A 144,179-nucleotide genomic window follows, 5' to 3' on the forward strand; every position below is an offset into this window, starting at 1 on the left:
AATGTAACTTGATTTTTCATATCTCCTTTTCATCTGAATAGATTTATAAATCATAATGTGTATCTTCACTTTAGGTTGGAAAATATGGGTGCAAATTCCCTCTGTAAATTTGCATTTAAAGGTAGAAATCTTCTGTTTAGGGGCACAAAAGGATTTAAAGAAACCAAAGCCATGGTATTTTCTTTTATGGTTTGGCTTTGGTTGGTGATGCTTGTGCAGCTGGTTCCTTCTTGATGTAGGAGACATACAGATAGCCCTGCCCAGCATGAAGTGAAAACCACAAATTTGTTACATGACAAGTATATTACTTAGTCCTATGCTAATCTCCATTAAGAATATTATTTCATGGAGAACAGGGAGGCTTCATAACCTGGCTAGTCCGTGGTTCTGGGACCACTTGGAGCTGCTTCCAGGGCTTGGGAGTTTGTTGGAAATGTGGAGTTCTGGGCCACACCCTGGACCTACTGACTCAGAATCTACGTTTAAACAAACTCCCCAAGTGATCCGAAGGTTACTGACCTGCAGTCTGTACTCCAAATAGTGAAGCTGGCAGCCTTTTTCACCTGGGGTTCCTCATCTGAACCACAGAGACACAGAAAATGATTTGAGGGGCAGTTTTCTCAATTTCCCACAACTGGTGCATGAATATTGCTTTCTAGTTACAGAGGTAAGAAGTTAATTCGTGACAAACAACATATGCCTTAGCAGATTAGGGCTGGCTTCTCTTATGGATACCCAACCAGGAAAGGCATCCAGAATCCCAAACCCAGAGAATTGTGGTTGGTTCTATTACATTTAAATGTCATTGAGTGTGAACACATTGAGCTTGGCGAGTGTGAGTTGTAATATCCCTATGAGAAGTGTGCCATCCCATTGGTGAGAGTTTTGTTTTTATTCTGAATTATTGAAAAAAAAAAAAAACATAACCAGCTTCCTAAAAACTGCAGCATTCTAAACATTTAGCAGACCTTGTATGCCTGATTTATAAACCCCAGTGGTACAGATCTCTCTGTGGTTGATTTAAGTAAATAAAAAGCATGGCCCATGCTTTTCGTAGCTCCACATATATATTGTATTTAAATGACTTCAGATTCCAAAGACATGTTTCTCAGACACCCAAAATAAAAATCACTTTTTTTTTTTTTTTTTAAATCCTAGAGTATGGAGGGCATCCACTGGAAATGTGCTAATAGGAAAGATGAAATTTTTTTCCATGCTCTGGCCCCTGGAAATGGGGCTGTAATCGACATTATTGGGCAACTTTCACCATTAGCATTCAGTACGACAGGCACATCTGTCCTAGGCGTGTAAGTGTGTATGAGATTGGATCTGGGAAAAGAAGAAATGTCTTTGAGCATGCGGCAGCATCTGGCCTCCCTACCTGGAGTAAGAGATCAGGGAACGCTGAGGCACATTAACAGCCAGGGACTTCTGACGGTGACCTCCTACAAAATTGGATCAGGCTTTTCCCTGGCAGTTGTATTAAGCTCACACATTTGATGAAATGTGCTTATGAAGCCGGCATATTTGACTGCTTTCTTTCCCCCCCCCTTTTTTTTTCTTTCTGGGAGGATGGATTCCTTATTATCTGCTGAATTCATTTCACTCTGTCAATATTCTATAGAAAAATGATGGACATTCTATAATTTTGACTTTTATATTAATTCGTAATTTTGATGGCTCTACCTTAGGGCTGCTTTCTCTCGCACCGCCTTTCTTCTCCTCCCTCCTGTCCCCGACTTGGGTCTCTGGTTGTTCCATCCAGCAGCTAAGCTCATGACAGCTGCGTTGTTCCTTATTGCTTTAGCAGACTGCAGGTCTTTTTTCATATTAAACCCCCGATAACGGCAATGAAATTCAGATTTATAGCTGGAAATCAACCTATTTGTAATATAAAACATAAACATCGCAGCATTTGAAAAAGCTAACGAATGTTTTCCCCCTGCTTTATATTTTTCTTTTCTTCCAACTTCATGACTTGAGTCCCAAACAAGTGCTATTTTAAAATTTTCTGGCACCATGTAATATAATTGATAATAGTGTTTAAGCAGCATCTAATATCATCCAGCGTAGTGCAAAGTGAGCCATCCTAGGATATGAGCTTAAAAAATTGCATTAACACTTAGACAAAATGAAATTTTTATACTTGATTTGCTCATGGTTGGACGGATGCAACTAAACACAATTTGAGCTGTCACTTTGCAAAGGGGAAAAAAATATGCAACTTTGGAATGTTTCAAATGAGCCCAATATTAGATTCTATAACTCAGAGTGACATAGGAAATACTATTTGCAACATGATTGGTTCATTAATATTTGGTAATTGTAGTACATCATTTTAAGGGGGAAATAAAATGCAAACAAATGTTTGCTGCTCCCAGTCAGTCACTGTTTCTCACTCGCCACCACCACGAAAGGTTTGGGAGCTAAAGGATCCATGTCTTGGAAAGGTTATATTTCCCCCTCCCCATTTTCATTTTGGAAGAATAATTTTCATCATAAACCAACATGTCAGACAAAGCATCTACATTTAAAAAAAATATTATTTCACGATTTTCCACATGCACATTTGATGTAAACCCTGGAGGTGTATTCCCTGAGTACCTATTAGCTCCATTTTAGGGAAATTACATTAAATTATTAGTGACAAATTTACTTGTCTGCCAATGTATTTTTCTGGAATTTTACTACAACATCAATACGTGGCTGTTTTATATGGGCCCTCATTTACCTGTCTTTGAAGGCAGCCACCCCTTGGGGAGCCCTGTCTGTCACTAACAGAAGCTGGAACGAGTCTTTAAGTTTAACATTCACAGTTTTGAGTTAGATGGAAAAATATGTTGCACTTGAAAAATGCAGTGTGCCCTTCTGAATTTTATAATTAGGCAGCTTGTTTTGTAATCTTGCGTCTCATGTTTTAGGTAGGGATAAAGCAATGCAGATCATCAGGTGCAGAGTCTGAACGATGGACATTGTCTCTCCGAGTAAAATGTGTCTCTGCCAGGGGCTGACAGCAGAATAGGGGTAGATGGTCACCCTTCTTGTGTTTCTTTTGGGGGAAATTGGTGCAGAGAGGATTTCCTAGGATTCAAACGAGACTTAATTTTTTGGGGTGTCCCCTTGGAGAGCACCCTTAGTGTCTTGGGAGCTGAGCTATGGAGGGCTCCAGGAGCAGAAGGGGGAAAGCCAGGTGTCATCAGGACGCTGGTAGAAATCTCCCAAGAAAGGGATCTGGAAGCTGGAGACCCAGCTCTCTGTTGGGACTGATTTTCTCATTTTAAGTAAATATTTCTGTTGAAACCTAATTCCATATTCCTTTCTTACAGAGAACTCGCTCAATTCTGTTAGCTTCAGATCCCACAAAGTCTGGACCTGTTACTAAAATGGGATGTGATTTCTCTTCACATCCCAGTTTGTGAACAAACGGAAGCAGCGTGTCAAAAGCACAGGAAAAAAGTTACATCTCAAACCATAGAAGGCTATTGAGGGAAGTTATAAGACTGGTGAGCATGGAGTATAAAGCTGGAAACAGAAAGGAAGGGAAACTGAGGGATAATGAGGAAGAATGTAAATCCCAGAATTCTTCTTCATTAGAGTTTACTGAAGCAACGCTTGACTCTGAGGCCATTTAAAAGCCTCCTAACCTGCACTGTGTCTTGTTCTCTGGTTTGTATATTATTTTTCCTCTTAGACTTCTAAGTAGTTTAGTGGAAGACTTCAGTTCATTTTTAGCTGAACATCTGGGGGCCTTCAAGCTGAGCAAGACCCTTCTGTGTCTTGACTTTACCAAAAAATCTGCAAATAATCAATTGTAGATACTTAGAGTTGAGAATTGTGCACATACACTTTTCCCCTAACTTCTCAGGAACTGTTTTCCTGAAGTGTACAAGCTGCGTGTGGTTCAAACGTTGGCTCTGTCCTCTTCCTCCTCATATTCCACTAGCCAGAAGCCTTCACCTTCTAAAGGCCTTTTCCTTCCCTCACCAAATCAACACCAACATTAGATAAAATAGACTAGAATGTGTTTCTACTGACCTTAAATTCATCCTCTCTTATGGCTTGGGAGGTTTGACCTTAATTAAACCTCTGTTTTGCCAGAGAACGAGATTGCTGGAAGGGAAGACCATATGAATTTCTGCTTTCATTTCAGGTGGAACATTATAGCACCTGGGAATAGATTGTTAATGAAATATTTGTTTTATCTAGTAGTGCTTTGTCAAAACCTGGACATTCGGCAGTTTGGCAAGTCTAAATGGGGGAAGAATTGTAGCTAAGGCCGCAGAGGGCAACAGTACTCTCGAAGGGAGGGTCAGGACTCTTGAAGGAGGTAGAAGAGGGGTTGACTCAGGACGCACGGAGGAGACGTGTGAGTCATGTGAAAGTGGGATTTCCTCTCCATCTTCCTTCCTTATTTCACCATGGTCCTTAATGCTAGAAAACTAAGATTCATTACATTGAGTTATCACAAGCACCCTATAAGGTAGAAACCATGACCTTCATTTTTTCCAAGAGGTAACTGAGGTGCAGGGTGATGCAACACTTTGCTCAAGGTTGTCTGAGGTTCCCACCGGGATTCCCATCAACTTGTGCCACCCTCAAGAGTAGGGTCCGTTTCTTCTCTGCTCTATTACCTTCCGCTCTCAATGGTGATGAGGTTGAAAATGTTTATTCTTCATTCTTTTTTTTTTTTAAGATTTTATTTATTTATTTGACAGACAGAGATCACAAGTAGGTGGAGAGGCAGGCAGAGAGAGAGGAGGAAGCAGGCTCCCCACTGAGCAGAGAGCCCGATGTGGGGCTCGATCCCAGGACCCTGAGATCATGACCTGAGCTGAAGGCAGAGGCTTTAACCCACTGAGCCACCCACGTGCCCCTTTACTGTTCATTCTTGAACCAATTTTAGAATCTCTAGAACACAACATTGTAGGCTTTGAATATATCATCACAAGTTGAATAAAAAACAATTAATAAATAAAGATGCAGCTCAACTACTTTGGTCCCTAAGGCATTGCCTTAACTTAGGGGAAAGAGATGAGTGATGAACTTGGGAAGGAAAAGGCAACCCTGGGGAAACCTGGACCAATCTGCGTCCTGTCTTAAGCTGCATCAGCTCTAGCAGGAAAGTACTATGCATTCATGTTCATTCAAACCAGACTCTTTATTCAAAGAAAATGTTTAGAAATGTTAGGCTGTCCTAACAGTTGAGACATTGTTGTTAACATCTTCTACATCTCCACCCCTGATGGCTGCTGAAGCTTCATGATTACTTTAAACCAAACAAAAAAAATATGTGAAGGAGGGTTGGGTTGGAGAGTGACAGCCACCCAGTGGAAATGTTGTCAAAGCCTTTCAGTTTTGTTTTTCATTTATTGCCCTAGGAGCAATATTTATGTTTCTTTGACACTTGAAATCAATGCTTCCATTTATAAATCTCATGCTGAGAAACAGATGTGTACTGTTACTTGTGCTTTTGTCCTTAGGATGCTACCGAATTAGAATATTCTCTCTGACCTCTCCAAGATCCTTAGTGCTCCCTACTCACAGAATGTGGTTGAAGTTCTCAGCCTTTCATGGCAGCTTGTGGGTTAATAAGCTGGATAATGACCAAGTATTTATTAAAGCCTAGGAGTGTTCCAGGTATTTTGGAGGCACAGAAGAAACTGAGCTGTGCTCCTAAATGTAGTCAGAGAAACAACTGACAGTACAGTTGATAGGGCACCATGTGTTGAGACATTGTGGTGTGGGATAGAAACTGTAGTGGACACTCACGAAAACAGGGTGAATTTCATGGGTGTGCAGGTGATGCGGCAGGGGAGGTCAGTAAGCAGGAAGCAGCACAGAACATTTCTCATGGGAGGCACAAGTAAGGCAAGAAGTGGGGATGTCCTGCGTTTTGCAGCAGAGTATCAGGAAAAAGTAGAAGTGGTTAGATAGAAAGCAGAGAACTCTATACCCTTGGTAGGGTATTCATCATGAGCCATTGAAAGAACATTGACTGCATTCAGAAAAGGTAATACTATTGATTGAAATGCCAAGAGCTTTGCAGACCTATAATTTAATTTTCCCTCTCCTGCTCATTTTTATTAATTTGGTATAGCTTTGGGTAGAATTTTGAAGGTGTCCTTGTCTTGAACCTTTGAATAAGGCAGGTTTTATATTTAAAATTTTGCTTAGCTTCCCATCTTAAATATCTGTTGATATGGAACTAGTCAGTGTCTTCATAGACGAGAACATTCCTGATTTAAATTTACTCTTCTTTTTTTCCCCATAAGCATCCTCCAAATTACCCATAGCAGTCAGCTCTGACAGGCGATCGTCCCGTTACCCTCCTGTGCTTCAGTCACATCCTAGGCCAATATTCTGGTTCAGAAAAAAATCATCTGAACTACTGAGAGAAAGCAACAGAAAGTGATTGGGGATCCAGGATTGAATCAATTGCACCAAAGATATAATGTGTCCATCTTGAAACTTTAGTCTGGGGGCACTGCTTCATCGTCAAAGATTGAGCAGAGTTCCTTCTCCCTTTTTGAAAATGCAAACCATTTCCCTCCAGACGAGTCTTTTTCAGATGTAGAATAAGGGAGTAGGTTTCCTGTCCTCTCTCCATGGTTTGAAATCTACAGATAAGGCTTTTAAAAGTGCTTCTTGGTTCTTTAATCCTCTTGTGAAACAGAAGAGATATAGTTTTAAATATGGACTCTGTCATTATGAGCTGTGGAACTTTGAATGAGTAACTGAAATTCTCTGAGCCTCTGAGCATTGTCTACAAACACAGAATTATAATAATCCTCTACTCTGTGTAGGTTTGTGATAAAAAGAGTACATACAAATGTAAAGAACCCGGCAGAATGGTACTGGGAGATGCTTCTGTCCTTGTATCAGCAACTAGATAGAGTGTTCTGATGCCAGGTGGAGTTTAATTTGGTAGAGAATCACCAGCAGCTAAATTTCAGCCCTGGACAGCGATTGTGAACTTAATTCTAATAGCCTGGGATTCTTAGATAACTCCACTTTGAGGAACTGCCCTAAATGTGGAATCCTATAATGATGATCATTATTGACTGAAGTCTAGGTGCCAGACAGCACCGCTAGTGTCCAGTCGTAACAAATTCATTTGCCAGGCAAAAGGAGGCCCTGTGGGTCGCATGGATTTTTCGTTATGAGTGATCTGACAGTACCTGAGCATTAGTTAATGACTTAGAAAGACGTGGCTCAATTGCCTTGTAGGCCCATGTGCAGAGCCAAGAGAAGTTCACGGGTAGCACCGCCTTGGGAGTCAAAGAGAAATGACAAGGACATTATTTAAGACACCCAAGTGAGACTACATGGGTGGAGGGGTAGCATCTGGGTAGTTGAAGGAAGGAGTTGTCATTTTCCTACTCAAAAAATACATCACTTTTAAGGATTTAAATGAGATTTTTGTTTTTAAAAAGCAGGGTAACATTTTGAGAGTCCTCCCTCTGGTATATTCTTTTATAAGATGATTTCTTATAAATGGGGTTTCTTTGGTTTTTTCCTCCTGGAAAAACAGTTCCAACAGAGACTATACATTTGGCTAATAATGGCTCAGATGATTGCATCTATTTTCCTAGACATTTTAATAAAGAAACCATTTTTTCAGGCATCTCCATCTCATATATAAATCTCTCTTAAGTAAATTGTACAGATTTATCTTCCCAGATAAAAGCATTAAAGTAGATGGTCAGTTTTCTTGGTATTGTTTTTCATAAGTTTTAAAAATGTATCCTTTATAACACTGAAGTGATTAAAGATGATTTATTTAGAATACAAATAATTATATTATAAGTGTGTTTCTACCACATTTACCCCCATGGTCCCCATGTGTATTTCAGCACCTTCTCCTGGAAGAATTCACATATGGGTCTGAACTATTTGGTGCCTTTTATTTGCCCTTTGCTGCTTGCCTCACCTCACTGTCAATGCTTGACAAGGAGTTGGCTGCCTGAGTGGTCGGCAGCTAGATTCCCATATTATAAGCAACTGTCATATAAATTAGGTCTGATGTTAGAACCCATTTCCACTAGTTGAAAGGGTTACTTACCTTCCAGAATGGTAGGGAGCAGGGGGTAGGTTTTGAGCAGAAAGAACTTTTCCATGCATTTGCTGTTTACAAACTCATCTGTACCTAATCTTTCATTTCAGCTCAAGATGGAGGGTTTATGATTAATACAGTTGATGCAGAAAATGGCCAAGTGCTTGGCTTCTTTTAAATATATCATGCTCAGTGCACACAGACTCTGAGCATCAGTTAGAGAGAAGTGACAGCCGACGTGACCTTTCTCTCTGAAACGCATGTGGAAAAAGGGAATTAGCTTGCTACCATAGTACTTGAACTTGCTTTAACTTATCACTTTCCTCTTTAGAAGGAGGAATGCAGGTTAGAAATGCAAAATCACTCTCAGACCTCATGTTGTTTAAAATGAAATTAAAATTCCTCATAATATTAAATCAAATCTGTCTTTGAAAAGAGTTTGCTAAGGTGATCATAATAAATATCATCCAAGTTTTCTTTTTTCTTTCTTTTTTGTTGAAAGAAGCTAATATTTACATTTAATGTAGAAATGCATTGTGTGTGTGTGTGTGTGTGTGTTGGATTTTGCAGTGGCTGTTGAGCTTCCCCAGGAGAACATATGAACAATAGGTCCACTAGTGAGGTATGAGTTATAAAAGCTTTTAAATTGGCTTCCATGTAACTGGAAACCAAATAAATGGCTATGGATAATGCAAAAGGAGACCTAGCAGGGTTTTTTTCATAGTTGTCAATTACTGCTATTAGAAGATCTAGTGTGCTCTGCTTATCCCCTGAACAAGGGTGATTGACACAGACCTCAGCCAATCATAGTGTTTCCTGGTCAGCTGTTGTTCCCAGTGATCAATTACTATGATTTTAGACTAACTTGAATGGAAAATAAAAACACATTGTTACCCAAAAGCTCATCAGGTAAATATGCCATATAAAGAAATATATCTTCTCTGACCTCTGACATTTTCAAACTGTTTAAAAGCTGAAGTTAATTCTTTCTGATGGCCTTTCATCTTTAGTTGACAACAGAGAGCCCCAGAGTGGTGACAGCTCTTGTCAAGTGGGACTGTCTTATCAAAAACAATACCCTCCAGATCTTTCAGTCCAAATATTCTAATCTAAAATAATTGCATTTAAAATTTCATGTAGCTTTTATGTCTTCCCTGAACCATTCTGATCTGAAACCACATGAATCTCTTCCTGCTTCACAATTTCAGTATTGCTAGTTTAAAAATGTATTATAGAGGTACCATGCAAGCATTGAGATTATAAAACTGTAGCCTGAGTGAACAGCTACAATTTGTTCAGCTATGTCTTTTATTTGTTTCCTCACGCTTGGAAGGTGTTTCTGCAAGTGTCAGTCCTGTTCCATTTCTGTATCATTGTACTTCTTGTGCTTAACCCAAGCAGCATAAAATCTTGTCTCTGCAAAGATCTGCAAAGATCCTGGATTTAGCTCTGAGATGATGTGAATCATCTGTTGAATATTTAGATTTTTAACACTGTGTTTTAGATATACCTTCTGAACTCAGTTCAGTTGGTGATTTGGAGGAACCCTGAAATTGACATGCAATTGTAAGCAGCTCCTGGCTTTATCCCATCTCTGTACTGGATCCCAAGTTATTTGTAGAAGGACTTCACTGGTTTATAGATTTGAGGCAACTGCTCATCACTTGGTACCAGCCCTGTTGAAACAGGTGCCAATGTTACAAAGGACTAGTTTATGTTTGGGGTTCAGAAATCTTTCTGGCAGGATCCTGCCACAGACCTATGCTTTTCCTATCCGCATGCGATCTAGAGTCCCTACTCTGGTCAGTCCCCAACAGACCTGACCATTCTTCTCCTGGTCTCTCTTCCAGCTGTTGTCGTGGGACACACACATTCTGTTCACCCAACCCTTCTTTCCACTCTTCCTCTGGATCCAACTCCTGAACCATGTACCTAATTCCTAATTGTGTCAAAGTTTGTGTGTGTGTGTGTGTGTGTGTGTGTGTGTGTGTATCTTTTTTTTTTTTAAGATTTTTGTTTATTTATTTGACAGAGAGATCACAGGTAGGCAGAGAGAGAGGGGGAAGCAGGCTCCCTGCTGAGCAGAGAGCCTGATGTGGGGCTCCATCCCAGGACCCTGAGATCATGACCTGAGCCAAAGGCAGAGGCAGAGGCTGAGCCACTCAGGTGCCCCATATATCTATCTCTCTATATCTATAGATCTATAACTATATATATAGATATAGATCTATAGATATATAGATATATCTTTTCCCCTTGAATAAGTTATTTGGTTGGGTTTGTTGGGTTTGTTCCAAGACAGGATGACATTTCAGATTGGAAGAAAAAGTTATCCTACTTTAACTAGTTTTCTTTCTTTCTTTCTTTCTTTCTTTTTTTCTTTCTTTCTTTCTTTCTTTTATAAGATCTTTTAAATTTAATTTGACAGAGATCACAAATAGGCTGATAGGCAGGAAGAGATGGGGTGGGGGGAAGCAGGCTCCCTGCCAAGCAGAGAGCCCTATGCAGGGCTCAATCCCAGGACCCTGAGATCACGACCTGAGCCAAAGGCAGAGGCTTAACTCACTGAGCTACCCAGGTGCCCCTTGAACCAGTTTTCATAGTTAAAACGTAGCAGGCTCACTTTCCATTTTATACAGGGAAGGCAGGGCTGCCACCTTTCTCCTATAGATTTAAGGTTCCCAATTTAAGCAAAAAGAACTGCGAAATAAGATCCTTTAACATATTCTCTGATGAGAATGAGAGTGAGTCCTCTCAGTGAGTCCTGAGAGAAAACAATAAAAGTAAAAACATCCATTCTCTTTCAGTGTTAGTTTTTCTCTTAGATGTATGGTACTAGTAGAATATTTTTATTTTTTATTTTAAGCTTTTACTCAAGAATAAAAAAGGAGAAAGGGGGAACCAAATGGTGTTTACATCTTTCACAAAACGAATATGAAAAAGAAATAGTCTGTTCAAAATAAGAGGATCTATTTCAGAGCTGGAAGTCTGTCCACTTTGGGGAAAATTTTTGTTCAGAATCTGAGTTGAGTTTGCACATTGCATGTAAACTCCTGACTTGGGTTTCTCAAACCACTGAGTGACCAGTCACATGTGTCCCTGATGTGACAGAGGCCCCCTTACCAACTTCACTTCACTCCCTGCCCATCCCATACGTTCGGAAACAAATCATGACTGTGTGCCCTCACCTCTTCACAACATTCTTTCCTCTCTGCCCCCCCACCCCCAGTTTTTTTGGTTTGGTCATAAAGTATGCTTAGTCTTTTCTTTCCAGACGTAGACATTACTAAAGGTATTAGAAAACCTTAAAATTTCATCATTCATTTCAGGCAGTGTAAGCTGCAGGTCTCAGAAAGCCCAGATTCATTGTATAGCTGGATCTTTGGATCTGAAGAAAAGTTCTATTAGAAAACAGTAGTGTGCTGAAGGTGTCAAAGAAGTTAGGGCTCAGATCCCAGAGGCTGATTTTATTAGGACTTGAGCAGTGCTGTGACCATACCCTGCCTGTCCCCCACCCTCACCCCAGTGACAGGACATGGTCCTGCACTGTTTCTGCAAGATTAATGGGCTCAGGGTTGTTTACACAATACTGTTCACAGGATGTGCAAATGCAGACACCAGTCCTGAATACCACACCTAGTTAAAACTAGCACAAAATCTCCATAGATGGGCTCTATAAAAACATTTAAAGTATCTCTCATCCCCCATTCAGGAGCCCCATGGGGTATCATATGGCCTTCAGAGGTTATTTTTAGGGATGACCAATGTCTCACCATTCCTGTACCTGGGCAGTTCCCACCAGCTTTATTCTCACATAAATAAGAAGTCACCTTTGCTCCCAAAAGAGCAAGTCACAACCATCCCACTTCTAGAAACTTCCCCCTGTTTTCTTAAAGATCGCACTGCTTTTTATATCGCTTCTGCACTAGGATCATTGTGATTCTAAAAATCCTGCCTTGCTTCCAAAGAACAGAAGCAAAAACTAAAAATGTATTGGATTTTTCTTATGTAAATGAAAACAGATTATGAGTCAACATCTCTTTATTACTGTTTTACCCAGGGGCTTATCTCTTTTTTGAACATTAAGAAAAATTCTGGGCGGAATCCTTGGATAGATCAGAGTTCGGGAGAAGAAATTCCTATGTCCCATTGGAGCCTCTTCTTCCCCAAAATGAACATGTAGCCACCGGAGTTTCCAGTGAAATTGTTTTGACCCACAGACGATTCTGAAAGTTTGGATTTGGTTTTGTGTAGAACAGTTTATCAGTATTAATCACCCGAAACCAAGATTTTGATTTTCACTAATATAAGTGAAGATTCACTTTCTGTTTCATTTTTCAAAATGAATTTTTCAATATCTAATAGACTTAAACTCTCTACTTTGATGTTTTATTGGTCTTTTAGGTAGTTTTCTATTCTCTTATAATTTTTTTTCTCCAAGAATATTAAAGGGTTAAAAGTTCTGCTGGAAATATCCCCTCATCTTCTGCTTTCTTCTACTATTTTAAATCCTGACTTTTTTTTTTCATTTTATTGAGTTTTGCTTTTTCTTTTTAACCTGCCATTCTTTGCATTTTCTCTTTTGCGCTCTTTTTCTCTCCCTCCTTCCTTCCCTTCCCTTTATTTCTTTCCTTCCTTCCTGGTGTGTGTGTGTGTGTGTTTGTTTTTCAAGATTCAGATGCACTGTTCTTATGTGTCCTTCAAGAGCTTTAGAAAATTATTCCAAAATGATTTATTACTTTTTAGTTCTATCAGAAGCTGACTGTTAAATCGTGCTTAAGGTGTGTATTTCTGTGCTTTCAAAATGCAGTTCACTTCACTTAACATTTGCAAAGGTTAGGACTAGTGTGTGAGTTACCCCATGGGTTGAAAATCCCTAGTCGCCAGGCAGTACTTATTTGCTAATCAATGACAAGACAGCCCCCGCACCCTCTCGTACTCCTTTTTTTTTTTGCCCCCACTAGAGATACATTGTTCTGTTTTAAAACAGCTTTATTGAGGTAGAATTTATATGCTGTACAATCCACCCATTTTAAGTATTTCAAGGAAAGAGAAGCTTCCTTCTTATTCGACTGCATAAGTTTATTTATTATTTGAAACTGGAAAAGCTACAAAACATGATCAAATGGAAATCTTAAAACATTCTGTGAACCCCATTCTATTTTAATGCATAATTTTCCTATTACAGCCGCCTGTTTGCACCTCTGGAGTTAAGGTCACAGCAGCGTTTGCATTATAAACCCTTTTTTCAAGCGTTTATAAATGCAGCTGCTTTTGTTTGCTCAGGACTGAAGCTTGCCTCATGAGGTTTCCATGCAATAGAGCAGCTTTTTGGGGGTTGAGTTTTCTTTAACTAAATTAAAATTTTAAAACACCACATTGCCCTTTAAAAAAATCATTGTGAGTGTCAAAAAGTCTAGCTAGGAATTTCTCCCCAAATAACGTTTTTATGCATATGCCATTTTTAATTGCCTTTAGTTTCCAAAAATTCTCCACCGTGCTCAGTTTGTAATTAATGCTATTTGCCTCAAATATTTACAAACCTAAATCCAAATCGGTTTATAAACTAAAGAAACATGTTATATACAATTGCTTTCAGCATTGTTAACGAATTATTTTATAGTCACAAAAAAGCTAAAGATGGAGTGAGAGGATGGAGAGCCCGTCATCCCTCGTGAGAAGTTATACATATATATGGATGCATTGGAGAGTGCATGTTCTCTAGGATAGGTCGAAATATGTAGGGCAAAAAGCGATTTACATTTTTAGGATCATATTTTGCCTTTTCTTTAAAGCAATAAATGTGGGCGGTATAGTATACAGAAACAACCATGAATTATTAAATTGGTTTTAGACATTAAAGAACAAAAATACATACATGATCACTAAACAAAATACAATGTTAAAATGTCAGTTTAAGTGAAGTATAATTGAGAATCCCGACTTGGTAATTATCAGAAACTTCTAATCAGAAGTAATTGGTAATTGGTAAAATTGGTAATTTTAGGAGGTGTTTACTTTTCAGTACTTTTCAATACAGACCAGTGAGTATGAAACATGATCTCCTCTTATGTTTTAGAAGCCCAATTTCATCTTGCTCAATTTTATTTAAATTTAAAATTATTTTATTTAATATTTTTCAGGCCAATACATATTTTGTATAGAAAAAGTGAGTAAAAGCAAATGCAAAATATAACTAGTGAATATTGTATTCTGACATGTACATTTTGATGGGAAACAGCTTTTTCTTTTCCTACCTTATCAGTAATGCTCAAGCCAAAAGCGTTTTTCAGCCAGGTCTCTTTCGGGGTTGACTATAAGCCCCTAGAAGTCAGGGACTCCTTTTTCTCCCATGGCCATTTATGGCTTGCCCATCCCAACATAGTCCCTGCCTCCAAAAGGTTTGTTGAGTGAAGAAATGACTGCCCTGCACCTCCCCACCCCCCACCCCAGACCTTAGGGACAGCAATCAAAAACTCAAAAGCCAAAATTGTTTTTCTAACCTTCTTCCTACCTCCTGACATCCGAAAACAAAACAAGACTAGCAAACAAACAGAAAGGTTTAAACTGGATTTATTAGACCTAGCACGAGGGTGACAGCTGGAGTTGAGGTTCCAGCAGCGGCTGACAAAGGCTGCATCAGGTGCCAGAGAAAGGTTGTCTCAGAATCTTTCTGTCATCCGAGGCTGCGATAGCCGATAGCCGTCCTAAGCCCTGAAATGTAGTCGCTTGGCTCCCTAACCTCCTGGCTTTTGACAATTCTTTGAATTCAGAATGTATTTATCTAATCCAATTTTTTTTTCTAACCAAATAAATACAATTCTAAACCAGTGTTAGGAAAATAAATGTATTTGTTCCCTGCTAAGATATTTAATAATCCTTCTTGTCTCTCCCAGTCTGCTATTTTTTTTTTTAAACTGGAAGATTCTATGAATCATCTGTATCTGCTGTTGTTGTTGTTGTTGTTTTTAAATCAAATTTTGTTTAATTGAATTGTACTATACCTTCAGGATCATTAGAGGAATTGGAAAAATCATTGTATAAATTCACTAACAGGTTTAATCCTTCTATGTGATATTTCATTCAGGTGACAATCTGTTTATCCTGTGGATAAACAACCACAACAAGGTGCCTTTGAGCGCTTTTATCCCCAGCGAAGTGAGGCATTGTAGAGCCAGGGACATCGTGGGAAGCAGGGTTGCGGTCGGGGGTGTGGTGCACAGTGTTTCTGTGTAGTGATATCACTCAGACAAACATGCATTTCTGAATTCCACATTCACACGTGTGTGAGGAAAAAGGGGCACCCACCACCCAGGAAGAAAATACAATGATGAGGGTGTGAAATCATCTTCTTTTGTGAGTGAATGCATCAGATTTTCATTCTGGAGTGAAAATGAATCCATCATTTCCAGCCCCTGACTATTTCCCATTAATCCCTGAGTAGTTTTTGCTCTAAAGTTGATGCTCTTAAATGTGGGCACTCAGGCCCCTGAAAAACCCAGAGTTCAGGGCTCCCTGGAAAAATTAAAAACCTGCTTTTATTTGCTCTAGCGCCATGGGATCTTGTCAGGCCTGGCTGAAATGGTGAGGAAAGAGGGACAGTGCCTTTTGGAAACCTGTGCTCTACTCCAGCGTGACAGCGACAGCCAGGAGCCAGGTACCTGACCGTTTCCCAGGTACCTGACCGTTTCGCCACACATACCTGGTCTGAGTACATATTTACAAATTTCAAATATGTATGTACACAGTTCGGAATGATCGGTTGAACCAATGACTCTGGGATTTTCATAGCCCACATGATTTAAGAAGTGTGTGTCTCTTTTGCATCCAGTGGGTTAGAATGAAATTACGATTTGACTTGATTTAGTTTGAATTTTGGGATTATAGGCACTGTCGTTTGGCATCTGTAGAAACTTCTCTTCCATGAGTATACATATCCCCGTCTTTTTAGTATTCCTGAAATAGGCAACGATGTCTTTAAACAGTACCCCCGCCTTCCCCCCTGCCTCTCTCCCTCCTCCTCTCTGCTTGCCTGGGCTCCTCTTTCTACCCCCCTTCTCTTTTTCCCCTCCCCATCATATCACCTATGGTTTTCCTGTTAAGTATTCCTCCAATGGCTGAGGTTAAAGTCCATGGTCTGAGTCCCTTTTGTTTTTTTAAGTTTTCATTTAAAAATAAAAATGTGGGCGCTTCCAGTTGTGTCTGCTTGATACCCTCTAATTAAATCTAGGCCATTCTAAAGGAAAACTTCTTCTCATTGTTGGCAGCACATTCATTTTCCCTTCTGCTCCTTATAGGGACAGTAATGAAGGGCTTAAAATTGATCCTTTTATTTTTTGAAATGGAGGAAGTGTCAAATATTCAGATTTGTCTTGATCATTTATTTTCCACAAGCAGGGAGTAAACGCTGTGTGAGCGATCCGTGCACATTCTGTAGGTGGTTATGATGAATAAATTGGTTGTGTGATGCAGAAATCAAGTGATGGAGGGATGAGCAAATCAAATGTCTTTACGTTCTCACTTCTGAAATGGCGTTAAGTCAGAGATTTTATAAGTGATTCCAAACGTCTGCTTTCCTACCAAAATGAAAGTTGCAGTTCGTGCATATCAAGACTGGAAAACCAGAAGGATTTGTGCCAATTTAGAGAGGAGGAAAACGTCAGATTGATAAGAAGTCTGTGGATAATTTTAAGTAAGGTGGCTGTTGCTGTAGTTTGTGGAATTTGGGTGCGTTCACAAGTAATGAGGAGGAAATAAATGGGACATGGAACCTAAGGAATAAGAAAGAGTAATTAAGAAATACTCACAAAATCCAGTTAAGTGCATGTTCAGCAGGCAGTTTTCATGGCCAAACTCTCCTTTTTGTTCTTTCTTCTTCTTCTTTTTTTTTTTTTTTTGGTAACATACCTTTTAATGCTTATTAAACCTGAAACCTGAAGCCATAAAGCAAGAACTCTGCTTATGGACCGAAGCTGACAATCACCCCAAGTATTATATCCCTTTCAAGACAGAACATGAATCTAGTGGAGGATAATTGCCACATAGTTAGTTATTAGTTGATACCACGTCATTTCAACTAGAGGAAAAGCCGCAAGGAAACATTTCATCTGAAACATTTTGTTGTTGCCTGCTTCGGAATATTAGCATTAACAAATATTTAGCTCTGGAGGAATTGTTTTTTTTTTCAGTTTCATCAAAATGAAATGCAATGTTGCTGTTGTTTTCTACTTTTCAATAATCTCTGAAACTGAGCAAATAAGTGATCCCACCTAGCCTGTATTTGTACTGTTCCTTCCAAGCCCAGAGTCAGCTGAATGAAATTCAACACCCATGGATTTTGTGCGGTACCATGAATAAGTATTACTAGGCCAAGCACAGTCTAGAATTCTCTATACCTACTCTCTTGCTATGTCAGGAAGCTCCACACAGTCTTGTGTTTTAGACATGGGGTCAGCTTCAAGAAAAAGGGCACAGGAGAATTGGGGCAATAGGTGGGGTTTGTGTACAAACTGAAGTTCTTTGAGTCTTGAAGCCAGTTTCCACACATTTTGCCCATTTCTGTTCCTCATTTTAGATGAGGATTGCAATGCCACTTCCCCCATGTCACCTTTATGAAACACACCCTTAGTGCAGCTCATCCTTCTCTCACTCTTTAGGCCACATGATTCGGCTACATTTGGGTTGTTTGTGGCTACACCTGGTTGAGAGGACTAGTGTCGGGTTTTTCTTGATGACGTGTGGTCAAAGTTTCCTTGAAAGTAGTACTCAAAATGATAATACCTGGTGTTGATGTAGACATTTAGAATTCATCATAGTTCCTTCACATTTGTTTCCTTGTTGGATCTCCAAAAACAATCATGTTGGATAATCAGGAATATTTAGGATTTTTCCCATTTTATAGAAGAAATGGGATGATTTAATTAAAATCACATGGAAAGAACTAGAACTGAAGCTCCCTACTTTTCCAGCCAGGGGCTCTACCCACTGTCCCAACTAGGGGTCCATAAACTGAATCCCAAATGCCAAGACCAGCCCTGTAAGAGAAGAATGGTTTTTACATATTTAAATGATTGTATTTTAAATGGTTTTAAGTACTTACACAATAGCCTTGTTCTTGCCTCTTGGCCCACAAAGTCTGCAAAAGTTACTCTCTGGCCCTTTAAGAAAATGTTTGCTGAACCCTAGTCTTCCTTTCCAGCACCCGCCAGTTCTATCCCCTAGACTATCTTTCCCCCATATTCTACTCTCCCCTCCTGCAACCATAGATTTTTGACTCTGTAAGCAGATAACTTTTTTTCCCTCATGAATTTGGCACAAAAAGTATGGGGCTCTATGCATGTAGGAATTTGGCTAATACTATTTGACCATTTAACTTACCCAGACAAACCCAAGTATGCCAGTTATGCGTGGAATCCTGCCTTAATTTGGGGTTAAAGTTAGAAACAGGGATGCGGAAAAAGTGGAAAAGATCTAGCTTCTTTAAGTTTAGTGTTTGATTTCCACCGTAAAATTGGTTTCAGTCCAACCCGGACCTTCAGTGATGGAGTTTTCTCTTGTATCCTTGTATCCTAAAATAAAAGGGAAATGTCTATCACATTTAGTTCCCTGTGCCCCATGAGGTAAGTCAGGGAGTTCCTTTTTAGCTCCTCTGTGACTGTTTTTAAATAAAGACAACAGAAGAGACAGTGTTTGCTAGACACGGGTTCTATTTTAAGAGGGTCTTGAAGGTTAGGTTATTTGAATGACCACGTCTGCCACCGGTAGACCTTTCTGAAGATGAAATACTCAGACCTAAATCGCCAGTTTTTTTTTCATTAGAGTAGAGCCAGAGCAGCCATTAAAGTAGAGTGTGACTTTGTTAGGCTCTCAGAAGCAGGTAGCAATTGACTGGTGACCAGGCTGGTGCAGTCTCCAGGAGTGGATCCAATAACTGTGTTGAGTGCGTGGGTTTTGGACAGAGATCTGAAACACGCAGGTGAAACATGGAATTTTCTTCTGCCTCAGTCTACCCCAGGAGAGGTTTTAGAAATTGTCTCCATGCAGTGGCCATTCCTGGGGGTAGTCATAGACATTGGTCAAACACTCCTCCTATACTGCTTAGCAAGAGGCAGAGAGACCCAGCAACTCCTGTTCCTGGGAAGGGTTGACTAGGCAACTTCACGGTGAATTAGATTTTAAATCTCCTAGGTAGATGTTTTTTGGGGGGAACAGTGAATTCTCTTTTTCTTCTTTTAAGGCTGATTTATGTATTGCTCCTTTCCTGAATTAAAAAAATATAGCCCAATGTAGAATATTGGGAAAATATGAAAAATAAAATCTGAAAAAAAAAATCCATAATCCTCTGAAGAGCTGCCCAGTGGTACTATTTCAGTGCATTTCATTTTAGTTTTATTTTCTGTAAATATGTACAATTTTAACAGTGTTGAGATTATACTATATTTGGTTTCGGTTTTGCTGTTTATTTTAATTACTGGTGTAGTGTGTTTTTTTTCCTGGGTATTTTTAATGAGCATGTTGATGGCATAATATTCCCTCCCGTAACTATGTAATTATTTCCGTATTCATTCTCCTAGTAGTGACCACATAATTTGTTTTAGTTTGTCCATTTGTTATAATAATGTTGTGATGAATTTTTTAGGAGGGATTTCTGGAAATGGGATTACTAGTTCAAGGGGTTAAACCCTTTTCAAGATCTTGGATAATTTGTAACAACTTATATTCCTTTTAGCTCTCTATGAGAGCTCATTGTCACCAACTTTCATATATTCATTTATTTCTAATCTTTACCACTCCAGTTGTTTAAAGGACTATCTCAGTGTTTTGATTAAATATAATTTTTCCATGGACTTATTAACCAGTTGTATTACCTTTGAAAGCTATGGGTTCATGCTTTTGCCCTTTTTGGGGAGGATATTCATATTCATCTCTTTTTCTTACTGATTTCAGTGGTATCTTAAAACCATCAAGATAGTAATATTTTAAAACTATTCTACCACAGAGAGTGAAGAAAACCAAATGGAAGCATTCAGAATTAGGAATTTGAATGCTTCCCCCTCCCTCTCTCTGCCTGCCTCTCTGTCTACCTGTGATCTCTGTCTGTCAAATAAATAAATGAAATATTAAAAAAAAAAAACTTCCTGGTGATGACATCTTAGAAGGAAAGAAGGCAGAATGTGTGTGTGTGTGTGTGTGTGTGTGTGAGAGAGAGAGAGAGAGAGTCCAAAGGCCATTTCCAAAGAGGAGCTACAACAAGGTCTTAGGAATTTGTGGAGGTTGTGGTTTTACAGGAAAGATTTAAATAAATGTAAATGTTCTTCTTAAAAGCTTTGGGGTATGGTATGAAGATTAGGGCAACCCCCACTGCAGGAAAAAGGCTTTGGTTCTCTTCCCTTCCATTTATGGGTATGACTGCTTTTCATATTGGGAAGGTGTTTGCTGCTTTGTCTTTGTATCCTAGTTAAAATTTAAATTAGAAGCTCCTAGTTTTGTTATATTTGAACATAAAACCAAAATGCACGGTGGTGTTGCAAGAGACAGATTTCTCTTTGTGACCATACTTTCTCTGGCTTCCCAAATTGAAGCAATTGAAACATTGTTTTGGAATAAAAGATTATGTAAGAAAGCCCACCAATCAGATTTTAAAATGTTAACTTTTTTTTTTTAAGATTATTTATTTATTTATTTTACAGGCAGAGATCACAAGTAGGCAGAGAGGCAGGCGGAGAGAGAAGTGGAAGCAGGCTCTCTGCTGAGCAGAGAGCCCGATGTGGGGCTCAATTCCAGGACCCTGGGATCATGGCCTGAGCCAAAGGCAGAGGCTTTAACCCATTGAGCCAGGCACCCCTAAAATGTTAACATTTTGCCTTAATTGTTTCAGACCACTTTTTTCTTTTCTGGTTTTCTTCGCTTCCTTATAAAATAAGAGGCCACAGCCCACTAATCCCATTCTGCCCCTAAATCCTAAAGTTAATGTGTTTTGTTCCGGACCATATTTTGCTTTAACTACCTATGGAGGTTTGTCCCAGGATCCTATATTCTGTGTTTTACCATGTTACACTAAGCAGCGATTTCAGTAACTTCTTTCCTTTTATTTAACATCATTTTCAAGATAGCATCATTTTTTTAAAATAGGAAAGTATACATTTTCAAATGCTTTATATGTCAAGGAATATCTAGTGGGGCAGCTATGGTGAAATAGACTAAGTTGAACAGAGAACAGTGGGGTGCCACAGAACCAGAAATCAAAGAAAGGATCTAGGAAATGCCTATTCTGTTGGGTTACTGTGGGGGGTACGCAAAGTCATAAACCTCTGCCCTCATTAAGTTTTATTTTAATTCAAGAAAAAGAAAAGTAAAACTTAACTCATGACAAGTTATAACAGAGTGCCAAATTACTATTAAATAGCAGTACAAGAAAACTTTTTAAATGTCACGAAGTAATATATATTTCAATGTCAAGAGATGAACTGAGTTTTCTAACACTTAAAAGCCAGAGTGGAAATATATTTGTTAGTAGAACACTAAACATTTTCTGGAAAAATGAAAAAAAAAGAAAAAAAAAAGACTATCATTCACGGTATTGAAGTTCTCCTCAAATATTTACTGACAACCGACTCTGGGTAAGGCATTATGTTAGGTGTTAAGTATAGCTTGAAGGTCTGGAGTTAGAATGGGTTCCAACCCTAGGTCCAGGGCACTGGTGCTCCATGATGAATCAAATTTGGTTTATATGCTTACTCCTCCAGAAGGGGTAAGGTGAGGGTACTTGGCTAAGCTACTGTGACAAGCTAAATGGTATATGTTTCAAAGATCCATAGTGCTAATAGATGGGAGACCATGGTTTATACACTGACCCAAAAGATATGGTGGACATGGTGATACAGGCCTAGAGGGAATGGGGAAGAAAAAGTCAGCCATCTTCACATTTCTAGGCAACTTTCAGGTTCCATCTCTTCTGAGGTTTCTCATGATTGCTTCCTAAGCTATCCTTTAGAAATAGCCTACTTTAGACCTTTGTCTGTGGTCTTTGGTCTAATTTAATTAATACAGCTTTATACAGATTTGGAGGTTGGTCCATTTGGTGTGCATGAGCAAGGTATCCTATATTCATAAATAGAAGGTTTGGGGATTCCCTTACAAACCATTGAGATATTTCCATGTACAAATAAGATGCTCAGTATATACTTACTGATTCAATTACTTAGTGACACTAGCCCTCCCAGCCTTACCCAGGATCATTGGGGGATGGAAGAAGGGGGCAGAAACTAGAAGGGAAGAGCTAACATCTGCTGCAAAATCTGAGCATAAAACTTCCCAACAGGAGAAGCCAATTTATATCAATAGGCTTAAGAACTCACAAAATAAATTCTACTCTCTGAAGAGAGGACTCATTTTCTTTGTCCTGAAAGTAAGCCTCATTATACCAGGGGAAGGGTATTCACTAGTGGATTGTTAGAGTTTTTTGTTTTTTGTTTTTTTTAATTTTTTAATGACATTTTAATCTTGGATTTATTATTCATTGTGTAAACCATTTATATAGTTCTCAATCAACTGCCATCATTTTTGATGACTTGTACTAATGGAAGGAAGCAGTCGTGGAGAAAATCCAAAGCACTTGACAACCCCAATGCTGTTAATGTTTGCTTGTGAAATAGAACATCTGGTTTTCAACTGCAGATGAGTTTGGATTCATGGGCTGTCTGCTCAGGAGGGCCCTGCTTCTGACTTAACGCACTCCTGTCACTGCCTTGAGACTTTAATCATTTTTAAACAAAGGAGCTCCACGTTTTTCATTTTGCACTGGGCCCTGCAAATTATGTAGCTTGTCCTGGTTTCAGATTGGCTTTTCTTGGATCCACTCTAACACGCTTCTGCATCCCAGACAATTGACAAAAGGAGACTTCCCAGAGGCCGGCTGGGTGGCTGGCATCCAACCTGTGGCTTCCTTTTGTCTGATATCCATATGGTTAATGGAGAGGTAACTGACATATGGTGACAATCTGTCAAACACCCAGAGCAGGTAACGTCAGAATTTAAAGATCACAGAGACCAAACTTGGCCTCCTGTAGAAAAACTAGAAAGTGATGGGGAAATCCACTCTTTAAGATACTGTTCTAATAAATGTATGACCAAGAAAGGTGTTCTAACAATCCAACATGAATTTTAAGTCCTGCTCTTGGCCAGTGGAAGAGAGCAGGTATGAAGTGAGTTTTGTGGGTGAAATATGATGTGTCTTGACCTGGACAAGCCGAGAGAATTTGTCCTGAGGAAGCTTTGATGAAGAGGAAGCTGCAGGGAAAGCAGAAAGTAGAAGTCTGTGAGCTTCCTGAAGTGTGCTGGGCCCTCTCCCTACAGAGAAGCCTTGCCTCCCTCAAAGATCTGCCTTATCCTGACTGCTCTGCCCCCCCCATTTCTAAGCTGCACTGGGAGCCAAGGGTCCTTGGGGGTACCCTGACTACCTAACAAGAGCCGTTAATCTCCTCTCCCATATCAAATCAGCCTTTGAAATAGCTCATCCTTTCCACATGACCTCATGAAGAGTTGTCTGGGAATCATAGGGGCCATCCCACATGTCTGTAATGACAGTGATAATGTCACTTTATGTCCCAGACTCAGGCAGTATAGGCCTCAATATTTATGCATTTACTCATGCAACAGTTATTTAAATTAGCACTATAAAGCTATACTGAACTCTCATGGATACACAGTGTATTCATTTCCTAGAGCCGTTGTCACAGATTACCTACCATAAAGTAGGTGACTAAAACAATAGAAATGTATTCTGTCACATTTCTGGAGGCTAGAAGTCTGAAATCAAGGTGTCCACAGGGTCCTGCTCCCTTGGAAAGCCCTAGGGAAAAATCGATTCCACGTCTCTTTCCTAACTCCTGGTAGTTGCCAACAACCTTTGGTTTGTTATTGCTCCAATCTACACTGTCGTCTTCACATGGCATTCTGCTCTCCTGTGATTTCACATGCCTTCCTATAAGGACAGGAGCCATTGGATCCAGGGCCGCCTTCATCATATATGCCTTCATCTTAGTTCAGATAATTACGTCCTCAAAGACCATATTGCAGATAAGGCCATTCTCTGAGCGTCTGGATGGACATGAATTGGGCGGGAGGGATACTGTTCATCTCAGTACATACAGATTTTTGAAAAGATGAATTTACTGCTCTAAAGTTGCTTGCCATCCTGAGTGAGAAAAGAGAAATGCAAATATGTGGTCTATAGATACAAAGTGATAAGGCCTATTAGAACTATATGGGTCAAATGCTGTGGAAGTCCAGAGAAGGGGAGATAATTTCCGAAGGATATGATCAGGCCAAGCTCTATAGTTATTGCATTTTAAATGATAAGTAGGACTAAGACATGTGGAGATAATGTCCTGGGAGTTTGGGAAAGAACATGAACCAGGGCAGGGAGGTAAGAATCATGGGGGCACATACAACTTAGGAGTTATTCAGGTTGGCTGGAAAAATGGAACATGTGATGATGAAGAATATCCAGAAAAGTCAGCTGGAGCAGATTGTGGGAATCACAAATGCTTAAGCCTAAACATTAGAACTTCATTCAGCATGTAATGAAGAGTCACTTTTTTTTTTTTTAAAAGGAGGTGGTAGACTGGGCTTGATCCTCCTTGAAGTAGAATCAGTATGGCAGAGGTGAATAGGATTCATTCATTCATTCATTTCTGCAGCACTTATTTATCATCTGCTGGACTCTGAGGCTTATAGGAGATCTGAGAATATGCTGGTCAGTTACAATAATGTTTCCTACCCACTAGAAGCTTCTTGTCCGATAGAGAAGACAGAGAACTGGACGATTGATACTGAGTATTGTGATGAAACAGGGTAAAGCTGAGATGGGGGAGGGCAGGTGGCAAAGAGGGCACTAAGGGTGCCCCAGGCAACACATTTGAAGGTCCGGAAGCCAGGGCCATTACAAGAACCTAGAAGAACTTCCCTGCAGAATGAAGGATGGTGGGTTGGGATGGCCAGTCCAGTGCGGGTAGAAGTGGGGGGAAGAGGTCAGAAATGAAGCTAGAGAGAGACAGGAGCAGGTACAAACTCTATCCTAAGGGCAATGACTTAGTGAGAATTTCATTTTAGATAAACTCCCAGGGGCTGTTTTGTAGAGAAGAGATTAGAAATTAGTGATCAGGGAGAGGGACATTTGGGGTCTAGTCTGTAGCAGTGGCAAGGGGAGTGGACAGAACAAACCAGGTTTAAGAACTTTTTAGGAAACATAATTATTGGACTGCAGATTGATTGGATGCAGATTTGAGAAAGAGCAGGTGCCACAGGTGCCCATGACACGAAGGCAACCAAATCAGTGATTCAGTGAGTTAGAGATCAGTGAAGGAAGTGGAATGTGTGTGTGAGGTTAAGATGGTGAGTTTGGTTTAAGTGAATTTGAGGTTCTTGGGAGATATTTAGGAGGAGATATCCATCCAGAGTATATTTATATCTCTTAAAGAGATACAAATTAGCATTTATCAGTCAAACTATCTGGGCTCCAATAACAGTGTCAAAGCCATCAGCATATTATAATTGAGTGTGAGTAGAATCAGAATAGAAGAAGGCCTAAGCCAGAACAATTTGGGCATAAACAGTTAAGGAATGGGCAGGCCACTGGCTCCAAGAGATGTGGCTAAGAAAGTAGGATGAAAACCAGAATAGAATGGAGTCCAAGGGAAAAGAGTGTTTCAAGAAGGGAATTGTTAAAATTTTTGTATTGCAGCTGAGAGGTCAAGTGAGACAAGGGCTGTCCATTGGATTTAGGGACTAAGCAGTATTGACGCCCCAAGAGGACACTGGAGGCCATCATCTGGCCCATAAGATGTGCTGACCTGGAAGAGGAGAATGAAGACAGAAATAAATGAGATGATTAATAGTCAGGGTTGCAATCTCAAGCTTGGGTAACAGGAATGATGGTGATGTTATTGACAGAAAGAGGGACACAAATGGAGAAGTATTTATGTGTTGGAAAGGGGAGATGATGAGCTCCATTACTTGCAATGAAAGCATCCTGAGGAAATCTGCTTGTTCAAGCAAGCCTAAGACAGATATTCTCACACATATTCCCTTGGAGACCTATGCAAGAGCTTCCCTGGGGTTTTGATAAGAAATGGGACTGCTGAGTCATACTTGGGTATAAGGATATTTAAGCCAGTTGGGTAGCTCTTCAGAAACACTCTCCCATTTTATGCTCCAACCAGCAGTGTATGATGGTCCATATAATTTCACTTTCTAATGTTTACCAGTCTCCTAGGGGTAATGTTGTATCTCAGTGTTGTTTTTAAATACCTTTTTTTTTTTTAAAGATTTTAAAAATTTTGTTTATTGGACAGAGAGAGAAATCACAAGTAGGCACAGAGGCAGATAGAGAGAGGGGGGAAGCAGGCTCCCCACTGAGCAGAGAGCCCTATTTAGGGCTCCATTCCATGACCTGAGCTGAAGGCAGAGGTTTAACCCACTGAGCCACCCAGGCGCCCCTCAAATACATTTTACCTATTGCTAGTAAGACTGTATCTTCATACCTATATAAACATTCAGATATTTTCCCTCCTTGAATTGCCTAGTCACATCCTTTGTCCATTTTTTCCCCCTGCTGGTTTCCCATCATTTTCCCATTGTTCATTTATTTAATGTTAATTTTTGATATTAAATCTACGTTTGTTTTGGACCACTGGTTCCCATTTATTAGAAATCCATACATTTGGGGCACCTGGGTGGCTCAGTCATTAAGCACTTACCCTCGGCTCAGGTCATGATCCCACGACCCTGGGGTCAAGCCCCACATTGGACTCCCTGTGCAGTGGGAAGCCTGCTTCTCCCTCTCCTCCTCCCCTTGCTTGTGTTCCCTCTCTCGCTCTCTCTCTCACTGTCAAATAAATATTAAAAAAAAAAAGGAATCCATAAATTCGTACCCTCAATATTTTTACCACTTAATTTCTTTTCCCTACCTCCTTTCAACATCACAGACATTTTCTCTTTCCTTTTCTTCTTCTAGATTATAGTTTTTACCTTTTATTCTATACTTCTTAATCTTCCTGGAAGTCCCTTTTGAATATGATGTGACACAGGAATCCACCTGATTTTTCTCCCTCTGGTGAATCAGTTTCCCCAAACAACTTAGTCAACAGAACAGTCACCGGTTACTTGTTTGTTCTTACAGTGTATCCCATCTGGGCCAGTTCTATGTCATGTCTTTGTTTTATATCTTGATATACTTAGAATGAGTTCTACATTTTTTGTTTTACTTACACTTTGATATAAATGAAAGTATAATTTTGTTCATCTTTCAAAAACCCTGACTTAATTTTGATTGAAATTATAGGGAATTTTCAGACCCATTTTAGAACAATTCATACCTTTACAATACTAAATTGTTATGTCCATGAATAGGATATATTTCCCCCCTTTTTTTATTTTTTATTTTTTATAAACATATATTTTTATCCCCAGGGGTATAAGTCTGCAAATCATCCCCCCCTTTTTAAAAAATATTTTATTTATTTATTTGACAGAGAGAGAGAGATCACAAGCAGGCAGAGAGGCAGGCAGAGAGAGGGGGAAGCAGGCTTACTGCTGAGCAGAGAGCCTGATGTGGGGCTCGATCCCAGGACCCTGAGATCCTGACCTGAGCTGAAGGCAGAGGCTTAACCCACTGAGCCACCCAGGTGGCCCGGATATATCCCTTTCTTGTTCAGATCTATTTTGCATCCTTTAATATACTTTAGAACTTGTTTCTATTAGGGTCTTGTGTCCTTTGTGTTAGATTTATTACTTGATACTTTTTTAGTTTGGGATGTTATTGTGAATGGCATCTTGTTTTTCACTGGAGTTTCTAGTTGGTTATTGTTGGTAGAGAAAGCTATTGATTTTTTTTAGTTGATCTTATATCTGGCACAGTGCTGAACATTTTTATTAGTTCTAATAATTTATCTGTGGTTCTGTTGAGCTTTCCATTATAGATGATCATATCAACCAGAAGAAATGACAATGTATCAGTGTAACTTTCCAATACTCACAGTCCTTATAATTGGTTTCTTGTATGAGCTAGTTTCCATGGTGTATAAACACAAAATATTTTTGTTTTTCCTATTAGTTATTCCCCCAAACCCACTGTAGTAGATTGAGTTGTGGCCCCCAAAAGATATATCCAGGTCCCAACCTCAGGACCAGTGAATGTGACCTCATTTGGAAATAGGGTCTTTGCAAATGTAATTAAGGATCTTGAGATGATATTACCTGAATTTAGGGTGGGCCCTTTTTCTTTCAAGTTTTTATTTAAATTCTAGTTAGTTAACATAGTGTAATATTAGTTTCAGGAGTTAGGGTACATGCATCTTAAATCTCAAACCTGATGTCTTTATAAGAGAAAGTTGAGGGAGATTTGAGACATATGGAGACAGAGCAGAAGAGTCATAAAGTTAGAGATGAGAATGATGTATCCACAAACCAAGAAACTGCCTTACCCAATAGAATCCAGGGGAAAGGCATGGAACAAATTCAGCCTCGAAGCTTCAAGAAGGAACCAACACTATTGACACCTTTATTTCAGACTTCTGGTTTCTAGCACTGTGGGAGACTAAATTTCTGTTGTTTTAACCCACCAAGTTTGTGGTAATGTGTTACAGTAGCCCTGGGAAACCAACATACCCACTGGTGGGCTTAAACATTCCTGATCCTGGTTGAATTTTGGGAAAATACCATAGCTTTTCCAGCCACTCCATTTCTGTCACCCTTGCTATTCTAACTCCTTGAGTTAGATGTTTAAGTCCTCAATTTTTAGACTTTATCTTTACTAATAAACACATTTAAGGTCATAATTTTTCCCCAAGGAGTTCTTTCTGCACTCTGCAAAATATATACACTATATATACACTACGTTTAAATGTACTTATATACAGTATATATAAATGTATGTACTGTGCATGTTGGTCTATAATATTATCATTGATTCTAAATATTTTCTAACTTCCATTATGGTTTCTCTTTTGAGCCATGAAATATTTAGAAATGGGTTTTTGTCTTTAAGAATAAGACTTTGATCTGTTAATGCTGTTGTTGTGTCCTATTGTTATCAGTATTTGTTTATGGTCTTAGCACAGGGCCTAATTTTATTGTTAGCTTCTTGGGTAGCTGTGGTCCCAGTGTCATGTGTGGGAAAGTTGTTCCTATCTACACCGATTCTGCAGTATTGCCTCTGTCACATATCTAGAGTTCTACATTTCCAGATCTGCTTCTAGACCATTCTGTTCTATTGGGCAGTTTATCTCATGTCCACTAATACCACACTGTTCTAACTGATACAGGTTTATATACACTGTGGTGGGACAAGTCTTTTCTCTTTCCAGTCTTAGTTTGGTTTTAATTACTCTTATAAATTTCAGCTAATAAAATGCCTGTTGGTTAGGACATTTGTTGACATTGCCTGTTATCTATGGATTCACCAGGAGGTAACTGATACTATTTCACTCTTGAGACTTTTTTTTTTTAAAGATTTTATTTTTTTGTCAGAGAGAGAGAGAGAGAGAGAGAGAGAGAGAAAGAGTGCATAAGCAGGGGGAATGGCAGAGGCAGAGGGAGAAGCAGGCTCCTAGCTGAGCAAGGAACCCAATGTGGGACTCCATCCCAGGACCCTGGGATCATGATCTGAGCCGAAGGCAGATGTTTAACTGATTGAGCCACCCAGGTGTCCCACTCTTGAGACTTTTCATTAATGAATGTGTCATGGTTCCCCATTTATTTAGATCTTTTTAAAATTATTCCAATAAATGTTTAGTTTTATTAACAGGCACATTTTGTGGCTATGTTACTGTAAATAATAACTTTTTAAAATTTAATTTCGTAACTTCTAGTTGAATTATTTAGAAATGCAATTGTTTATTGCATGTTGATTCAAAGTAATGTTGCTAAATCCTTTTGATAGTTTATCTTTAGAATTCCTTTTAATTTTTTACCTTCACAGTCATCTTATTTGAATAATTTTATTTCAGCCTCTCCAATCATACCTTTTATTTCTCTTCTTACACTCTCTGTGACCTCCACTAGAATGTGAATAGGAGCAGTGGGAGTGGGCATCCTTTCTTAGTCTCCATTTCAAATAGAAGGCTTTCAGTATTTCACCATTAATAAGATGTTTGCCAGAGTAAACCCCCTTTATCAGGCAAAGGGTATATAATTCTATTTCTATTTTGCTAAAAGTTTTCATATTGAATTGATGTTGAATTTCATCAAATCCTTTTTTTTTGGATCATTGAGTAAATCATACTTTTCTCTTTAATCTGTTAATGTAGTGACTTATAGTAATTAATTTTCTAACCTTAAATAAATTTTTCATCTCTGGGATCAGTCCTACTTGGGCATGGCATATTATCATTTATATATATTAGAGGTTTGGATTTATTAATAGTTCAGTTAGAATTTTGTATCTCTTTATTTACATGTAATATTTTCTGTAATTTTGCTGCCTCACAAGGTTCTAGTCAGAGTTTGGTATTGAGTTTTGTTAGGCTTATAAAATTAATTTATTGTTAGCCTCATAAATTTGTTAGCCTCATGAATTAATTAAAATATTTGTTCCCTGATCAGGGAAAATAAATTAGTGAACCACCGAAGGCCTTAGTTTTCTCTGTGGGTGGATTTTTGATTACTGATTGAATTGTTAATGTTTATGTTCATAAACAATTCAGATGTTATGTTTAAGGGTGCCTGGGTGACTCAGTCAGTTAAGTGTCTGATTCTTTATCTCAGCTCAGGTCTTGGTCTCAGGGTCATGAGTTCAAACTCCATGTTGGGCTCCATGCTGGGTATGGAGCCTACTTGAAAGAAAACTAACTAAATAAAAAGTAAAAATGTTTGTGTTTAAACATTATGTTTTGGTAAGTTTGATTTTTCTAAGAATTTGTCAGTTTATCTAAATTTTCAAATTTATCGATATAAGGTTGGTCTTGCTTTCCTCTTATATTCTTACATCTGTACAATCTATAAGTAATCTCTCTTTTCATTACTAATGCTGCTTTTCTGTCTTTTCTGTTTTTTTTCCTCTGTCCACAAGTGGTTTTCTGGCTTTATTAATTATTTCAATTTTTTCCTCTGTCCACAAGTGGTTTACTGGTTTTATTTTTTTTCCCTTTGTCCACAAATGGTTTACTGGTTTTATTAATTATTTCAAAAATTTAAAATTGGTGTTTTGTTGAATCATTTCACTGCACATTTATTTTCAGTTTCCATATGTTGCTCCTACTCTTATTGCCTTCCTCCTTTCTACTTTTTGCTTAAATAAACCCTTTTATTGTAGAACACTTCAAACATAGGCAAAAGTAGAACAGTAAAATGAATCATCATGTACTAATCATTTAACCTCAACAGTTATTGATACATGATCATTCTTGTTTTATCTATACCCCTACCCACGTTCCCCCTGCCCTTAGATTATTTTGTAGGGCATATTTCCAGCCCACATAGCATTTTCTCCATAAATATTTTAGTGTATATCTCTAAATAATAAGTAAAAGTTGTTTAAGATTTTTTAAAAATTTTTATAGCAAATTTCAAATATATACAAAAAGTAAGAAATACAGTTCATTCTTGAAGACAGAAGTTTGAACTGCATGTGTCCACTTTTATGTGGATTTTTTTTCTATAAATGCAATATATCTCTTCCTTATGATTTTCTTAATAACATTTTCTCTAGCTTATTGTATTGTAAGAATGCAGTATATAATATATATAATATGAAAAATATGTTAACCAATTGTTTATCTTATCAGTAAGAGTGCTGGTCCACAGTAGGGTATTAGTAGTTAAGTTCTGGGGAGTCAGAAGTTACATGGGGATTTTTGACTATGTGGAGGGTTAACACTCCCGACCCTGACATTGTTCAAGGGCCAACTGTAGTTCAGTGGGCTTAATATACATAGCTTCCAGCTTTGAGCAACTATCACTGCATGATACCTTATTTCTTCTGTATCCCTTCTGTTCTCCTTCTCCACATTATTTAGACAAAATATTTACCTAAGGAAATATCCATATATATCTTTCCATTTGCAACTATCTTAATATATCTGTAAAAGCTCAGGACTTCTTTACAAAATGTGGACATCACACCATTTTCATATCTAAAAATTAACAGTAATTCCTTAATGTGATCAAATATTTAGTGTTCATTTTTCTAATTGTCTCATTTTTTTCACCCTTTCCTTGAATCAAGATTTAAGTTTATACATTTCGTTCATCAATATGTATCTTAACACTTTTTTAGTCTATAGGTTCCCCATCTCTCTCTCTTTTACGTTCTAATTTTTGTTTTGTTTTATTTTATTTATTTATTTTATTATTATCATTATTATTTTTTTAAAGATTTTATTTATTTATCAGAGAGAGAGAGGGGGAGAGAGCGAGCACAGGCAGACAGAATGGCAGGCAGAGGCAGAGGGAGAAGCAGGCTCCCTGCCGAGCAAGGAGCCCAATGTGGGACTCGATCCCAGGACGCCGGGATCATGACCTGAGCCGAAGACAGCTGCTTAACCAACTGAGCCACCCAGGCGTCCCTGTTTTATTTTATTTTTAAATTGATTGATTAAGGAAACCAAATCATTAATCCTGTAGATTTTCCCACAATTTGGATTTTGCCCTTTGCATCCCCTTGTTATTGTTTAATATGTTTTGTTCCCTTATTTGGTGTAAATTTTTAGTTAGATCTACAGGCTTAATTAGATGCTGGCTTGATTTTTTTTTCTTTTCATAAAATCTTTATGGGGTGAGATATACTTCTATAAGGAGACAAAGTATCTAATTTTTTTGTTTTGATATTACAGCTATTGATATTACAGCTATTGTCTTTATTAATTTATCAGAGGTTTCAAAATAGGAATATTCTGTCATTTATGTTCTACTTATTAGCTGGAACATTTCTTAGAGCAAAATAACCGCTTCAGCAAATATTTGATTATGGGTAAAATTTATTTAGGAAATGCAGGGCAAATATTTGATTCTTTCCCTTTATTTACCAGTTTTCAAATAAGGGTTGGTTTTCTAAAATAATGATGACCAATGTCATCAAAAAGAATTTTTATGAGTTCATAAAGTTTAATATGTTGATATGTTTAGATGGGCTAAATTTATTATTAATAATAATAATGCTGCTCATGTTGTCCCATGTGTGGTTTTGGGAATCTCTTTAAATTGGTTCTCATTTCCTTTTGATACAGCCCTGGTCATCATTGGCATCCTTCTTGCTTTCTGGCATGATAAGATGTCCCATGTTCATTTTGTATAGTTCTGTCCCAGCCTGGAGGTCCATTATGTTTCCAAGGAATTCTGGTTCCTGTTAGCTGAAGATAATTAAGAGACCACAATCTTTTTTTTTTTAATTAAATATTTTATTTATTTATTTGACACACAGAGAGATCACAAGTAAGCAGAGAGGCAAGCAGAGAGATAAAGTGGGAGTTTTTATTGTTGTTGTTTTTAAAGACTTTATTTATTTATTTGGCAGAGAGAAATCACAAGTAGGCAGAGAGGCAGGCAGAGAGAGAGGAGGAACAGGCTCCCCGCTGAGCAGAGAGCCCGATTCGGGGCTTGATCCCAGGACCCTGAGATCATGACCTGAGCTGAAAACAGAGGCTTAGCCCACTGAACCACCCAGGTGCCCCTAACTCAAGTTTTAGAAAGAATCATAGGGCACCTGGGTGGCTCAATCATTAGGTGGCTGCCTTCGGTTCAGGTCATGATCCCAGGGTCCTGGGATCCATGCCCACATTAGGCTCCCTGCTCCCTCACCTGCTCCCCCCACTTGTATTCCCTTTTTCTGTGTCTCTCTCTGTCAAATAAATAAATAAGATCTTAATAAATTATGACTTTCCCAGCCCAAAATGTAGTCATGAGAACCATGGTGGTGGTAGTTCAAGTTTTGGTGCGTGTTTGGGAACGTCATCCACAGCCAGCCATTGTCTAGGTCCTTTGCAATGGTTACACAGTTGATTTTTGTCATGGATTGTGACTCACCCTAAAAATGTCTCTGTGGTAGTAAAAAGTATGTGTATTTCTGAATGTCTCTTTTTTGTTTTTGTTTTTAAATCATTAGGCAGTTAGGATATTCACTTGTGTGATTTTGTAAACCCTTTCTATTGCAGTCAGATGTTGAGTAATTGTCACAGGTTTCAAATTATGAATTGTGAATTAGCTTCTACTGGGACTTCGTGTGTGTCTTTTAAGATTTAGTTATTTATTTGACAGGAAGAGAAAGAGTGCAGTGAAGGGGCACAGGGAGAAAGAGAATCTCAAGGAGATTCCCTGCTGAGTGTGGTGCCTGATGGGGTGGTTGGATCTCACAACCCTGAGATCTCTACCTGAGATGAAACTAAGAGTCAGATGCTTAACCAGATGAGCCACCCAGGTGCCCCAGCTTCTACTGGGACTTTGAATTGACCTTTGAAAGCTGAGGTCTTTGAGATTTAAAATCCCAGAATATAGCTTCTGAACTACTAGCAAATAGCTCTTTAACTAACAGAGCCATCTCCAAAGACAAAATTGTTATTGTAACCTCTTTCAGTGGTACCATGTCTGCTTAAATTTATATATTTCTGTTTAAAGTATTTAGAATTCTTTTGAAGACATCATAATATCTAGAGATTAGATGTAGATCAAAAAATAACCAATAGCAAAAATAGCCTGATTATCCAAGAAAATTAAAGAGTATATCTGTTTTAAATTCTATAGAGGCAGTAAGAAATGTACTAGGTAACAGTTTTGCTAATTTCAAATAATCTTTGGCTCATCTGATACTAGCTGTTTTGTGTGGTAAGCCTGATATTGCCATTAGATCAATTTTAGTTTTGTGTTTTTTCAAATCTTGTATATTGACTGATCTGTCTGCTTCACCAATCAGTAAGAGAGAGGGTTGAGTTAAATCTTCATCTGTGATTGTTGATTTGCTTTCTTCTCCTTGTAATTCTCTCAGCTTTTGCTTTATGCAGTTTGAAGCTGTGTCATGAAGTACATATACATTTTAACTTTTTTTATTTTCCTCGTGAAATGGCACTCTATTTCTAGTAAATTTTTGACTATATTCTATTTTGCCTGACAATAACATACGCTGTCATAACATTTTCCCCCATACTGTTGCTTTCATTTTCATTACCCCCCCCTTTTTTTTACTTTCAGTTTTTCTGTATGTTTTAATATGGTGGTTATAAACAGAGTATTGTTGTGTCCCTTATACTGTATTTTATAACCTTATATATATTTTTACCTTCTGTTATTTTATTTTAATTTTATATTTGTATTTCTAAATACAGAAGACTCTTGATTAATACAGGATTGAACTGTGCTAGTCTACTTATATGTAGATTTTTTCCTTTAAAGCACAGTACTGTAAATGTATTTTCATTCTTATGAGTTTCTTAACATTTTCTTTTTTCTCACTGTATGGTGAGAATATAGTATATAATACATGAAAGATACAAAATATCTCTTAACTGGCTGACTATGTTATTGCTAAAGCTTCTGGTGATAGTAAGCTATCAGTAGTTACATTTCACAGGAGTCAAAGTTATAAGCAGATTTTCAATTGATGGGGTCAACTGTGCATTTTTTCCCTCTCTTGTCTTTTTTTGGATTAGTTGGTACATATTCCACATTTTCCCCCCATGGCTCATTTGGAAATCATATACCCTCCTCCTTTTTTCTTTCCTTTTTATTTTTGTTCTTAATTACAATATGTAGTAACTAATCAAATTCTAAAATTAACCAATATATTTCTATACTCTTAAATCATTCCAAAACCTTAAGACATTTAAACTGCATTTACCCTCTACATACAGAGGACATTCCATATATTATTTTTATCTGTTTTACCCCACAAGTCATTACTTTTAAAGTTTTTGTTAGATTTACCCATACATTTAGATTTATGTTTCTTTTTAAATTTGCCTACACATTTTTTACTCCCTGTGCCTTTCATACATTATCACATCTTTATCTTCAACCTGTAATAATTTTCTTTATTTTTTTATTTTTTAAATTTTTTTTTAAAAAAGATTTTATTTATTTATTTAAGAGGGGGAAGCAGGCTCCCTGCTGAGCGGAGAGCCCGATGTGGGGGCTCAATCCCAGACCCTGGGATCATGACCTAAGCGGAAGGCTGAGGCTTACCCTCTGAGCCACCCAAGTGCCCCTCAACCTATAATAATTTTCATAATGCTCAAAGTATATCCTTTAGTCTGTTAGTAATGGCCTAATGTTGGCAAACTCTTTTTTCATCCTTATTTTTAAAAGATACTTCTTGCACTGTTTGTAGAAGTCCATATTTAAAGTTATTTACTCGATTCATTGAAATTATTTTTAAAGATTTTGTTTATTTATTTGAGAGAGATAGAGAGAGGGAGCAAGTGAGGGGATGAACAGGAGCAGGGAAGAGGAGGAAGCAGACTGAGCAGGGAGCCTGATGCAGGGCTTGATCCCAGGACCCCAGGATCATGACCTGAGCCGAAGGCAACTGCTTCATTGACTGAGGCACTCAGTCGATGATAAATTGAAATTTTTATTCTCTGGGCTTTTCACTTCTATTGTTGCTGATCAACATCACCTGTAAAATCTGTTTCTCCTCTGAAGGCAAAGTATGGACTTATGGCATTTTCATCATTCTTGCTGTTCCTCAATTTTACTGTGCTGCATCTAACTGTAGATTTACTGTCATCTATTCTGCTTGGATTTTATTAAGCTCTAAGACTCTGACTTCCATTGCATATGGAAAATTGTCTGCCATCATTTCAAATATATCTTACGCCTCATTCTCTCTCTCCTCCCAGGACTCCAATGAAATGAATGTTAGAATGTTTTCTAAATATCATTTCTCTTAACCACTTTTTCTACCTTTTTACATTTTCCATATTTTTGTCTCTCTGTATTACACTTGGGATAAGTTTTTCAGCTGTATCTTCCAGTTCACTAATTCTCTTCTCACCTATTTTTATCTACTTTTTTTTTTTTTTAAAGATTTTTTAATTTATTTGACAGACAGAGATTACAAGTAGGCAGAGAGGCAGGCAGAGAGAGGGGGAAGCAGGCTCCCTGCCTAGCAGAGAGCCCGATGTGGGGCTTGATCCCAGATCCTGGGATCATGACCTGAGCTGAAGATAGAAGTTTTAACCCACTGAGCCACCCAGGTGCTCTATTTTTATCTACTTTTAACCTGGTCTTTGAGTTTTTAGATATTGGTGACTAAGTGATTTTGTTGTTTTGTTGTTGTTGTTTTTTAACTTCATAAAGTTCTATTTAATTTGTTTTCAATTTCCCCAGTCATTTTTCACAGCAGGTGATTCTTTTCCTATGCTTTTTATTCTTTCTTCTAGGGTTATAATATTTTATATATACTCATATCACAGTCTCCATCAGGATCTGATCAGAATCTATTCAATTCTATTAAAAGTTCTAGAAAGTCAGTATTTTGTTTGATGGATTTTGTTAATTCTCTTGTGAAGCAAATATTTTTTTCATGGTATATTTATAAATCTGAAATGTGAGTTTATGTTTTTTGGAGATTAGAACATATCTGGCTAGAAGGATCTTGTACTACATTAATTTCTGGGATTTGGCATTCTTGCACAACTTTTTCCCTTCCAAATCCCAGGAGGAGATAAATTTCATTATTATCTCCGTGAGCAGTTTGGCAGAATTTCTTTCTACTACCTTTCACCAAGGATCAGTCCTTTGAGGATGCCAAGAGAAGTGGGAGTTAACTTCCCAAGATACAGGGCACATAATTTTCTGTCTCTGAATTTGAAACATGTTCCCGGTTCCTATCCACAGTGACAACTCCTGAGCTTACCTCCCTGGTTTGTAGCCCATTCTTTTTTCCTGGTAACTGAAGATAACCTTGCTTCTTTTTGTAAGACTAGTTGTAGACTTAAAAAAAAAAAAAAAAGATTATGTTTTGTTTAGATTTTCTAGGTTTGTTTGAAGTGGTAGGGCTTGTGGCCTACCATGTAACATGTATTATGGTCTCACTTTTTTGGGGGAAAAGAGTGTGCACATATGGCAGCAGATGAGAAGAAGAGGTCTTAATTAATCCAGATATGGTCAGTACATGCTGATATTTTCAGAAGTACTTTTCAAGACAATTCAGGGTCTCCCTGGGAAAAGCCGTGGTTTGTAGTCAGTCCCTACTACCCTGCAGTTATAATTCAACCCTTCCATTCTAAGACTAGTTCAAGAAGTGAATCACATGGCTTTTTATATTTGGGTTAATCAATGCTTAAAACAAGGCATTATAATAATGACTGAAACTTTGCAGGGGTTTTGGTACCTGGAACTAATCCCCAATTCTCAGCATGTGCATTTTATATGGCTGCTTAAGCTCTCCTGCTATGTCTCATCTGATTTCACTCCAAGCCAAGAGTTGGGTCCAGATGGGAAATCTGGATAATAAATAGTTATTATTAGATTTAGACTTAATTTTCCATCTTCCTGTATCTTAATGGTAAAGAATGTTAGAAGTTTGTAGGAATGAAATGTGTGTCCATTTGGGGTTTTGTGGGAATGGGTACATCAGAACTTTGGGTTTATGAAGATTAGACACAACCTCATAGAAGATGAGTGAAAACTAATGTGAAGAACATATTTACAAGTGTTCCCATTTCACTATGGCCAAACCTTTGCATTGATTGTGCCTTGGAGCTCCTCCTGAACTGTCCAGGAAAGACATTTTTGCTTCTAGGGTTTTGTGCTATGGTTCAACTCTATTTTTTCCAATAAACTGTGCTTTCCTTTGTCTTCTAGATTCCAGGATTTCCTAGTCTTGTCTAGATCCGTGTTTGGGTTTCATAGTATAATCATGCGATCACTCATTTAAAAAGCAGTGTTTCACTTATTTCACAGGGAATTTGGAAGAAAGGGGGAAGATATATATGTTTCCAATCCACTATTTTGAATGGAACATTTATTTTAAACTTTATGATCAGAGACACAGATGGCAATGTAAACTTTAATATTTTTTGTAATAGAATTAATAATATTTAAATATAATACTTAAAAAATTGTTGCTTATACTTAAACATTTCTAACTTGATCCCCAAGAACTTTTTGAAAGTAACAGTGGTATAGTTTTTATAATTTTGTTGTTGTTATTCCTACAAATGACAAGTCTGATTTCAGATGTGGACAGAGGAGCCAGACCTATACTACTTGTGTTTTTTAAACGATTTTATTTACATATTTGACAGAGAGAAAGAGAAATCACAAGCAGGCAGAGAGAGAGAGAAGGAAGCAGGCTCCCCGCTGAGCAGAGAGCCTGATGTGGGGCTCGATCCCAGGACCCTGAGATCACGACCCAAGCCGAAGGCAGAGGCTCAACCCACTGAGCCACCCAAGCATCCCGACCTATACTACTTATATAGTCAGTTTGTCAGAGTAGAAATTATTAAATTTGCCTCCCAACTGCTGTAGTTGAAATATTGATTTAGATAAGACTTGAGGAGGAATTAACATATTTTATATGAAATCATGTACAAAACCCAAATTGAACCACTCATTAATGCCATCAATTTATTTTCTATGTTGGTCAGCTGCACTTAAATGATAACATACTATTTCCTTCTCTTGAAGATACTTAAAGAAGGCCAGTAGTCTGGCTGTTGTTTAAAGCCTCTTGTTTACAAAATTTTCCTTTAGAAGGCAAGTAGGTAGTAGTTCTCCAATCTGTCTACAGAACAGGCCTAAAAGTAATGGTAACCCAAAAATAATGAACATGCCCAGTGTCCAGATTGAGGTGTCTAAATACTATTCTCCATTAAAAGGAACTAGGGCTTCTTGAGGAATTGGCTGGTTCTGGCCTGGCAGGTGATACATAAGGTCACAACAAGATATTTACTGTGCCAGAAAGTAAAGAAACTGTCAAAGATGAAAGAATTTTGTCAAAAGGACACAAGAAGAAATACAAATGGGCTCCCCTCAGTGATAAATGGAACACTCGGAGCATTAAAAAAAAAAAAAAAGGAATGAAATTAGTTGAAACACATTGAGTCCAGTGACACTCAAATGAAGAGAGAGGAAGAGAGATTGAGAGAAAGAAAAACCAAAAAGCAACCAGTATCAGTAACTGGATATCATTAGAATTAACTTCTTGCTCTGAAAATTGGTAACTAAAAGGAAAGAAATAAGTAAGCATTTATCCTATCTTTCCCATATGAATTGCCTTTCTGGGTAACTAGTCCCAGTTAATGAGGGAAACTTCTTTTATACAGAAGAATTTCAACTAACATAGGAAAGACAGAATCACTGTTTTAAGATCCCTAATGAAATAATTAGTACTTCATAATGCTAAAGACAGAATGTTTTCATTTAATACCTGTGACATGTAAGTATTTTATACATTGTCCAGGGAGAATATATATCATATTCATATGAAAAAAGGGACAGGTAAAGCAAAATCTGAAGAATCATCACATCTAGTGATGGGAATATGGAGGTTATCATCTGCTTTCTCTGCTTTTGAACATATTTGAATTTTTTCATAAGAAGAAATAAATGCATTTGGTGTAGTTGAAAGGGCCAGAGTGGGAATTAAAAGGCCTAAATTCTTGTTTTAACTCCATGTAAGGGAAGCACTTTTTCCCCCTTTTCTTTAATTGAAGTATAGTTGACACAATATTACATTAGTTTTAGGTGTCCAGCATAGTGATTTGACAACTCTATATGTTATGCTACATTCAGCACAAGTGTATCTACCATTTATCACTGTATGACACTATTATAATACTGTTGACAGTATTCTCTGTGCTGTACCTTCATCCCCGTGATTTTTTAGCTCCATACCTGGAAGCCTGTCCCTCCCATTCCTATTAACTTATTTTACCCATCCTCCTGACCCCCTCCCCTCTGGCAACCCAGTTTGTTCTCTATATTTAAGAGTCTATTTCTGGTTTTGTTTGTTTGTTCATTTATTTTGTTTTTTAGATTCCAGGTGTAAATGACATCATATGGTATTTGTCTTTCTCTGTCTGACTTATTTCACTTAGCATAATATCCTGTAGGCCCCTTTGTGTTGTCACAAATGGTACGATCTCATTCTTTTTTTATGGCTGAGTAATATTCCTCTGTGTGTGTGTGTGTGTGTGTGTGTGTATCATATCTTCTTTATCCATTTACCTATGGATGGACACTTGGGTTTCTTCCATATTTTGGCTTTTGTGAATAATGCTGCAATAAAGAGAGGTACTTTTATCTTTTCTAATTAGTTTTCTCATTTTCTTTAGGAAATACCCCATAGTGGAGTTGCTGGATCATATGGTATTTCTCTTTTTATTTTTTTGAGGAATTTCCGTACTGTTTTCCACAGTGGGTGCACCAATTAACATTTCCACCAACAGTGTACAAGGGTCCTTTTTCTTCCAAATCCTCGCCAACACTTGTTATTTCTTGTCTTTTTGATTCTAGCCATTCTGACAAGTGTAAGGTGATATCTCATGGCTTTAGTTCACATTTCCCTGATGATTAGTGATTTTAAGCATCTTTTCATGTGTCTGTTGGACCTCTGCATGTCTTCTTTGGAAGTAAGGAAGTATTTTAAATAAGACAGATTGCTTCTTTGAGTGTTTGTTTCCCTATTTATAAAATAGTTTGTTATACATCACTGTGGTTCAAAACTTGGTAATTAGAATTCTGATCTGTGGAAATTAAAAAAAATAAAGATTCTGTGTTGAATGTAAGCTTAGAAGAACCTGCATATTATATTCTCCTTTTTTAGAATGATAATGCATATTAGCATTTTAAGGCTTTGGGGAATTCCTTGGCAAATAAAGAATCAAACAAACAATTGAACATCTTGAGCTCAGTGTTTCCCAGATACAATTAAAGAAAACACCCTTCCCTCAGTTTTGTTTTTTGTTTTTGTTTTTTTGTTTTTCATTTAACACCTATGACATTTTGAGGAAAACCCTAGACTATGCAATCTGTGAAGACCCTTTTGGCACAGAAGTTCTAGGAGTCTAATTCTGTAAGCCTTTTAAATGTCTATAGAAAATCAAAATAACCAGTTAATACAGTTGGAAAAAAAATCAATCAAATCAGTTGTCTGACAGAAGTGCCTATTTAATTCAGTCCAAATGTTTTATCAAGTAGCCCCAGGTAGACCAGCTTGACTGTTTAAAAAAAATAATCCTGGCACTATCCTATGAATTCATGGTTGGTTCTATTTGTGAGATGCTGAGCTTAAGTAAAGACACAATATTCATTTGGTCTGTTGTGATCAATGCTGATTGCTCAACAGTCAGTGATTGATGTCAGTCAGAAAGCTCAACAAATGGTCATATTCACTATCTGCATATTGCCACTCACATGACCACCATGACCTAATTTGGAATAGATCCCCCTAATAAGTAATTTTTCTAATATTCACTCAATTTCATGGGGTGATAGCTATAAAAATGTGGAGGATTTAAGGAGGTCCAGTGCTGACCATTATTTAAACAATTATTTTTTTTCCTAAAAGATACATATTCTCTCTTTTTTCTTGCTTGAAGATGAAATTCAGAACTTTTAAAATTAAAATTAATTTTAATTATTTAATTAACTTTTAAAATTAAACCTTCAATTTCTCAGTCTTAAGGAAAGAAAAAAACTACTGTCAATAGTTTTCTTGTGTTTGCTGTTTAGTAGAACTTTCTAGAAGGTTGGGAAGTGAGTGAATGGGCAAGCACATGAGCTGATGTTATTCGTTAACAATAAAAGAAAAAGTCTGCCCAATTCTGTGTCTACCCTACAACCATATAATACATGAATTTTTAAATGAAATTTTTAATTCTGAGATAATGACAGGTTCACATGCCGTTGTAAGAAATAATACAGACAGATCTCATATATATATATATATATATATATATATATATATATTTTTTTTTTTTTTTTTTAAAGATTTTATTTATTTATTTATTTATTTGACAGAGATCACAAGTAGGCAAAGAGGTAGGTGGCGGGGCGGGGGGCGTGGGTAGGGGGTGGGGGAAGCAAGGCTCCCCGCTGATCAGAGAGCTGGATGCAGGGCTCTATCCCAGGACCCTGAGATCATGATCTGAGCCAAAGACAGAGGCTTAACCCACTGAGCCACCCAGGCACCCCATATCTCATATATTCTTTAGACCATATCTCCCAATAACATCTTACACAACTATCCACTACAACATTGTGCTGAATCACAGTATGCCATTTGTAAAGTTTAAAGGAGATGCCAAAGTAAAGAAAGAAGAAAGGAAGGGACAGAGGTACATGAACTTTTTGCATAAATTTCATTTCACATTGACTACCTATATTCCATGTTTTAAAAGAAGAAATCCAAATCACTGTCTGTTACAAGTAAGGAGGCATCCAGATGCTTTCTCTTTCTGCATTTGTGTAAGTAAATGATATGATTTTCCGTGTATATAAAATTTGGACTCAGAAGTCATACTTAACATAAGCATATACAGTATGATTCTGCATATGCTTTCACACACCCCTCTCTACCAAATAAATATATAAAGTTTGAAATGCCTCGAGGTGCAAACCAAAGCAAATTTATCAGAAGCTGGGCCTTCTGAAAAGATCTCATGGCATGAATTTGCTGTCTTATGAAATTTTAAGCCTGTCATTTCATTTTGAATGTTTAGAGGAAGGACTGTATGGAACACCTCTCTACTTGGGCCATTGGTAATGTGGAAAACAGAACGGTCAGCAGGGTGTTGTCTAGTCACTGTCCATTTACCTTTAACAGACTTTTCCTTCCCTGGGTGCATCTCTGATGATGGAAGAATCATTTCTCTTCCATCTTCTCTTTGTGATAATTATTTATCTAAATACTGGTGCCCACATGAATTCACTGCTGCCATAGTGCATTATCTCTTCTTGCCCATCGTTCAGATCCTTGGGTGATGTGGACATGTGTGTATGTGTGTGCGTGTGTGTGTGTGTGAGCCAAGGGTAAATATTTGACCGTGGTTCCAGCCACCACTGCACAGCCCCTGAGTGACCCTGCATTAATTAGCTGAGAATTTCAGGGCTTTGAATCTGATTGAATCAAAATATTGTTTTTACAAGTTGATGAAGGCTCTTGATTGATGTGGGCCCTGCTGATTCTTTAAAGGATTAAATTGTATGTACAGATTACGGAGTCCTGGCTGTCACTGCTTAAAAGGGGATTGTTTTTTAACCAGGCTTAGAAAAAAAAGTAGTGCTATGTTGTGTTTTCCTCCCCGTGGGCGTCATGATCATTTCAGTGGGCAAAGTATGAAAGAGAATTAGAAAAATTGAGGAAAGTGGTCAAGAAAAACATCAGGTAGAAATAAGAGGCAGAAGAGACAGACAAAAGGAAACAGAGAAGGAGGAAGAGGCATGGTTTCCATTCATCCTGAAAATAGGTTTTGCATGCACATCTGCCATCATGAAGCCTGCCATATTTTACCCTGGGCTCGGGAAAGGAGCACAATCATTGGGGTCTGCGCTTGTCGGGGCCTAGAGCTACTGAATGGTATCTCTGGTGAGATAGACTCACAGGGCCTTGGGTCACATGGGCCTTGGGTCACACCTGAGAGCCCCGCCGCTTCAGTGAGACACCAGACCTGCCCGCAGTCAGGCCCTTGGCCTGAGACAAGCAAAGCTCTGGGGGGGAACTGACAGGAATAGAGAGCCAAAGCAGGAGCACAGCTAACCCCCTGCAAACATTCCGTATTAATGGGAAATAGCCACATCCCCAGACAAGGCAAGTCTTAATATGTTGCCCTCTTGTACTTCTCTTTCTCAAGATCTCTTCTATTGGTCCTGTGTTGATGTTTTTCCTACCTGCAAATTTAGAAAACTTTAATCTAATTTCATCGTGCACCCGTTAACATGAAAAATGACTTTTCTCATGGACTCTGTGTTGTGTAATGAATCAAAACCAATCAGCATACAGAAGAAACAATAAAATGGAGCACAAATCATCATGTACCCTGAGCAGGGAAATTGCTGAAGGTCTAAGCCAGCATCCCCTTGCACAACTTCTGAGAATGAACCTCTGGTTTTTAAATAGTTCTGGGAACATGCCATTTCCTCTGGGTTCCTTTTCAGACTAGTTAGCTAGAATCTTGGACCCTTTCTAAAGTTTTATTCTCCTTTCACTTGTGTCATGAAGAGATTCCTGAAAGTTGGTTAAGCTATAATATGTTAGGCAGTGGGTAGAGCACCGTGATGGGTAGGTGACCTAGAGCATGGGAAGGGGGAATCTATAGGAAAGAAAACTCTATAAGCCTATTGTCTGGTTTAAAAAAAGATCAGATCCACAAAACTGACCATCATTTTTTTTTCCCTAAGATTTTATTTATTTATTTGACAGAGATCACAAGTAGACAGAGAGGCAGGCAGAGAGAGAGGAAGGGAGGAAGCAGGCTCCCTGCTGAGGCATGAGGCCTTCACATACTGAGCCACCCAGGCACCCCTAAAACTGACCACCATTTAAAAGAGCATATTAGTAAGTTTGTCATAGTTCGTAACAACATCCTATAGACTTTAAACAAGTGGGACAACAACGTAGTAACAACAGAAATATATTTACCATCGTTCTGGATATTAGGAAGTTTGAAATCAGGGTGCCAGTGTGGTTAGGTTTCGTCGAGAGCCCACAGCCAACTTCTCCTTATACCCTCACAAGGCAGAGAACAGAGAGGGGGGACACTCACTCTTTGAAAGTTCTCTTGTGACCTATCAGGACACTAATTTCATTCATGACAGTTTCCACCCTCGTGACCTCATCTCATCCTGATTACCTCCCGGAGGCCCTCTTCCTAATACCATCCCCTTGGGAGTTTGCAGGGAGGTGAGGGCACAAACATTCAGTCGACAACACATATAAGATGGTGGCTTTAAAATGAAGGGCACGCAGATGAGAGTGAAATAGAACCATGGAGAATACGAAGTAAGACCGCCGGGAGGCACTGGGTCTTCAGAGTCGCCTTGTGGGAGACGGCAGGTGTGAATGTGCAGAGAGCAGAGGAGATTCTCCTACAGGACAAAGGACAAGTCTAAGAAATCAGGACCTTTTGTGGTTATTCAGCTTGGTCGAGGCAGGAGAGTGGTGTGGGTCAAGGAGCCGAAAGACAGTTTAAGGAAGTGGCTTCCTTTCAAAAAAAAAAAAAAAAATTCCCTCCTGTTTATTGACAATTTGTATTTCTTCTTTTGTGGATTATTTGTTCATATTGTTTATTTTTTCCCCCTGGGGTGTTTGTTCTTTATTATTCATTTTAAGCATTTTCTGTGTGTTAGAGATATTAATCTTTTTTTCATCTATGATATGATTCTTTCTCTGTGTTTGGCATTTGTTTCTGATTTTTGTTTATGGCATTTTTTTTTCTCTTGATGGAGGATCCTGGCTGTCACAAAGAGATACCAAAAGCAGGGGCTATTGAGACCCAACTGCAGACACCTAAGCAGAGGGAGGACAGCAGGAAGAACCCCCATGTGAGGATATAGAAGTTCCTGCTCTCTAATCTCAAAAAATTTGATTTAGTAGGTCTGAAGTGAAGGGTCCAGAAATAAGTAGTTAAAAGTCCCCACTGTTAGGACTTCCACACTTTAAAATGCATACAGATGACCTGGGGATCTTGTTGAAAAGCAGATTCTGACTCAGTGGGTCCAGGGTGGGCTCTAGGTTCTGCAAACGTAGCATACTCCCAGATGCATGGTGACCGGCCCCACCATGAGTCCCAGGAGCCAGTGAGCTGATAACTAGGTATGGTTAGGACCCACTTCCTGAGAGCATCTAAGATCTAAGAACAATGCAGGTGCAGTAACCTGTGTGCATGAAATCTTACATCATTTCTTTCAGCAATGAGAAATAAAAGAGGTGATTTTTGTTTAAAACTGGGAGATTATTTCTTTTTCACATCTGCATTTAGAATTAGTCTCGTTGTACTTAACTCACAGTTAGTAAAAAGAATAAGAAAAGGAAGTCTTCAGGTCTCCCTGGAATATATAAATAATGGATTATTCCTCTAGGTTCATCCTCCTGTCTTAAGAACCAACCTGGCATTATTTCAAAAGAAATGGAGGAAGGAGGAGAGGAAAAAAGGGAGGAAGGGAAGGGTGGGTATGGGAAAAAGAAGGGAACAGGCTGGAGTTACTGGAGGTAATGCTCAGCAAGGGAAGACTATAGCTGTGAGAAAGAGAGAGGAAATAGGGAGCTACACCTAAATTATATGTGTGTGTGTGTGTATGTGCACAAGAACATGCATGTGCATATATATGTGTGTAAATATGTAATGATCTGTAATTATGTGTATATATACATATGTGTTAGGTACAGTTATATATCTTAGGTGTATATATGTATATACTTATATTTCTGTGTATATGTGTGTAGGTAGAGAGAGAAAGAGAAATGACCAAGCTGGTAGAAAATAAACCATCTAGGGGGCATCTGGGTGTTTCAGACAGTTAGGTGTCCGACTCTTGATTTTGGCTCAGGTCATGATCTCAGGTTTGTGAGATAGAGCCCCAAGTTGAGCTCTGTGCTCTGTGCAGACTCTGCTTAAGAGTCTCTCTCTGTCTCTCCTCCACTTCTCTCTCTCTTTTTCTTTCTCTCTCTTCCCCCATCTTTAAAAAGAAAAAAGAAAATAAAACTAACAACAACAACAACATCTTATTTCTAACAAAATAGTTGGAGGTACTCTGGTTATGTATAATATAAATAGATATTAATTTAATCTAATAGATTATAATCATCATTATAAAGTACACCTCCTTTGACACCCACCAGTGGCAGAAGTGTTCTAAGAACCACACTTCGCTGAAAGAAATCATTTTTAATCAAATATAGGTACAGCCAAGACCATTGACTCCCCCTCATCTATTTTATGCATATAAAAGTTCCATCCTCCCTTTACAGACAAAAATCCTGCTCTTTGCCATGAAGGGCCATGGTCTCTCTGTGGCCTGGCTTCAGAACAGTGCACTTCCCACTCCGTTACCCAAATCAGCCCAAGAACATGGTCCTCTCTTGCCCCAGTTTTAGCAATGAAGTACAGCCATCACCAAGAAGGCTAGGCAGTCCTCAGGTTATCTTCACTTCCCTTCCAACTGGGGAGAGCTGTGAGGGTCTTTGGCACAAGGGCACAAGAAGGAGTGAGGGCATGGGGTATGGACTTCTGGGGGTGTCTGCTGCAGGGTAAATATTCTTGCAGAAAAGCAGCACATCGATGCAATAAAAGGCACCCCCTCCCCTCGTTCACTATAACTCTCTTATTATCCTGGGCTCAGGTGTGTTGCATGAATATACAATAACGGGGCTAACAAGATGGTTTGGGGTCACAGAGGGATAAACCATGGCGTAATCCAGCTCCAAAAGCCGTTCTGGTAATGAAAATTGTAGAGCAGTCTTGTGGCTAGTTTTGTAATAAAGATATACAAAGATGAATATAGGTTTCCAGGAATTAATCTGAGAGCATTTGATCCAATTTATACTGGAGTGGCTGCATTGAAGGCAGCTCGGTAGACGGGATTCCAATTTAGGTTGATAGAGTGCTGTGGGGTCCCAGGGAGGAAGGGCTCCCTGTAATTGGGAGATGATTTTATTTTTGAAATACCCATCCCTTGGCTTTGTCAAAGGCCGTGCATCTGTCTGCCTCTCCTGTGAATGCAGCCTGGCTCAAGGCACTGAACCCTGCCGTGTAAGCTTCTGGTTCAGTATTCAGCATGACCGACAGGCTTCCAGTTTTATTCTTTCAGAGGGGACCCCAGGACACGCTGCATTTTATTGTTGTGATTGTTCTGTGGCCCAAGCAACATTAGGCCCATGGGGAACGGTGGCTCCAGACAGCGTTAGGCACCCTCTCTTCCCCCCTTTCCATTTCTGACCTGCTGGAAGTGACCAAGTGGAAGTCTCCTCAGAGTTTCTGCTCCGGAAGCCAGGATCTCAGGGCTGAGGAGCGGGTGAGGAGGAGGGAGACAGGGGTACCGTTCTTATTCTGTCCTTGAGAGGGTGTCATTCTCTGGCAGATGTCCAGGCTGGGGACAGGACGGGGTGGGGGGTGGGGTGGGGGGACAGCAGCTGAATTGAGCCTGCGGCTCTTGAAGAACTGGAATTCCTGGCACACTCCTGATAAAGCAGCCCCAGACCACCCCGGGATTGTTGACTGTGCCGACCTTATTGTCATGCTATCTGTTGGATTCTTGGAGCTGCCAATTCAGGAAGAAGTTTCCTGAAGAAGTATTTAGATTCAAAAGCCATTTGATGCTTCCCGTTGACTTTTATTTTTTTTTTTAGGGGACATTAGGGAATCCGTCTCTTCAGATCCTACCTGGGTAGCTGTTAAGAGAGGCTTGTATTAACAACTCCTGTTCTGTTTAAGAACGTGAATCAGAAAGCATTGACCTCTGGCATTCTCCCCTAGAACCCTGGGCCTCCCATTTGTAATTTTATTTAGTCCTTTTCACTGATTTAATTTTGAAGGTCTGTGAGTTTATATATTTTCTCACATATGAGTTTACGTATTTATGATTCACCATCAAAACATATTGGTTATTGGAGCACCTTTTTAAGCATAGTTTTAAAAGAAGTTTGTAACAAGTTTCCATTTATGTCGTGAATTACCACTTCAGATTTTCCTATCACTGTTAGAAAATTTGGCTATGTAGCTGTTTGTTGTAGTGTGGGGAAATAAATTTAATTATCACTGAAGGCTTTTTATTTTTTTCCATTCTTAATCCTATTTTAATATTTCCCTAAATGGTATACATTGGCTTGTATACTGTACACACAAGGTGGCATAAGATTTGAACTGCCTTTAATAACAAATAAAAAAGCAGTTTGTATTCATCTTAAAATAGCCCACAGCTAAAACGAAGAATATAGCTTTGTAGCCAATGAACCCAGAGAGAGTTTAATCATTTAGCCTGCAGATTACAACTTAAGGCATTTGTAGGATTTTCAAATAGATACATATATATGTATATGTAAGTCTGGAATTTGCTTATTATTTGCATAAATCACCTTTTGTTTAGCACAAAACCACAAGCTTTTTAGATCATTTTTAGTTTTCTACTGTCTTAGATTATCTTGGATGGGAGGTGGGAGTGGTATTTTTAGATGCAGCAAATGAGGAAAAAAACGCATTTTCAATTGTCAGTAATATTTAATTTCTATCAATAATTTCTTAATTGTTCTCCTGAAAAGCAAAGCTTTAATGTGTCAGCCTAAATTACAATACAAAAGAAATCAGAAATTATGCTGTTAACATTTCCCATTTTCAGATATTACTGATTAGATTAGAGAAAATTATTCCTTATAATTTCACTATAGAAAAGCTATATGTCTAGTCATATCACTACATCGAAACGAAATTAAGGAGAAACGGCTTCTTAACACAGTGTTTGCAGTTTTTTTTTTTTTTTTTTTTTTTTTTTTGAGAAGAAGGAAAGATTGCAGCATCTAATTTTAACCATGATTTGTCTTTATTAAAAGCTCTTGTCAGGGAATTAAACTTTTTTTGGTCTGGGCATTGCCTTAAAAATACAAAGCGTATCATGATGTTGGTCTTATAATAAAAATTAGACTGATTTTAATTTAAAGAGATTTATAAGTCATTCTCTTAGGAATTTTATTGTTTTATTCACCAAGTTAGTAGACCAGTGGAAACGTAGCAATGATGTTTAGTTTGCAAGTTAATGAAAAACAAATCCCCTATTGAAATAAACTAGATATTTTCTTCTTTTAATATAGAGAGATCAAGTCCATGCCAAGAAACTTTTCAACTAGCAAAATTCTCCTGAATTTCTTTCTCACATTTTTAAGATCAGATACCTTCTGTGTCATGGAACTCACCATTTGGGGCAGGTGGGGGGGAATCTTGCCTTTTCAGAATTCACTAAGGCCATTTGGTGAGGTTGAACTTTTTTCAGTATAACGTTAATGTCTAAAATAGAGAAAAAGAAAGAAAAAACCCTGAAGGAATGAAAAGAGCATTTAATTTGAATGATTTGTATATGGGCATCTCAGGAAACACGTATCGTGCATGAGCAAGCCATCCCTCTGTTGTAAAAGACGCTATATCAATGTGTATTTAACTTCAGATGAAAGTTGAAGAGCAGAAACAAGCTTCTATTAGGGAAACATTATATGGGGTTGTGTTTGTGACGGGAATCTCAAGGATTTTTCTGAATACGTTAACTTTTTGGGGTAACTGATGAAAGCTTATAGAGGAGCAAGTCTGTTTCTTAACACAAATTTGTAAGGGTGGTTTTGATATCTTTACCTTTAATGTTTCAAAGAAGCTTTGTTAAAGTCCAGTTTCTGCAAAACGTGTACTGGGGAAGTGTCAGATCACAGGAAAAGAGGACTTTTAAAAATTCAAGGAATATTTGTTTTTTAAGTAAAGCTTAATGAAAACTGCCTGGCAAGCCTATTTTTAGGATACCAGATACACTCTGCCTTCTCAGGGAGGAGACCGTACAAGGATAAGGGATGATTAGGGTTCTAACTGCTATTTACAGCAAATGATCATTTGGCTATTTTTCTTTCCAAATACGCAGATTAAGATAATAAAAGGAATGACAGTGGATTCCTTGCGGAATTCACTGTTCTTCTCAAGCTCCAGCCTGACATCGACAACAGCATCTGTGTGCACTTCTGGCCCCGCCTGCGAGTGTACATGTTTGTATATCCTGGTCTCACTGGCAGACCTAATTTCAGAATACATAATGCATGATTTTGAAACCAATTTGTTATTGTAATAAAATATTTTTTAGGAATGCATGGAAGTACTTGAGAGGAGAATGTTAAATTATACATGCATTGTGGCCGAGTGGATTCATTTAGCTCAGTCTGCAGGTGAATCTCCCTGTGACCTTGGCACTTGCCGGCTAGTATAGAATAACAATCAAAGCTTGGATTGGAAATCCGACCATTTCCAAATATTAACAACTTCTTTCAAAGGAAATGCTGATTTCAGCATTTATGTTAATGGGGACATCATTATCTCTTTCAGAGTTTTTAGGGGAGGGGGAGAAATAAAAAAAATGCAGCCATGATCTTAATAGGATTAAAAGCCTGGCTTTTTATTTTCAAAATGCTAATTTGTTGTCTGCATTCTGTTTTCATATCAGGGCTTGTTACTCACTACCTCAGGACCCACAGGCTGTGGAAGACTCAAAAGAATTGCATTGGTAACAATAGGAAAGTGACCTTACAGGTTTCCGTCTGAAAGGAATTCTACACTCTTTCCAAGCCCCTCCCCTCCTTTTCTTAGAAGTCAGCTTGGGGCCGAGCATTTCCAGATAGAGGGTAGGAGAGTACAGACGTGCTTCAGGTCCCTGACCGGACTCCCATTAACTTACCCTTCCACGTTAGGGAACAAACTTTAGTCATTAGAGGGGCGTTAATTGAAACAGCGTGCTACCCATATGAATCAGATGAACCGCCTGGGCGGGAGAAGTTTGGCTGTGAAGTTGAGTCCCCGGAAGCTCCTGACAGTCTATAATCTGCTTATCTTGCTGCCTTTCCCCAGTAGCTCACCCTTGGCTGAAGCAGCTGAACAGAGGGGCAGAGAGTAGGCCAGAGCTGAGACAGTAATTTACCATGTAATTTGTTTTGAGATTCCTTTGATAGATTTCACTTTCAAAGAAACTTGCAAGTGAAGGGGACCCTTGCACCCTGAAGCCAGCCTGATCTTGGGACTTGCAAGGGCTTCACCATGCCTGAATCTAGTGACAATCTTGGTAAATGGGACTTACCTGTACTCACCTGAGTTGAAAGAGGAATTCCCTCCGTTGTCTGTCTTTTTTTGCCTTTTGCTTTCCTGTCCAATGGGGGGGGCGGGGGGGGATGAAGAGAGGACTTAGAAAAGTTCCATGCAGGTTGATGAAACCCGGGTGTAGCAATCCAGAGAAGCAGGTAATTTTAAGTTCAGGTCTGTTTGGCAAATGAGGTGTCCCATTTGAGGTAATACATGTTCATGTTTTGGCCCAGCAGGTGTGCTAATGCAAGACAGGTTTCCTATAACTGCCTTATTTAGGGGATGTTACAAATGGAAAACTATTTAAATGCCCACAAAGACATTAACAAAAATATCCCAACTCTCAAAACCCTTTTCTGAAAACAGAAAAAAAAAAAAAAAATCAAAGGAAAAAGGCCCACGCTTTGGGTTTTGCTCACTTGTGTTTTTAATAGTTGTTTAATGACCTATAAAGTCACTTTTTAAAGAAAAGAAACATAAAGGAATTTGGTAACTAAAAAAAAAATTTAAAAGAGAAGGGGGTTGCTGCTGAGACATTTCCTTCCAGCTGCTGAGAGAAACCGAACTGGCTATTTTCTGTGGTGCTTTGAATGGTATGTGTAGCATTCACCTTTTCTTCCTTCCTTACTGACTTTGTTGAAGAATACAAATACAGAGGCTATTTCTTTTTCCTGCCAGAGCAGTTGGTTTGCTGGGAGTTGTGTTTTGTTTTCTGTTTAAAGGAACAGCAGATAAAAGGGGAGGTATCATCTATATTTTGCTTAGTACATAGGTTTCTGTTCAATGTCCTTTTGGAAAAAAATTCCTTCAATTAACATCTCTCACAGAAACAAAGAGTTTGCTCTGCTCAGAGCTCATTATTGAAGTATTCTAAGGCATATAACATCGCAGCCTGTTGCCATGAAATGATTTGTAAGTCATGCCTTAATTAAGGGGTGTTTAGGCCAGAAGATATGCAAGCACATCCTGACTGAGAATGGGAACAAAACAAATGGACAAAGCCTGTAACTGTCCAACTTTGTCCTCCAACTTGGAAAGGCGTTTTCTATCTTTCCCTTCCTGTTGAATAAGTACCGTGGGATCTGAAGAAAAAGAAGACACTGGAGTGGACATTGATTCAATGGAATGACCTTGGCATACGAGAATGTTCTGTTTTGAGAAAAAGGGGCTGAAGATGGCTGGTTTTATCCTGGTAGAGGCTAGAGGAAGCACCTATAGAAGGTCCCAAAGAAGGTAAAATGAGGAAATCTTGTAGCGATGACAGTGACTAACAGTTTTCCATCTTCTTTGAGTGCAAGGCAAGAGAAATTGGGCTTCAGTTTAACACGGAGATTTAGTTCAAAGGAAGAAAAATTGTAAGTGCTTGAAATAGATTTCCCAGTATGGTGGTTGAATAGCATCCCCCCAAATTCATGTCCACCCAGATACTCAGAATGTGATCTCCCTTGGAAATAAGATCTTTGTAGATTTATTAGTTAAAGATCTCAAGGTGAGATTGTCCTGGGTTTAGGATGGGTACTAAATCCAGTGCTTAGTGTTCTTATAAGAAAAAAGAGGAGATATAACTCATAGAGAAACACAGGGGAAAGCCATGCAGAGACAAAGGTAGAGATGGGAGTGATGAATCTACAAGCCAAGGAATGCCAAGGATTGCTGGAACCACTAGAAGCCAGGAGAGAGGCACGGAAAGGATTCTCCATTGGAGCCTCCAGAAGGAACCAACCCTGCTAGCACCTTGATGTTGGCCTTCTGACTTCCATAACTATGAGATGATAAATTTATATTGTTTAAAAACACCAACTCTCTGACAATGTGTTATGGCAGCCCTCAGAAACTAATATCACCCTGAAATACAGTAGCCGTTTTGCATATTTTAAGCTCAACAGGAGCTGATCCTCATAAATACAGATAAATAGGAGATAAATCTGATTTTCATCTGCCATCTGCAGAGTCCTCTTATTCTAGCTTATATGGGACATGGCTATTAGGGTATTACCAGGACCCAGGGCCCTCTGGCATTCCAAAACAGATCTGCAGCTGGTATCAGGAGAAGGTGTACTCCGAGTCCCAGGCTAGCCCTGATCTGGAATTGCCATGGCTGCCGATTGAGTTGGAAGCTTCCACAAGGGATCTTTTACCCAACTGGGTACAAATTCTACCCATTTCTCCTAGGTGCCAAAAAATTACACTTATGCCCTAGAATTTAGCCAAGGAATCCCGAGTCCACAGAGAGATTCACCAGGCCCCACCTTTCCCCATTATAGCATTTGCAAGTTAGGCACACATCCTGGGTTGTATTGTGCATTCAGAACTCCCCAACTTGGCAGATGTTTATGATAGTCAACTTGGAGAATATGTTTACCTGGAAGAGGGACTGACCTGTGTGATAGTGTAGACGAGCACTAAACCTAGATTTGGAAGGAAGGTCTGGACTGGTCTGGGTGATCTTGGACAAGTCATGTTTAAATAGCACCCTTATTTTCATTATCTATACCAAGTGAGACTAGCATACTCTCCCCCGAGTTATGAGAGAGAAACAAAATAATGTGTATTACAATGCTTTGGTATCTATTAGGTACCCTGCAAACCTTAACTATTTGAGGTAACCTTTAGGGAAAAGGACCCCACTTAAATTTTTTACTCCTTAGCACCACCTTGTGTCCAAGCTACTACTCTTGAATTTTTGAGTTCTATATTATAAAATGGATCAGTGAAGGACTCATTGGCATTTTCTTCCCAATGCCATCAATGTGACAACAAAGTAAAATTCAAATGAACTATCCATGGTCCTCAACAACTTCTAAGAATTAGCACCAGATGGCAAATGTTTGATAGTAGATGGTTTTCTACTACATGGGATGCATGGCAATTGAGAGGCATCATCAAACCCATCAATTACAGTATTTTTCTTCTAGGAGAACAAAGAGGGACTCCAAAGTTAAATACATTGCTTAGCTACCAGTATTTAACACCATAATGTGAAGATGATAGATTTGGGAGAAACTGCTAATTCTAATAACCTGAGCAAACCTGACCACCAGACACAGAGAGACCTCAGCAGTATGATTCTGAAGAATGGGGATTAAGAATGGATTAAGCTAGAAAACATACCCAATTGAAGGTCTGATGCCATGGGTTGGACAGAAGGCCTGATGGTGGAGTGCTATGGTGGGCTGGGTCTAGTCCATGCCCCTGTTTTTATTGAGTGGAAACTAGTTGGGTTGGTGACGAAAGCAGACAGGTTGAAAGGAGAAAGTATAGGAGCCAGAGTCTTGCCATAGTGGCAACAGCCATAATCAAATGTAATGATGTTGGAACTCATATCTTCAAGAGGTGGGATAGTTGGTATAATCTAAGGGTAGAGGGAGTACATCCTATCTTTAAGGGGATGAAACCAAGGGTTGGCAATAATGAAGATGCGGCAGGGTCTAGTTACTGGAGACACTAACTTGGTTGTAGACCAAGGTACAAGGTGGAGTGTGTTTCCAGTGAGTGAGAAGAAGCTGGGCTTAGTAGGCTGTACGTACCAAGACCTTGATCCAGGGTGTTGTGGAGAGTGAGGGTAGGGATAATGACACATTGCCAGGTTTAGATCCCCCTGACTCAGGATGGGGAGAGGTGGAAGTCAGAGGTCAAGGGTCTTCAAGACTTACAGATGGGGACTTGTGACCAGGTAGGAAGTACATTCTTGGCTTACCCTAGTCACAGCCATGAAAAAGTGTTAAAACCATGTTCTGACTCATAAACAAGCTCTGTTAGACTTTGCCCTTGGCCTATCCCTAATATTATGGGTCTTTTTTTGGATTGTAACTAATAACTTCTTTGAAGAACCTCATCTACTTGCTTTATTACTGTAAAAAAAATGTGTTGAGTTACTTAAGGATTTAATTTTGGGGTCTTTGACACAGTGCTTTGTCATTTCTTTTGGGGTGTTTTGTCTTCCTACCTAGAGATAAGCTCTTTTAGGATAGTATCTATACCTTTAAAATGGTGTTTTGTTGTTTTTTTTTTTTTTTTTTGCTCTTGCAAAAACCAATCCTAGGACTCAAAAACAGAACAGACTAAGAACTGAAGCCTGGGTGCATGACCTATTCCAGGTGGAAATCAATTGCTTTCTGTAGCCCGGGGTGGGGAACAACAGCATGGAGGGTGGGAGGTGGGTTGGGATTAATATTATACTTAGATTATTGCTGTTTCACTCAACATGGAAACAGGAAGTAACCAGTCAACCCCTAATATCATAGATTATCACTTGTGACATTAACACCTGTGAGAATTGGATCTTTAAGATTGCCCATTCAGAGGCTAATCACCCTCTTTTACAACCCCTCCATAGACCAAGTCTTGGTCTTCTCCTTCATTTGTAAAGCCTCTGGGTACTGCTGGTTAACTGAAGTTTTCCAGAGCAGTATTTTGAATCACTGGCATTAGGACTGCAACTGAATAGTAGACAGTGTTTCAGGCAAAGGTCTTCTTAAATGGAGGCCAGGATTTTCTGCTTATCTTTCTGTAATGGTACAGTAACTTTGCTAGGGGGTGGATTCTGAAGTATCACTTAACAGCAATCTAGGTCCTTAAGATTCTTGATAACATGGTTTGTATTTCACTACTAATAAATAGGACCAGTTTCAGAGAAAGGCTGTTAAAAACACAGATGCGTTGGATTTGCCTGTACTTAAATCATTTTTTTTATTGTGATTTGACCCTCTCGTTGTCATTTTAAAGCCATCTTTGAAAAGGGAGACACCTTCTTTATCTACCCTGGTGAGATAAGTGAATAAAGATGTTTCTCATGGCCTCTTCTTAGATGCCTACAGTCCTGACACTACATTTCAGATCTGCAGGGGTACAGCCTTTACCATAGAATATTTTAGTGATGCTGCTAACAGAGAAATTCCTAAAATGGGCTATCCTGGCAGATCCTAGGGAATATCAGATCTAATATAGTGTAGGGACCCAGGGAAGTGGTCCATTTTGGCGCAGCCTGCCCTAGGCCCCTATAATAGATCTCCCAAATGTTGTGCTTCAGTAGGTGAATTTACCAGACCATCTTTGAGAAGGGACATTAATGATGATATCCCATTTGGATGCTTAAAATGCCATCCATTCTTATCGAAAGAGTTGGCTCTAGAGATTTTGATTTTGCTCAAAAAAGGCAATGAATGGATGGGGAACCTGGGTGAGTTCAGGAAACTTGTTTTTCATTTCTGTTCCAGGTACAGAGCAGCTCGCACCAACCCACCCCAGTGATTCCAGAGCCCACAGAGATAGCTCAAAGACACTGGGAGGGATAAGAGAAAGCAATCACTGGGGGGAAATTAGTCATCTTGAATAAAATATAAGAATAATAAACCTTAATTATTTTGTATTTGATAAATTCTGAATTTGTGATAATTCAACCTGGTTAGGAGAAATTTGAGATTTCCGTTACCCCTGCACTCAGTTTCTAAGTACAGACTACGATAAAATACGGTAAAGCAACTAGTCGGTTTTTAAGGGTTTTATCTAATTAATTGTGATATGCAAGATTTTAGCCCTGGTTATCTGTGTATCTTTCCTAAGGCCTATCATTTAGAAACAGTTCTTTTATTTCTGGTGATTTAGGCAATTGTATCTACAGTAAAAGTGGTATAACTGATTTTTTTTTAAAAATAAAGAACAGCTCAAATATTCAGATGTTTCATGAAGCATGACCTTATCACATAGTTCCCATCAGTATATGTGTAGAAATTGAAACATATTGCCTGCCTAATATCTACTGTTGGTAGAAAATTTTAGAACTCCTGTCTCCTGCCTCTGGAAATCAAATTGGTGCAAATATGTTGTGGGATTGTCAAATTTAGCAAATAAGAGCACAAAGCATTCAGGTAAATTTGAATTTCAGGTAAACAATTACTTTTTTTTTTTTTTAGCATAAGTATGTACCATGTTTGGATACATGTATACCACATATTTTATACTAAATATTTTAGTATGTTATCTGCATACATAATACATGCTGCATTTATAATACATACATATATAATACATATGATACATAATACAAATACATAGATCATTTATTGATCTTAATTAGGGAGAGATTTAGATTCTGCTTTTACCTTTTCTCTGGTGATTTCCTACTATTTGCTTAGTCAATCAAACCTTCGAGGTCTCTGTATTTCAAATAAGGGACAGAGTCACACTTCCCAGTCTCATGGAGTATTTTTAATTTGTTCTGCCTCTGACCTAATGAACCATGGAGTAGAAACAACTCACACAAGTGACATTTCAAAGGCCAGATCATAGACATATCACCCTCAGACATATCACCCTCCCATCTCCTGGTGATGGGGACCTTATTTTTAAATTACAGACAGTGTCCATATATACCATCTGCTGTTGATCCAAGTAGAGTTCGGAGACTACAACTGAACCCCCAACCAGGGCCACTCTCTTCGCACCTTGGAATTCTCCAAAGATTTTATCCTTCTGACCTGGACCTGCTCTAAGCCCATCCCTGGCAATTAAGATGGTAGCGATGATGATTGAGGCTTTGTGAAATACTGACTTGATGAGGTAACATAAGAACAGAACTCCAGAGTCATAAATGTAGAGAGCAAGCATGAAATCAGTGGGAAATTTGGCTTCCAAAAAAGCATTTAAAAAAATCAGCCCTGTCAATGTCTTGATGATAAAATGGCATTGACTTTTGAAAGGACTTAGCAACCAGTCGGAGCCCTGACAGGTCTATTAAGGGGTGCTGTTTTTGTTTCCTCTGCTCCTTGTATGCAGGAGGGGAAGGGAGAGCGATCTTGTTTTTTAGTGTGATATTTACTTAGAGATTATAAACCAAAAATCTTTGGCATATCTGTGGTCCCTGAAATAGGCCGTGAAAAGATTTTCGTAATTGGGAAATCATCAGTGTCTTGTGACTTCTTTAACATTTGGTGTGAAAACCAGTCACTAAAAAACAAGGGAGAGCAAAAGAGGGAGAGAACTTGACAGACCGGCCTCGAATCATCATAGCTCTGGGTTCTCCCCTACCCTCGGGTCTTTCATGGATGAAATGTCAAGTGAAACCAGCCTTTTGAGTTCCTCTATGAAGCCCAACATCTAATAACAAGCATCCCGGACGAGGAACAGATAACATTTGTCTTATGAGATGTGACAGTTGGTTCCCTTCCTGAGCACAGACCTGCACACAAGACTTTGTCAGGGGCTCAGTCCTGACAAGTTTGCAGATGCTCCTGCTCGTCAGTTAATCAGGTCCAGATGCTTCTTCCAAACAGTTTTCTCACTGGTTTTGCATCCCTTCATGGTGGAGAGAGGAAGTGAGGAGAGCCAGAATTTGCCAAAGGTCTTTTTATTCTGAGAAGTCTGCCATGTTTTCCTCATAATTCTATGTTTGTTTCCAACATGGGGTATTTGCAGTGGCCAGCAAGTAAACATGGGAGGGGAGGGAAGCTGCCCGTCAGACACAGCTGCTTGAAGGAGACGCCACATGTAGATCTGGGAGAAGCACGTGTGTCTCCATTTCCCTTCTTGACTCTTCTGACAACTCATTAGGAGGTCCACTATCTCCTCAGTTGAACTTGGAAGGATGCACAGATTGAGAGAAGAGCAGAAAGAGGGGTAATTTCTTTAAGGTCCAGGGTCACACAGTTATTTCCATCGGTTAGATTCAGCGTCTGTCAGTAACCCGCCAATAGAGCCCTTGAATTATATTTGGAAACAGGGTCGGGGAGGGCAGGGGACAAAAGGGGAAAAGAGAAGTAGAGACATTTTCTTCTGTGTGCAGGGGGAGGTGCATGAATATGGAGCTCATCCTCAGAGTTTTGGGGTTCACCCCTTCCCAGAGGTGTCACCAGCCACCAGCTCATCCTCACGCCCACTACTGCCATGAAGAGCACCGCAGCTTTCAGTGTGTCCCCATCTGCTTTTGCAATGAGAAATAAGAGGCCCTAGCAGCAACTCCAGGCATTGTGGTAAAAAATCCTGAGCTTCAATACTGTTTGACAAGCGGAAGAATTACCCTACCACCACATGGTGCTGGTATTTGGAAGTGCTTTCTTTTAGAAAGTTCCAGGTGCCTTTGCTCTCTGAACACACAAACTGTTTATGAGGCAAAGTTGTCCTCATTTATAGAGGGTCTGTTTTCTTTCTTTCCCTCTTGAAGAAACCTGTTATTCAGTGGGCTGTAAAATGGAAAATAAAGATCAGAGGTAGTGGAAATAATATAATGTATCTGGATAGAAACACTAGAACTCCCCCATAAAATGAAAGGCATTTAGAAATTTTCACCCTGTTATTTCACCATGGCCTATTGGGAAGCTATTCTTCGTGCCGGTCCTTTTGGCCTTGTTCTGGGACATCTTCATAAATTTGTGTTCTCATTCCTTTAACTCTCAGCTTCCCGAAGGAGGGAATGCCCATTAAGAACCACTTTGGATGATTAAATTTGGTTTTCTTAGCTCTAATTGCTTTGATACGGACTGGCGTGTTACGTCTCCACTGAGAGGTTCCAGAATAGCTTTGGTCTCTGCCTGGCCATCCCAAATAGTGTGATCCCAAATAGTATAGTTTTTCATTTTAGCGGGAAAATTGTTGTCGTTTTTCCAGCCCACAAACTGTCTATCAGATAGTACAGTACTAGCAGATTGTTTATTTTCCCAAAGCCCCATTTCTCTCTGCCTTACGGTCTTGCTTCTTTGATCGTGTCAGAAAACCTTTGTTCGCTGGATATTTCCTACCTTCTGGACAGCTTCGTAGCATTTGTTTTCCTAATAGTTGGCTTCCTGCTCCAGCCGACGAGGTGAGAGGGTCGGCCATGCCGTGGGCCCTCCTTGGTTACTGGCCATCCTCCATCCCCCTGCTGTGTTAGTTCACTGGGACCGCCTTAAAGCCAGTCTTGCCTTCAATAAAAAATCCCCGAGTGGAGGATGTGCAGCAGGAAGGCTCCGGAGGGGACGCGCAAACCCTCCCCATTCACCGCTAGACATCACCCCAGTCTGAACGAAATTCCCTCTCAGAACACCTTCTTCGGGTCCTTCCATCCCTTCTTTCCTGTCTTTCTACCCTCTTTCCCGCCCACCTCGCCTCTCATCCTGAAGAAAACCCTTGGGTTTCTCTCCAGAGAACACTGTGCGTCCGTCCTTGGTGCCCACCCAGAGCAGGGAGGGAAAGTCGAGGTCAGCATGGCGGGCTGTACAGCTTTCTTTTGAGGCGAACAGATGGTGAAGGGTAAATGACACCTCTCTGACCGCCTCTTCTGAAGTAATTGGAGATAATTTGTATTTGGAATCAGAACTTGACCATTGTCAGAAGGGAAGAAGGTTAATATGGAAGCGATTTCACAGGAGCCCCTGTTTCGTGCACTGCCCCTCCCCACTTCTTCTTTCTTTCCTTCCTTCGCATCCTTGTTTCTTTAATCCTTGCTCCAGGCAATTGGTGAGTCAGTCTCTGGGCCCAGTGTGCTTCGTTTTTAGGCCGTGGCTGTTATGAAAGCCAACAACAGCTTATTAAGGCCAGTGATAATCTCTTCTACTGATGCATTGTTGCTTTCCAGAGGTCCAATTAAGGCCACGCATCGGAAACAAGATTTTGTAAACCTAGGGCTCCTTACCTAGGACAGTTTACAAACAAATGCATGGGCTGCTTTCTCATTTCTGTGTCTGAATGCAAACTGACTTCCTATCACAGAGAACAGTGTGTTTGCAGTAAAGAAAGGGACATTCACTGCCTGCCACCCTTCCTCTCCAGACACTTAAAAAAAAATTATTTTAATTTCAAAGCCTGGCTTTGGGCCCCACCTCTGATGTGAAGCATGGTATTGTTTACCTCCTAACTGCATCCTTTCAAAGAACTGACAGTACTTCCTGAAATCCCACTTGGGGAGGGAAGGGGAAGAAAGGCCCTGAAAAATAAGAAATGCTTTGCATGTTCTAGAAAAGAGACTTAAAGGTAATAGCATGTGGATTTCCCCTCTTTCCTACCCCCATCATAAATTCACTCAGGGCCAGCAGGTTCTTAAAGTAAAAATGCACAGAGTAAGGAATTTGATATTCTTATCAGTCTCCATCTAGAGGGAATCTGGATGAAAACGATGCCGCCTTCTGGAGGTGGCCATGATATTAATCTAGCCAACCCATGACTACACTGTCCGGTATGGCCAGGTACTGGGGACACTCTGGTGAATGGCCGACACATTTGTGATTTCCTGGCATATCACACCTGAAGTGTTGTCTTATACACAGCTGATGAGAACTGGTGAGCCCATGCCTTCACAGGCAAGCACCGTGCCTTTTATGCTTCTCCAGGGAATGCTGGTTAGGACGGGTAGTTAGAACCCTGCCTATCCCTTGTCCCCTGAGTGTCAACAATAGAAAGGAAACCTGACCACCACTTGGGTGAAGATGAAACTCAGTCTTCCTCCTATTGAGGTCTTAAAGGCAAGAAATTAGCAATACTCTGCCATGAAAAGGATCTGGATAAAGTAACACAAAAATATAAGTTTTATTCTCTGCCACCATGAAAAGTTTTAATCTGTAGAATCCAGGGGGAAGGATCGGAAGTGAAGACTGAAGTCTGTCTACAGCATGTTTAAATGCTATTTGCAAGAGAAGTGCCGAAGGCAATATTGTATTTTATTCATATACATCTGGGTTATTATGAAGCAGATTCCCCCCCCCCCCCAACCCGCTAACTTAGAGAAAGAAAAGAAGATATTGTCGTGTTATTCCTGGCTCTTTCTTAACCATCCAAAGTAAAGATATGGCTACAAAACCTTTAGAAGCAATTCAAGTACCTCTGTGGCTTTCATCAGACGTTCTCTGTACAAGGAAAAGAAAAAAAAATCGTTCTATCTTTTTATTTTTACTTTGCTTTAATCTTATTTGATGATGTCTCAACAGGCTGGGACATGCTTTCTTGGATGGCAATTTCACTGCACCATATGTGTCTCTCACAAGATAGCAGAGTGAGATGAATCTTGGCAGGAAGAGAACTAAACACATCGACAAAGAAAAGAAAAAATTTATTTACTTAACTCCCTGTTGCCTGCATACATTTCCCACCCCCGCCCCTTTTTATTCCAACTCTCAGTACAGGAGTTTAGATTTAGTTTGTTATAAACAACTATATAGAATGCAGTCCCCCATTTATCGCTTTTTTTGATCATCTGTCCTCATTTTTCTGAAAAGCTACATTAAGCATTTCAGTGACTGGAGGATGAAGCCCAGTATACAGAAAGAGAAAATCTGGTTCTGGCCCCACCCCCAGCCCCTTTAATGTGGGAGAAGCCCCAGAGCTGCCCCTAGGAGTAAGAGCCCCTCCTCTACCCTCTTCTCGCTGATGAGCCTGAGGTCCCCTCTGTCTGCCAGGCAGGTGAGATCCTCAGTTCTGTAGGATGCCCCATCACCATCTGGTCCTCAGATTGGCTTTGGATGTGGGGTTGCCATGAGTCATCATAAACTGATTAACATGGCTGGTCTATGCAGGAGAGATTGCAGTCCAAGGGCTGACAAGTAGTTGGGGGGAAAATGTTATTGCAGCCTTGGAGATGACCGCCTAGTTTGGGCTGTATTGGAAAATGGCTCTGATATGTCGCAGTTCCATCACTTTCATGACAGGGACAAGGGCTATTTCAGAGAGCAGGTGAGACCCCTGGTGTAGGTGTTTTGGTCACCCTTGGAGGGAGAAGGAGGTTGTTCGCTGTGATGCATTCAGGTTATGTTGGCTAATGTTCTAGCAACAATGTTTGAAACTCTGAAATCTGGATGCATTTATATTTGTGTAATATTTTCAGAATAGCCTAGTGACCTCATTGTGACCTCTAGTGACACACAACACAGAGAATGGAGCTCAGTGAGCTCTTAAAATGTGCTGAGAGGGGCACCTGGGTGGCTCATTGGGTTAAAGCCTCTGCTTTTGGTTCAGGTCACGGTCTCAGGGTCCTGGGATCGAGCACCGCATCAGGCTCTCTGCTCAGCAGGGAGCCTGCTTCCTCCTCTCTCTCTCTTTGCCTGCCTCTCTGCCTACTTGTGATCTCTGTCTGTCAAATAAATAAATAAAATCTTTAAAAAAAAGAAAAAGAAAAAAGAAATGTGTAAAATGTGCTGAGATTTAGGTAAAATTAAAATTAAAAGATGCAAATAAGCAGTCCATTTCATCGGTCAACTTTGAGAAAACAAGTGCTATTAGACTTATTTACCAGGTATCAATTTTAAAACGTTTGGAAGCATTATTTTGTTAGGGCAAAACATCCATGTTGGATGTTTCCTGGGACCAGTGAATGGAATTTGCCACCCCTGTCATCCTTTGGGTCAAATTCAATGCTCAGATTAGGGCAGTTAGCAGAGCACGGTGACATGTGACAAAGGGTGCTTGAAGCATAAACTCTCCCTGGAATCCTCAGGCCTGGCCACACTGGGGGTAACAAGAATAAGACTCAGGTCACAAGGAAAGAGAGTCACATTCAGAATCAGCTGCCTTCAGGTGTGTATGTAGACTGCTGTTGCTTTTCCAAGAATCTTATGAGTAGAAAGATCAGTCTAGAGCAGGAAAATTGAAGTTGGTTTTTTTTTTTAAATACATAAAAAAGAATTTAAATGCAGCATGACAAACAGGTGTCTAATGTTCTTTTGCTGCCGGACGAAATGCCTTGCGTCTCTCACTTATGTGCATTCAGGTCCCTAGAGAACAGAGTTCAGATAGAAATTCAGTCTTCTGGTTCTCAGAAAAAAATATCTCAGATTGTGGAGTTGTGCAGAACCCATCCCAGTCCTACTGATTTTTCAGTTAGAAATCTCATTGCAGGGATCCATGGAAATGTAAATGTGGAATCAGGATTTCCAATTGTTTCAAAAACCAGGCTGATTTTATGAACTTAGTTAAATTCCATGTTTTGGGCCTTTTTAGCTTCTGCCTCAGAAACTGACATTTGAATCAGGATAGAACAATGCCTGAATGAAATGCAGAATGTTAGTATGAATTTCATAACTAATTTTTAACTTACTAATGGTACACTTATTAGGTGCTAGAAACACATAATGGGTATCATAGATATATATTTCTCTTAATTGTGAACTGTCTTAGCATTGCACATTGAAAGGAAGAGGTGGGAAAAATTACCGAAAGCAGGGTGGGGGAGAAGTTTACTGGCAATGATGTAATTTCCCTTTGGTATCTCCCCACTAAAAACTCAAGATTGCCCCATTATAAGTACCAGATCAATGCAATTTATTTCTTGAGTTAGGACTATAGTTAGAAGTCTCTTTGGATGAGATGAGTAAAAGATGCATGACCATGTGCTTGCTCCGTCGTGCTCTCTGCCTCTCTCTTTGTCACACACATAGACACACACTCACTCATTCAGTCACAAACACATACACACATATATCTGTGTTGAGATTATTCATATCCTTTCAACATAAAACTTGAAGATGGAGTTAGCAAATGTTGATAGTTGTGTTCATATATATGCACACACACACACGCACACACACACACAGGTGCAGTACACACATTATCAATTATATGTTGAAAGAAAATGAGTTTACCGTAACTCTTCTAAAAAGCATACCAAGACATAAATCCCCTTAAATCATTTGAAGCCTCCAAATCCACAAAAATCTTATTTTTAAGCTTTGAGAACAAGATACAATAAAGCAGGTGTGAGTGTGTTTTAATTTATCCAGTTTCTCTGGAATGAAGCAGGTACTGAAATCAGTATGAAAATGAGATGTAGCCTGCATGGTTTGATAAACTGACGCCTTTCAGAAGAAGTAATTCTAAATTTTAGCAAGCTCTAAGGATTTCAGACTGTATTAGGAGACAAAGCTTATGAACTCTGGAAAAGTCTCTCTCAGGTTTGGATAATGTGAAGTAGACAATGAAAGCCAGACGCTTAGCCCCACCTCCCTCACTCCTGGTTAAACATAGCCCACAGCTGCTTCCTTATTTATCAGAAGGGTAGTTAATAGTTCAGTAAATAGATTATCTTGCTAATTAGATTTCTATTTTTAAGACAAAACAGATGCATAATTTGGTCAAATTATTAGCTCATTTGTACCTTTTTTTTTTTTTTAAATTGTGTATTGTAAACTAGTGGTGTTTAAAGAAGGGGGGTTGTTTCTGTTGGATTCAGTTTTCCGTTATGGGGGCCACTTAAAAATTCCCTCTCGTTTTCCCTTCTAATGCAGTATCAGTTAATTCTCAAGAGGAATCCAGACAAGGTGTTAAAACTAGGATAAAAGCATTGTAATACCAGAAAATCTGCTCTGTCAAACCAGAGGCCGCTTTGCTGGTGAGAAAGCAGAAAAAGTAAACAGTAGGGATCTCTTGCGTAACAGAAGATTTAGGTATAATTTGTTTAAATAGTAGCAATAATGATTATTAATTCACCCTTTGAATGTTAACAAAGACCTGGTTTTTGTTAGTTTGTGATTTCGATTCATTTTCAAACCGAAGTTTGTTTTAGGCTAATGCTGCCGTTGATGGGAAATGCAATTAGCTTTAGCTTCCCACTCCCCTGCCCCCCAAAACATATTTGGTGTTTGGTAATACAAAATAAAATAATTCCCTTCTGGAACACTGCCTCAAGAACGTTATGATCACAATGGAGTGAATTTTTGTCAAATTCTTCTCTACTTCCCTGGGAAACAATAAGGCATTCTTTTTGTTCTTTGCCACAGAAGGTATAACAAATGGATTTCAAAATACCTGCACTGTATCAGCAGTGCTTAGAAGAAAGAGAAAAATCAAAGGGAGAAATAAAAATTACAAAATGGTGGAGCCTGACCACTTTATCCACAATTTGTGTCTGACCTCCTTGTTGAAAAATTTTGTGAAGGATCACTGTGGCTAGTTTTTCTGCCTTTGATGCCAGAACATTAAAACTAGTTTTAGGTATATTTTACCCTGTTTGGTGTAAAAGGGACAGAATCCCTAGAGGACCTGACACCAGGGACCCCTGGCTTTCTCCACAAGGCAGCACAGTACTGGGCCTGCTGTCAACATAGACAGGCTCAAGAGCGGGGTCCAGCCTGTCCCGTCAAGTTTATCGTCCACTCCATCAAAGGGCCTAATGGTCAGCTGAGGGGGCTAAATGTGTCCCCCGTGACCTGACATTAACGGAGTGGACTGGTGTAAGTGTTACTGAGGGGGTCTCAGAATGATTTGGACGCCAATACCCGTTTCCCTCAATAAGCCATCATTTGGGTCATGACTCAATACAGCTTTGCACTGACACGGCCCAGCCCCGAAGTGCTCCTGGGGGACATGGCCTCACCTCTGAGACCAGCAGACAGCGGGGCTGATCAATGCCCTCTGACAACAAGTGAAACAATCACCTTTTCCCTCACCCCGCCACCCTCTTTGCACCTCCCACCCCCTAGGCCATCTGACCAGCTTGAAAATGATAAAGAGAAATTGTTTTATCTAAACATAAAGCCTGACACTGAGAAAAGACAGGAGGAGTGAAGAGAACCGCCCAGTTTGTCCAGAGTCTTAGATTCCAGCTTTTTGCTTCTCATGTAATTTTGATGGGGAAAAAAAAAAAATCAGTCTGTATATCAAATGTAGAGCTCGACTGATGGGGGGCCGGGGGAGCCCGGAGTTGTGGTGAATATTTCTCTTCAGATTTAAGCTGGCCTGTAAACATTAGCTTTGTAGGTGTTAAGGAGACACAGGGCATTTTCTGTGTTTGGTTTGGGATTTTGACAAAACCATATGCATAGGAAATAAATTTAAATTATAAGGTTCTTTAAAACGCTGAGTATTTTTCAAAAGGAAACCAACAACATAATACTGATGTGAGAAATCTTTAGAAAAGGCTTGAAATACTGTTAAAAAGAAGATTCCCTGCAGAGTTCTAAAATAACCATTTAAACCATTTTTACATTCCTATTTATTTGGATTTGAAACAAAACTAGATAGAAAATGTACGTATTCTCTTGCTATCATGACTGTCATTTTCTTCATGACATTAAAAAATACAAACCTATAGTAATTCCCAAGTAAGAAGTGTGACGGATAGATAGATATGTATTAAACAGATATTTTAAGAAAATATTTAATCAAAAGAATGTTTAAAATGTATACATACAAAAATATTTTAAATGTGTTTGGAATGGTTGAAATTAGTGGATTAAAATGTTTAAGAATTATGTTCTGTTTACAAATGATAATGTCGTTTCTCAGATAGATTTTAATGTAATATTTCATTGTGAAATCGTTTTTAAATCATTTCTTTAAGGCAGAAAAAATCCAGAGTAGATCCAGACTTACACTCCTCATCTAAGAGTAAGATTACTTCGGAATGTTTAAAAGAGAAAAAGTGTATCAGAAACTTTATTTTCAAAGCATTACCTTTAGAACAATTTCTAAATGTCCCTTTTATAATTTCTGTGAAGAAATTAAAATTCCAAATGCAGGTTTTTTTTTTTTTTTTAAACAAATACTTGTTTTCATTTTTTGGCTGCTGAGAGCTCTCTCTACTTGCACTATTTCGTTTGCTGAAGCAAACTGGGAATGTAAATAAATCAATGGAAAAAGAGTCCAATACTTTGATTTTTGATAGAGAACTTTAATTTTTACTAGTAGTTTTTATCCTTTGATGTTGTTTGTTTCAATAGCAATTCAGAACCACATTTTATTTAAATCATTATTTACGTAAGTTATTTTTCCTTCTTGGCTTTATTAATTTTTTTCTATCTCGTTTACCCTCTCCAGCAGAGTGAAGTAAATACATTGTATATACAGTGTTTCACTGTATTATTTAAAAAATAGTTTATATTATCAGTTGCTCAAAGATGATGTTTAGAAAATGTACATAGTTATAGGGGTTATTTCTAACGAGAATGAAGTACATTTTATTCTTTGTATACTAGCTTTAACAACAGATTAATGTCTTCCTTTTGGGAAGCACAAATATTTATTATATAATTGCACTGGGGAAAAAAAAAAAAGGCTAAACACCCAAAGTGTCAAAAGTCAAGCTTAACAAATTTAAAAGCAATGAAATGAAAACCCAGTTAAGCACAAAAGGTCTTTTTTGAATTTAGTGAAAAGCTGTTGCAAGAACTAAAGAAGATGAGATCTGTGCCTCCAGTATTCGGTTTATTAGGTCCAATGCTCGTCTTCAAAGGAATATCACAGCCGTGTGGCATTTAAGGATTTGGAGGAATTCTGAGAATTTAAGTGCTTTTTGCCAAAATGGATTCCGTGTGCACTTTAGCCATGAAAACTGATTTAGGACCTTTTCCTCACTCTTTGTCCTCCAGCTATCTTTGTAACGTTAGATAACTACCAAATTATCAGGCCGCAGACGTAGAAAAATCAAGGAGGGATGGACCTAAACAAAAATGGTGTATCTTAGCAAGAGAAAAAAATCACACTCCTCTGTTTACAGTGAGGAGCAGGCAGGTGTGGTCACAGCACTGACCACCAACATCAGAGCCTGCGTGTTTTCAGATGCTACAGGGGTGTTTGGATAGATCTTTCTTCGCCCAACACATATAAAGATGTTTGTAATGGTTTTAAACTAACGTTGGGCATCGTCTGGGTTCAGAAGTTCCAAAGCAATTCAGCAAAACCATATCGGCGTTGCACTTCAGACATAGGAGCTACAAGAATGTGGCGTGGAATGAGCATAAGTGCCTGAGGGAAGCATAGAGCCAGGAGGGAGCCAGGACGTACCACCATACCACCAGTGCTGACTTGGTTAGTGTCCGCCCATTCAGGTTTAAATAAGCCAGGTGAGACCCGGTGTTCAGATCAAAAGGGCACAAAGTCAACCTTGCATTATGAAAATCACACCCCGTTCACTCTCCAGATTTCCAGCAAGAGCTGTTTCTCCCCTTTCCATTCCACCTCCTGCTCCCTCCTTCTGTCCACGGATAAAACCTGGGTCTAGGGTTAGGAAGGGAAGTGACACGGATCTTGAGAGACCCAATTTTGAGATGAGGGTTTTTTATCCCTGGAACTAAAGGAATAAACCCCAAGAAAGGGGATGGTTCAGTAAAGGGGCTGAAAGGAAACAAGTCTGAACTTTGAACAGAAAGAATGAAGTAGGATTTAATTTAAACCATGGTATTACTTTCTTTTTTATTAGCTTTGATTGTATATAAGACATTGCAGTTTTCTTTTTTTTTTTTTCTTCCTTTCCTTCATTCTTTCTCTTTTTAATTTAAAGCCAATTTGGTAACATGGGGCTCATTCTGTAAATATAAAAATAGAATGGTACAATAACCCATGTGCCGGAGGGGAGGAGATGGGGGCAGGTACCCTAGCTATGAAGATCACTGAATTTCTTACACAAAGAACAGATCTCTCCATCCTGCATTGTCATTAGGACAGAAAGATTTCTTTCTTTCTTTCTTTCTTTCCCCCCTCCCCCTTCCTTCCTTCCTTCCTTTCTTCTTTCTTCCTTCTTTCTTTTTTTCTTTTCTTTTCTCTTTCTTTCTCATTTCAATATAAGAGAAGGACCCCCTCAAGATGAGGTTCCTGTTTTGCAGTGTTGTATATGTTATTATAAAATGTGGTTATATTCTCTGCCTCTTGCGTTAACAATGGGGGCAGAGGTAGGGGGTGGGTCCAAGGGGCCTGAAATGACAGAATGAGGGACACACAATAGGATGGCCGTGACTCTGAACAAATAAATAAAACATGTGAATCACAGTCTCTGCTCTCTTCCCCTCCTCCCTCACCCCCCAACTGTGATTAAATTTGCTGTGGTCATTTCCCAAATGTCTGCCTGATAAAAGAAGAAGAAGAAGCAGCAGAAGCAGGGGCAGCAGCAGCAGCAGAAGCAGGGGCAGCAGCACCCAGAGCCTTTTCTCACACCGGGACTTCAAGCAAGGGCCCTTCCCCGGAGCTGGCAGCCCCCACTGCTGCCAGTCAATGCACCCAGCACAGACACGCATGCCGTTTTCATTAGCGAAAATGTGCCCCGTCTGATTGCTGCCCCCCATGGCCCCCTCAAATGAAAAACAAAAACAAAAACAAAAAGCAAAAAAACAAACGACCAACCCTAGAACACAACTCTGCCCTCTTAATAAACAGCTTCCTGCACTACCCCCGGCATCACACTGAAACCCTAGGCGCCTGGAGCTCAGTAATGGGATTTCTCATACCCCTTCCTACAACCACCAACGTAGCTTCCCAGCAACCTATTGAATGCACGGGGGAGAAAAAGAATACATTTTAATAAATCGAGGGGAAAAATGATTTGGGTCCTCTAGCCCTGTTCTCTAGTAATAGAAAAAGGTGAGGTTGTTGGGGGGAAGCGGGGGGAGGAATTTAATATTACAAGAGATAATAGCAACTATGTTAATATCCGGAATTTTCAATGTACCATAAGTACATTTTGTTTTTCCTTTTAGCACGATTTATAATTAAAGATTTTAATCTGGCTTCACATTGAGTTAATAAGCCCTTTGATTGATTAGGATTCATAAAATTGCCATTTCCCGCTGATGCTTTGTGTTTCTGGGGATGTTCTTTTGAAAAGCTGGGTTAAGGTGAATAGGAAGCAGCCATTGTTTGGGCTGAGCTGTGCCAATTCTGGGAACTCGGAACTGCTTTATTCAGAGTTTGTCCCCTGCAATATCTTGTTGTTCAGCCAAATTAATGCAGATAGGATCTGCTGGGCTACAGTTTAGCCATTTTTAGGGGAAAACTTTTTTTTTTATTATTATTATTTCAGCAGGTGTTCTGTGCAATTTCTGCCTCTGTTTCCTGACCTGTTCTGTGCCTTAAAAAAATAAAATAAAAACCACAATGAAATAGCATCAAATTGATAAATAGAATGTTACAAACTGTTTCAAAGATAAAAGAGAGAAAGGCACCAACCAAATGAATATGAATGCAGCAAACCCAAGAAAACGGGGCTCCGATTTTTCTTTTAAAAATTCAACTTCAGAGGCTGTATACCCAATAAATTATCCTCTTGCATTAATGGCCAATATAGCAAGATGTGGGAAGTGTCCTCCTTCAGCTAAAGGGATGTCTTAGAAATGTAAACACAAATGAATAAATAGGAGCGAAGGCCAAGGGAAGGAGGCGGGCTCCGCGGTGTGCTAATGCGGTTTATCAAGTTAAATAATACATCCCATCACCCCTCCCTCTAGAACCAAAGCAAAATTGAAAAACAATGATAAATTCTGCAAAGAAGGGAAGGAAGGAAGGAAAGAGAAAGAAAGAAAGGATGGCAAAGAAAGAAGGAAAGACAGAAAAGCAAAGCAAAGAAAAAATATAAGAAAGAGCCCGTGATTTGAAATGTCCCGTCAAAGAGCCCCTTTTCTCAGTTCATTGTACCCGACATGTCTATACGGGAGTGTGTACAAGAGAATTCTTTCTTCCCCCCTTATTTTTAGCATGGGGAAAAAAAAAGTGACTCTCTTCAGCTTCCGAAGGGCCTCACTGTGGGGACTGAAGCAGAGCAAATTCCCTTTGTGTTCCTTGCTCTGAGGGGACATGCTATTGTTGACTCCGGGGCCTCTTGTAAGATCCAGCCGAGCCGGGGGATATGGGTGAAGCCTCTTCAGATAACACTCAACTTGTTTGGGAATTGATACTGCCTCTCCTCCCCCGTCACCCACCCCAATTTACTTGGCATGACCAGCATTTTCCGATCCTTTTATCATTCAGATGTTCTCCAAATGCAAACATTTTTAGGGCTCAGTGAGAACAAACGAGAAGCCATGTACGAGAAGCCATGTCCAGGGCTTGTCCAGCAGGGTGGAAGTGCCCAGGAAGCCTCCCCCCAGGGGGGCCTGGAGGTGCTGCTGAGCTCAGTTCTCTCGCACACCTTTACCTGGGGCTCTTCCTGGCTTGCCTTCCTAACGTGAAACCCCCATCTCTGTGTCTGTGTTGCCAAGACCTCATCCCGGCCAGCATCTTCAGTGCTCTCCTCACTCAGTCCCCACCAGCCCCCTGAGCCGCTCGGTGCTCTGTTCCTCCCCCCCAACCCCCCACCCACCCCGCCCGGCCCTGTTCCCCCTGAGCTTTCTGCTTTTGCCACAAAATAGCAAACACCAGCACAAAGTAGATAGCAGCCAAACCCGCAGAGTGAAACGAGTTTGGGTTTCTAAACAGACAGCGATGCTGCTACCTACCCCAGGAGTCCTTGCTTTGCCATCTTTGACCTCATGAATCCAGACCTGCAGGCCTGATTGGTGGGCTTTTAAACGTGACTAATGAAGAAAATTTACCCTCAGGGGGGAGAGCCCTTTCCCTACAACCAAATAGAGTGTGCCCTGATGCATTATATTTTTTGCAAGAAGAAAAGAAAAAGAAAGCAAGAAAACAAAGCCCCAAACACACATTTGTGGCAATGCGAAAATAAAATAAATTTAAAACAAACTCCCCCCACACCCCCGACCACACACCTTTTTTTTTTTTTTTTTTTTTCTCTAGCCCAGGTCCTAGGCAATGACAGCAGAGAACGAATAATTCCCGGTGCAGTGTCTTACATCAGTTAAAGGTACCTTTGAATGAATGTCAGCTCCTTTCTACCTTAGTGCCAGTCGATCGATGCTTCATTAGGGCCGAATTGTCTTTTGCCCATGCAACCTTGAAAACAGTCCCTTTAATTACCTGTGAGGAAGTCGGGACCCTCCTTTCCCCCTCTATCTCCCTGTCTCCCTTCCCTCCTCTCTCTGGCTCCTCTCTCTCTCTCTCCCTGCTCAGGGAAGTGGGGGTGGGTGGATGGGGGTCACTCACATTTATTCCGTCAGTCTGAGTACATCACTCCTTGATAGAGAAGCTGGGAGGAGGAGAGAAGGTGGGGGCGGGAGGGGGGAGAATAGAAAAGAAAGAAATATCGGACCCTGAGGTGAGAGGGCAGGGTTCAAGTCCAGACTACAGATCTATTGAAGAGGTTTCAGCCAGGCAGGCCTCCACTTGACTTTCTCAGCAGCTAGCTTTATGGATTCTCAGCTGCTCCCTTTACACCACGGCGCCTTACATCTCCCTGCTGCTAATTACCAGGGGATTCCAAATAACGCAGAACCGGGCCCTGCCAGGGACCGCAGAGGATCCTGAGTGGCCTTTATCCAGGTCTCCAGAAAAAGGGGAACCTGTTGGCTCAATCTTTCAGAGAGATCGGAGAGAGAGAGAGAGACAGGGCACAGCACAGCTCGATGTAATCCCTCTCATCAAAACCGAAGGCGTTCCAAATAATTGTAGGCCTGGCAAGTTGAGCACTGGAAGAAAGTGCATACATAATCATATTTGTTATGCACTATTAAAAATTCAGAAAGATTTTAAATTCAAGTGATAATCTGGTCATCCTGAGGGATAGGCTTGTATTTAATAGCCAGGTATTTTTTACCTATTCAATTATGATGAGAAATATTCTAATGAAGTCATAAACCTCAGCAGAGAATGTTAATCACCTGTGCGTGCTCTGTTCGCGCCGTGTTGAAAAACATACCTGCCCAAGCCGAACTTCCCCCCAATGCAGTAATTTAGTACCGTATTTGGAACCCTTTTTCCCTTCAGAGAGGTCCCCAGGCACCTGGAAATAGATGGCTAAAAACTACAAAGCTCATCTGATCTTCTCTCCAGTGGCCGTAGTTTTATCCAAGCAAGGAGTCAGAGGTTAAGAATGCATTTCCCCCCCTAAATTTACACAACAGAATGAAGTTACATTGCACTGCTCCCCTTCCTGACCACCCCCCCCCCCAGTGCCCCACCTTGCCACACACACACAGAAACTCTGCAGGTTTGGGGCTCCCCAATTACTGGATGCCAATTCAATTTGAATTTCAGATAAACCACAAATAATTTTTTAGGATAATTATGTCTGAATTCTTACACGGGGCATACTTATCCTAAAAAAATTCACTGTTTACCCAAAATTCGAATTGAACTGGGCATCTCATGTCATTTCTTTTGTTTTACTTGCTAAACCTGGCAAACCTGCTAAACCTTGCTAAACCTTTCAGATTCCTCTGAAATCTAGATATTTTCTGCCAACAAATGAGGGCAGCGAGTGATGATTTCAAGTCACTTAAAAAAGAAAAAAACATAATTGTGGAAGAATTTATTCACCCATTTTCAGGTCTAGCTAATGATACCGGAACCTGAAATGTGACACTGTGTTTGTGCACAGGATATGTCCACAGAGTTTGCCCTGCTCTGTCTATAGTCATTTTATTCCCTCTTGACGTAAAATCTCTGCTGGCTGAGGAGGTTACAGCGGGCAGGTGCCTGCCTCTTAGGCCCAGTTGTATGAAACTGAGGACCCTGGATAAAATAATAACCCTCCAACCCCTGTTCACACATGTTCGGGTCGTGCCATCATCATCATATGGCAATCTTCATGCATGAGCCCAGTACTCCCAAGACTGCGTCTGAGGCATGTATACATGTCCCCCACGGCCCCTACACAGGCCCACAATTTCTAGTCTAGCAACACGCAGTGAGCCTTCCCGGGCCCTAGGTCTGGTTACTGGAAAGTGCATGGGGGGGGGGGGAATGTATCCTACATGCGTGCTCAGCCCTTGATCTCATTCAGCAGCCTGTGATGTCACTACATTAAGCTATAATAAGCATCTAGCAAGAAGGCAGGAGTCCAGGGCCCAGGGTGGGGAGGCAGTGGGAGGAAGAGTAAAGACATTTCTGCAAGTGCGTTGTTGGCTGGACTGAGCCGTTCTTGTGCTCAGAGGGTCCTGGTGTAAGGAAAAGGGTGGCAGGACCCAAGCCTCAGTCTTGGTGTGTGGGGTCTTCACACTTGCTCTCAGCCAGAGGTCCGAGAGCATTTTCATAGCCTTTACAGAGTCTGCCAAATAAATAGAAGAATTAGATTTCTATTTACATGTTTCTGTTTGCATGTGTTTAATACTTTGTACGGGGTAGGGAGGTACGTCATATCTCAACATAAGTTGGTGGGGTCCAGTATAAATATTCACAGAGACAAGAATATTCATGATGCAGATGAGTAGGTAGAGAGTGAGGGTCAGGCTGATATGATGCTTTCAGATCACTCCTGCTGGGTGGGCAGGGGGCAGTGCTGTCATTTCTGGGAACAGCAGAGGAAATGTGGTCTTTGACACTGCCAGAGTCTATTCAGAGAGAGCATCTTGTTTGCCTGGATCCAAATCCTCTGCATTTAGGAAGCCTAGGCAAAGTGGGGCATGGCCATGCTTTTGTGGGCTCACAGGCCAGGCTGACACTCACCATGTCCACAGTGACCTGAGACAGGAGCACAATGATGAATTCTGGACGAGGTTGATTCTGCCGATGTGCAAATGTGGTGCTCTGGGTCTGGGTTGTAATCAAGGCGTATTTGTAAATACCAGCACTGTATTTGATCTAGAAAACAGTGAAGACGATGGTTTAGTAAGGTGATTTTCAGAATGATATTGTTTCTTAACGAGGGAAAACAGCAAGTGGTCAATACTTAAAAGAGAAAAGAAAGTATGTGACTTCTTGAGGAACCAGGAATAGAATTGTCTCCAGAGGAAAGTACAACTATACTTTCATTTTCCCCTTTAACTGATGCTGATGTGGTTTATCATTTTCTGGTAAGGTAGGAAGGAAGGTATGAGATGAGGACTATCGTCTAGAAAATTTTGGTGAGACCGAAAACTAGGATTTGAGATCTTTGGGGTCCTGGAGGAAAATAGGGTTGATTGTGTCCCTTATAGAGCTTCTGATCATGAGAGAAGACTTATGTTTTTCCTGAAAGTAGATTATAAATGTGCTTATACAAAAAAAAAAAAAAAAAAAAAAAAGCCAACAACAAAACAAAGTTTAGCTTGCCCAGCAGATATGTCCTCTTTAATTGTCTCTCATCTAGACATGGAACAAGCCCAGTGGCTTTGGAAGCAGTTACTCCTGAGGGCCATCGAGGCCTTTGTCCTCTTGGGCCCATATCCTGTGAAAGCCACAGCCATGTCACACAGCAGAAAAATTTTGCTTAAATGTAACAAGTCTACATTACCAATTACGACAATGGGCTCCCAAAACCTTTGTCTAATGTAAGTCACTGGATTATGGAGCCTGTAGGTGCAGAGGCTGAGCTGATTAACCTCGGGGGTATTTGGGATGGAGACTTGCACCTTCATGGCACAAAGTCCACTGCGTCGACTGAATGCCTCCTTCTAATCCAGTCTGTGAGTGTGCAGAGAAAAACAGCATCTGTATATACTGGGCGTCAAAAAGCAATTTCTTGCTGCAGTGAACTTAATGTATTCAGTAACCTGTTTATTTGGGTATTGTTTGCTGTAGACCCTTGGAAAGCTGTGGTGTAAGAGTGTGGGAAAACCCAGGCCAGGTGTTGATCCACAGCTCCCCTCATCACACACCGATGGCCCAGACCCACATGGGCAGACAGCGGAAGAGCTGTCTCTCTTTACTGCACAGCATCAAATAAGGTCAGTAATGCTGCTTGTGCTCCTTCTTCTTTCATTGTCCATGTTATTGAGGAAACCCATAAAAGTTCCCTCTTTTGATATCTTGACCCACGGTGTTGCTCGCATGCTGCTTTGTGGTTTAGAGATTTAAAGAAACAGAGAGGGAAAAGGAGTGAGAGAGAGAGTTTGCCTTAGGTGATAAACAGCAGTGTAAGGCCAGAGGCCTTAGAAAAAAAGGAAAAAAAAAAAAAAAAAAAAAGGAAGAAGAGAAGCAGCCATAGCAACAAGGGAGTTTGGAAATGTTCAAGGGTTCAGGGGCTTTTGCAGGAAAAGGTGGGGGCATGTATCCGAGGGCGTAAAATTCATTTCAGCCCAATAACAATGTAAACTTGAATTCCAGGCATTCGCAGACTCATTGGCACTGTAGCTTGAATGCAAGCGTAAAAGACACACATGTCTGCAGGGGCCTAATGGTCACATAAAAAACGCTTGAAAAGCCACAGGTACACTTGTTCAACTCTCCCAGTTTTCAAAGACAGAAAACAAAACAAACAAACAAACAAACAAAAAACACCCCTGTTTGTTGACTTGTTACTGGTTTCTGTTTTTAGTAGGACTTTGAAATTAGATGCTGTCATTCCTATCCCCTACCCTGCCTCCCCCAACCCCATAATCTCTCCTGCAGCTCTCACCTTCTCAGGCAGACCTCCATGCGTATTGCCCCCACCTCATCTGATACCAGTGGTGTTTCTTGGAGTAAAACGTCCCCATGACTTCAGATTCGACACGTGTCGCTAATTTATTGAGATAACCTCTGTCCCTCCCATATGGCTTATGTTGCATGTCTGTCCAAGGCAAGGTACTTCTTGAAAAAATGGTGGAAGGAGGTGCTGCTGTTGAGAGTTTGTCTGATGACCAGGAGGGGCAGAACTACCTGTTTATTTTTTCCAACTGTTTCCATGTGTCGTGTCAAGCTAGCTTGGGCGGTGATTCTGAACAGTCAGGTCTCCACTGTGTTAGCAGACGGGCGTGTGCCAGGGAGGGAGGAATTAGGGTCCATGTGAGGAACAGGACCACTTGGTACAGGAGATGGTCACATTTGAATGTTTCATCTGCTGTCTGGACATCTCCTCTGACCATTGCTTTGATGAGAGGTAGGATTGTTTCCTTGGAAAAAAGAGAAAATTGTTTTTTTGTTTTTTTGTTTTTTTTTCTAGAGAGATATGATTTTAGAAATAAATACTGAAGCTTTTGTTTCTGGAATGCAGTCAGTATGCACTTATTGTTGGTATACTTTCAGGGTTGGAGTTTTGGTATAGTAGTACTCAGGTACAGAGAGCCTTTTTCCTTTTTTAATAGACTTTTTATTAAATTTTATTCCAGTACTCCTTGATGAGATTAAAAAAAAACTTTTTTATAGCAGAGGAAACAGAGGGCATAAGATGAGAAGCTGGAGATAGTAACATGAAGGCTTTTCCATTTTTTAGTTTAGTCTGGTTAGTGAAAAAAATAATAAAACAATGATACAGTAGTCATTGACGTGTTTTGTGCATATTATCAAGTTATAATAATCACATTCAGCACTCAGAATATTCTCATATGATCACCTGGTTGGGCCACCTCTTTTGTTCTCACAGTTTACTCAGACCAAAAACAACATAAACAACAACAACAACAAAACCAAAAAGCCAGAATGCAGTAATGACTAGTCAGTATCATTCCAAAAAACCTGTAAGGCAGTGAGCCCCATATATGAATGAAAAGTTAAGGCAGGGAGAAAACAGTGGCCTTTTTAATAGTGCATCAGTAAACCCCAAACGGTACAGATTCCAAATTCTACTTTGTATCTTGAAGATCTGTAAGATTTCGTAAAACCAAAACCGTAACTGGTCAGCTTTGCTCTCCATATGTCCACTTCTCCTGGTAATGCATAAGAGAAGGGTGATTTATGCCCTGGCATCATTTCACAGTGTTCCTGAAGAGTGACTGAACTGCTCCAGGTCTGCAGAATGGCATGGACTGGCTGGTCTCAAGGCCCTCAGATACTGCCTTCCCAGTAAGTGCAATGGTGACCTCTGTATTTCCAGGTCACAGAGGCTACTCCCTTAAGTCATTAAGGAGTGACTGGAGAGCAAGCATCAAACCACAGGAAAATACTCCAGAGCTTTCTTCCCTTAGGGCTGAAATTCATCTTGGTGATGCTGAACTTGGAGCCAACAGATGCTGAAGTTTTGAAAATAAATATGAGCCAGAAATATGCCTACTTAGGGCTTGGATACCACATGTTGAGTGAATAAATTCAGTTGGTCCTAACTGATTCAGGTCTCCTATTCGCTCAGCATGTGATGAGATAGAGAATTTACTGCTGGTATCTTTTGGATGCTCAGGTCAGATAAACACTCAGGCAAATTAACACAAACTTGAAATGTAGGATTGGCCAATCCTCATCATTCAGGTTTCCTTCTTCTTCTTCTTTTTTTTTTAAATGAAGAATGTCATTGAATTAACCTTTGCAAATACATTTTCCCAAATAATAAAACACAGATCCCTTAGTTAAATGTGTGCCTACCATGTATTGCTTTCATTTTAATAACAGCAGATCAGGTCTTCCTGTCATGGAGACTCAAAACGGAGTTCTCTGACAGATTCAGAATCTTATGAGCTATGCAGAAGTGACTAGAAGAAAACCACATAAAAAGCGACTGCTTTAGAGAATCCGGCCTAACTAGAGGGGTGTTTTCGCTTCTATATCCTGGATGCCACTTTAGGTAGCACACCCACCAGGATTTCTTAATCATTTATTTATTGTAAGATATGTTAAAATAAAATTAATGCATCAAATTCATGATTTTATGGATATTTTGGTTTAGGTTGCAGTTCAGTGAAGTTACACTTTATGCAGATTGAATGAATTGCATTTCTCTTCTGTGATATGTTGACTTTGTTGCTGCATGGTTATGGCAGGAATCATACCAGTGGTGCAAGAAAGTCTGAAGTGGGCAAATGACTACCTTTTGGGTAACACTGGCCAGAGTCAATTGAGGCTGCAGCTCCCTAAATTTTCATCTCCAAGAGCCCATTTTATTTTTTTTCCCAACGTAAACTTCATTTTTGAAATATCTTTTTCACCTTTAAGAAATACAGTTTTTATGCAGTCATTCATTTTCTCTTCAAAGCCATCTATACCTGATAAGCATAAAGCAGTTAGTGGTACTGATTACATAACTCCAGCCAACTCCAAGTGATAAGCATCACATGTCCTCAGGACAGTTGTTTGCAAGAATCAGAAGCCACCTAAAGCTTGACCAGTGACAGGGAATTTATTTTAGATACAGATAGACATGTCGTGGAACCTGAGTGCCAACATCAGGAACAGCCGCATCCAGAAATTGGAAGGTGACTGATACTCCACTAAGAATGGCCTTCTAGAACTGATTATCCTTGTAGATCTTTACACTTTCTTAGCAGACTCTCTTTTCCTGCTACCCTGTCCTCACAAGATACGGAAGATGGCTGTCCATACTTCCCAAATTATATTCCAGTGATGTAAAGGACTGAGTCTGTCAGCTCTGATTCACTGTCCCTAGGGAAGAGACTCTCAGTGGCCCTGCGTGGGCCAGATGTCCACTCTTACCATTGGTATACTGATGCTTGCTCATACCAGTTCCTGAGGGCCAGTGGTTGAGTTTTCAGGTATTTTGGCAAGCAGGTTGTTAAATATAATTATTACTGAAAAGTAAATTATTTTTACTTGCAATTAAGTAAATTCTACTTATAATGTAATAATTCCTTAAAACATCACTTCTTAATCAGCTTGCTACATTTTATTACTTATGCTCATGATGTTGTTTATGTCTATTGTATCCAGATGGTAGAACTACTGTGTAGTGGTACACTACTGTGCATCTCTTTTCAACTCTCTGTGTAGTCATATGATGTTGAAAGCTTGAGACAGCCATGGTGGGAATATTTACACTATGAAAATTGGCGAATACTATGCATCAGAGTGATGGCAGTGTTGTTTCCTGGAGAGCTGGTTGTTAAACATTTATCAGTATGTCATTGAATCTAGTCTATTCCAGGTGGCTATGGGGCCTAGGTCCCTTTCCCTGTAGAAAGAATGGTGGCAACCTCCCACCCGTGAATGGGTCAGGGGAATATGACCATTAAGAGAGTCACTATAAGCTGGATTCTACGCACCGAAATCTAAACACTTCATTTTCACACGTAGTGAATGAATATCCTGTTGCTTATTTGTTTATGTACTTTATGCTACAAGATGCCAACAAGGGAGTCTCAGACACCATTATTATTTGGTATCTTGATGACAATAATGATAATGATGATGATTTTGAACACTGTTTTAAGACTTTTTATGATTTTATGATATCTTTGGAACATGTCATTCAAACCGAATTCATTTTAATTCAACAACTATTTATCAAGCACCTGAAATGTACCAGGTTCTTTTCTATGTGTATATGATACATTAGTGAGCAAAACAGAGATCCCTGGTGTTTGCATTCTGTCTGGGGAGGACAGACCTATAATATGCATAGTAAAGTTATATATCATAGAGTGTAGTGGACGGTGATGCAGTGGAGTAAATCAAAGATAGAGCAGGGAGGGGAACTGAAATGTCTGGGGATGGGAATGGGCTGTAGCTGTAAAAGGGGTGTTCAGAGGTGAACTCACTGAGAAGATGTTTAAGCAAAGACTTGAAGGAGATGAGAGAGTTGCTTTTGTTGGTATTTGGGGGAAGAGTGCTCTAGTCAGAGGGAACTGCAAGGGGCTTGGCCCTAAGGTAGATACATGCTTGGTGTTTCAAAGACACATTAAAGAGACCAGTGTGGCTGGAGCCTAAGGAGAAAGAGGAAGATTCATAGCTCGTCAAAGAGGTAAGGAGGTGGGGGTATAGATAACCTGGTAAGATGCTGGAATAACATTGGCTTTGACCTTGGATAGAAGGGGAAGCCATTAAAGTGTCTCCAGCAGAGGAGAAACGTGACCTCACTCAGGTTTCAAAAGCACCACCCTGGCTTCTGGGTTCAGAACAGAGGGCAAACATAGAAAGCCTCCTGTTGGAATCCAGGTGAGAGATGGCATTAGCTCTGACCAGGACAGCAAACATGGTGGTGATGAGAAATGGTTGAGGGTCAGATTCTGCGTACATTTTAAAGGTAAGGCTGAAAAGATTTCCTGATGGTTCAGATGAGGACTAGAGGAGAGAATTCAAGGATGACTCCAGTGCTTTAGTCTTGGCTTGAGCCATTGGGAGGTTGAAGTTGCCATCACCTAAGATTGGTAAGGCTGAGGGATGGGTGGATTTAGGGGAGAAGTTAGCTGAGTTGATTTTGAGATGGCTATTAAAAATACATGTGAAGATGTAGTGTCACCCATTGGTAATTGAAATTTGGGTTTTCCAAGGGAAGTCTGAGCCTGGAGACACAAATGCGGGAGTCCTTACAACATAGGTAGGTGGTATTTAAAGCCATAAAACTGGCCGTGGTCCCCAAGACAATGAGGATAAGGAAGAAAAAGAAAACAAAACAAAAACTGGTGATGCAAGAGTGGAAAGGGAGAGCAGCTAGAGAGAGACTCTTCAGATGGCCAGAGGGGTAGGGTCTAGTTTGAAGTGAAGGAATTGGCTCTAGGCTAGAGCTTAAGTAGTTTTTGTGTGGTAATAAGATGGCACACTATTCACTGGGTGGTGAATGTGGTAGTCAGGAGGTCTTTGGAAATTCACTTCGCATTGTTTCACTTCTCTTGGTAAAGTAGGAAGCAAGGTCCTCAGTTATGAGTGAGGATGGAGAAGAAGGCATTGCTGATTTGAGCTGAAAGGAGAAACTGTCATCATCATTCCTGGAGAACGAAATGAACTATATAAATACACCATGATCCCTGAATAACATAAAAGGTCTGCTTGAGACTGATGGTCATGTTATGGGTACAATGATTATTTTTCCATCATAGTGTAGGAACCTAGGCTCAGAGAGCTGAAGTTACTTGCCTAAGCTTACACACCTAGTAAGTGGCAGAATCAGGATTTGAGTTCAGGCAGTCTAGCTTCGGAATCCATCCTCTTAAGCACCATAAGATATGCTTTCCAGTTAACTAATAAACAACTGTAATTCTGCACCTTACAATGACTACTAAAATAACAGTACTTTATCTATGGGATATAAAAAATCCACAGTTCAGATCCATCAAAGGTAATAACCTTAATTAAAAAGACAAAACGAGTCTTATGTAAAAATTCTCAGATAAGAAAGGGAGCAAGGTAAATTCTGGATTGGTGTCTCTTGAAGGGTAAGTTGTTATTGCAAGGTTCTCAAAAGCATTTAAAGTAGTAGGAGAAGCTGACCTGGCAGCTAGGAAGAAGCCAGTCTAACCGTATTGGGCAGTGCGGATCTGTGAAATGAACCTGAAAGGCATAGAAGGACGGCCAGAGCCTTATCAGGCCCGAGCCCTTAACCATTATATGTGAAAAAGAGATTCCCATCAAGAAAAGCAAGATATCTACCCCTGGGGCAAATAATACATTATATGTTTATAAAAAAAATTTAAAAATTTTAAAAATAAGAAAGAAAAGCAAGATATCTTGAGGTTTTTGAAAGCCACATACTTCATTAAGTGTCCCATAGAATAATGATGGTTTGGAAGAAAAAACTATTTGGCATATTTGATAAAAAATAATTATAATTCATCTCTCTTGCTGGTCAACAGCCTTAAGAGAGCTTTTAGGTTCTTAGCATGTTGACATGTCTCTCCCATGCAGAGATATCCTTGTTGGCAACTGCTGGTTGAGCTTTCACCAAGGGACAGATGTGAATTCCAGTCCACATCTAGGTGTTCAGTGTTTTCTGTGCCAGACACTGGGGTTATGAAGATGAATAAAATACAGACTTAACCTCATGAAGATAATGGTAAAGAAATAACACAGATAAGTAGATAATCATTTGTGTGGTGTAAAAAGTGCATGGATGGTAAGATATAGAAAAGAAGGCAGAAAAATCTAGGAATGTTGACAGGGTTAAAATTGTAACTTAGAACCTCGCCCTTTGAAGAGTATGCTGGTGGCACTGGCATCATTTTGGGGCCATTTTGAACATATGTTATAGACTGAGCATCTATGTCCTAACTTTTGGGGTAAGGGAAGCAGATTTCCAGCCATGGGAATGAATCTGTACAAGTTCTGGTCCCATCTGAACTGCTTAGGAAACACAATTAGCCTGGGACACGAGTGACCTATTCCATGCCCACTACAAATTCCCTTATAGAGCTGAATCTTGGGGATGAGGGGAATTGTTTTCTTCTTCTTCTTTTTGAAGATTTTATTTATTTATTTAAGAGAGAGAGCATGAGTGGGAAGAGGGAGAAGCAGTCTCCCCTACTGAGCAGACTCCCCAGGACTCCAGGATCATGCCTTGAGCCTAAGGCATTTACCCAACAGACTGAGCCACCCAGGTGCCCCAGGGGAATTGTTTTCTATGAAGTTTTGTTGCCTGGTGACAGCGTGTCATCCCATAACCTGAGATTGCCCAGTTAAGCCACCAAGCAGCAGGTACATCAATCGAGATGTAAAACCAGCAATCACAAATGGCACAATTATTTCCAGCACCTGACATCAGAATTTTAGGGTTTGACAATGACTTTCTACTACATGACTGCCTAGGCGAGGGCATAAAGTTACAGTGCCATTGACTTCCTTGGCAGTGCACCTCTTTCTCAAATTTTGCCACAGATTCCGATGAGTGCTTTCTCAATTTGTCACCAGAACTCTGGTGGGGGGTTGGGAGGGGGTGCAGACAGCAGATCTGTTGGGCCTGACAGCTGACCTCAGCAGGCTTGGAGAAGGTGGGGGCCAAGCTGAGTCTTCACTGTGTCCCAGTGGTACCCGAACTGGGGAGCTGCCAGCAGCCATCCCTATGCACCATGCTGTTTCTCTCAGTAGGATGCTGCTGGAACATATCACAGAATGAAACCCACTGAATTGGCTAGAATATTTTTTATTAATCCTGTTCTTTGGCATCAAACTGCCTGAGTTCTTCTCCTTTCCCATATAGGCTTTCTTTATGAGCTTACCCAAAATTAATAGCAACATTTTTGACCAGGAGAGCGCTCCTCTCAGCAGTCACTCTATCTAGTGGGCAAAACCATCATCTACATGTAAGGCAGTCTAAACAGCAGAAAGAAATACAGAAGCAATTCATGTTCAGATAATTGAGATCCACGATCTATTTCAGCACATTTTCAAAGTAGAAGAAAAGCTCCTCATTCCCCCACACACGTATTGTTTTCATACCATGCATTTATGCTGTGTGACCTCTTCCTTGGTACGCTCATATTTTATTCTGGGCTGTCCTCAAGGAAACCCTAGCTTATTAATTGTTAAACACGTTAAGGAACTGGGGATTCATTACATGCTGTTCTCAATTCAGAAGGTTGGATAGCCAGATGCCTGTCCTATATCCAGGAGGTTGATGCTCAGTAATGTATCATTATAATGTAGCTGCTGTAAAGAAGCTGAGGTCCTGGGTGGGATTCCCAGGGCGCCAGTTAGCTTGGCTCTCCCGCTGCGGACCGTAACTCTGTTTTGGCATTGCAGTTCAAGTGTGTGGCGTTGGTCAGAGGGAGACCAAACAAGGGGCTATGACTAACACATCATGGATACCTCAGGAACAAGAACTCACAGCACATTCCTTAGTGCATGCATGGGCGTCTGGTCCTTCTTCCAGCCACCCCCAGCCAGAGCTGAATTCTACCTGCTTCTTCTGAAGTCCTACTGCTCTTGCCTGCACTCACTTAACCTATCCCATGCTCCTTGCACCTCCAGCAGTTAGTGTCCTCGTATTGTCTTCTCTGTTGTCTTGTAAATGCCTTGAAGACAAACCTTGTTGAATACACTTCTATATCTCTTAAGTACTCTCTCAAGCTCAGTAGGTGTTGAAAGGTTGGAGAGAAGGATGAATGGTTAGATAAATGGATGGATGAGAAAGCGTGCAAGTTGTCTTGGCAAATTTGTTGGCTAGGACCTCATAGGTACCCATCCAGGACAGATAACTCAGGAATATAAAATATGGAAGAATAATCATGCCTGATAATGATGCTACATCTTCCACAAAACTGATAAATCTGATAAGTCATGTACATCAGTTTCTCATGGTATTCTGACATGCATAGAATTTCCCTTCACACCATCAGAACCAGATCTTATAGATATTTAATTCATGTCTAAGCCTCTCTGGGAGACTGTTCCCCTTTTAGAGAAAAAGGAAGCAAAACCACAGAGGACATACCCTCCTACCAAGATCATGTAGTGCATAGTAGGATCAATGGAATTAGTGTGTATACTAGTTATTTGTTGATGCCTAACAAATTACCCCGACATTTAGCAGCTTAAAACAGCAAACACTGATGATCTCAGTTTCCCTCAGTTGGAAATTTGGGTGCATTTTAGCTAGATGCCTCTGATGCTAAGTGTGTGATAAAGCTATAGTCAAGAATGCTGGGGCTGCTGTGTTCTCAGGACTGGACTGGTGAGGATCCAATCTAAGCCATTCCCATGGCTGTTGGCAGAAATGAGTCACTTGGTCCCATCCAGCCTCAAGGTGGACGGGATGATGCAGGGCCCGCAGACCAGGAGGTTGGGGATCCTTGGGAGCCATCTCAGACACTGTGGATTGCAGTGTGGCCCAAGGATCAGAGAGGGACCATCTGCAAATTGCCTCTTGCCTATCTGTACATAGAGTGTTGATCAGAAGGTGGTGCCAAATAGGAGATCACAGAAGCCACCTGTCCCAAAAGTAAAACCTCTTTTCTCCATTTAGACAGAATGCAAAGCTTAGAGGTGGCTTCTTGCTGGAAAGTTCTACACAACTCCTCACATCGTGAGTGTCACCTAAGCCTCTGACCTCCCTGCCTGAGTTTACTCTGATAGAAGGCAGTAGATATCTGGGAATTTCAAAGACAGATGTGTAGCCTCCCTCTGCATCCACAGTGAACGATTCAGGCTGGGACCCTCTGAGATGGCAGGATTGCTTTCCCAGTGGGATCAGGGCTCAAAATGGTGAGTTTGCAGGCAGAGGAAGGAAAAATCCTTCTTGATGTTTGGTGGAAACAAAACTCCGTTCTGAAACTGGTGGCCTCTTGTGTTGGAAATGAATGCTTCGAACTGACTAAAATCCCCTGGAACTGTATCCCTTTGTGTCTCTCTTAAAGCAAGGCTTTCAGGATAGCTATAATCAAAGGGACAGAGTGTACTGGCTGAGGAGCAGAGGGTATTTTTAAGCCCCTCTCGCTTCGAATGGTCATCTGTCCTGCAAGCCCACTGTTATCACCAAATCTCCTTAACTCCTTAAACAAGATAATGACTTTTTATTAAAGAGCAATTGCTAGATTATTAGCCACCAGGCTTAGACACTGAAGAGTCATCACTCTCCTGCTTCCCTTGGCTCAGATCAACACAGTTTCAGCTGCTTCTGAGATGTGAAGTTCAGAGCAAGCAGTTCTCTCCATCTCCGCTCAGAATTAACCAATAAATTAGAATAACTAAGTGAGTGAGGGTGAGACAAAGGCAGTGTGGAAACCGGAGCCGGGGCTGGGGTCGTCCTGAATATGAAACGAAGCATGGTTTATGTTTTGTATTTTATAGGTTTTAAAACAAAGCTAAAGTATAGCATTAAGGATCAAGGTCAGGGTGTTATCTTTTGTGGGGTGAATGGGGTGGGGGTGACGAGGTCACAGCTTATGCCAAAGACTCGGCCCCCCCCTTTCTCCGTCACATTTATTTTCCCGAGCTTCTGTCTAATTAATATAAGGCCTTGCTCGAGCACACTGGCCCTCATTGGGCCTGTCACTCGTTAATCAAGCGACCCTTCTAGCCTTGGGTAATGACCTTGAAAGAATATATCAGCCCATGATGGCGGAAGTGAGGAATTAAATTGTTTCTCTGAGTGCTTATGGTCATTGCTGACAATTTATATCTCGCAGCTGCCCTGGGCTGGCCATGCCGGCCATTGTGAGGCCATCATTTTCCTGGCTGGGAATGGATTGTGTGCCGGACAGGGACCAAGCTGGCCTCCTGTACATCTCCATCTTTATGGTAGTTTCCCCTCCCCCCACCTGCTTTTAATCACGTCTTTGTTTGAGAGGCAGGGATTGTATGAAGTTAAAAGCTTTGTCATTAAAGCCACCAAAAGCCAAAAGCTTGGGGTAAATCGGGTGCCTGGGCATACCCTGCTTTGTCTCCAAGCACACTGCTGTTGCCTTTGCTGATGTAAGGCTTAGAAGGGAAGTGTCTTGAGAATTATGTTAGCTCAAAACTCATAAGAGAAAAATTACTGGAAATATTAAAAGGCTGCAAAGGGTGTATTGTGTACAAGTGATTAAGCCTGAACCCTTTCTGGGTCTCTCTAGGAGGTCAGGGAGATATTGGCTGCTGGTCCTGAGGGGAACAGGCAAGGATGGGGACTTTCATCCTTTTACCTTTTATGGTAATGTATTTAGACTTAGTGGTATCTTGGGGTACGCTGGTGCGTGGCTGAAGTCATACCCTCCTATCAAGATAAATATTATATGTACCCAAAATGAGGCACCATATATCCACCTGGAACCTGTGCAACCCCTTCTCTTTCACTGTTTGCTCTCCTTGAAACTAAGTGAGTGAATTTTAGAGCTCTTATCTTGGGAGAAAGTCTTTTTCATTGTTTTACTACACCACAGTAGGGTTTGCAAAAGAATTAAGAGGGAGATTCTGCCCATTAGCTAAAATTTGTCAATAAATAGCATACCTTTGCACAGCTCAAGCTACAGTTACTAGATTTTGTGTGTGAATCTTTATAAATACTGTGGCATAGCTTGGATTTGCCCCGGGTTTTCTTTGTATAAAGACATTCACTAGTTATCACTAAATGTCTGTGCTGAAACTTCAAAGAAGAGAAATCATCAGCAGGGACCTCCAGAGGTGGAGAGAGAGTTAAGTATTTGTAAAACCCAAGTTAGGATTCCTTCCTCTGGCGGGGTCCTGGCTTCATGCCTAGGTCTGTTTATGATTATTGGATGGTGCCTTCCATACAAAGGGAAAAATCCTTTCCCTGAGGTCTATATGGTATAAGAGCTTCTTCTACAAGTCACAGCTCACCGAAGTTAGGAATCATCATTCATGACCATGTCATGTTGAGTGGTTGGTGGAAGGGTGGGGTTGTGATGAGGACAGGTTCTGTCTCATTGCTCAAGCACGCTAACCCTACTCCATGGAAATAGGACAGGTATTCATTCCGTCCTCAGCCCGTCTGGGAGAAGACTGTGGATAAATGTGGAAAATGAAGATTTCTGGCAAAACCAGTGCAAATGAAGGCAGATTAGTAGAATGCCTGCTGACCATTTACTTGCTGATCCTAGTAAGATTCTTATTGCCATGTTTGTCCTTTAAGGGGGAGCTCATGGAAGGCAAGGGCCACGTTGTTTTTATCTCTAGATTTTTTACCATGTCAGGTATAGCAGCTAGTACACTAGGCACTAAAGGAAAAAGAAAAAAAAAAAAAAAAAAAAACTGGTTGAGTGATGGGATTCATCCATTCATTCCATGATCAGAACATGTGAATTGAGCTGGTTCTGCCACTCTTTGACAAAACTAATTGCCATGAAAGTGATTCTTACCCTGAGTCTTCCTGTTTTTATTGCATGCATCTGTTCTAATGGAAGGAGCACAAAACAGAAATTCAGAGTCCTTACTTCTGACCTGATGGCTCCATTCCCTAGAGCATCAAATTTGCAAGAGTCATCCCTTTTCTGGGAGGATCAGAGTCTATACTTTTTTTTTTTTTCAGTGTTTACAACTTCCTTCTTTAATTTCTAATTACATGATTTTCTTTTTTGCTCTCAACTGGGACTTCAGTTAATTGGGGTTCTTAACTGATAGGGTGACCAAACCTCCATGTACAAAGGCCCTGAATCTTCAGTATCCTGCTTTAGTTTTTGTAGTTTTCCATTAACTTTTTTTTTAATAAAAAAACTCAGCCACCCTATCCCTCCCTGCCCCTCTCCAGCAAACCTCAGTTTGTTTCCTGAGATTAAGAGTCTCTTATTGTTTGTCTCCCTCCCTAGTCCCATCTTGTTTCATTTTTCCCTCAGTTCCCCCCATGACCCCCCATCCTGCCTCTCAAATTCCTCATATCAGAGGGGTCATATGATTATTGTCTTTCTCTGATTGACTTATTTTGCTTAGCATAATACCCTGTAGTTCCATCCACATTGTTGCAAATGGCAAGATTTTGGGGTTTTTTGATAGCTGCATAGTATTCCATTATATATATACCACATCTTCTTTATCCATTCATCTGTTGATAGACATCTAGACTCTTTCCATTGTTTGGCTATTGTGGACATGGCTGCTCTAAACATTTGGGTGTCTGTGTCCCTTTGGATCACTACATTTGTATCTTTAGGGTAAATACCCAGTAGTGCAATTGCTGCATCATAGGGTAGCTCTATTTTCAACTTTCTGAGGAACCTCCATACTGTTTTCCAGAGTGGCTATACCAGTTTGCATTCCCACCAACAGTGGAGGAGGGTTCCCCTTTTTCCACATCCTCACCAGCATCTGTCATTTCCTGACTGGTTAATTTTAGCCATTCTGACTGGTGTGAGCTGGTATTCCATTGTGGTTTTTGATTTGTATTCCTGTGATACTGAGGGATGTTGAACATTTTTTCATGTGTCTGTTGGCCATTTGGATGTTGTCTTTATTTTTTATTTTTTTATTTTTTATAAACATGTATTTTTATCCCCAGGGGTACAGGTCTGTGAATCAGCACTCAGCAAAGCACATACCTTCCCCAATATCCATAACCCCACCCCCCCTTCTCTCAACCCCCCTCCCTCCAGCAACCCTCAGTTTGTTTTGTAAGATTAAGAGTCACTAATGGTTTGTCTCCCTCCCAATCCCATCTTGTTTCATTGATTCTTCTCCTACCCACTTAAGCCCCCATGTTGCATCACCACTTCCTCATATCAGGGAAATCATATGATAGTTGTCTTTCTTAGTTGACAAAACTAAGTATTCCATTGTATATATACCACATCTTCTTGATCCATTCATCTGTTGATGGACATCTAGGTTCTTTCCATAGTTTGGTTATTGTGGACATTGCTGCTATAAACATTCGGGTGCATGTGCCCCTTTGGATCACTACGTTTGTATCTTTAGGGTAAATACCCAGTAGTGCAATTGCTGGGTCATAGGGCAGCTCTATTTTCAACATTTTGAGGAACCTCCATGCTGTTTTCCAGAGTGGCTGCACCAACTTGCATTCCCACCAACAGTGGAGGAGGGTTCCCCTTTCTCCGCATCCTCGCCAGCATCTGTCATTTCCTGACTTGTTGATTTTAGCCATTCTGACTGGTGTGAGGTGATATCTCATTGTGGTTTTGATTTGTATTTCCCTGATGCCGAGTGATATGGAGCACTTTTTCATGTGTCTGTTGGCCATCTGGATGTCTTCTTTGCAGAAATGTCTGTTCATGTCCTCTGCCCATTTCTTGATTGGATTATTTGTTCTTTGGGTGTTGAGTTTGCTAAGTTCTTTATAGATTTTGGACACTAGTCCTTTATCTGATATGTCGTTTGCAAATATCTTCTCCCATTCTGTCAGTTGTCTTTTGGTTTTGTTAACTGTTTCCTTTGTTCTGCAAAAGCTTTTGATCTTGATGAAATCCCAATAGTTCATTTTTGCCCTTGCTTCCCTTGCCTTTGGCGATGTTCCTAGGAAGATGTTGCTGCGGTTGAGGTCGAAGAGGTTGCTGCCTGTGTTCTCCTCAAGGATTTTGATGGATTCCTTTCTCACGTTGAGATCCTTCATCCATTTTGAGTCTATTTTTGTATGTGGTGTAAGGAAATGGTCCAATTTCATTTTTCTGCATGTGGCTGTCCAATTTTCCCAACACCATTTATTGAAGAGGCTGTCTTTTTTCATTGGACATTCTTTTCTGCTTTGTCGAAGATTAGTTGACCATAGAGTTGAGGGTCTATTTCTGGGCTCTCTATTCTGTTCCATTGATCTATGTGTCTGTTTTTGTGCCAGTACCATGCTGTCTTGATGATGACAGCTTTGTAATAGAGCTTGAAGTCCGGAATTGTGATGCCACCAACTTTGGCTTTCTTTTTCAATATCCCTTTGGCTATTTGAGGTCTTTTCTGGTTCCATATAAATTTTAGCATTATTTGTTCCATTTCTTTGAAAAAGATGGATGGTACTTTGATAGGAATTGCATTAAATGTGTAGATTGCTTTAGGTAGCATAGACATTTTCACAATATTTATTCTTCCAATCCAGGAGCATGGAACATTTTTCCATTTCTTTGTGTCTTCCTCAATTTCTTTCATGAGTACTTTATAGTTTTCTGAGTATAGATTCTGTGCCTCTTTGGTTAGGTTTATTCCTAGGTATCTTATGGTTTGGGGTGCAATTGTAAATGGGATTGACTCCTTAATTTCTCTTTCTTCTGTCTTGTTGTTGGTGTAGAGAAATGCAACTGATTTCTGTGCATTGATTTTATATCCTGACACTTTACTGAATTCCTGTACAAGTTCTAACAGTTTTGGAGTGGAGTCTTTTGGGTTTTCCACATATAGTATCATATCATCTGCGAAGAGTGATAATTTGACTTCTTCTTTGCCGATTTGGATGCCTTTAAATCCTTTTGTTGTCTGATTGCTGAGACTAGGACTTCTAGTACTATGTTGAATAGCAGTGGTGATAATGGACATCCCTGCCATGTTCCTGACCTTAGCGGAAAAGCTTTCAGTTTTTCTCCAGTGAGAACGATATTTGCGGTGGGTTTTTCATAGATGGCTTTGATGATATTGGGGTATGTGCCCTCTATCCCTACACTTTGAAGAGTTTTGCTCAGGAAGGGATGCTGTACTTTCTCAAATGCTTTTTCAGCATCTATTGAGAGTATCATATGGTTCTTGTTCTTTCTTTTATTGATGTGTTGTATCACATTGACTGATTTGCGGATGTTGAACCAACCTTGCATCCCTGGAATAAATCCCACTTGGTCGTGGTGAATAATCCTTTTGATGTACTGTTGAATCCTATTGGCTAGTATTTTGGTGAGAATTTTCGCATCTGTGTTCATCAAGGATATTGGTCTATAGCTCTCTTTTTTGATGGGATCCTTGTCTGGTTTTGGGATCAAGGTGATGCTGGCCTCATAAAATGAGTTTGGAAGTTTTCCTTCCATTGCTATTTTTTGGAACAGTTTCAGGAGAATAGGAATTAGTTCTTCTTTTAATGTTTGGTAGAATTCCCTTGGGAAGCCGTCTGGCCCTGGGCTTTTGTTTGTTTGGAGATTTTTAATGACTGTTTCAATCTCCTTACTGGTTATGGGTCTGTTCAGGCTTTCTACTTCTTCCTGGTTCAGTTGTGGTAGTTTATATGTTTCTAGGAATGCATCCATTTCTTCCAGATTGTCAAATTTGTTGGCGTAGAGCTGCTCATAGTATGTTCTTATAATAGTTTGTATTTCTTTGGTGTTAGTTGTGATCTCTCCTCTTTCATTCATGACTTTATTTATTGGGGTCCTTTCTCTTTTCTTTTTGATAAGTCTGGCCAGGGGTTTATCAATTTTATTAATTCTTTCAAAGAACCAGCTCCTAGTTTCGTTGATTTGCTCTATTGTCTTTTTGGTTTCTATTTCATTGATTTCTGCTCTGATCTTTATGATTTGTCTTCTCCTCATGGGCTTAGGATTTCTTTCTTGTTCTTTCTCCAGCTCCTTTAGGTGTAGGGTTAGGTTGTGTACCTGAGACCTTTCTTGTTTCTTGAGGAAGGCTTGTACCGCTATATATTTTCCTCTCAGGACTGCCTTTGTTGTGTCCCACAGATTTTGAACCGTTGTATTTTCATTATCATTTGTTTCCATGATTTTTTTCAATTCTTCTTTAATTTCCCAGTTGACCCATTCATTTTTTAGAAGGATGCTGTTTAGTCTCCATGTATTTGGGTTCTTTCCAAACTTCCTTTTGTGGGTGAGTTCTAGCTTTAGAGCATTGTGGTCTGAAAATATGCAGGGAATGATCCCAATGTTTTGATACCGGTTGAGTCCTGATTTAGGACCGAGGATGTGATCCATTCTGGAGAATGTTCCATGTGCTCTAGAGAAGAATGTGTATTCTGTTGCTTTGGGATGAAATGTTCTGAATAGATCTGTGATGTCCATCTGGTCCAGTGTGTTGTTTAAGGCCTTTATTTCCTTGCTGATCTTTTGCTTGGATGATCTGTCCATTTCAGTGAGGGAAGTGTTAAAGTCCCCTACTATTATTGTATTATTGTTGATGTGTTTCTTTGATTTTGTTATTAATTGGTTTATATAGTTGGCTGCTCCCATGTTGGGGGCATAGATATTTAAAATTGTTAGATCTTCTTGTTGGACAGACCCTTTGAGTATGATATAGTGTCCTTCCTCATCTCTTATTATAGTTTTTGGCTTAAAATCTAATTGATCTGATATAAGGATTGCCACTCCTGCTTTCTTCTGATGTCCATTAGCATGGTAAATTCTTTTCCACCCCCTCACTTTAAATCTGGAGGTGTCTTCAGGCTTAAAATGAGTTTCTTGGAGGCAACATAAAGGTAGGTTTTGTTTTTTTATCCCTTCTGATACCCTGTGTCTTTTGATTGGGGCATTTAGCCCATTCACATTCAGGGTAACTATTGAGAGATATGAATTTAGTGCCATTGTATTGCCTGTAAGGTGACTGTTACTGTGTATGGTCTCTGTTCCTTTCTGATCTACCACTTGTAGGCTCTCTCTTTGCTTAGAGGACCCCTTTCAATATTTCCTGTAGAGCTGGTTTGGTGTTTGCAAATTCTTTCAGTTTTTGTTTGTCCTGGAAGCTTTTAATCTCTCCTATTTTCAGTGATAGCCTAGCTGGATATAGTATTCTTGGCTGCATGTTTTTCTCGTTTAGTGCTCTGAAAATATCATGCCAGCTCTTTCTGGCCTGCCAGGTCTCTGTGGATAAGTCAGCTGCCAATCTAATATTTTTACCATTGTATGTTACAGACTTCTTTTCCCGGGCTGCTTTCAGGATTTTCTCTTTGTCACTGAGACTTGTAAATTTTACTATTAGGTGGCGGGGTGTGGGCCTATTCTTATTGATTTTGAGGGGCGTTCTCTGAACCTCCTGAATTTTGATGCTCGTTCCCTTTGCCATATTGGGGAAATTCTCCCCAATAATTCTCTCCAGTATACCTTCTGCTCCCCTCTCTCTTTCTTCTTCTTCTGGAATCCCAATTATTCTAATGTTTCGTCTTATGGTGTCACTTATCTCTTGAATTCTCCCCTTGTGGTCCAGTAGCTGTTTGTCCCTCTTTTGCTCAGCTTCTTTATTCTCTGTCATTTGGTCTTCTATATCACTAATTCTTTCTTCTGCCTCATTTATCCTAGCAGTGAGAGCCTCCATGTTTGATTGCACCTCACTAATAGCTTTTTTGATTTCAACTTGGTTAGATTTTAGTTCTTTTATTTCTCCAGAAAGGGCTTTTATATCCCCCGAGAGGGTTTCTCTAGTATCTTTCATGCCTTTTTCGAGCCCGGCTAGAACCTTGAGAATTGTCATTCTGAACTCTAGATCTGGCATATTACCAATGTCTGTATTGATTAGGTCCCTAGCCTTCGGTACTGCCTCTTGTTCTTTTTTTTTTGTGGTGAATTTTTCCGCCTTGTCATTTTGTCCAGATAAGAGTATATGAAGGAGCAAGTAAAATACTAAAAGGGTGGCAACAACCCCAGGAAAATATGCTTTAACCAAATCAGAAGAGATCCCAAATAGTGAGGGGGGAGAAAGGGGATAAAAAGAGGTTCAAAAAGAAAGAAAGAAACAAAAGAAAAACAGAAAAGAATTTAAAAAAAGAAAACGAATAAAGAAAAATATAAAAAGGAAAAAATATATATCTTAGATAAACTAGTTAAAAAACGTTAAAAAAGAAAAGGGTAAAAATTTAAAAAAATTTTAGCAGAAGAAGAGAAAAAAATGAAAAAGAAAAAAATTAAATTAACTGCAAGACTAAAAAAATCACAGGGAAAAAAAAAAAAAAGAAAATCACAGGGAGAAAGCCACGAATTCCATGCTTTGCTTTCTCCTCCTCTGGAATTCTGCTACTCTCCTTGGTATTGAAACCGCACTCCTTGGTAGGTGAACTTGGTCTTGGCTGGATTTCTTGTTGATCTTCTGGGGGTGAAGCCTGGTGTAGTGATTCTCAAGTGTCTTTGCCCCAGGCGGAATTGCACCGCCCTTACCAGGGTCCGGGCTGAGTAATTCCCTTGGGTTTGCTTTCCGGAGCTTTTGTTCCCTGAGCGCTTTCCGTAGAGTTCCAGAGGACAGGAATACAAATGGCGGCCTCCTGGTCTCCGGCCCGGAGGAGCCAAGAGCCCGGGGCCCCACTCCTCAGTGCGCCCTCAGAGAACAGTGCCCAGTTACTCCCGTCTGCCTGACTTCCGGCCGCGCTCCGAGCTCACCGAGCCTGCGACCCGTTCAAGGTAACCCTGAGCTGTGATCTTACTGTCGGCTCTGTCTCTGTAGCCGGCTTTCCCATTCCAATACCCGCAAGCTCTGTGACACTCAGACACCCCCGATCCTTCTGTGACCCTGCGGGACCTGAGGCCACGCTGACCCCGCGTGGGCTTCGCCCTGGTTTAGCCTCTGGAGCGATGTCCCTCAGCGGAACAGACTTTTAAAAGTCCTGATTTTGTGCTCCGTTGCTCCGCCGCTTCCCGGGAGCTGGCCCCTCCCCCCGGGGTCTATCTTCCCGTCGCTTTGGATTCACTTCTCTGCCGGTCCTACCTTTCAGAAAGTGGTTGTTTTCCTGTTTCCAGAATTGCTGTTCTTCTTCTCTTCGATCTGCCGATGGATTTTCAGGTGTTTGCAATCTTTAGATGAGCTATCTAGCTGATTTCCTGCTAGCTGATGTAGTCTCAGCCTGCTACTTTTCCGCCATCTTGACTCCTCCCTGGATGTGGTCTTTGCAGAAATTTCTGTTCATGTCTTCTGCCCATTTCTTGATTAGATTATTTGTTCTTTGGTGAGTCTAAGTTCTTTATAGATTTTAGATACTAGCCCTTTATCTGGTATGCCATTTGCAAGTATCTTCTCTCATTCTGTCCATTGTCTTTTGGTTTTGTTGACTGTTTCCTTTGTTGTGCAAAAGTTTTTTATCTCGATGAAGTCCCAGTAATTCATTTTTGCCCTTGTTTCCCTTGCCTTTGGCAACATTTCTAGGAAGAAGTTGCCGTGGCTGAGGTGGAAGAGGTTGCTGCCTGTGTTCTCCTCAAGGATTTGGATGAATTCCTGTCTCACATTGAGGTCTTTCATCTATTTGAGTCTATTTCTGTGTGTGGTGTAAGGAAATGGTCCACTTTCATTCTTCGGCATGTGGGTGTCCAATATTCCCAACGCCATTTGTTGAAGAGACTGTTTTCTCCATTGGACGTTTTTTCCTGCTTTGTTGTAGTTGACCAAGAGTTGAAGGTCCATTTTTGGACTCTATTCTGTTCCATTGATCTATGTGTCTGTTTTTGTGCCAATGCCATACTATCTTCTATCTTTGTGGGTTACAGACCTCTTGTTCCATGTTGCTTTCAGGATTTTCTCTTTGTCACTGAGACTTTACATTTTACTGTTAGATAATGGGGCATTGACCTATTTTTATTGATTTTGAGGGGGGTTTTGTGTACATCCTGGATTTTGATGCTTATTCCTTTCCCCCAATTAGGGAAGTTCTCTGCTATAATTTCCCCAATATACCTTCTGCTTCTCTCTCTCTTCTTCTTCTTCTTCTGGGATCCCAATTCTTCTAATATTGTTTTGCCTTATGGTATCACTTATCTCTCAAATTCTCCTCTCGTTGTCCAGTAGTTTTTAATCTCTCTTTTTCTTAGCTTCTTTATCCTTCATCATTTCGTCTTCTATATCACTATTTCTCTCTTCTGCCTCATTATCCTAGCAGTAAGAGCCTAAACTTTTATTGTGCTTCATTAATAACTTTTTAAATTTCAACCTGGTTATATTTTGGTTCTTTTATTTCTTCTGAAAGGGATTCTCTAGTATCTTCTATGCCTTTTTTCAAGCCCAGCTAGCATCTTGATAATCGTCATTCTGAACTGTAGTTCTGATATCTTACTCATGTCCGTATTGATTAGGTCCCTAGCCATTGGTATTGCTGCTTGTCTTTTTTTTTGATGTGGTGTTTTTCTACCTTGTCATTTTACCCAGATAAGAATAGATGAATGAGAGAACAAAATTCTAAAAGGGTAAAAATGACCCCAGAAAAATATACACCAACCAAATCAGAATAGACTCAAAACTGGGGAAGAAGAAAGGAGGGAGGAAAAAATATATATAATATATATATTATAATATATACAATATGTATATTATATATAAATATAATATAATATTTTATATAGATACATACATATATGTATGTATGTATATAAAATTAGACTGGTGAGCAGAACAGAGCAGAACACATTTGATTTTGGGTGTATTTTGGTCTGTTAGAAGAAACTATCTCCCAAAATTTTAAAGAAAAAAAACCTTACATATATACCAAAATAAGGGTAAACTTGATGAAGGGATGGAATATGGCTGTAAAGATGAAGATTTTAAAAAGATTCTAAAAAGGGATTGATAAGAAGTTGGCTGAAAAAAAAAAAAAAGAAGAGAATGTGATCATGCTGGAGACTAGAACAAAGCCACATTCTAGATTTAGGGTATATTTTGATCTGTTAGAAGAAACTGTATCCCAAAATTTTAAAGAAAGGAAAACTTTTATGTATACAAATAGTAAGTTTAAATGCAATGAAAGGATAGAATATGACTATAACAATGAAAGTTAAAGAAGATTTTTAAAAAGGTATTTATAAGATAAAGTAGTTTAAAAAGTTAAAATAGGAAAGAGGAAAAATTTTAAAAGTAGAATAAGGAAAAAAAATTTAACTTTGGAAGACTAAAGAATCATGAGAAAAAAAAAAAAAAAGCCATGAATTCCCCCAGCTCTGGAGTTCCACAGTTCTCATTAATCAGTGGACTTGGTCTTTGCTGTATGTTCTTGCTGATCTTCTGGGGGAGGGGCCTGTTGCCATTATTCTCAAATGTCTTTGCCTGAGGGGGAATTGCACCACCCTTGTCAGGGGCCAGGCTAAGTAATCTGCTTGGTTTTTTTCTCGGTAGCTTTTGTTCCCTGAATGCTTTCCATACAGCTTTTGAGGAGGAGAATGAAAATGGTGGCTTCCCTATGTCCAACCCTGAGAAGCCTGGAGCTCACGGCCTACTCCTCAGAGCACCTTCAGAGAAAAGAAGTCAGTCATCCCTGTCTCCCTGGTTTCCAGCTGCACTCTGTATTCATGCAGTCTGTAACCGAGCCTTTCTATCTCTGGCACACAACCCTGTTTGTAGTCTCCAAACCCAGCAGATTCCTGCAGTGTGCTCCCATGCCACTCCCCCTATGCCACTCCCATGCCACTCCCCCAGTCTCCCTGGATTTGCCACTTGTGGGGTCCCTGCTCAAAGAGCAGTGGCCCAGCTGTGCTGGGGATCATGGTTTATGGCAACCCTGAGCTGAGAGCCTACTCCTCAGCTCTGTCTTTGCAGTTAGATTCACAGCTATGAGACTTGAGAGCTCTACCACACTCAGGCACCCCTGGTATTTTTGTGACTTCACGGGTCCTGAGACCACACTATACTGCAAGGGCTCCATGACACTGCTTAGCCTCTGGAGCAATGTCCTTCACTGGAGCAGACTTCTGTGTGAAGTCTGCTCACTGAGCAGTGGAGTTTTGTGCTCCACTGCTCTACTACTTGTAGGGAACCGGCCCCTCCCCCCATGGTCTATCTTCCTGTATATTGCCTTGGATTCATTTCTTCACATGTCCTACCTTCCAGAAAGTTGTTGATTTTCTGTTCCTAGAATTGCTGCTCTTCTTCTTTTCGATCTCCTCTTGAGATTGTAGGTGTTCAGAATGGTTTGATAACTATCTAGTTGATTCCTGGGACCTGACAATATTTAGGTCTCCTACTCCTCTGCCATCTTGCTTCTCCTTCCTCCTAAATCTATAAATCTTAAGTGAAGAGGTTGGACTTGCTAATCTCTTCAGTTCTTCCCAGCATGACATTACTGTAATTTTAGAGGACTGCTGTCACTTCATGAGGGAGAAATCCGAGTCATAGAAAGAGAATGTGTTTATGTATAAAAATGGTCAGGTTTTCCTGTGTGCCTTGCCCATGGTAGGTGCCCACAGAGGCGGGTGGAATTGGTTTGTGGAAGGAATTAGATGACAACCAAGAAACCACTCAGTTCAAAGCCATGTCCACACTCAGCCTTCTGTCCTTCCCTTACTCAGACATTTCTGTCAACTATTTACCATGGCTCTTGCCACAAACAGAACTGTTCCTTAATTTATTCACTGTACTTTTGAAATATAATTCTATCAATAAGGCTACTATTGATTTGAAGGGTCTACAAACTGAAATGATAGGGATTTTGAAAGTTTCATTTGCTTTTTTACCTCAGACCTTAAAATCAGTTACCCCCTTTTGTACTGTCATTCAGTTGGCTAGATTTTTACTTAACCATCTGCTTCTGTATTTTCAGTGACTAAGACCTTAATTGCTACATCTAAATATTATAGGTTTGTTGGTTTGTTTGTTTTGATAAAGGATAGAGTTTGAACATGTGAGAGGCAAAGCAACATCAAGGAGGGGAAGCTTCAAAAAGAGGTGACAGAGAAAATATCATCCATCTCCTTTTTTAGTTTATTTGTCATCCCTTCCTTCAGAACATACACATAAAAAAATGAAGCTTTCTTTCCCTCAGCACCACATCAATTGCACCCAAACATGCTAAGCATTCAGGGTGAGTGGCCATTTGTAAGGCCGATGCTATCTGGGCATGTGAGAAATGCCATGAGTGTGGAGTGTGCTCCCAAACATGTCAGTGAACTTTGTCCCTGGTACAGGGCCACCATATGGGGAAGACAGCACCAACCTCACCCCTCAGTGGCACCTGAGATGCAGGAGCAGAGCATGCAAATCAAGGGTGGGCATGGATGCTTACGAGCTTGGAAACTACTTAGTGTCTGGGCTTAAATCTGCATGGTAAGAGATCTTCTTGTACCAGGCAGGTACTGTGTTCCAAAAGTTCTTTGCTGAATAGATTTCATGTGTTTTGATTCTTTAGCTTAAAAAAAAAAATCTTTTCAAGTTGTAAATAATCCCAAATCATTTTATGGCAAGTCATGTATATTTGTTTTTCCCCAAAACAAGGAACATTCATGCTCTGATGCAAATGGTCATTGAGTGAATTATGATGAATTCCTCTATATTCATTAAGGGCAGACACATATAACTAAACAGTCAGAACTTCTGTGAATAATTGGATGCCCAAGGCTTCTGTGCAGAATGTTATAATTTTAGACATAGAGAAAGGGACTTGGCATTTTCATCAAGGCTTGTGAAATCTTTAATATGGGAAGATACTTTTGCAGAGTCAGGATTTTAAGGACCTAGGGTGGGAAACCACTGCTTTTACTAGTGGAGGTTTAGGCACTATAATAAGCAGGAGTGAAAACAGTTGGTCATTGTGAGAGTTTCATCTTTTTGAACAGGGTTCCTCTTCTACGGAATAAGGAAACCTATCCTTAGAGTTTTTTCAGTTTTCACAGATGTCCACCTACATTCACTACATTTACTCACAGTGCCTTCCATAAGAGTCACCAGGGAAAAGGAGGGTGATATGGGGTTGGAGATAGAACAAGTGTGGGGTTCCATGTAAGCCAGAGATGTCACCCCTCCTCCAGCCTGTCTGTAGGATCTGTCTATTAATTTAAGTAAGTTTATCAGCACTGTTCTGACAGATTCAGAATTACTGACACAGTGATTTAGTAGAAGAAATGATTATTATTACTATTATTACTGTTATTAATGGCTGCTCACATTCATCAAGCTTGATTATATGCCAGACTCCTTTCCAAACTCTTTTTAATAGCCTTTTAAGGTAGATATTATTTTCTGCATTTTATTGAGGAGATTCCTCGACTAGAAAGTGCCATAGCCACTTCTAACATCTGTTCTCTCAACTACTGTATGGTATCCGAGACCAACCAACAAGGAGACCTAGTTTACATTTGCTATTAGAAGGCTAAGATTCCCCAACTGCTTTGAAAAGTGTGGAGCTATTTAGGATTTGCTTGTTTGGTTTGGTCTTTTGCACTTTGATATTCTGAATAGTGCTGGATTCGGTACTATGAAATTCTTAAGGATCTGAAAATTGGTTTCTGGGTCCTCTCATCTTAATTGAGAGATTATATCTCCCTTCTCTTAATGAATGTTAACTTGTCCCAACTTATTATCAATATCACTCCAGTATATAGTTATCTCTGTCCTTCCTTTCCCCATATTAGTCTATGGACGCTTTCAAGCAGAATCTACATCTTCATAGTCATCCTTTTTTTTTTTTTTTTTTTTTTAGTGTAAATAGTATATGCTAAATAAATATTTGTTAAATTAAGTTGCTTTTGTCTAAATTTGCATTTAACTCCATAGATGACCCAGTTTATTCCTTCACTAAGCACTGATTTCACTTAAGAAGAAGTAAGAGAAGGAGCTAGAAGGTGAAGAAGTTGGGTGGGGACTTTAGAAGGCAGCTCAGCTGTTCTTCTAGAACCCAAAGAAAGAAGAAAACCAATATTTGAGGTGAATTTTACCAAAATGGCAGTTTATAAGATATTTTCAAAAAAATCTATTTCCTCAATGAAAGCCCGTGGCCAATTTTGTTCTGTACATGAATTTAGAAAAACTTCAAACAGGTTTCTTAAGCTGTGCCTTTAAGTTTTAGTTTTCATTCTAGATCAAGATAAAAGATTATATAATTCTAATTCTTGTTGGTAAAATTTGGGGCCATATATGGAAAGTTCTAGAAAATGGAAAATTGAGGATTAGACATAATCATAAGATACAACAATCATTGAAAGACACGTAAGGGGCGCCTGGATGGCTCAGTGGGTTAAGTCTCTACCTTCGACTTGGGTCATGATCTCAGGATCATGGGATTGAGCCCTGCATTGGGCTTTCTGCTCAGTGGGGAGCCTCTTTCCCCCCTCTCTCTGCCTGCCTCTCTGCCTACTTGTGATTTCTCTCTCTGTGTCAAATAAACAAAATCTTAAAAAAAAAAAAAGAAAGACATGATAATATTCAATAAAATATTTTTTAAATGAGATTTGAAGCAATACTTTTTTAAAGATTTTCTTGTTTTAGATGGTTTTCAGTTTACAGTAAAATTGAGAGGAAGTTACAAGGATTTTCCATATTCCTCCTGACTTGCTTTTGTACAGCCTCTCCAACTGTCAACATCATTCATCAAAATGGTACATTTTTTTTTCTACCAAGGATTAACCTACATTGACACATTATAATCATCTAAAGTTCATAGTATCACCTAAGGGTTCACTCTTGGTGTTGGACATTCAGTGGGTTTACATACACATTTAATGACATTTTTCCATTATTAGAATATCATATAGAGTCTTTACACTGCCTTAAAAATCTTCTGTGCTCTGCTTATTCATTCCCTGCCTTCCCCTGGCAACCACTGATCTTTTTACTACCTCCAGAGTTTTGCCTTTTCCAGAACGTCAGATAGTTGGAATCATACACTATGTAGCTTTTCAGATTGATTTCTTTCTCTTGGTCATATGCACTGAAGATTGTTCTGTATCTTCATGGCTTGGCAACTCATTTCCTTTTAGCACTAAATAATATTCCATTGTCAGGATGTGCCAGTTTATCCATTCATCTACTGAAGGATATTTTGGTAGCTTCCAAGTATTGGCAATTATAAATCTAATTGCTGTGAATTTCTGTGTACAGGATGTTTTGTGGACATAAGTTTTCAAATCATTTGGATAAATACCAAGTGCAATTGCTAGATCATATGGTAAAAGTATATTTAGTTTTGTAAGAAACCATCAAGCATCTTCCCAGACAACAATACCATTTTACATTTCCACCAGCAGTGAATGAGAATTCCTGTTGATACACAGCCTCAACAGCATTTGTCAGTGTTCTGCATTTTGGTCATTCTAATAGGTGTGTAGTGATATCTCATTGTTTTAATTTGCAATTCCCTGATGACAGAGGATAGAGAGCGCCTTTTTGTATCCTTATTTGTCATCCCTATAGCTTCTTTCATGAAGTGTCTTTAGGGTATTTGGCTTATTTTTGAATCAGATTGTTTCCTTACTGTTGAGTTTTAAGAGTTCTTTGTATATTTTGGATAACAGTCCTTTATCGTACGTGTCTTTCAAAAATATTTTCTCCCAGTTTGTGGCTCCTTTTCTATGAAACAGTACTCTCTTTCTTTTTCTTTCTTTCTTTTTTTAAAATTAGGCTCCACACTGGGTGTGCTTGAATTCAATGCAGGGCTTGAACTCATGACCCTGCGATTGAGACGTGAGCTGAGATCAAGAGTTGGACCCTTAACCAACTGAGCCACCCAGGCTCCCCAAAGCAACACTTTTAAAATGCATTCATTATCTAAAAGAAAACCTCACTCTTCCCAACCCAAACTTGAGTTTGTGAAAAAGTACCTGGCATGAAATGAAATCAAGTATACAATGAGTCTGTATAAACTAACCGCAAATGGCAGCACTTTCCATACTTCCCTTTATCTTTAAATATGTAATTTGCCTTGTGCCTAAAATACTATAATTTCAGCTTATAAAGAAAGGCATCATACTTTTTTCACTCCAAGTACACTACACATACACCTACTTTTCCTAGAAATTTTTGTTGTGAAAATATATTAGTCTTAATTCCTGTAGTTTGTGATCAGTGCCACTTAAAGTAGCTGAGGATAGTTTATTACTCAACTTGTTTCTTAGTGATAAGGGACTATAGGTGAAAAAAGTAGTCCCAGGTGTGGGAATGCCACCTCTTTACCTTACTCTGTGGAGTATATGGAGAAGTACTGACTCTGCCTCCTGAGCCGCCGGGCACTGAAGTCCCAGGGGAGAGAAATTCCAGGGGAAATGAGAATAGGAAGACTAGACAGGTGAAATGTGACCAGCAAGAGCCAGAAACAGGAAGGTGGTCTCATCTGGGAGGTAGGAAATGGGAAGGGAAACAGTCCAACTTGACCAAGAGAAAAGATCAAAGTACGTGATTCTGGAAGTAGGACCATTTATGAATGAGAATGAGTAATAGGCCCAAGGTAGAGAGGAATGGAAAGGAGTTAAGAAGGAAGGAAACATTTTTAAAAAGGAAGGCAAGCAATAATTTAAAAATAAAGAAGATTTTAGAGAAATGTGGCGGGGGAGTAAAGATTTAAAAGCAAGAGAAAATTTACGGAAAAACCTTAAAAGAGACTGATTAAATGTTAAACATTTAATCTTAGATAAATGAAAAGAGAAAGAAAACCTAAAGTTAACAACTAATAGTGGAGAACATGTCTTTTTTCCAATGGAAACTTTCTATCTTTGAATTTATTGATGGTTTGACTGTCACAAACAGCCCTCAGTTAAAGATACTGAAACAATTTTTGGCCTAATGGTCGAGAAGGATGGGTCATTTTGAATCCTTTAGAATTCAGCAGATTATCCCTTTTTTCCTAAGAAGTTGATGGTTTAGAAATGTTTACATCTCTCTGCTTGTGTGAATGACACTTGGCAAATGCCCATTTTCCATTAGTAGACAATGAACACCCTTTTCTTAGATTTTGCCAAATCTCTTTTCCTTCACTGCTCTGCCTCTTTGGTGCCACAAATCTCAGTGCTTTTTGCTCTGTGGCATAATGTCTCCTGTTCTTTTTGGCTGGGAAGACATGTTAACCTTTTAATGGCATACTGGTCACCAAGTGCCTGTCCTGTGCTTTCTAAAGTCCTCTGAGCACTTGGAAATGAAGGCAGCCAATAGAACAGAGCAGGTAAGCCAAAACCTACCAACTAAACTCCTTAAGGATGATTTAGGTTAGGGGAATAGATTTTTTTATTTTTTAACAGAGAAAAATGTGTTAAAACACTTAAGTCGGCTACTGGAGGAGTTTGCTGCATCTCCCTCCATGGAGGTTTTTAAAATTCGTGTCTGTGAAATGGTGACTAGTCTTATGCAGGGCAGGGTCTCCTAGTTGCCTGCCAGCCACCAAGCTAAATTTCCCTCTGCGCTGAGAGCTGGGCGGGCACATCTCCCTTTCCCTCTCTGAATGGGGAATTAACAGTGATTTCTCCTCACAGAAGGTTAGGGACCTGTGGATAAACTGACTTCAGAGAATCAATCATTTGGCAAAAGGTAATTGAACAAGGCAATAAAAACAGGAACTAATGGGAAGGTACACAAGTAAATCCTAGAAGTATACTTCTTTATTCAGGAGCATAAGACCTAACCACATGAGAAAGTAAACAACATTTCTAAACGATGAATCTTAGATCAGTACTTTAAATAGTGAATTGAAAGAAGATGATCTCAGTGTCTAGAAATTGCTGGTGTAGCAGATGCTCGTGTGCCTTCCTGTATACCTTAAACTTGCGCTGTCCAGTAATGGCAGCCACTAGCCACGTGTGACTTTTAAACACCATGATTTGTGACTAGTCCTAATTGAGACATGCTCTAAGTATAAAATGCATACCAGCTTTTAAAGACTTAGTATAAAAATGTAAAATATCTCAGTAATTTTTTATGTTGATTACATGGTGAAATAATAATATTTGGGTTAACATATTGTATCAAATAAAGTATCTTAACTAATAAAAATATATTTTTGAAGCTAATTTAACCTATTTCTTTTGACCTTTTTAAATGTTGCTACTAGAAAACTTAAAATTACATGAACTCTTTCAGGATCTTTATCTCTATACCTGAGAGTTTCTTCTGGAGTTCTGGTAGATGGAAATAATGGGAATAATGTTCTTCCCTCCTCTACATGGATCCTCAACCAATAATTTTGAGGAGTTGGTGTATAAATACCCCAGCTCCCTTACCTTACAGATGAAATAGTTCCAAGGTGCACATTTTGCACCATTTCCAATATTTTTCCCATAGCTCTCTGCTGTGGTCCCACTCTCTTGCTCATTTTCCTTGCTCTTCCCAGATAAACCATATGCCCTCAGATTTCTTGCCTCATATACTGAGACTACTAATGCAAACCCAGGCAATCAGGGTAGAATATTGTAGAGTTAGATGTAACATTTGAAATGTGGATGGGATTTGTAAAGGTAGATGGGAAGGAACTTCATCTGCATATTTGTTTACCCATGAGTTTTATTGATGAATGTAAAGAAAGACAGACTTTGTGAAGGTAGAGATGACCATGCTGTTAGAAGAGCATTAGATGACAGAAATTTCTAGAGCAAAGATGTGTGACAGACACAGGTAGACAAATATGCAGATCCCCAAATGTGGATGGTCTCAATTGCTTTGTAGTCCTGTTGGCCATAGTTCCTTGTTGGTGGTGTCAGATGGTAGAATGGCGTAATTGCCACAGAGCTTGGGGAGATCTTACTTTAATGGGAATATGGGATGATAATGAAGGGAAATTCTGAAAGCAAGCAGCTTATTATATTTGTTGTGGGATCATGAAAATCTCAACAAGGGTTCCAGCAAGCAGAAGTTGAAAGGAATAATTATCCTAAATGTGTATGGTGTTGTAAAGTTTATCGGTCATTTTCACATGCTCACTCTCATTTTATCCACCATCAACCCAGTGGGGGTAAACGAGTGCAAAGAGGCATTTTGAAGAAAGATATGACAGGGTTCATGTGTAACTGAAAAGGAAAGTATGAGAAGAACCCTGCAGCAGGGAGAATAGTGACATTAATGTTCTTCTACCTAACCATCCTCATGAATCATTCAGCATGTGTTTACTCAGTACCTACTACATGCCAGACACTGCTCTTGGCCTTGGGAATACAGTTGTGAACAATTCAGACAAAGCCCTTTGCCCCCATTAGAGTTCACCTGATAAAAATCATGGGGAAAGGAGGGAGGGACAATTAGGTTGGGGAGAAGGTGATGATTTTATTTTTTTTATTATTTTTTTTTTTTAATTTATTTGACAGACAGAGATCACAAGTAAGCAGAGAGGCAGGAAGAGGGTGTGTGTGTGTGGGGAAGCAGGCTCCCTGCTGAGCAGAGAGCCAGATGTGGGGCTCGATCCCAGGACCCTGGGACCATGACCTGAGCTGAAGGCAGAGGCTTTAACCCACTGAGCCACCCAGGCGCCCCATGATTTTATTTTTAAACATCGTGGCTTCAAGGGACAATTTTCAAATGAAAATGCCTAATGATCTACAGGCACTTGGAACTGTCACTCCAGAGAAAAGGATGAGCTAGAGGTTATCTTGAACATTACCTGCGAAGAGGTGGTATTTGAAACTAATATCACTACCCAATAATAGCTACATGTCATGTGTTAGAACATTAAACGATTAAATTTGCATACAGGGTAAAAAGGATAAACTTTGGGTACTTGGATATATTTTTGCATGTGTGTGAGTATGTGTATCCCTTGTGTACAGGTATATATGTATGTGAGTGTTTACATACTAGTAATTTCTTCTCTAACCATATGGTTCCATGGACAGTAGCCACAGTAGAATGTAAGCCCTGTTACAAAAGAATGTGTGCTGCTTTAACTTGCTGCGTACAGCCCCAGCTATGCAATGTGATTTAATGCTGTTATCTTTTCTGGCAGTGACAATATTTAGTGTTAGGATTTTGTGTGACTTGCTTAACTTTTCAAAATGTACTCATATAGGTCATGGCATTGTATTCTTAAAAGATCCCATGGGTCAATTAACGATTATTGTGAAGAGTTAGCAATAGAGGTGCTGACATGTTTTCCCCTGCCTTCTGTCTTTGAATGTAAGTTTATTTCATAGGGATTACTTAGTTCCATGTTATATCCCATGAGTGGCAAATGACCAATGGAAACAAAGCGTTTGCATTTGCACAAAGAATATAACATTATAACTGACTCTACATCATCTTCCAGATTGGCTTGTTTGACTGATTTAACCCATCCGTCCAGCCACACAATCATTCCATTTAAACAGCTGGTCAAATGATCAAAATAGTTAGACATAGATACAGCTCAAAGAAATGTCTCTCAAATAGAGTCCCAGATTCCTCCACGACAGATTTTAAATGGTCCCAGATTCCCTGTAGCCATAAATCATTTCAAGGGATTATTTTCCAGACTCTTCTCCATTACATACTTCTAAAGAAGCCATATCCTCAGAATCTTCTATTTGTTCTCCCTCTCCTCTCTCTTCCTTCCTCACTCTCTCTGTCTTCTCCTCTACTTTCCTCTCCTTTTGCTTCTCCATCCTAGTTTAAGCCTTATTTTCCTGGCTTCCGACCTCAGCTCCATCTTTGTTACCCAGAAATCCCTTTACATATTTGACTTGGTTATCATTAACCAGTACATTCTGTTCCAATTTAATGTGCTGTGTCCTGCACATCCCCGAGTGCACAGAATTGGTAATTGGCAGCCTGGGAAGCTTAACAAAAAGACGACAAGACTTGCAGAGCCTCAATTGTGCTGCCCTTCTGCACACACAAATCCGATTTAGGTCAATGAAAGTTATGTAGATAAAGGCGTGGAAAGGGAGCCTTCAGAAAGCAGATTTCCTGGTCTCTATGAGATTCAAAGCATTCTGGGATGTAGCATGGAAAAGCCTTAGAAGAGCATTTGGGCTACATCTCTTGCCATGCATATGCTAGAGTTCTCTTTGGTTTTATTTCTTAAGATATGAGTGCTTTTGGTTTATGAAGAAAAAGGGAAATTTCCATAAAATACCAAGATGGTAAAGATGACTAAGACCAGCTCAACTGTCATCATTACGTATGTGGGAGAAAGAGAAGGAAGGGATGGAGAAGGAGCATGGCAGGAATAGCAGTATTCCTAAAGTGGATCAAGAACCTTGGCAATTTAACTCTTTTATTCATTCACTCATAACAGTTTGATTAAGCTCTGTGGCCCACCCTCACCAACCTTTTAGGCAGAGATGAGTGACATAAAGTACTTTGGCAAAAAGGAGTCTTTGATCTGGCAGATATGATGTTTAGCTCATAACTTGTAAATGTTTAGTTCATCACTTGTAAAACAGGAATAATAATACCTATCTCATAGGGTTATTGATTAAATGACATGATAGATGCAAAGTTTGTTCTTAATCTGTAGTTGTTAGTATCACTAGCAGAAAGAAGTAATAATAATAATAAATAGGAATATCTAACTTCATCAAATACAAAATGGTAGTTAATAATAAAAGGCTCTAATTCATAGAGTTCTTGTGAAAGACAAATTGGAAAATAGATATAAAATGCTTAGAGTAGTGTTTGGGATATCATATACCATCAATAAATGGTAGTCAATATTGTTATTACTAGTAGTAATTGTGGTGCAGCTGGTGCTGGTGGTGGTAGTAGTGGTAGTAATCATCACCTACCAAATACAGATTCATCACCTGCCAGATACAGATTCATCCTTCATTATAGCTGAAATATCACTTCCTCTGTGAAACTTCCCTTCCACTGTGTCAACCCCTCCTGCCTTTGCAGAACTGGTCACCTTGCAGAGGTGAGAGAATGGCTGATATCTACAGGATGAGTTCTCCTGATTATTTCATGCTTCCCCTGTCATGGGCCTGAACAAAAAATCCCCAGGCTTTGTGCTCCCTCTCCTAGGTCTACTAGTATGTCTCTTCCGCAGCCCTCCTTATTTCCAGTCTTCCAGTCTTACTCCTTCCAGGCTCTTGAGCAACCAAGCATTTGCCACAGCTCACAAGGGTTTCTGTATCTTAATGTCAAACCATTATATTGTCTTCAGCCCAAACTTATGACTAAATGTACTAGTCAGAACTCTGCTCTAGAGAATGACCCACCACCACTGTCTTGTAGGCTACTCTTGAGTGATGCTATCAGATCATTTACAATTCACACCAACATACTGTGCCAACATATTCATGAACCAATCCCAGTTTCTTTCTTCCTCTGTCATCTGATCCTAAGGAAACATCCCTACCATGAGCAAATGGTGTGGTTTGAGGGGAGGGGTCAGTGTAACAGATTGGTTGGCATAGGCATCTTGGCCATCTGTTCTGTAACTCTGGACCTTCCTACACCTGATGCCGAATATACCTACTATTCACATTGTATGATGATGTGCTGGTCTGCCTATCCAATCTTGTGACTAATGGGTCTACCCATCTCATAAAAGACAGCTCCAGTCACACAGTCACTTCAAGTTCCATGATCAGACTTTCAGTCACTACTTGGGGCTCAGTTGCACACCAGGGACTGCTTTTCAAAGAGCTGCCCCCCTCTGTCTCACCTGCCAGAACAACATGATTTTTAGCCAACTCCACAGATCTCAGATTGCCAGCTCAGCCTCTCTGAACATTACAGTAATTATAACTGTTATGTCTTGAAGGGTTAAGTGCCACCATCTGACCTCTACCGTTCCAGAATCCTGTTTTCCTCATTGAAATTAGAGAGATTTGTTCCAAGACAGAATTTTTTTTTTTTTCATTTACTCTGAGCTATAGAGAATGGCCACTAGTGAGTTTCATAGGGATGTCACTGCCAATCTCACTGGTATGTTCTTTACTGATTCAGTGAAGGGATTGTTCTCTGGTTCTTCCTAGGCAACATACTCATGTAGTGTGTTCTGTAGGCTTACATAATAAGTCTATTCTGAAATAAATAAAATCTTTAAAAAAATTAGTCTATTCTATCTAACATTCCTACCACCTGAGCCTTCTGACCTTTCCCTGTATACAGTGCCAAAGCAATTCTACTCCTCTACCCCTATTTGCTATAGGCTATCACCAGGCCCAAGGGTTTAGTAATTCAAATTAGCCCAGGCAAGCATTAAGACTGGCTCCATGTTTCTTTGCCAGACCATAATAGAGTCTTCTTCTTCCATTAAATTCTTCCTTTATTTGCCCTATTTTCCAACCCTCCTGCTTCAGCGTCCTTTCAACCCATTCTCATGGATATTCCATGTTTCACTACAAAAACATCAGTTCTTTCAGTGAATAAGTTATTTCTTCCTGGAGCAGATCATTGTTTCCCCTCTTGAATTCTCCTGAGGGCTAACCCTGGTTATCAGGCTATCAGCAACAGTGAATCCTGAGGAGTAAAAGCATGATCTGCCTCAGTTGGGGTCTTTGCAGGTGAGTCTAGGTAAGGGGAAGCTGTTCTGTTCTGGCGAAAGGGAGAGTTGTTTGCCTCTGCCAACTATCCAGGTACAGGGGAGGCCAGAAGTTCAAGATTCATAGGACAGTCCATCCAAATTATTGCATTGCAGCTGTAAAGGTCCCGCTCTTTTTCTATCAGTCCTGACTTTGGCATAGGATACCTGTTGAGACTACATATTCCACCTCCTTTGTAGTTCTTCTACCATCAAAATTTTATCATTGGCCTGATTTTGAGCTCTGTCTACCACATGATTATAGAAGATGAGGGTCTTCTCAAATGCTGCCATACACAGAGTTGGTTTATAGAGCTGCCTTGGATTGATAGTTCTCTAATTTGAGCTTATCATTTTCTGAGGATTTCCAGATCAGCTAACAAAAGTCATTCGATACCGTAATATTTATATCTACCATTTCCTAAGGCCGTGCAAATGTCACTGATACCACATGATCTTGTGGTTTGCTTCCATCTCTCCCAGTTGACCAATTTCAAGGTGGCCATAACTCCTCCCATGTTGAGCAGGTTTGTACAGATTTCACAACACCAGAGAACTCTAGGGCAAGCATCAGAATTTTGATGCACAGTCCAAGGAAAATCACTGTCTGGTACCTGCAAAAGTCATGCCAAAAATTTCTGTGTATAACTGGTTATCATGTTAATTGTTGGAGCAGATGGTGGTAGAGAGGATATGAAGTGGTACCACATACCCAATTCCACCGAGAGCTACCTCTAAGGTCCTTTCTAAAGTGTGGACTGATGGAGAAGTTAGCCAGGGCAAGTACACTAGGGACTGAATATCTGCCTAGAGGAAGAGGTGAAGGAAAACATAAAGACAAATCTGAGCTGCCATTTATAGTTATTCAAGTTGGTTACTGCACAACCCCTTGGGCTGCCACTGACATCACTGTATTGCAAGTCGGTCCCCTTGGAGTTGTTTAGTACATCACCTGCACATTAGTACATGGCAACCCTGGGTGATCTTCTTAACTTTAAAGTAAATAGTGAAGAATATTCAGTCCATTCTGTGATCTATATAAAATGCTATGGGAATTCAGAATAACAAGTGACAAATTTTATGGGACTCAGGCTGGGACATTCATTCAACATAAATTTATTAAGTACTTACTACCTAGGTTCTGGGGATACAGTAGCAAGCAAGATAGATATAGTCCGATTCTTTCATGGAGCTTACACTAGTGGGGTAAAAGGGACGATGGGCAAATGAACAAGAAAAATAGATAATGATATATTCTATAAAAAGAATTACAATAGCGTGACATAACAGCCAGTGGATAGTGACTTTAGAACTGTTGATCAGGGATGTCTTTTCAGAAAAGGTGAAATATGGCCAAAATCAGAATGACAAGAAGGAGCCAGTAGTACCAAGCTCATAGGGAAAAAAAAAAAAAAAAAATTCTCTCTTGAGAAGGAACACTAGTAGAAAGACCTCAAAGAAATTCTCTGGGCACACTCGAGAAAGAGAAAAAAAGCAAGACTGTCTAGACCAAGGTTGGAGTGGACAGAAATGAAGTGGGAGAGGTAGTCAGAGCCTAATTCATGCAGAACTGTGTGTGCTGACCTTTATTTTTTTTTTTTTTTTTTTAAGAATTTATTTATTTGACAGAGAGTTAGAGAAGGAGAAAGAGCACAAGTGGGGGGAGCAGCAGAGGGAGAGGAGGAAGCAGGCTTCCCACTGACCAGGGAGCCCTATACGGGACTCGATCCCAGGATCCTGAGATCCTCACTTGAGCTGAAGGCAGAGGCTTAACAAGCTGAGCCACCCAGGTGCCCCATGTGCTGACCTTTATTCTAAAAGGGCATTGAAAGGATTGGCTGACAGATTGGTGTAGAAGGGGACCATAACACAGAACAGTTGAGAACTGTGTGATGGTAATGTGGCCATGCTATTTACAGAAACAGAAAGGGATCTGGATTTAAAGGGTGGGTAGAAGTTCTCCAGATGGAGGAGGAGAAAGGGTATTTTTAAAAGAATTTTTAAACAACTGACAAAGTCCTAATATGAAGACTTTCAGTTCTAGTAGCTACCATTACATTCAGTTTATACCCATGAGAATCAAGGCCAAAGTCAAAGTAGCCATACCAGAGATGAGACCTTGAAAATATCTAATTAGTATCAACTATGTGAATATATATTTCCCCATGAGACTGCATTTGAAATGGATTTGATCCATTGGCACTGAATTTCTCTGGCTCTGAAAGAGTGTGGAGGGTGCCTTGAGTGTTCATATTCAAGCCTTTATACATTTGGCACAGGGTTATCTTTTTCCAAGATTCATTCAAAAGACATCAGAGATCTTCAGCACATTTCTTATTTTGGTGGAAGTGTCAGAGACACACAGCCTCCTTTGACAAAAGAGGAGAGAGACATACTGCTTCTATTTGTGCCATTTAAAGCCTGTGTCTCGCTAAGCTGGTTTTCATTCACGTCTGGACAATAATGTACCATTGCATCTGTGTATATTTCCATTGTGTGCTATTCCCCTGGACTGTGTTTTGCCTGTTTTTGATGATGACTTGTTGGATGATGGAGAATAAATTGAGTACGATTCAGGGTTGTCCAAAGTTCAGCTCATGCTCTTTTCCTTAACTGGTTCCATATGATAAAATGAAAGCTTTGTGTCTATGCTCTGCCTCACCCCCGTATGTGTAATGACAGTCCTGAAGAACTGCATGTCTTCTCTTCAGGTAGAAGAGCTTTTCACCTGCAGGGAGTATTGGGGTAGTTTGCTCAAGTCTTTTCCCCTGGAACATGCTTTCCTCCTTACCCCAACACTTTTGCATTAAGGTATATGAAGAGGAACAAAAAGTAGCTCTCGCTCACCAATCTAATGTCTTTTTTTTTTTTTAATTTTATTTATTTATTTGAGAGAGAGAGACAGAGAGAGTGACAGAGCACGAGTAAGCACAAGCAAGCGCCAGCGAATGTGAGCTGGGAGGAGAGGGACTGAGCAGGGGCCCTTATATGGAGCTCGATTCCAGGACCCTGGGATCATGACCTGAACTGAAAGCAGACGCTTAACTGACTGAGCCACCCAGGCGCCTCTGATCTAATTTCTTTTCATAAAGTGTAGACATTTTCCCACAAGGCTCTTAGAATTATTGTAAACTTTAATGCTTTCACATGGTCCATCTCCCCCATTTCAGTGATGAAGGAGTTGAAACTTAGAAAAAAATAATTCAGCGTGCTAGCAGCAGAATGAATCCACTTATCCCTCTCTCCATGAGCTTTGGATAGATCTTAGACCACCAGGAACATTGTAATGGGTCTTGTTAGCTAATAGGATCAGTGGACATTTGAGGAAAGTGACTTTATATCAAAGCCAAATTATCATCCTTAAGCACATGCAAAAGGACCACACATATTATTATTATTGCTTTCTGACTTGGTCCTAATGTTTGTTGAGCATCTGTTATATCCAGGCATTATCTAATTCAATTTTACAAACATTTTATAAGCTCATTACAATTACTCCATTCTATTGATGGGGTGACTGAGGATTATACGGGTTAAAAACTTATCTATAATCTCATCCATAAAAAGTGGCAGAGCTGGGGCGCCTGTGTGGCACAGTGGGTTAAGCCTCCAACTCTTGGTTTTGGCTCAGGTCTTGATCTCAGGGTCGTGATCTCAGGGTCATGAGATAGAGCCCCTAAGTGGGGCTCTGAGCTCAGTGCAGAGTCTGCTTAAGACTCTCTCTCTGTGCTCCACCCCTTGAATAAATAAGTAAATCTTAAAAAAAAAAAAAAAAAAGTGGCAGAGCTGAATTTCATGTTCATTCTCTGCCACTAAATCCACCACTCTTTGCATTGTATCTGCTGCTAGGTTGGGTCCCATGAACTTTCTGGTTTAAGTAGTCCTTTTAGAAGTCACCACAGGGTGAGAGGTATTTTGTATTGAACTCAAAGGGATGTGGCTTTCAGCTCATAAACCCGGGAACTATCATGCACGCAGTAGGTACAATCCATTCTGGTTCTTCTACTCCACCTTCTTTTTCTATCTTACTCCCCCTCCTTCTTCACTGAAACACTTTTGCTCTTCTCCCTAAAAAAAGAGGACACCCACATCAGGTTGTGTCTGTCTAAAGAAGTAAAAAAGATGGAGGCAGACATTAAAACTAAAAAAACCTTGCTGAAACTGGGGAAGATGTTGAATCTGTCCCAAGAGTGTGGATGCAAAACTGGAGTACGCAGAGGCAAAGGGAGGCTGCGGAGGAAGAAGCGCTCTGTGTGGCTGACCGCATAAGCAGCCAGGTGAGAAGAATCGTGTTGGAGCCCTTTGGGGAATGCCGACCATTTCACACGGCATCGTTTAGAATGGATTTCTGGACACAAAATACACATTATCGCCTTGGTTCAGCCAAGAAGAAGGCTCTTGGAGGCCACATGCATATTAAAGTGTGTAATCTTGCCGTTACTATGGGGAAATAATTTACAGGATCATACAACCCGCTGCCTCCTGTCATCTGCTGGGACCCTGTGGTTGCCGTGGCTGCAAGTGGGGACCCGGCTACCGAGTTAATGTCACCTACTGTGTAAAATTGCACCTCAGCAAAAAGCGAAAGCTGATTGGTCTTAGCCAGGGCTACATGTGGTGAAGTCTTAACTAGGAGAAAAGCTATCTGGACCCCTGTGGCTCCTGGCCAAGGGTGTGTCAGAGCCAGGCCTGACAGATCTGCTTTGGTGTCATAGTGTAGGATCGTTCTGGCTAAAATGCCTGGATGTTCTGTTAGCAGATCTGTGCTAAACTTCAGAGCATTTCTTTGGGACTCTGTGTTAACATAAGAATATGAGTGTTCAGCAGGGGAAGGAAATCTGGAAACCAAGTCTGTATTTCCTCAATATCTTGTTTAATTTAGGGGGAACAGAGTTAGGAAGGTGTGGGATGTCGAAAGAGATCAGAGACAGAGAAAATGACAGAGAAAATTGGAGGAACTTGTCCATTAGATTTCTTAGGCATCCCTAAATATCTGGGCTGGGGCCTGGAGGGGTGGGACGTTGGAACCAGTAGCATTTCATGAAAAGATAGATAAACTTCTTGTGAAAAACCTTGGCATTGGGGTCCCTGGGTGATTCAGTTGGTTAAGCATCTGCCTTCAGCTCAGGTCATGATCTCAGGATCTTGGGATCGAGCCCCCAGTGCGCTCCCTGCTCAGTGGAGAGTGTGCTTCTCTCTCTCCCCCTGCCTCTCCCCGTCCCTTGTGCTCACTCTCTCTCTCAAATAAATAAAATCCTAAAAGAAAAGAAAAATCTTAGGTTCTCAGGTCAGATCAGACGCAGGGCTTAGGAGATTCTCTGTGAGATCCATTCCACAATAAGGCATCTGTGGACCCAAAGCAAGCCTTTATCCACTTGGGGTTTCTTTGTCTTCGTCTGCAAAATGGTGAAGTTTGCATGAGATCAACTTTTGGGCCCCCTCCTCCCTGACCCTCATCCTGCCATAATATAAGCTTCTCAGTCTTTACTGTCTCTACATCCCATGCACACTGTCCAACAGGGTGCCTTGTGCATAGTGGGAACTCACAAAATATCGAATGGAAGAGAAGAGCACATCCAACGGCAGAGAGTGGCCATGCCCATCTCTCCCAGTGCATGGAGAAGGAAGATTCTGCTTCAGTGAGTCCGTTAATGTTAATGCGGCCGTGCTCCTTGATTCTGCTCTGCAGTTCCTCAGGTTTTCCATCGTGGGAACTGTAGTACCTTTCAAGGCAGGTAGGAAAGTCTCACAGTGTCAGCTGCTGGGGGTAAAGTAAGAAGCCAAATCTAGGATCAGGGATGACCAGGTGCAGCTACCAAAACTTAACATGGGTACAAGAAGAAAAGTTTTCAACCTGGGGAGTAATTCAGCACTGGATCCTTTAGACTCAAAACCAAGTGGACTGAAATCTCTTCAATCTTAGCTCAATATATTGGGCTTTGGATGCTATTTATATGTATTCTTTGCTTTTCTTTCCCCCAGTGTTTTTCAGCTTTAGTTAATGGAGCCGGGTGCCTGGCTAGGGATTTAATGTACAGGTCTCGGAGGAATACAGAGACAGGGATAGCCCCTTGACTTTGCAATCAAGCCAGATGTTAGAGTTAATTATTGAAGGGGATAGGGGAAGAAACTGGTTAAAGAGAAAGTGAGCAAGTGGTCAGTCCCACTGTTCAGGCCCTGCCTTCCCTAAGTGACGTAAACCTTCCCAGAGAGGCAAGAATTTTTTTTTTTTTTATTTGTTTATCTCCACTATCAGGTGGCATACTGGCCGGCATTCTGCATTTAGACAGCAGAGCAGGGAGGATATACATATATATTTATATTTATTGTATTTTTTCAAGCACATTTATCTGAAAAGGCTTGGGTTGATTAATATTTTCCGCTGTCCGGTAACCATGGCAATAGGGTCAGCAGATATAATACTTAATTTAATCTTCCAGCTGCCTCAGTGTGCTTCACCGGTGTCCCGAATAATAGAAAGCCTTTTGCCTCCCTCTCTCTCTCTCTCTCTCTCTCCCCCCCACCTCGTATATTATTATCTCTGCCAGTGGCTCCCTCACATGACCCAAAAGGAATACACTGTTTTTTTTCCCCCTCATTTCATTTTGTATATGCACCTAAAATAAATTCCTGTGTGATTCCGCTTCCCACCAAGCCAGATCCCCCCTTCAGTAACCCAACCATCCTCTTCCCCCCTCCACCTCCACTCCCCACTGCTCCCCCCGCACCCAACACTCCAGCAGCCAATCTCCACGGAATGACAGGAAACGTGGGAAGATCCTGATAGCTTTCATAGCCACACCGTTAGGTTTATGAAACACACTCCTCGGCCAAATGAACCCATGCCGACTCTCCTCCCCGCTGCAGACCCAGGCGATTGGCTGAGAGCGCCTTGCTGGTCCGATTTGCTCTCCAGGTGGGTTAAGTGCATTGCTTTGTCTTCATCTGGCCCAGATCCCTTGTGTCATATCTCTTTATTTCCTTTCTCTTTCCTTCCTCCTCCTTCCCTCTGATAATTATCTCTCTTCTTTTTTAATTTTATTTTTTTAAAGATACCACGTTTTTGCACACACTCAATATTTGGTTGGTTCTGGGAGAAAGGAGAATTGGTTTTCAAACCTAGACAGACTTTTAACAAGAACGACTCCAAAGAAAGACTTTCCGAGGAAGATGGGGGTATAGAGATCAGAGATGAATATTTTTGTTTTTCCCGCTTTTCAGAAAAGCTGATGTGAATTCTCTTTGATTTGAGTTCACCTGGTTCTTTCCTCCTTCGGTTTATCATCCTGCCACTATTTCTTCCAGAGCTGTTAAAAGAAAGCGTTAAGATTAAACTAATACTTTCTTCCCAAAGCTGGCAGGAGGGGTAGGTTGGTGAGGGGGGATATTTAAAAGAAAAAGAGGAGGGAAAAGGAGAAATGGTTAGAATATGGGTTCGAAGAAAACTGAAACATTTTTTTTCCATTTCTGTTTGTTTATTAATCAGACTTTAATTAATCCTGTCATTGACTCAAATAATAAACATATTTTCCCATTTATGCTCCCCCCACCTTTTGTTGTTGTTTTAGAAAAAAGAGGCATTTCAAGAGCAGAACAGTATTTTTTAAAAATGAGGAAATAAACAACTGTCACCCCCCCCCCCATTTCTTCCTCTGAGGAGCATAAACTCCAGTTTATCCCTTCAGGATTTCTTTTTCTTTTTGGAAGAAAGAGGTAAAAAATATCACAGAAAGTGCCGAGTGTGCATTCACTCACTGGCTTCAGTCTGAAATTGGGCCAAATCCAGTTGATTACATTTTCCCAAAATGGAGGAAGGTCCCCATCGCTTTTTGATAATGCGTGTCATGTAGATATACATCCACTATCTTTGCTCTTCAAGGGCAGCTCCCCAGTCCCCCTTTCAGGAAACGGGCCATCCAGTTAAATCATAACGTTTTCTTTAATTCACATGCTGGTAACTGAAAGCTGAGGAAGTGGGGCTGGGACACAGAGGGGAAAGGCTATGCAGCTGTCAGTGCCGTGAAATAGGTGCCACCATAGAGCCACCACCACCCAGAATAGACATTGCAGTCTGCGCCTTTTGCAGACAGGTCCCGTGTTAAGCCATGTGATGTTCCTTAGCCAGCTCCTGTATATGCGAACATTTATGACTTGAAGCAAATGGATGCCCATAATTGTCCATGTGCTCAATGTCCCAGACATTCTCAGAGACAAAGGTACCTGCAGACTCACCTGGGGACTAAGGCTATGTACCTGAGTGCCCATAACATCCAGACCCTGGAATGATAGGCACACAGACAGCTATGTGCAGATATATAGACAGGCATCTCTAGCTCATCACCATGGCTACAGCTACCTCCCAGATGAAATCTTGGATCTCCATGGGCCACAGGCCCTTTGGGGTGAATGCTGACTCCCATCTTATGTGTGCATCGTCTAGCTCTGACTCGAGCATCCCCCAAGAGAGTGGGAAAGGGGATCAGCAGTTCTGCATGCATACAACACAGTAGGCTTGATCAGACTAGTCTGCGGAGACTCGGGACAGGCCAGTAAATGCCCTACAAGCAGGGCTTGCCATCGTGTCTGACACTATTATGTCAGCGTCCCAGGGAGGTGCTTTGCTGTTGCAGGGAGCCAAGATGGTCTGAGCTTACCACAGAGAATGGAGTCTATTTTAATAACACCCAAGGAAATGAGAAGGAAAGGCAGCCATTTCATGAGGACACAGCCAAGGATCAGAAAGAACTGGAGCATCACTTGGAGACAAGCAGTCCTTCTAGTACTTCAGCATCTAAATGGCTCGGCTGCTGTCATGGTCTTCATCTCCTGGGGTTACCAGGCCAGTCTTTCTGCTTTTTCAGCCACTGATGCCCATGGCTCCTACTGTAGCAAATCCATCGAGTCCTTGACTGGGGATCTGAGAGATCCACTAATTTCTCTGTGTGCTTCTGTTTCTGTTCTCTACTGGCCCCGATTCTCTGTCCTCTCATGGCCCATCACTTCTACCTTCTTTCTTTGGGCTTCTCAGCTTCTGGGCCACTTACCATCCTGATAGGTCTGAAGTCCACCCTGCCCGTGAGGGAGGGTCTGAGTGGTTAGTCTCCCCACGGTGCAGAGTAGCTTTTTAGGTCAGGCCACTGTCCCAATATCTATGATTATCTTGGGATAAGGGGCCCATCTCTGACCCTTTTAAACTGTGGTCACTTGTTAGGGCCATCAGGTAGAAAGGAGGCATGATGACCCCTTTGAAAGGGAGCATACTGAGCCCCCTAGGTGTCTCAGCCAATACTTTTAGTCATTAAATGTCCCAAGCTCCCCAACTGAAAACCTCCTGGCAGGTCTTGTTGGCACTGGGCACTAGGCTTTATCAAAGAAAACCAAGAAAAAAAATGTGCATTTTCCCTGCCGCTTTCCTTAATGGCCTTTTAGAAGTTCCCATTTATATTCAAAATGGACTAACCACAGGTTTCTTGATCTATGGCCCTTTTTTGCTCGATCAGTGACTTTTAATGCTGTATCTTCAACCACTTTCAGTAGGTTTACCTCCTGGTAGAAAGAAACAGAAAAGAGAGATAACCTGCTGCTTGTGGGAGGCACAGTTTATCAAAGGAAATAAATGGCTCTTTGTTTTTTAAAAAAAAATGCTACGTAACAGCCACCAAACCTTTTGTCCATACTGTCTCTCCCCGTGTAAGGAAGGTACTTTCAGCGGGTCTCTTCATCTCCCTGCGGGAGTTGCTGGGTGTGGCCCCAAACTTGGGCGCAGACTGACTCTCTTAACTTCCATCTTCCCCCACACAGCAGCTTTCTCCTAGGTTACTTTTAATTTTCCTAATTAATTTTGAGAGCTCTCGGAGACATTTTCTATTTTGTTCACAGTTTGAGTCCCGCTCTGAGGTGTTCTCAGTAAATGCTTGGTGTCTTTGGCAGAATTCTTTCAGTGTAATGGATCCTTCAAAAGGGACTCCTATTCCCATCTAATTTAGATGCCTGATCTGCTTGTCATTTTCAATTCAACGATGACTTTGATTATCGATGTAACCTATAAATCATGACCACTCCTGGCGTAGTTCAGAGAGGGAGGAGGAAGACTGCTGGTTAACTATTCCAGAATTAGGAAGCTCGGGAGCGATACGACTGTTTCTTGGGAGGTGCTGGGGTAGTTTTTCTTCTAAACAGTTGGCTTACTTCATGCTGAAGGCAGGTCTGTTCCAGAATCTCAGATTGTGAGTGGGGTGTGTGAATGTGTGTTTAAGGAGAGACAAAACAGGCAACATTTTTGGTGTAGGCTTTTGTAACTGTTGTGTATTTTTTTTGTTTCCATATTTCCTTATAGTTGCTGAGACCTCTTCTTACAATATCGATAGTCTCTACTTATTAAGTTTTTATCTGATTTTTCACAGATCTGGTCTAGCTGGTTCTAGCATAAAACTGTGTCTCTTCCTTGTTTGCGCGTCAGATGGATATTTGTACCATAACATGAGGAACTTAGAAGGCAATTCAGCTGTTTTCCCAAATGTGTAACTTGGAAAGATCCGGTATTCCACGGTGTGAAAAACACAGATGTCCTCCTCCACTTCAGAGAATGCCTGTCAGTCAGTTGCCACCTGTTCAAGAAAGGGAACTGCTGAATGCAAAGTGGCAGCTTGTCACCAAGTTCCCAAACCCGAGCACACTAATTAACTCGTGCCCCCTCACAAAAACTCATTTGCAGCCCACACAAAGATGCTTCTCCCTCTAAGATGGTGGCACTCAGGGGAATGCCCCTTGGGTAGATGAGCCTGCAGCTCTGATTGTCTTTCTTGGCTGTGACCCAGCAAGAGAGGTCATGGGCTTGAGGGACTAGAAGATACCCCTGAGTTTCTCCCCCAGGACCATCGAATTCTCTTTAACTACATGGGATTTGCAGGCTCAGTATCCTGCTACCTAGGATGCCAAATGAGATCCATATTTAAATGATCTACTACTGTAGTTTTGCCCTTGAATTTAACCCTAACTCCAGGACTCGGAAGCACATAGCTCACACTTTTTGAATGCTGGGATACTGTTAGGACAATGTGGTGCCTGCTCCTTCTTGCCTCCTCCCTGTAGTGGAATCTTCCAACACCATCCAGAGCTGTCCTCCACCTTAGAGCAGAAGCGTTCATTCATTCCCCTGGCTGTTGCAAATGTTGGAAGCCGACAGCTCTCAACAGAGTCCTCTCCCTAGCAGTTGCCTCGGGTTAGTAAAGTCCTTTCCTCAGAGGCAGACTACATCCCATTCTGGAGCTCCCCCTCAGATGAGGCCTTGGTTTGATCTGCATCACTGTTCAACTTCTTCGACTCAGCCCTCCTTCCTTCACCCCAACGGAGGCAGTATTGATCCCAAATACACTGCTTAATAACCTTTGTACCTGGACATACCCCACATGAGTCTCCTTACCGTAAGAGATCTGTTCCCATTAAGCCCTTCAATGTGGTGCCCAAGAGGTGATTCCAGGCATCTCGAGGCAACCCTGAGTCCCTTGAGGCGTGCTTCTTGTGAGCTGCTGGGTTTCCTTCTCACCGGTAGCTATTCCTTGGGCTAACTCGTGTGGTTGCCAAATTTCAGGAAAATGCCCATCCTTTAAAACGATGGTGTAGCCATCATTTTTCTGTGAAGAATATCCCTTCTTTAGCTGTTCAGGGGTTGAGGTTGCAGGTCTTTGGGAAAATGAGTATTTTCATGTTTTTTTTTTCCATTGATGTGTACATACATATAATAAAGGGCACAGGTCTTAAGTGTACAGCTTATTATTTTATATATGTGTGTGTGTATGTATACAAACACACACACACAAACACACACACTCTGATGTAACTAAGCCCAATCAATGTGTCAGACACCTCCAGCATCCCAGGAAGCTCCCTCATTCCCCCCAGCCAGTGTTCCTCTACCAAAGGCCAATACTGTTCCAACCGCTACCCACATAAATTAATTCGAAAATCATAATCTTGTGCATTTAGAGTTTCCACCTTTCATTTACGGTCTTTGGAATTTGGTGAGTACTAGTGGAATTCATCGTTCCGTTATGCTTTTAAAAAGCAATATTTAGGGGCACCTGGGTGGCTCAGTGAGTTAAGCCTCTGCCTTCGGCTCAGGTCATGATCTCAGGGTCCTGGGATCGAGCCCCGCATCAGGCTTTCTGCTCAGCAGGGAGTCTGCTTCCTTCTCTTTCTCTGCCTGCCTCTCTACCTACCGTGATCTTTGTCTGTCAAATAAATAAATAAAATCTTTTTGAAAAAAAGCAATATTTAGGAAGCAGCATGCAAGGGGAAAACTCACAACTCAACATTTACACGAAGTGCTTAGAAGTCTAAGCAGTGACACTGTTAATATTATACACACGTAAAACCAAATAGGCATTCATAATTTGCAGAGAAAATGGTTGCAGAATGCTATACAACTAAGATGTCAAATTATTTATAACTTAGTAGGATGGTTAGGTTGGAGCTGAAGGAGTCATTAGGCTGGGATTTTGAAGTTAAATTAGGATACACAATCTAAGCTCTGAATATATCACTATTTGGTTTGGTTTGGTTTGGTTTTCTAAAGGAGTCCTACATTTTCTGAGGTGTCACCTTGTAATTCTTATAATCCTTCTTTCCCCAGTGCTGTTGAAGTTGTCTGACTTTTATTCACCATCTCTTTGGTGTGTGTCAGCCTTCTGTCCCACTCCTTCCATAGCTATTGCCAGGATTCCCAGAAAGCTTCAGGTTGCATTTTCTGAGGTCCCACAGGTGACGCTCTCTTTCTCCAGGGGGAAGAGGAAATAAAGATATCAGGTAATAAATGTGGTTGTGGCACATTTGTCAGATGGTCTCCGAGAGGCTGAGGACTGGGTGAGGCTGGAAGCAGATTTGAATTTTGCTCCTCATCCATGCGCTGATCAGTTGAAGATGGTGGCACAGTGTCCACACTCCCCGCTCAGCCAGCCAGCAGGTCCCAGCTGGAGGAAGAGGGTCTAGGTACTTAATGCCGGGAAGTCACTCTGGGGTCTAGTGTCAGAGGTGCTAGAAGGGCCCAGGGAGGTAATCAAGAGATGAGCAGCAGAGGGAAGCCTAGAAGAACAAGGGGAAGAAACAATGGTACAGAAGCCAAGGAATAGGCTGGCTCTCTGGAGGGAGCTAGAATCATGAGAGCGCAGACAGGCAGAAGCTGGAGTTTGTAGGACAAGCAGCAGCTTCCAGTGGAGACAACAGGAGAGGGCAAGCGAGAGAAATGGGAGAATCCCAGGTCGTATCCCCCGGGTTCCTGCCAGGTTCTCCCGTTGGGTGATCCCCACCAGAAGCCTGTGGCAAGGGAGTGCTTGGAAAGCACCATCTGCACAGGGCAGTTGTCCGGGATGCGAAACCCCATGGGAGAAGGGAGGGTTTGGCTGAGAGCAATGTGGCCCACAACCAACCCACCTCCATTTCCCACCTCATTAACTGATGAAGAGCAAACCTTCCTACCACTTGGATGTAGAGCTCATTTTTTAAGATGTGTTTCTCAGGAGAGCAAAGACTAAACATTTAGTGTGTCTTTGTTCTCAGCACAGGGGGACTTCCAGCTGAAGCCCGTGCTAGGGGGCTCTGTCTCTTACTCTTTGGGAGCTCATAGATGCAGCGCCTTACTTGACGATTTACAGGCTATCTCAGTGTCATAAATCAGCAATGTGCGCTCCGCGGGTGAGAGTCTGCAAATTCTAAACTAATATGTCGCTCTCTTTCTGTCTAGCATCATATTTATGTTAAGGCTCCATAAATCGTGCTGTATGTTTCTGCAGCACAGCCATGATGAAAAGTGATGTAACCAACAATAAGAAAGAATGGGAATTAGAATGCAAGAAAGCAAAATGAAATAAAAATTCATGTGACCTGCAATTTCAAGCTACTTATCTCAGAAATGTGCATTGATTAAGGGAAGGGAATCAAGGATTCAGTCTGCATTTAGCCATTTGGTGGCAAAGCCATTCACCCTGTCCTGGCCACGTGAGAGAATCGCCTCTTGCCAAGGCCCTGAGGCTTGTTATATACAAACTGGATCAGAGGTGATGGTGGGGAGCTTTCTAGCCTGAATATCTTTCCTGGGGCAGAATTTCTAGAGGGATCTTAGGGGCCGGGGCATTGAGGTGGGATTGTAAGGGCAAAAAGGGCGACTTTCAGAGACCAGATTTTCCCACCAGCAGGTGAAGACTGAAGAGGTTACTCAAGGAAGCACTCCTCAGGATTGGGTTAGGAAGTTTGCTCTTTCCTGCCTAGTCTAGCAGACCAAAGCAAGGTGGATTTCAGCTGCTCTGTTTAGTTCAAGCATTTTTGTCATACAGATTTCAGTGTCTTGTATACACACAGATCTCTTCCCTCTGTGTCAGACTTGGAGAAGGCATGAATGTACCAGAGTTAAAGAACAAGCCTGCTAAGTGGGTCGGTTGGCTGGTAGAGGGCAGTGATTTCAAAGGGAAGCCACCCAGACACAGAGCATCTTCCTTTTCTTGAGGGGTGTTTGCTTTTCAGGTTTGTTTATTACATATGAAAACCAACTGAAACATCAGGTTATGCATTAGACCAAGGAATAAAAGGTAATATTTTAACATGCTAAAGGAATTCTGCCAGCCAGTCATAAGTATCAATCCATCACAATTATTAGAAACAATGTACTCTGCAGTAGTAAAGAGATACGGCCAATATGCAGACACACACTAAATAAATTCCCTCATAGACTGGCTGTTTCCTCCCCTGCCCTGACAGATGCAGAAACTGTTTATACAAAGGAGAAATGCTGAGAGGTGGAACTCAACAGCACACAGGTTCCCCTTTCCCTCCCCCAACCCGGGTCCAGCCCGGGTCCCATTCATTCCTGCAAAGTCTCTGAGTAGAACTTATATCAGCACCCCCATTTCCCTCTTAAAGTAATAGCTCAGCTCTGGATTCAGGGGTTTTCTATACAGAATATGATTATAATACTAATGATTACATGTAAGCATCAACAGAAACAGCCTTTGGGGAGGAAGAAACTGAGGGGTGGGTGGAAGATGCAAATTGATTCTGCCAGAAAATGGACCTCACCTCGGCATTTCTGTGCATGCAGGTACCTGCTTTTGTTTCTCTTCAAGTTCTTTTCTTTTCCAGCCATATCGTCATTAGCAGAAAGAATGCTGGAGGCAGCCCCTCTTTCCTGTAGCCATTTGCTTTACGTAAACCAGCTAGCAAACCGCTCCGTTAGTATTGATGTAGACATTACCACAAATCGCCACTTAGGGACCTGAACGAATTGACTAACTGGTTTCAGATCCAATACACATAACTTGATCAGACACAAAGTTTAAGTACACTTGCAGGCGTGCCAACTGCACCTACCAGGAAGTGACTCTTTGGCTGCCAGCTCCAAGAGGTCCTAAGGGAAACCCAGGAGGAAGGCGTGCAGACCTAGGGATGAGGCAGTGAGTCGGGAGGTTTCAAGAAGCCCAGTCCAAGGGGGAAAGAAATGAGGCACTGAGGGCAGGAAGTAAGGCAATTTCAAAAGCCATATGCACCCTTCAGACCAAGGTGCATTTGATACAATTTTCATTAATTTGGCTTTTTATCTCCCATTCATTGGCTCTGAGGTCTGGGAGACTGAGTGTCAGATGACTTGGGAGATGCCTGAACTCTGATCAGAGAGAAACCTCAGCTGATTAAGGGTCTGCTGCACGCGTATCTGCCCACCGGGCTGCTGGGGCCTGAGAACAATGGCTTTTGAGTTATGTGTCTTCCCAGTAGCCAGAAAATGACCTGGGCAGAACTGGGCAGAGACCTTGGACAGACTGAACAGCACTGAGCCTGAGAGGTCAGGGCTGGTGCTTGGTGGGTGGTGTGGCAGTGCTGAGAACCACGCAGGCATGTTCCACCCAAGCTGAATGTTAAAGCAGCCCCTGCTTCTTCCTCCTTCGGGGCAAAAGTGTTGGCTTTCCTCCCTTCACCCTGGGAGTAGGCATGCTGCTTTTCTGTGGCATGGGCTATCCCTCAGAAATTGCGTAGTAGAATACTGGATATGCCAGTGGAGGGATAGGTTGGATGTGTCATCATGGGAGTTTCTGGAAAAAAGAAGAAATGAGAAAAATCTGTGAGGTTAACAGAGGGGCATGAATCTGTGTGTATATGTGTATATGGGGGTGGGAGATATATTGATAAAGGTGAAGCAGAGAGGGTCCTGGCAAGAAAGGAATGCATAGACTATTAGAAGCAGACCAGGCTAACAGCTGCAAACAGTAGGTGGCTCAGGACAGACGGAAAGTTAGAACAGAGTGGAGGGCTTAGCTGCGGGGAGAGAAGTGGATATGGGGGGACTTCAAGAAGGATTGGATTAGAATGGGAAGCCTTTAAAACCAGAAATAAAAATCCTGGTTTAAACCTAGACAAAACACTTATTTCTTACATTATCATATATTTATTATTATGTGTATATTTAAAATTTTATTATTCATATATTTAATACATACTTATTGACCACCTCCTCTGTTGTCAAAGCATTGTGGATGCAGTGAAAGATAATAATGACATGGTTGGTGACCAAGTAGAGTTGACAGTCTTACAGTGTTATCTGTGAACAGATTATTGAAGGCTTAAGGCATTTGGCAGTGCTTAATCCTTACAAATTGAAATAATTTAATGTTAAAGGTGATTTTAAAAGTGATTTAATAATAACACAAGCAAATAATTGTGAAACATATTGAGCACCTGGATGTAACCAAGAATTGTGTGGTAGATCTCTGTTATATCACTTAATTCTCATGACCATTGTATAATGGAGAAGCTTTTAGTCCTGTTTTATATCTGTGGCTTAGAGAGGTTACGGTACACCCCACACGTTATGGAGGAAGACCTAGTTTTTGAATTTAGGCATATCTGACCCCGCATCCTTCTCCTTGTTCTGCTTTACTATGCAGCTCCCCTGGTGGTGATGTGGAAGTTGGGTCAGGGTGGAGAGAGACTGAAGTTAGGGAAACCAACTAAGGGGATAATAATATTATCACTCTATGGGAGTAACAGTGAACCTACAAGCTGTAGAACATAGATGGGGCAAGGGAGATGGAGAAGAGTGTCAGACTTAGTGGTCTTGACGGGGCTGCCTACAGAATTGGGAGGCATCTGGAATTATGAAGGTGAGGGAGTCAGTAATGGCCCTTAAGTTTTCCAGCTTAGGTGACTAGAAGGATGGGAGGTCTGTGACCTTAGAGAAGGTGGAAACAAGGCAAAAGGGCAAGAAAAATAGCAATGAATTTCATTTTGAATAGATTTTATGTAAGGGGACAACTGGACATCCAGATAAATATAACTGATAGATTGGGTATATGTCATTTGAAAGAGATTGAAATTAGATATACAGATTTAGAAACCATCAACAAAGAGGCCAAGGAAGCAGGAGGACATAGGTGAAAGCAAGCAATTATTCAAAAGCACTCAGTGGGCGTAAGGGGCAAGATGCATTTCATGGACCATCTGGTAGACCAGGATTTCTGAAACTGAGCTCCATTGACAAGATAAGCCAGATAATTCTGTCTTGTGCATTGTAAGATGTTTGGCAAGATCTCTGGACATTATCCACTAAATGCCAGTGGCAATACTCCTCTAACTATAACAGAAATGTCTCTGAACACTGCCAAATATCCCCTGGGGGACAAAATTACCCTAGTTGAAAGCCACTAAGGTAGATGAAAAAAGTTAATTCTTGTCCATATGACTATTTATAAGTATGCATATCATGATATATAACTTCTTTATACATGTTATGCATACCTATGCTACTTTTCCAGTCAGTGGGACTTAATATTACCCCTGTATTTGCACACACAATGAAAAATGACTTTGATATGAAATGGTCAGAGTGCTGCGTAGTTCCTTGTTTATGATTTGAAATCTTTTGAGACTTGTTCGAGCTCACTTAATTATACAGTTTTCTTTTAATGTCTGTGTCAAAGAGAGAACTCACTAACCATCCATGTGCTCTCTTACATTTCTGAGACAGATGAGTTAGAGCCAGGTGACTAGTTCTAGTCAATGGATGGAGAGAAAGTGACATATATCACTTCTGGGCTGAAACAGATAAAAGCCAGGTGCCTTTCCATTTCTCTTCCCCTGACACAGTGGCGCCAGAGGCCATATTCCAAATGACTTAGCTTCAAGATGGAGAAGGAGTGCCTGAGCCATTCCAGACTTGGCATGAAGATTGTATGTCAAGACACTGAGGGGGGTTTATTTGTTATCACATCAGAGCTTAGCTTTACCCTGACTAATAGAAATCTCCTAAATATAAAAGGCAGGGAGACTAAGAATATTTTAAAAAGGTTTTACCATCTGTATATCCACTTTATAAGAACATGACAACCACCTAATCAGGGTGCCTGGGTGGCTTAGTCAGTTGAGTGTCTGACTCTTGATTTCAGCACAGGTCATGATCTCAGGGTCATGAGATTGAACCCTGTTTCAAGTTTGGTGCTCCATGGGGAGTCTGCTTGAGGATTCTCTTTTTCCCTCTTCCCCCTCCCCCTGCTCATGTTCTCTCTCTCAAATAAATAAATCTTTTTTTAAAAGATTTTATTTATTTATTTGACAGAGATAGACAGAGCGAGAGAGGGAACACAAACAGGGGGAGTGGGAGAGGGAGAAACAGGCTTCTTGCTGAGCAAAGAGCCTGATGCAGGGCTCGATTCCAGGACCCTGGGATCATGGACCTGAGCCAAAGGCAGATGCTTAATGACTGAGCCAGCCAGGTGCCCTTCAAATAAATCAATCTTTAAAAAAAAAGAAAGAAACTATACCTAATAGAGTAGTAAGATAAATGTTAGTCACCATGACAAATCTGACATCTTATTATATACTCATTCAAAGAAATATCAGTTAGTAGTTGCCTCTAGTTTCCTGGTTTCAATGGAGTTAGATTTTATTTTATTTTTTTAACGCAAGATAATTCTGCTAAACAGAGCTTATGTCAGTGAATGGTAGAATTATGTAACACACCAATTCAGTTGTGTATGTGTGAAAAAAATTATATTTAGATTTAGCCAGCTGGACTCAGTTTAGATAATCCTAATTTTGTTGGCAACATCCAAAGCATCATAGTCAGGAGCCAGTCAAACATATGCCTTCTTCTCTCCATCAGGCCTGATCATGGTGTTGACCTTGACCACTTCAGTGTCTAGAGCTTCTTTACAGCCTGTTTGATCTGGTGCTTGTTGCGCTTGACATCCACAATGAACACAAGTGTGCTGTGGTCTTCTGTTTTCTTCATGGCTGACTCAGTAGTTTGGGGGATCTTGGAAGGCATAGTGATCAAGCTTGTTTCTCCTGGGGGCGCTGTTTCAAGGCTCTTTGGTCGGCCTTCGGAGACATAAAGTCTTGGGTCATGGTAACATAGGTGACCTGCAGATTTTTTTTTAATTTTTTTTTTTTAATTTTTTATGACTGTGAACACCTTTTAGCACCGCTTTCTTGACCTTCAAAGCCTTTGCTTTGGCTTCAGCTTTGGGAGGGGCAGGGGCTTCCTTCTTAGCTTTTGGGGCCATATTCATAAAAGGGATTTCCAAGGCTCATTTCCAGGGGCTTAATTCAGTCTTAATTTCAGATGTATCATGTGCATCCTGATACTAATTTCCACATTGCTTCAGGCAAAATAAAAAGTTTGCTAGTTTGAAAAGTAAGGGAATCACTACATTTTTTGTTTGTTTTCTCCCTATGTGCTTAAAAAGTTTTAAAATAGGAATTGGGCAAAACTTTACAACTCTGTTACCAAAATATATATATATATATATATATATGAAAAACATCCTGTCTTTGGAAACTACACTTGTGGAAGTGCTGGAATTCATGTGACGATTCTTGAACTGGATATCTCTGCTATTTCTCCATTCTGAGTGGCAGTAGATAGAATTCTTGATAAAATCGTTAGCATGTTGGCTGAAAGTATTTTCATTAGTTTTAAGGTGAAAATATAAATGTTTTAAGATATTATTCTAAATGTGTTTGAATAACTACAATGAAATTTTGTGGGAAGAAATTTGTAACAATTACATAAATGGTGCATCTTCATTTTTACACTTGATGTGATGTTTTTCATATTTATATAGGAGGAGTGGAGATGCTTTAATCATTTTGTGATTTTATTGAAGTACAGATCAGATATCTTACCTTGTGGAACACAAGATTTAAGTGACTGATCCCTGCTCTCGCAAGAAGGCTAGTAATTTTGCAGTTACTAGGAGCTTTGCTTTATTCAATTGAAAAAAATCTGAAAAACATTGTTTTAAGCATTCTGAATCAGAACTTTGGTTCTTATCTTAAAATGTTTTACCCTACAGCCCTATTCTTAAGGAGAGGGAAATTATATTGAAACCAGAATTATGGTGAATATTTTCCCTTAGAATTTATTTAGAAGAAAGCAAATGCTGCTTAAGGAAAGTTATAGAAGAAAATAGCTAGCAGTAGTATTTGTTGCAATTTGGATCCAGTGCATCAGGTAACAAGGGTGTCTGATGTTAATTACTGAATTATTCCAGAACTTTGAAAGGCAAATCTCAGTGCTTTGATGAATTATGCTGGATTCAGTTGGAAAAAAAGCCCTAAATGGGATGATCTGGAGAAGATATGGAATCATTTCTACGTTGTTCATCTTACTCTGTCATAAAATGATCTTTTTAATGAACTTTCAGTTCTTAAATCATATCTTAACGAGAACTTGCTAGCCAGATGGGATAGAAATAAAGATCAAATATAGTTGAATGTGCGTATAGATTTTCACCAGGAATATATTAGAATCCCCAACATAAGGAAACACAGAACTTTCTTCCCTCCCTACCAGTTTCAAATGCTATGATCAAAGGGCATTTTCCCTAATTAATATATTTTTAGGTGTCAGAGAAGATATTGGTGGGATTCAAATGGTGAGAACTTTGTGGCTAATCCAAATGAATTACTCAGAACTTTGAGAAAATGTGGAGGACTAAATAACTATTGAAAATAATAATATAGGGTCGCCTGGGTAGCTCAGTAGGTTAAACATCTGCCATAGGCTTAGGTCATGATCCCCGGATCCTGGGATAGAGCCCCATATTGAGATCTCTGATGAGCAGGGAGCCTGCTTCCCCCTCTGCCTCCCACTGCCCCTGCTTGTGCTCTCTCTCACTCTCTCAAATAAATAAAATCTAAAAACAATTTTTTTTAAAGAAAAGAATGACAATATAAAGCATTTGCTGTGTACCAGACAGATACTGTGTGAAACACTTTGAATATATTTTTCTTTAAAATCATCATGGCAACCATATGAGCTAGGAACTATTGCTATTTCCACTTTACAGATGTGGAAACTGATGTTAAGTAAGCTGCCCAGGGCCAACAGCAAGTAGGTGGTTAAGCTGGCATTGGATTCTAGAACAGATGCTCATTAAGACCATTCTGTCTTTGACCCTAGCAACTGGGCATACAATTGGACATCAACCTCAATAGTGGCTGGGATGATGAAAATAAAAACAAAAATAATGTTTAGGCTGAAAGATAACTTTTGCTGGGTTTTGTATGCCCTGTCATGCAGCTTTATTCATTGGGCATCCCATGCTTTCTTAAATCACAGCCAACTGCCTGAAATGGAGGAAAACTCAATCAGTGAAGCTTTTCCCAGTAGAGTAATACCCCTCACCACCATCTATTCTTGCCCCAACAAAATCCTAGGAGCCAGCCAGGAAGATTTACATGCTGTATCCGTCCATGTCAGTATCAGCATCTGCTCTGTTATCTTCGTGGCTCTCCTAGCATGGACCTTGCTGTGACCTGCCATTTGACCATGAGATCCCTGCTGATGTGGGTTCTGTTATTCTTTACATCCTTCTTGCTTTCCCTTAACCCCACTCCAGCCAGGGCTGGCCCATGTTGCTTTTGTCATTAGAACAGTAGTGGACTATCTCTCTTTCTTTTGTCACCCTCTTCTTGGCTGCCATTCTTAACCAGCCATGGTATTTCAAAACTCTGGGCAGACAGCCCTACAGGATGGCCCCATTCTTTTAGTTTTCGTACAGTATTTGTAGCTCTTTTATAAGTTCCTAAAGGAGTAGGAACTTATAAAAGTTCTTCTAGGGTCCTTTCTTGAGAACCTTGTATCAGTCATGTGTTGGAGTAACAAATCACCCTGCAAATAGAAGCTTACAACAAAAATGGTGTATCAATAGCCCATTCATCTGCATGTGGACCATTTGGGCTGGGCTCAGCTGGGACAGCTCATTTCTCCCCCCACACAGTGTCAGCTGAGCTCTGGGACCTCAGTTGGGTCAACTAAGCTGGATCTCTGTCTTCATTTGACTTCTCCTTCTCAAGACTAGCCTAGGCTTCCTTCACTAGTGCTAGAAGCACCAGCAAGCAGCAAGAGAAGACAAACTCCAGTGCAGGAGTCCGAAAAGTTTCAGACTTCTGTCTGCCTCACATTTGCTGAAGTCCTTTTGACCAAAGCAAGTCACGTGGTCAGTCACAGCATCAATGTGGGAGGGTCTACATAATCATGTGGATCACACAGAGATGTGATTCACTGGCCCGTTGCTATAAAAGACCTTTATCAAAGTCCTTCTGGAAATGGTTCAAAAGACATTTAAGCAACTCTGCCCTATCATGCCAAACCCAAACTGTCCATCATCAACTAAAATCTTCAGTTTGATATTCAAGGCTCTCACCAGTGTGGCTCTCTTCCAAAACTCTACTTTTATAAACCTCTTGAGGAATCCTGTACTCTAGCCACTTTTCTTGTTCACTGTCCCCTTCCCATTTCCTCAAGGTCAAACCCTTGCTCTTTCTAAATAGCAAGCTATTTCAGCTTAAGGAACACTATTTTTCTACCAAACTTCAATCTCTAGTTCCATTTCTCATCATTTCATTTCTGTTATTGCTGTCATCTCATAAGCCTTATTTTTCCAAGGAGGTTTTATGCTCTAACACATGTATACCTAAGATATAAACACTCAGGAGCCTGCACTGAATTGGGCTTATGATGAAAGGAATTTGCCTCACTGTGAATTCCCTGCAAGGGTTGAAGTGGTCTTGTTCTGAGTTACGGGTAAAGTCTGAGATCCTGAAGTATGCAGAGCAGGCACAGGACACAGAAGGATATATTCTTTGCAATGTTTGTAGATAAAAATGAATTCCATTTCTAAAGAGGGAAAAATAAGGAAGGGAGACCCTAGATTCATCAGGAAGTGAGGAAGGTTCTGAGCTAGAATGAAAACCGCGTGACAAAACCCCTGAGGTCAAGAAACACCATTGAGCTAATTTGGTATTTTGAATACACACTGGTCTATCTTCATGTTGGGAGGTTGCTGGAATTCTTGAATTGATAGGCTTTCTAGCAAGCAGAATTCCCCACTGCAAAAACAGAGTAGTGAAGAAGTGTTATCAAGTGACACTTAAGGCCCTCAATTAAGCTGTTGGAAATCAATTAAGCTTTTGGATAATCACACGGTATTTATTTAACACATGTTAATGGCTCAACTACTATGTGCCAGGCACCATGTTATGTAACGGGGGCACCATGAACAAGAGAGAGGTGGTCCCTGCTCTCAAGAAGCTTATAGCTTTGGAAAAGGAATGATTAGGGAACGTTCTATTAAGTTCTAGCACGGGCACTGTGAGAGTACATAGGAGAGGGCTTACCTCAGATTTGGGGGGTCAGAGAAGGCTGTCAGAGGAAGTAGCATCTAACTACTGAGCTGCGGAGGAAGACATGGGTGAGTCCGCCTCAGGGGTGTGTGTGTGTGTGTGTATTCATGTGTGTGCAGACAGGTGCTTCTGTGACAGAGCAGAACAAGTAGAACAGTGCATCCAGAGAATAGTTTGTGTTGAAAGTAAGAGATAAGAGGTGCCTGGGTGGCTCCATTGGTTAAGTGTCTGCTTTCAGCTCAGGTCATGATCCCAGAGTCCTGGGTTCGAGCCCCACTCAGTTGGGCTCCCTACTCAGTGGAGAGCCTATTTCTCCTTCTCTCCCTGCTTGTGCTCATTCTCTCTCTCTCTCTCTCTCTCTGTCAAATAAATAAATGTAATCTTAAAAAAAAAAAAAAAGAAAGAAAGAGATGAGAGAAAGCATGGTGGGTTCAAGACACTGCAACCCGCTTCATGTGGTTGGATTTCTGAGGAGGAAAGGGGGAGAAATGAGGGCGGAGAGCTGGGATTGGCAGGCCTTGTGGGTCACAGTGAGGCAAAACTAGAACAAAAGCCCGAACACAGTCACAAAATGGAAGGGTATTTTTTTTTTATCAGAAACCTTTTCTTTTTGGCTTAAAAAATAATTTGTAAATGTTAGATTTATACCCCCTCCCCACTGTCTGTCCCTGGTTTTTCTCCATGGAGACTTGAAAGTTTCTCACCATAGAGACTTGAACCCAGGATTGTACCTAGGAGTTGAGCACTCTTTCTTTAATAAAGGAATGGAATGGGTCCAGGAAAGCTGCAGAAAGAAACCTGGGGCCAGTTTTTCCTGTCTACTGAGTGGGCGCTGAACATTACAGAACAAGAGGAAGCCAGCATCTTGGACACCACCTTTGTACTCAGCTTCATTCCCTAGATTATCCATTGGTCCCATCTGCAGTGACACTGTGCAAGCAAGTTGTCATTTCCTTTTACTCATTATTCAATCCCCTGTTTGACTTTGCTATGACCTGATCTATTTTTAGTCTTTCTCATGTTTTTGTTAATTTTCCAAATGTGCGCAACTCACCATTAGTTCTCTCTCTACCCTTTGGAGGACAAAATTGGTGGGATCCTTTTGTATCTGTGTCTCTGAGGATACTTCAAACCTTATAAAACAACTTTTTTGTTTTCCTTATGGGAAGGGCTGCCTGGTTTTAAAGGTGTGTTAGGTGGCTGTATCTTTCCAGTTAGCCAATTGGAAGGTTCCTATTCCTATCCATGTTTTAACACTACATTTATGAAATGTAAAATAAAAATAAAATGGCAAGGCAATGCATGAAATGGCCCTATGCCACGAGAGGAATACAAATGAAAGACCTATTTCCAGAGAGGTCTTTTTCATCCAAGGCATTCCTCTGGCAGAACAGATGCTAAAACAAGGGAAATGGTTTGAAGGAGAGAGTGCTTTGGGAAATGTGTTTCTTCACATGGTAGCTTTTCAAACACAGTTCTAGATGTCCCCTCTGATGCCATGCCTCTCATTTGGGACAATTTGGCCCTGAGCTGACCATTCCCCTTACTCACTCATGCCGCACAAAGGAGTGAGCTCATCCCAGTGTCATCTGATATTCCAGTGGCCCATCTGGTCACCAGTTTCCCAGCTCCTGGGAACATGGAATTAGGCTATCTCAAGGGAATGCCCAGGGCGAAAGTCTCTGAGCCTTTTCTGCAGGAGTTTGGGGCTTAATGCATCATGATTGGAGGTGTCTAGGCTGGGTATCTGAATTGTTAAGACATTAGAGACAGCCAGAACTTAACAGTCTTTGGGAGTGGGATGGAAGACGAAACCCAGCTCTGTCCAAGCAGGCAATGTTCTCCACCTGGAATCAGGTGAGGACCCTTCCTGGAAAGAGTACTTCCTCTGGCATGTCAGTTCCAAAGCCTCTGTCATCACCCATGGCTCTGAGTCATAACATTTGCCCCAGCGCTTCTGCGCCTTTTCTTACCTGCAGACCTGGGGCTCCAGCCCCGAAAGATGCTCTTCCCCCATCCACATTCTTCCCCCTTGCAAACTTGACATTCTTGCAATCACGTCCCTCACTGTCTGGGGGAGGGGGGTGGATTTCAGACTGTTTTCTTATTACTAAATGGAGAGGTATTAACAACACAATGTCGAAATTAAAAAAAAAAAAAATAAAGGCAGAGGGTGAGGAGTGGGGGGAGAAAAGAAAAGACAGCCGCCTGCTCTTTTCTTCTTGGTATTATTATTTGTGACAAAGCCCTCCGTCCATTTTTCTTCATAATTTGCAGGACTCCTAATGGGAACAGCACCTCCCAATTACCATGGCTGCCAAAGGCTAATTTGGTTACCCTCCGGATCCACAATAGCGAAACTGTGTCGAGCCTTTGTCGATATTTGCATACTATACATACCAGGAATGTAAAACAGCTGCCTGGCCCCTCTCCCACTATCATGGCAATTATGGGTCATTAGCTTACCCCCCCTCCCTTTTTCTTGTTCTCGTCTTCCAGGGTCTGGTAGGCAGTGGTAGGCAGCTGACGGATTTGCAGAGACAAGAAATGAGAGCGCCGAGCTGCGTGGCCTATTTGTGGAGAGGCTGAGGCTGACGGACTGCCTCTTGAATTGCGCTAACACGGCCCGGCGCTCTTATTCATGATTACCTCCTTTTCTGCCAGGCCCCTCCCTGGCTCTCTGCTCTCCTTTCCGAAGCGTCTGGGAGGGTCAGCGCTGGCCCGCACGTGTCTGTACGTGTGCGCCTTGGTCCTGGCAGCCAGGCCGGAACCTCGGGGCGACGTATGGGCCGCCACTTGGCGCTGGGAACCCGCGCTTCTTGGGGACGCGCTCTCCTGGGAACGTGCTCTGAGGGATCAGGCCAGACCGGCAGCCCAGAGCACACAAGCTGCTCCGCCTTAAAAGGAGGAGAGGCTTCACTTCTCAAGTTTTCTTACTGAATCTTAGCCCAGTGGAGTAGGGGGAGGGCAAGAGGGAGGCGGCGAAGAATAAGAAAGGGGCTTCACCATGACGTGCTCTCTCCCTTGGAACAATGTGTTGTGTCTTGCGGTAGTTAATGGGAAGTTATGGTTTTGAATATAATTTTTCCCCCTTCAAGCTGCTAATTTTATTGACAATATGGATAGATTGAAAGACCCAAAGCTTTTGTGTTGTTTTGTTAAAGCAAATAAGTGAGGCACAAATGTAAATTACATCTCCAGGTTCACATTAGAGGTTTGCAAATAATACTGAGCTAATGGTTATTGCAAAGGAAAATAGCACTGGGATCAATATTCTATACAGTGGAAGGCGATACCTCTCTCTCTTTTAATCACCTCATTGCAGAAATGGCATTGAAATTTGAAATCTCATTTTCTCCATTTGTACAAATTGAACATAAATCACCATGAGTGAGGGGAGGTGGCAGGCAGCTTCACTCTTTGCAGGATTGCATTACTAATTAGTGTTGGGCTAAAGCCCTGCACAGGCTGGGAGAGGTTTTGCTAGACCTCTGGCCAGAGGCAGGATGCTCTGGAAAGCCTGGATGTGTGGGGGAGGGGTCCTGACCCGTCTAGTGGGAAGTGAGTGAGGCCAGGGTCAGCCCAGTGAGAAAAAATGGAGACAAAGGGCAAAAGGCGTTCAGACCCTCACTGGCTTAGATCATTTTCTGTTCTGGGATAGCAGCTCCCCGCCAAACCCCTTAGATGTTACCAGGTCAGGATGTGTAAGACCTCACTGTTCCTAATAAGCAGCAGGTGAGATGGGAGCTTCCAAGCCTTATCTTTGCCTGTGTCTGTAGGGATAGAGCACAGGGTGTATGAGATGGAAGAACCCTGCCCATACATGGGCACACCCCTGTTACCAGCGCCCCGCCTCCCCGCAGTCAGCCTCCTGCCTACCTACACCAGTCCCAGCTTCCTTCCCTCTTGCCCTTCCCTTCTGTTGCTCCTGGCTTCGTATGCTTGCATCAAGGGGCCAGCACAGCTGGGTGATAGATACAGTCTACAAAAGATACTCTTCGATGTCAATAGTCAACCCACTTCCACTATATTTTCTCAGTATCACAGCTTACTTGACCTTGACTGTGAGGTCATCAGGGGAAAAGAAGTCAAAACCTCTTTCCCTCCCATTGAGCCAAAATAGCTCGTGCTTGTACTTCGGGAGGGGGCAGGTATGAGAGAAGAATGTCTTTTCTTAAAGGTGATGAGAGGTGAGTGAGAAAGTCCATATCTGAAATGTGTGAAGAGAGAAGAGAGCAGTAGAGAAGGGTGTCAGCTTGGCTTGTGGAACCCCTGGGTTTAGGACTTTGTTCTTAAGGATTTGGGAAGACCACGTAAGGAAGAGTTGTGCATGCAGAGCCTTTGACTCATCTTTGCAGCTGGTCACTTGCGCTCTCACTTGGAGTAAATAACATTCTGGTAGGTGATGAATAGAGGATGTTTAACTCATTAAACTTGATACCCCCAGGGCAGGGTGGACTGGTGAAATATTTATATATTTATATGAGAGATTGCTCCCATAGGGGCCAGTGTGTGCAGATGAGCCTGAAATGGGACAAGCTAGTGTCCATCATGGTGAGGCCTCGGCGGTCCAGTCGGTTGCCATTAGAATGAAGAAAGACATCCTAGTTGCCAGTCAGGAAGGCCATTAGGAAGGCCAGAGTGGGTCCTGCCATGGTTCAGGAGGATAGCCGGCCAATGTGGAAGGGAGCCAGGGCACCTGCAGAGCCCAGGCGCACTGGGCCTTCTTCTGCCTGCCCCTCCTTCTCCGTGCCTAGGGAGAAAGGCGGAGGGACTCCCATGGAGTCATCAACACCCCAGGAATTTTCCATCCTTTTCCTTGCTCTTAGCAGTGGCAGGAGGAGTTAAAAATAGGGGAGGTTAGGAGGAAAAGTGGAAACAAGATTCATTACCTAAGGTCCTTCTCATCCATTTCAATAGATGAAAGCAAAGAAAATACAGCAAACCCCATCCAAACAGTAAGCAGGTGGTGGCCGCTAATAGAGAAGAAATAAAAACCTTTTAGAAATCAGAGCCAACTACAAAAAACACTGACAAAGTGGAATGAAAGTTCTGAACAATCAGTTCAAAGAAAACGGTGTTTGAAATAAACCCTTAAAAACATTTCAAATGGCGAAGAAGGAAAAAAAAAAAGCTGTTTTAGATATTTGAAGCTAGGATGACTTAATCTAGAGAGAGGATTTTTTGGATTCTACTTAAAAATAAAATAAAATAAAATAAAATAAAACAAAGAAAGCCTGATAGGTTCTTGGAGGTGGTGGGGCTTGGAGGACAGACATCCACCAGGTGCACATGGACTGCCTTTATTTCCAATCACAGGTCCATAACTAGCTCCTGGGTTGACCTGGGGCTCTTAACCTCCCTGTGCCTCCATTTGCCCAGCTATAAACTGGGGTTGGTAATAGGCATGTCCTCTTACCCCCCAGGTCCCTAAGGAGGTATAATAGGATAATGGTTCAGCTCTCATTGATGGAGAATGAGTAACTGCCATTTTGTGACCTCTGGCTCTAGAGGTGAAGCAGGTATCCTTCCAGAGACCTTTGGGGGACCCTTCCCTTTCCAGTGAGTTTCAATATTCATTAATTTCACATGAGGTGTGTCTGCCATAGTTGTACAGTGGTATATGATGACAAAATGAGGAAAATACACTGTCCCCTCCCTCCAGTTGATCACATATTGAAGGAGGCAGGCAGGTTAACAGGTGACTGTAACACAGCATGAGAGAGCAAGCAAGGGATATATAGGGAGTGCAGCCTAGAGGGGCTTCCTGGAGGAGGTGATGACTAAGCTTGTTTCTCGCAGAATAGTGGAAGTGGCTTGGTGTTAAAGCTGGAAGGGCATCTCAGTCAAAGGAATAGCATGTGCAAAGGATGAGATGGATGAGTTTTGAGAACAAGAGTCAACAGGACTCCTATGGCAAAGGATTTGGGGCACAGAGGGCAGAGTGGAGATGGAGGAGTCTAGGGAGGGAAGCAGAGACTTCATCAGTGAGGATTTGGGTAAGTCAGGACTTGCATTCAGTTGGAAGTTGGCAATTCACAGTTGTGGAGGCTCTGAGTCATCAGCAACCCAGGATAGTTTTATTTTCCCCAGCCACTTTCCATAGCAGGTGACTTTTATCTTCAAGTTGGCCTCGCAGATGATGGGGGTAGAGTAGGAAGGATATGGCATAGGTATGGAGCAGGCTCTAGCACAGCCTTTCCCAACTTAGGAAGGGAGGCATTTATCTCGGGTGTGGTCTCTGATCATTATCTCGATGAGACCTGCATTCATCTTGCTTTCACACCCTATCAGATATTTGCATCTCACTCTTGTGTTTTATGAAAGATCCAGGAGTCCTAAGGGATGGACTGGCTCACAGAAGAACACTTAGGGGAGAAGAGGATAAGACATTAAGAGATTTGCTGCAGTGAAAATAAAACCCAAGAGTCCTAAGACCTAGGCTGACAGTCCACCTTAACTTGCCCTGGGGAGTCCTGGCATGTGCCTATTTCCATGTCCCATGCAGCTTAACATTTGTTCCGGATTTTCCTTTTATTATTTTTCACAAGTATCTTTATAAATCGTTGCATTAAAATAAGCCAGAAGGGGCTGGTAGATCTTCATTTTGTTTCACGGACTCCTATCAAGGTCTTACCCAGCTGTATGTGAGATGCAAGTTCAGTGAACTGAATTCTCATTTTAACTTCTGGTGAAGACCAGGGGTGACTGGTCTCTGTTCTCCCAGGTTGTTCTGGGCTCAAGGTAACTGACCCCGCCTTCCCAAGTGTAGCAGGCAGAGTGTTTCCTGCGCATGCAAAGTGTGCTCAGCTGTGAGCACGGGGTTCATTAACTCCTCTGGGGCTCTGGTGGTAGTGAGAAGCCTTTGATGCTGTGGCTGCTCCCACTGGTGACCTATGCGGGGGACCGACGGGGTATAGCATGCCTCTGTCATCTGATGCCCAGGAACTGTAGGAAACTGTAAGTGTCCTTGTGTAGGAAAAGAGTGGTTTCATGCAGGAAATAGAGTCTGAGCAGCCCTCCCATAGAACAGAGAATGCTGTGGGAATAGCAGTATTGTCTCTTATCATTTAAATTCAGTGTTTATTATTTGGTAACACTCTTATTTCAAAATAAACCCTTT

This window comes from Mustela putorius, unplaced genomic scaffold, assembly GCF_011764305.1.
Source record: "Mustela putorius furo isolate JIRA1106 unplaced genomic scaffold, ASM1176430v1.1 tig00000174_pilon_pilon_pilon, whole genome shotgun sequence".
NCBI classification, from domain to species: domain Eukaryota; kingdom Metazoa; phylum Chordata; class Mammalia; order Carnivora; family Mustelidae; genus Mustela; species Mustela putorius.